This window comes from Amphiprion ocellaris, chromosome 12 (assembly GCF_022539595.1).
Source record: "Amphiprion ocellaris isolate individual 3 ecotype Okinawa chromosome 12, ASM2253959v1, whole genome shotgun sequence".
NCBI classification, from domain to species: domain Eukaryota; kingdom Metazoa; phylum Chordata; class Actinopteri; family Pomacentridae; genus Amphiprion; species Amphiprion ocellaris.
Window position 1 is genome coordinate 12,664,676 of NC_072777.1, and position 144,179 is coordinate 12,808,854.

The 144,179-nt window shown below is 38.2% G+C and overlaps 3 protein-coding genes across 3 annotated transcripts in view; 1 reads left to right on the forward strand and 2 right to left on the reverse strand.

Moving 5' to 3' along the window:
- The first annotated feature begins 13,130 nt into the window (after window positions 1-13,130).
- clvs2 (clavesin 2) lies at window positions 13,131-80,339 on the forward strand. The gene is made up of 5 exons (XM_023279991.3): window positions 13,131-13,519; window positions 16,974-17,148; window positions 65,777-65,887; window positions 66,317-66,549; window positions 69,162-80,339. The coding sequence occupies exons 1-5, from the start codon at window positions 13,131-13,133 to the stop codon at window positions 69,253-69,255; spliced, it is 1,002 nt and encodes a 333-aa protein (XP_023135759.2). The 3' UTR covers window positions 69,256-80,339.
- A 2,822-nt stretch (window positions 80,340-83,161) lies between these two features.
- Window positions 83,162-118,762, reverse strand: LOC111575071 (triadin). The gene is made up of 32 exons (XM_055016178.1): window positions 118,170-118,762; window positions 111,114-111,326; window positions 108,962-109,012; window positions 107,549-107,674; window positions 107,373-107,399; window positions 106,038-106,064; window positions 103,688-105,688; window positions 101,929-102,060; window positions 101,032-101,235; window positions 100,890-100,952; window positions 99,221-99,259; window positions 98,860-98,901; window positions 98,678-98,746; window positions 98,501-98,533; window positions 98,339-98,380; window positions 98,184-98,237; window positions 97,996-98,043; window positions 97,650-97,907; window positions 96,482-96,529; window positions 96,351-96,389; window positions 96,138-96,170; window positions 95,920-95,967; window positions 95,795-95,836; window positions 95,658-95,705; window positions 95,449-95,496; window positions 95,305-95,346; window positions 95,041-95,157; window positions 94,601-94,636; window positions 93,923-93,967; window positions 93,805-93,831; window positions 89,773-89,817; window positions 83,162-88,872 (listed from the first exon to the last, which is right to left on the reverse strand). The coding sequence occupies exons 1-32, from the start codon at window positions 118,186-118,188 to the stop codon at window positions 88,724-88,726; spliced, it is 4,215 nt and encodes a 1,404-aa protein (XP_054872153.1). The 5' UTR covers window positions 118,189-118,762; the 3' UTR covers window positions 83,162-88,723.
- A 12,028-nt stretch (window positions 118,763-130,790) lies between these two features.
- The window catches only part of LOC111575085 (uncharacterized), a 21,573-nt gene continuing 8,184 nt past the window's right edge, over window positions 130,791-144,179 (reverse strand). Inside the window, exons 5-13 of the mRNA XM_035952693.2 lie at window positions 141,804-141,831; window positions 139,118-139,205; window positions 138,641-138,666; window positions 136,443-136,530; window positions 133,977-134,002; window positions 133,246-133,437; window positions 132,558-132,754; window positions 132,411-132,438; window positions 130,791-131,681 (exon numbers count right to left, since the gene is read on the reverse strand). Of these exons, the coding sequence (XP_035808586.2) occupies window positions 131,548-131,681; window positions 132,411-132,438; window positions 132,558-132,754; window positions 133,246-133,437; window positions 133,977-134,002; window positions 136,443-136,530; window positions 138,641-138,666; window positions 139,118-139,205; window positions 141,804-141,831 (807 nt within the window). The 3' untranslated portion in view covers window positions 130,791-131,547. The remainder of the gene's footprint in view (window positions 131,682-132,410; window positions 132,439-132,557; window positions 132,755-133,245; window positions 133,438-133,976; window positions 134,003-136,442; window positions 136,531-138,640; window positions 138,667-139,117; window positions 139,206-141,803; window positions 141,832-144,179) is intronic.

Genomic DNA, 144,179 nt, shown 5'->3' on the forward strand with positions numbered 1-144,179 from the left:
TGAAGCTCCGTCCATTGTTTATACAGACTTTGGTGATTATTCAGTTTTGCTTGTAATACTTGGATGTTTGGCAGCAAAGTTGACAAGATGTTTTCAGGTTGCCAGTTAGCTCAGTCTGTGATGACCAGACAGTTTGACCAAAGACAAACTAAAAAATCTGGAAACTTTAAAATATTTCTGATTTAAAGACTCAAAGAGAAATGATGACTATACTGACCTGCACAGCATAATATTCGCACTGACACAGTTTATCTTTCTAGAGCTCGAGAGTTGTAGTCTTGGAAAGTAAAAGACTGTGTTTCTGTATCCATGTGTGTGTGCGTGTGTGTGTGTGTGTGCGTGCATTTTCAGTCTGAACAAGTTGGAAGGAGGCCAGATATTGACATCCTGACTACACAGTTGAGTCTCCACTTCCAATTAAAATTTCACCTAGTCGCGCGAGTCGTACATTTCCCACTGGAGTAAAGCTATTGTATAAGAACACAAAGCTCTGATTATTGTGGTGCTGATGAATTTATGAATGGGCACAAAAGATGGTGCTCATTGAAAAAAAGCATCTCATTATATGAGAGTGTTATGGAATTTGTCTCTGCGTGTGTGACAGGCTGTTATAAAACAGAGAAGCCAGAGAAGGAATTCATAAAAAGTATGTCAAAAGTGGAGCAGTAGAGAGATAGGCTTTCATCTTTAGTATTTATTTCCTTCTTCTTTGGGATAAATGAAACCTTTTGATTAAAGTTGGACTAAAGGTAATGTATTGGTGATGTGATGGTTGGCCCTGTTAACATCCGGCATTAAAATGTGCCTTGTGGCAGCATCTAAAACTACTGTTTAAAACATAGCTTTCTCTGTGTTTTGGCCTTTTGCCCTCACAAACTCATTTTTTGGTCATTGAAAACTGACCTTATGGAAAACTCCCTGCAGGGTGAAGCGATTAAAAAGCTCCATTCATCTCATTTGTCTACATGAGGCGATTTTGTGCAATGGTGGACGTGACTAGGAAAGCATTGGTGCTAACCTTGCTAATGGGATTTTTTTACATGTTTGCAAAAAATGGGGTCACTTTGAAATGTCCTTATGTTTGAAAGAAAAGCATTCTTTTCAATGAAGATAACACTGAATTAATCAGAAATACAGTCTTTGTCACATTTTTACATGTTGTGGGCTCATTTTCACTACAATATAAAATTCTGCAGCCTCTATGGAAACAGCCCAGCCATGGATTAAAGTAGACAGACTTCAGAAATAAATCAAATATTAAAATGCCACAATCATAAAAATAATTTATTTTCTTTTTCTTTCACAAAAATTTGGAGGAAAACAAAGTATTTAGTGTACATAGCATTTTGTATCCACATGTGTTATTGATGCTCTGGGGGGGGGGGGTATTTCACCATGCTGGATGTATCTTCCAACAATTTGTCAACAATATGCTCCTCTCTATACTGTTAAAAAACCATGCTACATTTATTGTATTGATATAGTATGTTTTATTTTCCTCTTAATCTCTCTTGTCATCTCCTTGCTGCTTTATATAAACACAGCCTGCAGTTCAGCCCAACAATCCCTGGTTTTCTGTAATGTGATCGTTGGCCACAGCTGAGTCACTCATGGCTCAGTTGCCCTGAGGAACACAGAATGTTTTGTCTTTTTACAGGAACTGCTGCAAACTGTTTTTTGTGAACTTCTGAATGACATGTAGCAATTTAGATGAAATATCACAATTTCAAGCTTAGTTTTGGTGAGGATTCTTGATGGAACTGCACACCACATTCATGGATATCTGAAAATGTTACGAGGAAGGAGTCAGAGAACCCAGGCGCAGACAGTGGCCAACAGGAGGTTCAAGGGAAAGAGGTTTTTATTTAACAAAACAGGAACTAAACCCGTACAGAAAATGGGGAACCGAGCAGGGGGGAAACTAAACCAAATCTATGCTAAATAAGTCACAGTATTAAAACCAACACTAAGATTACAGCTTAGGGAGACAAGCTTAGGGAATCCAGTGGGCAGACTGAGATATGACAGGAAACACAGGCTGGGGAAAATCCATGAACAGGTTGGAGCAAAATAGAGTCCAAGAAGGGGAAATCCAGGAGGGGGGAGAGCAACAGAGTCCATGGGGCTAAAGCAGTCCGGAGGTGGCAGGCTTGGTGGGGGGAAACATAATCAAAGTAAGGATGTGAATCTTTGAGGGTATGTGGGTCGATGATCCGGCAGGGAGTGAATGAATGAGCAGGGTTTAAATAGTGGAGGTGAGGTGGAGAACAGGTGAATGGTGTGAACTGATTGCTGCAGCTGAAACTCATTGTAGCAATCAGCAAACCAGAGTGCAGGCAGGTGAAGCAGGTGAAGCTGGAGGGAGAGAGACAGGGAGAGAGAGAGAGACAGGTCAACACAGAAACAAATCAGGAGGAAAAAGAGGAAGAAGGGAAAGAAGGGCAGGGGCTAGAGCAGGATCCTAACAGAAAAACTGAAAATCTATCGATTCTTCTTGGTTTTTACAGTTTCTGGCTCTGGTAAATGGTGACATTTGGGTGGTTCTTAAAGGAAAACATGCCTTTTAAACTCACCAGCAAGTTTTGGGGTTCAGAGGTTATTGCGTCGAGGGTGCATTCACACTAGTGCTTCCACTTGTGATCAGTTCACCCCAGAAGCATGTTAATGCCAAGTCTGAACAAGGCTTTTGACCAGATGAGCAAGACCCATTTTTTTAACATGATGTCACCATCCACAAGGCCTCTAGAAGCATGTGATTATCAAGCATCAGATTAAACTGAGCATCACAGTGACTAAACATATAGGAAAGTACATCTACTTACTGAAAAAATGAATATACAGGCAAATCAGAATGATTTAAATATAACACAGGAAAAAAAAATCTTGACTGTAAAACTGAGCACAAAAGACATATTATGTAATCTTATCTAACATCTCCACTGTTACTCTCCAGGGGCCTTTTATCAAAGTTATTCATACAGTTTCCTCCTGTGTGAAATCAGTTGCTTCGCACAACTGCTTTAATCTACCAAACTAAAACATGGATCTTATTTAAATCCAAACTCATCTCATTTTTAGAAGAAGAAGAATAGAACCTTATTATCATTATAAGTATAACAAAATTAAAAAACACAATCCAGTCAGTGCATCATTCACAAAGCACCCTAACTAATATAAAAACAGGGTAAAAAAATAGCTTAAATAAATAATAGATATAACACTAGAAAAAATTAATTAAAACATCAAAGCTCACACACACCAGTATAAATATTCACTTCCTGTTACAGTCTCATTATTGCATTTGTGATATATTGCACTTATTCCACAGTTTAACAGAGTTGAGAGCAGTTATTGCTGTTGGGTAAAAACAGGTTTTGAGTCTGACTTGAACCTTCTACCTGATGGCAGAGGTTCAAACAGGGTGTGGGCAGGATGACAAGTGCCTTTTATGATGTTCTGTGCTTGTTTAAGACAGCAGGCGCAGTGTAGTCCTTCCACTGTGAGGAGACGACAACCAGTGATCTTTTGTGCTGTGTTTATGACCCCCTGAAATGCTTTCCTCTGAGCCACTGTGCAGCTAGTGTACCGTATGCACATAGAGTATGTCAAAAAGACACCAGCGGTCTCTGACAGACCTACATATCCTCTCACTTCCACCTGCAAACTAATAGAGTCAAGAAGAAAGTTGTCATCCAGTATTGCTGGTATGGATGATGACAGGACTGTAAATCCCACAAAACTAATCTTTTACGGCAAACAGGTTCCTTAAATTTGTATTTAGACTGAAGCAGTAAGATACAGACTTTCAAAGAGGCACAGATCCTGCAGTTATGTTTGAGATTTCACCTTAAATGTATGTGTTCTTAGGTAAAGTATGTGGTGTTTTCTCCTTGCCTTTTCATTTACTGTCGTGATTTTAAAGTCATGATTTTGCGTAAGTTAAAACGAGAGAAGTAAAATTTAAGTTATCATACACTACCAGGCAAAAATTTGGACATGCCTTTCATTCAGTGGTTTTTATTTAATTATTTTATTACATTGTAGATTAATACTGAAGACATCAAAACTATAAAAGAATACATCTGGAATTATATTGTAAACAAAAAAGTGTTAATCTTCAGTATTAATGTACAATGTAGAAAATAATACAAATAAACAAAAAGCATTGAATGAGAAGGTGTCCCCAAACTTTTGCCTGGTAGAGTATTTACAAAACAATACAATATCCTGAAAACAGCCAACAAAGTTGATGAAAAGCATCTCTCTGACCAAACATGCTGACGTGCAACAAATCATCTCTTCCATCCCTGTTAACTCTCTCTGCCTTGAACAGACCTGCCATATTGCAGAGACCTGCAACAAGCAGTAATTCTCTGAAGAGAAGAGGTTAAGCTGGCTGTTAATGCTTAATCCCTCTGTTCCTTCCCCAGTCCATCCATCCATCCATCCATCCATCCATCCATCGATTCTTCCCTCTTTTCCAGGACTCGCCCAGGATCTCCCAGCCCCCCTCCATCGCTGTCTGCTCTGTTTGCAGGGTCAGTGGGTTTGCCCTCAGAGAGGCATGTACAGGAGCAGAGGGGCAGAGGGGTGTGGCATGTTCACTAGTCTTTGATCACTATGGGGGTCACAATCCATTTTATTCCACCTGATCAGCACTGTACTGACCTCGTGGTCCGACCCCCAGTGGAGAGGCAACTGGATCTGGGGATCAGTGGAGGTGCAGAGAGAAACCAGGTTACCAGAGATCCTCCCTGTTCCCATCTTTGTTCCTTCTGTGAAACCAATCGCTTTACAGCTGGAATTCTGTGTTAAAGCACAAATTGTTAGACAGTGTTCAAGGCCTTCTGTTTGTTTTTTTTGTTTGTTTTTAAATGTGGTACCACAGCTTCAACTCCAAATCTGAATGAAAAAAAAAGAAAATCTAAAAGGCAAAGAGAAAAGCTTGAAAATTAAAATAAAGGTAAATTTTCCTTCTTTTTAGTGATTGCATTTTATAGTTTATGTGTGGTTAAACGTTGGCGTGGCCTCTGTATGTCTCTGCATGCTGCCACAAACACAATACCACAGGTTTTTTTATTAAGTGTCTCTGTTATTTTGCCCATGACTTTCCCTCAAAATATTTCTGAATGAAATTATTGTACTCTGTGTACATAGCGGGAAACAGCTCTAGAGGAGATGTGATCTAAACAGTGTGATGAAAACAGATTAACCCAATCTGTAAGTTGTTATAATCACATCAACAGTTGCAGTCACAGATGTTATCAGACTTAATTCAATTCCTGTTGAGGTCACAGGCTAAGTTTTACAGTTAGGTTTAATAACTGCATCAACGATGCCATCTGCTGTTGGTCCAGCAGTAGTATTGCAGTTTAGGAGGCTTTCAGTCTCATACTGTATGTTGCTGCTGTGGAGATTCGAGAGCTGACTGCTTCTGGAAAAGCTCACATTAGTTTTTTTTTCCTTATACGGTCAAAAAGCTAAGCATAATTAAGGTTAGTTTGGCATGTGACATTTTGTTTGCTATAAAATGAATGATTACTGCATTTATTTTCACTTGCAAAATGTATGTAAAATACAAAGGCAGCAAGTAAACAGTTCTCAAAGTCAGTACAGAATTATCAGATGATTTCTCAGTTGGCTTGATTTCCTTATTAAAACTAAATAGGGAAATGGAAATAAATAGCAAAATTCGTTAAAAGCACACACAAAAAAAAAATAAAATCAGAAGTACCAAAAAAGTAGATATCAACAGAAAAATAACACCTTTACATCAGCCTAAGCTTTGAGAAGTGACATTTAAGGTGCTACTGACATCTGCAAGTGGGGAAACCCACTGGACGAAAAACAGTCTCCATCAATAACAGCTACTATATAGGAAGGAACTCAAATCGGAGTTTCTAGTGCTTCAGTGGAGTCAGTCTGTGGATCCAAAACGCCACTCATTTTTTTCTGTCACTTCCATTATCAGACTGTAAACTTACTCAGTTACTATAAACCCCAAGACTGCATCCACCCATCATCTATACACCGCTTAATCCTCATTAGGCCTGTGGAAGGGAGTCTATCCCAGCTGACTTTGGAAGAACCTGGGGACACCCTGGACAGGTCATCAGTCTATCACAGGGCGACTGCAGTATTGTTTTGCTTTTATTCTATCATAGAAATTATTCACTGCTCTGCCACAGCATTTAAACACTCACAGGTGGACTGAATAACACTGATTATCTTGTTCAAGTGACACCTGTCAAGAGCTGGGATACATCAGACAGCATGTGAACAGTCAGTTCTTGATGTTCATGTTTTTTCAAGCAGAAAAAATGGGTAATGTGAGGATGTGGGAGACAAGTACCAAACAGACAAAAGAAGAGCAGGTTAGTGGGGTGTTGGTGGTATGCAGTGGTTAGTCTCTACATAAAGTTATCCAGGCTAGCACAACCAGTGAACCTGTCACAAGGTCGCCCAACACTCATTCATGCACAATAGGATTGAATTCTGGCTTATGTGGTCCAATCCCACTGATGAGCTGCTGCTGTAGCACAAATTGCTGAAAACTTTAATGCTGCAATGATGGAAAAATGCATCACAGCTTGATGTGTATGAAGCTCAGAATGTCCATGTTGAAACCTGTCCATCACTGAAAACACCTATAACGGGCAGGTGTCAGAACGGGACCATGGCTCAGTGGAAGAAGGTGCCCTGGTCTGATGTATTATACTGTTTTGTAACATTAAGTGTACAGCTGGGTGTGTGTGTGCGTTGTTTACCTGGAGAAGAGATGGCAGGAAGCTGGTAGAGGCAGTGTGATGCTCTGAGCAACATTCTGCTGGGAAACCTTAAATCCTGCATTTTATTTAAATATTTCTATGGCACATACCACCTACCTAAAGTTCACACACAGTGTATAAGCTCCACCTTTCACTTGGCATGACCTCAGATAAGAGGCTGCAGTACATATAATGTGAACTCCTTTTGCTTCAGACAGCACACACCCTTTCATGGCAGCAGTGTCCCCTGATGGCAGGGTTGTCTTCCAGCTGGATAATACTCCCTGCCGCAATGCAAACATTGTTCAAAAACAGTTTGAAGAACACGAGAAAGAGCCAACGCCGCTGATTGAGCTTCTAATTTCCCCACATCTCAGTACAATACAGCATCTGTGGGATGTACTGGATAAACAAGTTCAGTATGGAGGCCTCACGTTGCAACTTTCATGTCTTAAAGGATCCAATAGTGGGTCAGTTTCTGGGTATTAATTCAGTCTTTAATACTGAATCATCAGTGATGCTATAGATTACAGTTCATGGATGATTTTGTAAATATTTTTTGACTTAATAAAATCTTTTTCTCTTCTTGTCAGTAGCTTTCTAGAAATCGGAGTTGTGCCACATTGACCAGCAGAGGGCGTCATGGTGCTTCTGTGTTTGGTTCTATATCCTGCTTCCCTGGAAACAAAAGGCTGCAGGTTAAGTTAGATTTCTTTTCACTGTCTCGTATTTTGTGTATGCATATATTTCTAATCATGTGTACTGTTTTTACTGTTTCATTCACACTCAGGTAAACAGGACTGTATCATTGATCAGCGGTGTTTTCCTGGCAAATGCAAAAGTGAAATCCTTCCACTTCATTCATCATATTCTATGTTTAATAGAAATGTTTAAGAATAAAAAATGAAAAGCTGTGACTAGTTTTATGCAACCCCTTTTTTGTGAAAAACATTGCTCATAGCCCTCTCATGTATTCACAAATTTCACCTACCTGTCTATATAAGCAGGATAAATTATATGATTTACATCCAAAATCCTTTGACATGATGGCAATCAATCATCTTTTGAGTATTAATTATGTATTTTGTTTTAACAGCTGTATTTGTGACTGGGATCAGTGAATATCTGTGTCACATTTGTAGGTGTAACCCTTTGATGCGCAGTGTGGGTCTGGAGATACCCATTTTCCATTGGATTTGTGTCATTTTTGAGCCATGTTGCGCATCAAAAGGTTAAAAACAGGACTGTATATTTCTACCTACGGAGTCAGCAGAACCTCGGCGTCCCTGAATCAACTGGAAATCCTGGCCTGAACTTTTTTAATCCTGCTGTCATTTCCTAATCAGCCATTTGGCCCTCAGAGACCAAAAGAGGAATCAAGTGAGTGCTTCAGAAAAAGACAGCTGCACCTTTGAAAACCAGAGGTAATTTTTACTGCATGTCCACAATTCATTTAATTCACTCCTACAGCAGCCCATCAGAGCTGAGGGCAATTACTGAGACACCCCCCGGGTCCTCTGGGAGCCTGTTACTGTCTCTCCAGCCCCCCTCCATTAAGGACCCACCCCTTCACCCACCCCCACTGACAGGGGGTTTTCCTAACATTAGTCTGCACCCACTGCCCAGTGCTTCAGACAGAAGATGGATGGACGGCAATGCAATACCTGTCATGTGGTAAGCAATACAGCAGCATCCAATTTAGTCCAGCGGCACCAAAGTATAGATTGATTCTGTTGGAAAAAATACCACTAAACATTTTAAATCCACGAAAAAAGAAACAAGAAAGCAGCCCCATATTTGAGAACTCTGCTGCTGCACTGGAGCATCATAACATTGGACCTGTTTTGTTGTGAGTGGGAGGTCATTTCATCTGTGTTTAATTCAGCAGGGAATAGGCTTTCTGTATAGAAAAAAAATGTCATTTAACAGCTGAAATCCCTAAATGAAAAGGGTATTCTGAAATGCTTTTCCTCCCTTCGTGGCAGCTTTTTGTGAGCCAAACTGAACTGAGATGAAAGGAGGAGGATGAGAAAGCAAACACACAACTTTAACAATCCAAGGTCAAAGACTTCACTTTGTGTGCACATAAATGCAAAATGATGCTTTATTTGATATTTTAATACAATAACTGTACAGTGGGAAGATGTAGATCTGTTGGCCTTGACCATTTCAAATATTCCGCATGTTCTAAACCAGTAAGATGAAACAGAAGGACAAAACAGGCTGCAGGCTCAATACACACATTCATATGAGGACTCCTGGGTTCTTTATTCTCTATTGACTTATTGATGCTTGGAGGAGTGTGACCATCTGACCAGGTTGTTTTAACTGTTGCCATAACCACACAGGCACAATGCTTCTGCAGCTGTGGTCACTGAATGAAAAATGAGTTTATATGGCAATATTATTTTGGTAATTTGGCAACTATTTTGTATTTTTCAACAACTACACTACCATTCAGAAGTTTGGGGTCACTTAGAAATGTCCTTATGTTTGAAAGAATAGCAGATTTTTTCAACGAAGATAACAATAAATGAATCAGAAATACAGTCTAGACATTGTTAATGTGGTAAATGACTATTCCTGCTGGAAATTTTTAATGGAATATCTCCATAGAGGTACAGAGGAACATTTCCAGCAACCATCACTCCTGTGTTCTAATGCTACATTGTGTTAGCTAATGGTGTTGAAAGGCTAATTGATGATTAGAAAACTCTTGTACAATTATGTTAGCACATGAATAAAAGTGTGAGTTTTCATGAAAAGCATTAAATTGCCTCGGCGAACTTTTGAAATGTAGTGTATATTTGTTTTTTGTTTTTGTTTCTTTCTTTTTTGTCTGCCTCTCTACTTCTTTTTAACAATCATAAACATCCTTGTAGGTAATAATAATAACACACATTTCGGAGCACAACTAATGTCCATGGTTGTCAGCTGCTGCAAAACACAATAACATTTTTTATTTTTATTTATTTTTTTTTTTACAATTGCCTCTGTGTTTGGGATATTTCATTCTATTTTGACATAGCCTAAAAACGCAACAGTCCATTCACACTCTGTATTCCCTCCACGTCTTCTATTTGTTACAACTTTGTCATGACTCTGCTGATCTGGCCGGCAGCGTTGGAGGCAGCTGAGCCGAGCACTCAGCCGTACACAGCGACACAGTAAAGCAGCAGAGAGATAAGTGGGCAGATACAATGGAAATTAATTCAGCATGTCAAAGTGCAGCTGTCTGGCCACCACTGAGCAGGTGTCACCTCCTACCCCCTAACTCCCCTCCTTCACATTCATCCATTCATTCATAAACCCTCCATGTCTTCTTGCTTGCTATTGTAGGTGCTCGTCTGCATCTCACTTGTGAAACCACGTAGGAATTATGATCTAAATCAGCATATTTAGGGGGATGGTGGACAGAAAATGCAATTTTCTGATTGTCCATATTAACATCTAACCAAGAGTCAGCCCTCCTCTGATCTTTTGTTTCTTTATTTCTTCAGTTCCATCCACAGGTCGGCTTTGCTATCACGTAAAAGCATCACCAAGTCAAAGATCCCCCAACATGGAAGCCAAAATATATGCTGAAAATGAACTAAAATAGGCTTAATTTGCTCCTGCAGCAGACAATTTAAATGATGTTAATGAGGCACCTGATAGTTAAGAAAAACAAACCAAAAAAAATCCCCATAGATTTTTTGTTGGCGGCAGAAAAAAAAGACAGAGATCAGGAAGTAATAACTAACTCATACAGTAGCATCTTTTTTTTTCTCACACCATAATTTTACTGTTTTAGAGCAACCAGCTGTTGGTGCTTATACAGCTACTTTATGCAATGATTTTCACGCTGATAACTCACTTTCTCCTCGTCATAGTGACAGAATGGTGTGACGCCTAATTCATTTTCAGTCTTTTCTCATGTTGATGACGGGGCAGAACCCAGAAACACAACTTTTAACAACAAGCAGGTTCAGTCAATATTTTGTTGTCAGTGAAACCACCATGTCAGGAATGATTTATTGATTTTTAGATCAACACTTTAATATGTGTCTCCAGACATCTAGGTTGTTTATACCAATGCATTATTTTTTACAGAATTTCAACTTGAAAAACACTGAGGTAAAGGTGGAGATTCCCTTTACAATATAGCTGTGTAAGGGTAAAAAAAACACAAAAAAGAAACTTAAAAATAATGAAGTATGCATTATTTAAATGCGCTCCACTGCACTCCACTATTCACTAATTATGAGAACATGGGGGTAATAACTTTTGCAGTTTTTTGAGAATTTGGGAGATTTTAATAATCCATGCATGGGTTTTAATATTTAATTTGATGTAGTAGACAAAATATCTTTGAAATTTCCCCTTTTACCATCAAACATATTAAATCTAATTGAAATTTGATGAAGAGATTCAGTATTTTTTAAACAGAAGTATCTGTGAACAAGACTTTGCAACAGCATTCGAGCAAATGAATCAATGTGCTAAAGCTTAGATATTTCATATAGAGTTTTTGGTGGTGGGTTTGTGATTACTGTTACAACCTGCAGCCAGTAGTCTTTTACTCTCCTAGTAGTAATACAACAGACTGTTAGCGTTAACATTGAATATAGGCAGTTAAAGTTGTATTTTATTGGAATCTTTAGAGTTTTAACCATAATAACTAAATTACTCAGGTAGATTCACATTATAAATAACATCTCAGTGTTAAATTTGTTAGATAAATTGGTGATGGCAATCTTTTTTTTCTTTTTTTACTGAAAAGGACTGAGTTGACCTGACCTTGTGTTTCTAATAAGTAGGTACTGTTAAAAGGAGTCTGCAAATCACCACAGCAATGGAGGGGAAAGTGAAAGATGCCTTATTAAGATGCTTAATTCATGTTTCTTTACTTGCAGGTGAAAAAAGAGAACGGTGAGAAAAAGTAAAAACTCCAAACATCAAATTTTTTCCATCTTAGTAGCTCAACAAAAAGGCAATTGAAAGATAGAGCATTAACATGATTTATTAGCTAAAATCTTGCAAATAGGGTTCTTTACGGCAAAGTAGTGAAAGAAAGCTGTCATTTAGGGGACACTAATTTTAAAAAACACAGAATCCCTCCTCATTTTCAGGTGTCAGGTGGCCCTCCACCCTTAGCTGCCATCATTCCTCTCTCCATCATCAGCATCCTTTCTCCCTGTGTCTGCTTTCCCAGCTCTCCTCCACCTCTCCATCTTCCTGCCTTGCCCTCCCCTCCCCTCTGCACCCCCCTTCTTTCTTTCTTTCTTTCTTTTTGCATGTGTCTCCTTCTCATCTTTTACTCCACCCCCTCCTCCCACCACCTCCCTTCCCCCAGCCGGTGGTGTCCACACACCGACCGGAGCACAGACTCTCTTGTTGTCACTTTCCCAGCGAACAGACGGCAGCAGCAGTAGCAGGAGGAGGAGGAGGAGGAGGAGGAGGAGGTAATCCCATCCCCAGCATCCACCCCACCCCTCTCCAAAAAACCCAGAAACCAGCGGCAGGAGGGGGGAACAAAACCTCGCGGGACACCTGTGCTTCTGGATACCCTCCTTTTGGCGCTTTGGTGGGAACACACTATTCCAGAACTGAATTCACACCCAGTTTGTGGATGATGATGATGATGAGGAGGAGGAGGAGGATGAGCAGTGGTAGTGATTAAAACTGGGATGTAGACGCGGAAACAAGCGGCCAAATCTGTCTCGATTGACGGTGACGGAGCCGTCGGCGGCACCACCAGCAGCAGCAGCAGCATCAGTCGCTCGGCGGATGGAGATGCGTTGTGAAGGCGGAGGGATGATGATGATGATGATGATGATGATATAGCAGGTGCTGCAGGGTCGTGCCGCATTGCCTGGCCGCCGTGAGCGACGCCGGGGAGACCGTGATGCTGTCGTCGTCATTGTGCCACGGAAAGACAGAGAAAGAGAGGAGAGGCTTTGACATGGAGGGAAGCGGCTGTCTGTCGGCTCTGAGCTCAGGCCGCCCAGATCAGCAGGTTGGATGTGCCGCCTGAAGCCCGGAATACCTGATTTATCACATACATGGTGGAAAAAATAGTCCTAAAGTTGAATGCATGCAGGTGGAATAGAAATGTTTCCGTGCGTAAAAGTGAGCGACCCATATGTTGACAATGCACAAGAGGAGCATCACAGCAGCAGCGTCTGTGCCAGTTCAGGGTGGATTACGTGTACAGATCAGCAGGCCTTCATCTGAAGTCAGCTACTGATCAGGAGAGCAGAGAGAAAACAATCAGTCCACTTGTCTACCCTGTTGCTGCTGGAGGTTGCATTTTCCCCCCAGTTTCTTTTTTTCTTTAGGACTGCTGTGTGGTCCCCTGTGGAGGGACAGCTGTTGCAAAAGATGACTCACTTACAGGCTGGCCTCTCTCCAGAGACCCTGGAGAAGGCCAAGGTGGAGCTGAAGGAAAACCCGGAGACTTTACACCAGGACATCCAGGAGGTCCGGGACATGATCATCACCCGGCCGGATATCGGCTTCCTCAGGACAGACGACGCGTTTATCCTCAGATTCCTCCGGGCGAGGAAATTCAACCACTTCGAGGCGTTCCGGCTGCTGGCACAGTACTTTGAGTACAGACAGCAAAATCTGGACATGTTCAAGAACTTGAAAGCCACCGACCCCGGCATTAAGCAGGCCCTGAAGGACGGTTTCCCCGGGGTGCTCTCCAACCTGGACAGATATGGCAGGAAAATACTGGTTCTGTTCGCTGCCAACTGGGACCAGAGCAGGTAATGAAGGTTGGAGCTGGTGGAGACAGAGCTGGTGTAATTGGAGGAACAGAGATCAGTGTTTGAGAATCCAGAATTAGAAGTGGCTGATGGAGCTGTCCGTTCAGCACCACACTGTCACTGTATCAGAAAACTACTGGAGCTCTCAGTGTACCAACTCATCTTCAACCTGTAACAAGTTATGGGAAAATTATAACCAATTCCAATAGGGAAACAATACATTAGGCAAATAGCCTCCTGAACACATCACTTATATGTGACTGTTGAACTGATCTCAGGGCTGCAGAAGAGAATCAATGAGATGGAACAATGATGTTATGCTCATTGGCTCACAGTCATAATTCCAGTTTGTCTTTGAGGTGCTGTTTGTGGTATGATGTAGTGTTAATCTTTTTCCTAACAGAGACTGAGTTGTGGTCTATAACCCAAACCACAAAACACATCTCCAGACTAGAAGGGTGTTGACAGTTGACTTTGGTTTCATACACTTCAGGCTATATATTTTACTTGTTCACAAATCCCACATTACACATAAATGGGACATGAGTATTAGCACTGGTGGCAGCATCTGTCCACTTGGTCAGTCGATCCACCGCTTTGATTGGCATGGAAATTTTCACAGATATTCAAGATACCAAGAGGGTGGAGTGGAAATACTTTACAGATCTACTGCACTGATAGTCATGAAAGTCACACACTTTTCCTCAGGAGAACTGTCATCAGATTCATGACCCATATAGACATTTTAGCCTTGAAATAATACCGATAACAGCAATAAACTATATTTATACCAGCCCATAAAGCCAGAGTTTCAAAAGACAAGAACAAGACGATAAAACATTACAAGGGACACCAATTGTACTGGTTCAAACTTCCACTACTTTAGTTTATGACTAAATACCTGCCTTAAAGCATCTCAGTTGCACTTGAATTTTCTGTTCGGTATCGGAAGTTAATTACATCTGTGTGACTTGTAATGTCCAGTTATATCCATGCAGGTGTAGCTCAGACATTTCAACCCAACACCTTCATTGTTTGTGGTCATTTTCATGATGTAAATGTGTGAAATAAGATTCCCATCAGTCTCATCTATAATGGAAGTTTAGTAACAATAGCTAGCGTGTTACTACGCCATGTTCCATTTGTCTCAGAAGTCAGACTTGGGAATGAGTCACAACCGAGTTTACAGTCAGTATAACTAGTTGGAAAACTAAGTTCCACACTTCCATTGTTTGGAATACTAGTTGACAACAACTGCAACAGAACTGTAGCAACATGTACACAGATAAACATTGGATACTACTGTGTGTACAAAAAAACGTAGGTGCTATTAAACAGTACTATACTCCAGCTTTCAATGGTAATAATGTGCTGAGCTAAAATCTTTGATTTTGAAGTCAGGGTTGGTGATGTTCTACTGACTGTCTGAGTCAGAAATGTAACTGTAAGGGATGTCAACCAGGAACTTGGAGACTGATAAGTGCTTAAGTATGGCCTGAAAGAGCTGCTGGCGTGGCTGCAGATTCTTACTGTTTTTAACTTATGATCGACTGAAATGTAGCATTTATAACTAACACACCCTCATCACATGTTGCCTACATGTTTTGTTTTCTTTCTCTCCTGTAATATTTCATCTCACGATCCCTCAGCTCCTGGCCTTTTGGTTGGGAACCACTGATTTAAACTAGAACCTGTTGCTGATTGATGGTAAAAAGCTACTTCTGCAGGTAATTACAAGTGTCAGGCTGTAAATGAAAAACAGGTTTGGATCTAAAATGGACTGGAATTAATGCAGGTTACTCTTGCAGCAATACAGGGGAGATTAGTTACCCTGAATAATGGCTTGTTCCTAATCTTCATTATCTTTTAGTTGTGATTTAATGGGTTTTTAACTTAGAATCACATTTTGAAATTCATTGAGAATTTCTTAGAAATATACCTGCAGACAACCTTTTTCCTTCTTGTTTGAATGAACAGTGAATTCTGTATCTACAGTCACTCTATCCAGTGCTTTATTTTCTCATAAATGTCTGCATAGACTGTGCATTGCCTGCAGGGTTAGTATCCAGACAAAGGTTAAAGGTGTAAGTGGGGCCTGGACATGATTGGTTTAATAAGTAATGAGGCCTGTTTAGAGTTTAGGTGACTCAGAGTTTATAGACATGTTGACCTTCTGTTCCTCGTGTTATTGGGTTTGATTATACATTGTATGAATCTGGTATATACCAGAAAAAAAAATGAGGCCAGTATAAACCATCAGGGAGCTGTTTAGCTCTGTCATGACTGCTGGTGATGCAGCCTAACACATGCAGCAACAGACTCCACTTCATACAACAAAATCATTATGTAATAGGAAACAGTGCTGCGAGCTGTAGAAAGTCTGCAAGTTTATTCCAATCAGCTGTAAGATGATGTAAATTTAGAGATCGATCTCTCCTCTCTTATCAGTGGAATCTGTTTGGTTGTTTCATGTAATTCTTGTTATTTTTCTACCCAACAGATTTCAGAAATAGACCTATTCTATCGTGTGTTAGATGAGCTGAGGTAGACTCTTGTGCAGAAGCTTGTCTGTTTAGCTGCCAGTTAAGCTAATTTAGAAAAAAAAATAGCTTATTATCTCTGGAGGGAGGCGAGCAGTTGCTTGATAAAGAATCAGATAGCAGAGGAAGATGAAAAGGGAGACAAGATAATGAGGGCAGCAGCAAACAGAAAAAAACCCTGACTGTTGAATAGGACAGCGAAGTATCTGAGGCATCATCTGGATGAAAACCCACAGGGACACACTGAAGCAGCAAACCACCTGACCAGTAGCAGAAGGAACCACACGGTCACCACTGAAAGCAATTAAACACACCAAAATACCATCCAGCAGATACAGTTTAGCTCCTACACATCATCTTGTTAAACAATGGATTCCAAAGGCATAATTAAATCAAGATGAAACTAAACTGAATGGGAAGGATACGGATAAATTCCAGTGACTAAGTCTTGTCTGCCTGGCTGAATGATACTATTTTTAGCTCTTTTCATGAGATTTATGATATGAGGACAAATTCTGACCCTGATCTAGTGCTGCAACTAGTGATTATTTTCTTAGCTGATTAAACTTAGGGTAGCTTTTTTTTTGAGTGATTCATTGTTTATTCCAAACCAATGTTTTCAAAAATTCTCCTTAGTCCAATCAAAAGTCAAACCGAAACCCACGACAGCAAATTCTCTTTTCTGAGAAGCTGTAGGTTGAGAATGTCCGAAGAATCGTTTCTTAAAAAGTGACGTAAACAATTAAATATATGTCAAACACCTCTAAAATGTCCTTCATTCACCTAGCCATTATTCACACATTGTCTTAGCTCAAATTCATTTCTGTCAACCGACTAATCATCACAACTCATCATTGTCCAAGTTCTGTATTAACTGTGCTGGTAAATAAAAAACCCTTCCACATTTTTCTCAGGTACACGTTTGTGGACATACTGAGGGCGATCCTGCTGTCGTTGGAATCTATGATAGAAGATCCTGAGCTGCAGGTCAACGGCTTCATCCTCATCATCGACTGGAGTAACTTCACCTTCAAACAGGCGTCCAAGCTGACCCCCAGCATGCTGCGGCTGGCCATCGAAGGGCTGCAGGTAAGAAGCAACCAGTCAGAAAGCTTTGTTGGTCTGGTTAGCAGCTGCTAACTAAGATGTCAACATTGCTTTAATTGTTTTTTTATCCATTACCAGGCTTATCCCCAAGTCCTGTCCAGATTTTTAGTTGCCTGAATTTTGATGGCTCTCTGTGTAACATTCAGAAAACACTTGACACGAGTGGCTGCTCCAGTCATCATCCTGTTGCACATGCTCGCACAACAGACTGTATATGAAAGATGAACATGACCACAGTAAACCATCATTTTGTAGCCTCGAGTTTGCAATTTGGATATTGTCATCTAGTTCAGATGTAAAAAGTGAGGAGTGAATATGACTAGGAACTGGAAGACACTGTGCTCATAGCGAACTGTCAGTGCCACAGTAGCCCTGCCCTTAAAGATACTCTGCCTTTTCAAAGACTATTTTCCTCTCAGTGGGACCTTAATTTACAAAATGAGCATCGTCCTGTATTGAAGGAGACCTAAACCTAGCAGTTGAGACCATAGACTCATTAGGAAAATGTTTGTTGAGGTAACAAACCAAGTGAAAAGTAGGGTCATTTTCTCATAGGTTTCTATACTGTCAAGTTTCTTTTTGCAATCAGATGAGTTGCCCCCTGCTGGCTGGTAGAAAGAAATGCAGGTGTATGGCACTTTTGTCCCTGCTCCACTTTTCCATCTTTTATATTTAGTCCAAATCTTACACTCCATAAGTAGGAGTGAGTGGGAACGTGACATACACATGACTGATTAGCATCATGCTGATAGATGTGGTAAGTAATAATACTCTGCTATAAACTCTGTTTTATAGCTTGACTGTAAACTATATATGAGGCTATAGAGTATGTTTGATTCTCCACTACTGGCAGGGTGCTACAGTGAAGTCAGAGGTAGGTCCGGCTATGTAACACTGTAGTTTGATCAATGTCATGTTTTTTACGCTGTGTTGTTCTGTCTATTTAGTCCATTTTTTTGTCCATTTGTTCTTCCTGTAGTCTCAGTTTGTGAGTCAGTTTTTCCATTTTATAGATCTCCTCAATAATTTTCATCTATTGGTCCTTTGTTGGTGGTTCTTTTCCCCCCCAGTTTCTTGTTATGGCCTTTTTACATGCCACTAGCAGTGTTTTGACTAAATATCTGTCATTTCCCATCACACTCTCTTCAGAGAAATTACAAAGATAAAGCAGACTGTAACTCAAAGGGATCTTATAACCCTTTAATTCTTGTAGTTGGCCAGACAGTCTTCATTATATAAAACTTTTTTGTTTGTTTTTTGTGCTCACTTGGAGTTTTTGTTGAAATCTGAACGGTGCTGGGAAGCCATCAATTGTTCATTGTTGAGGGCATAAATGGAAGAAAAAGAGCGCTATTGAGGCGAGACACTGAGTATTGATCATACACGTCACATCATATGGATTTTCCCAGAAAATTTTGTCTCGAGTCCTTCTTACAGAAATCAGTTGTTTCAGGGAACTGGGACAGTCAGGGAAATGTTGTGCGTATTTTCTTAGTTTTAGTCTTAAACCTACTTTACATCAAAGTGTCTTGAATACCTTTGGACTGCAGACCAACACTGAGGTCTTCTATCATTAAGAAGCAGGACATTTTTAAGTTCCTCTACAATCCTTGAAAGCAGTGAATATATAGAAATGATTCTGCTCAGACCTTGTAAAACTACTTGCTACACAACGCTGGAGAAATTCAGCCATACATGTTTAAGCCGGAAACCCATTCTGAAGAATATTGGTCTAGAAATCCCACATTGCAAGTAGACAGGATTGGTTCTTTAGATTTATTAAATATGGAACCCTGGAGGCCTGAATCCATGTTTTTAAGACTGTCATCAGCACGCTGCAGCTTCAAGGTTTAAATGCTCAGCCATGGTGTTGACTGTTTATTTTGTTCATGATGTGTCTTCCAGCAAATAAAAAAACACCATACGGATATGTTAACAAAGTAAAAAAACAAACAAACTTGATCTTCACCAGTGGGGCTCCTTAAAAATGATAAAGTAGGCAAATATCTACCCCACTGTCTTTCTCATTTAGTAAATTTATGTAACAATAGAGCTCAAATTATTGGTCATGTGACAGCATTCTGATAATCACATTGAAATATCAAATATAATTATAAAATATTTGCTGCCTCTAACCTCTGAAATAGGAGGGTTTACTTATTTCCTTCGGTTGATGTTATTTAAAATACTCAATTGTCAAACAAAAAAGACTTAGATGGTAATTTATTAATTTTTATAGCTTTCTGATATTTTATATTTATCTATACTGAAAAACTGACAAATTGATCAGAATACCAAAGTAATTGTTAGTTTTAGCTCTATGTCACACATTTTCTCAGTCTCTTCTTACCATTGATAAATTAACAGTCTTGCCCATCAGTTAAGCTATTTCAAACCAGAGAGCTTTTGGACTGTAGATCAACACTAAGGCCTTGCATCAATAAGAAGTGGGACAGTCATTATTTTTTCATCTTTACTGACCACTGCCTCGGTCCTTGTAGAGCACTTGATTTGGTCTTTTCTTACTTTATTTCTAGACCCTGTGCAGCACTTCCCGTCTTTTTCCCTTTAAAGCTACTTTATGCTTCCTGCCAGAGCTGAGGGAAAGTCTTAAGCTCTCCTCAGCTCTAAAGTGCTGTTTTCCCTTTTGCGACAGCGGCGGAACAAACCTCCAGCTCCCTTTCCATCATCCCCTCCACAGTCAAAATGTTCCACTTAGGAACAAATCAAGCATCGTGTTAAAGCCATGAGCTTGTTTAAAGAGCAATAGAAGGAAATAATGACATTTCCATTTCGATTACGCACTGCTGGATGCTATTTTTTTCAAGGCTCGCTTGGCAGGTAGATGATGCAATAATGTGATTTTTACTGGTTGTCATTTTGGTTTCCTTTCATTGGGCCTCCTCTAATAAGAGTTGGAATGTTCTTATGCAAACAGAAAAACACGACAGTGAGAAATGTGACACTGCTCTCTGCAGCTGTATTAGTGTCTTCAGGATTGTTCATTTCACATTAGTCTCCTCAGTCATCAGGACACCGCTAACGTCGTTATTGAAATGAGCTGGTGGAGAGGAGAGTACGGCCGTCCTCTGGTAATCAGCCAAACCTGAGAGGAAATGTCTCGGTTGCCGCTGTGTGTGTGTTTGGATGCAGGAGCTTGTTATTGCTTTCTCAACATCCCTGTGAATCATCTGCCAGCTTGTGTTGGGCTCCATTAGTCAAAGCCAAATCTAAGCGGAAGTGTTTCTGGGGAGGGGAAGTGTTGAGTAAGACGCAGTGTGGTCTGAGAGATTATCTGATGAGGTGCTGATGGATGCCAAACTGTCAGAGCTGCATCCTTTGAATTGTACACTAAAATTACATCCTACATCACATGTCTACAACATCTTACCCAAGATGCTGAGTAATGAGTTCTACATTTCAAACTTCTACTTTAGCTTGAATTTCCTTCGGGATTAATAAAATATTTATCTATCTATCGATCTATTGATCTATCTATAATAAAATATTTCATACTGATTTCATCCAAAAAATTCCAATAATAAATGGGATCTTAATCAAAACTGTCTTTGATTGCAAACAAGGTTTAACACTTAGGATGGGAATCAAATCATATTACTTAGTTGGTACTGAACAAAATGCTTCCATATTTGCTCCATTGAGGACATTGTAGTGCTGTTACCTTTGTTTGAGGGAACGCTGGGGATTCTGCATCTACTGAGATGAGTCATTTCAATCTGGTGTATCTGTGTAGACTCTCAGCAATCCAGGTCATTGTATGAGTTTATCTTCCCGCAATTAAATAAACATGCTCGACTGGAAGACTGAAAATTTGGGGCTTCGCTTCATAAACTAACAGTCAGTCACCAGCTACTGATTGAAATGTTTTGGCTTGGCTTTTGGGGAGCCGTCATGCCGCTGTGCTCAAACCCCTGCAGCGGCAGCTTGAGCAAAAGTCTCCCTAGAATTTTTTTATCCACAGTTCAGAGTAGAAGAGCAAAACACAACAGAGAGCAGATGGATGAAATCAGATGTCTGGAGCAGAACGTGACCGTCATCCGTTGTTTTGAAGTATTTTGGATTCAGGGAAAGGGATGTTTAGCAAGAACAAGTCATATGCAAGCGTGCCACTTTTGTCTTTGCCGCAAAGCAACACAACTAACTTGTTCAGGAATTTGAAAAACCACCATAGAGCTGCAGCATGAAGGTCAAGAAATGTAACATCACTAGCATTAGCTCACTGAATCCCTGTCTGTGTCATTAACAGTATTGTTAAGAATGTGCTTTTGATTTGGGTGAAAAGTTTTGATATTTTGCTTCTAGGAATGGACTGTGAATAAGGACCAGTTTTATAATGAGATTACAAAGAAGTGTACTTTATCTGGAATGTTGCGCAGCAGAGCTCTGTTTAAATGAAGAGGTGCAAATAAATATAATCACAGTTAAGTATAAATTAAACAGTCAGAGTTTTCACTGTGGCTCAGGTGGTGGAGCAGGTTATCCACTAATTGCAGGTTTGCTGGTTCGACCACCAGCCTCCTCTATGTGCCGAAGCGTCCCCCAGTTCTCTGAACCTCCAGTAGCTCCCAGTGGCAGATGGTTCCCTGCATGGCAGCTCTGTTACCAGTGGTGCGTGAATGACAACACACATTATAAAGCACTTTTGAAGCTGAAAAAAAAGTTTTAAAGAAGAACTACATGAGCGTGGACTATTTACATTTATATCTTTTACACCGTGAAAACAGTCCTTTTAATATCTCTGCTTGTTTGAGACCACTGCATCGTAAACTGATGAACAGGACAATATTCATGAACAATTTGGTTTTTAATGTGTTTGAATTGCTTTGATTATTCAGATTTTTCAGTTGGGTAATACACAGCAGAAGCTCCAAACTGTTATTTTCACTTGGTTCTTTTTGGTTTTCCTCTTTGTATACAATAAATGATGAAAATAGATAGCAAAACTGCATATACAATATACAAGAGGATATCCATTTTATTTTTTCCTTCTTTCAAATTGAATGTGTCTGAATTCTTACACTGAGAATAATATTTCAGTTTGTGTTCACATTGTTGTTTTGTTTTCTGTTATTTTTGTTAAATAATGACTGTTTTCAGATGTTTTTGCATCATTGTATAGGAGACTCTGTAACAAGCTCCTTCCGCTTAAACCCCAGTGAGATTCAAATGAATGTAGTATTTTCACATTAGCAGGATACTTTGATACTTCTTCTTTCCTTCACTTTCTGTGAACATCTGTTTCGTTCTGTCAGCACAGCGTTGATGTCGACGAGGGAGAAATCTCTCTCCTTCAGACTCGGGGAGTAACTGTAGACTCAAGCCAGTGCATCACTGAGACGAGCCCATATATAACACATTTCTGACGGCTCTCCAGACACAGATTAGAGCCTGAATTATTGATGGGAGCTATTAGCTGAGCCCTGAGTCATTCCCAACTGTGCGACTGCTCACCCGAATGGATGGTCGACATTTGGGGCAGGAAACAAAGGGAATAAGAGTGATGGGGTGATTTGATCGGATTTCCTTCGATTTAACAAATAAAATGCACAAAACCTGTTACTAAAATCAGACATGGCAATAAATTCAGTCCTATTTTTCACGGGATGTAAAAGGTAAGAAAACAAATTTAAGTATGACCGTGATGTTTATTTTCCCTTTTGTGAGCAAATTCCCCTGTAGACCAACCATGCATGGATTCAACTATAGATTATTTTGTGTGTTTCCTGTGTCTGATATGATTTATTTCTCAGTGCTATGGAGCTACTCTCTTATCTAAAATATTTTTAAAAGCACATCGACAAGGCTTTGACTCAGTCCCACATACACTGCCTTTTTACTGTCAATAGCCATTAGAGCCCCAAAAGTGTGTTAATTCACTGCTGAAAATAATCCCTTACAAATGCACTGTTGTCTCTTGTTTGAGTAACATCCAACTATGTTTGGACATTATTATCATTTAATAAAACTTGAATAAAATATACACTGCCGGTTAAAAGTTTTAGAATGCCCCAAGTTTTCCAGTTTGTTATTGAAATTCAAATAGTTCACATCCAATGAATAGCTTGAAATAAAAGTAAATGGTGAACTGACAGAGGTTTAAAAAAGGTAAGGTTACTCTAAACTGAAAAATAATGTACATTTCAGAATTACAAAAAAAGGCCTTTTTTTCAGGGAACAAGAAATGGGTTAACAACTTAAAGCTGTTCTGCAGCAATGAAGGTTGATCAAGCCTTGAAAGTCCTACAGGTGTCCTAACTTTTCTTGATTACTTACAACTCCCTCTGTCTGCATAAAAATAGTGTTGGAACACACTATGGCACCTTCAGAGCATTATTTGAACAGTATTGTACCGCAGAAAGTAGTGTGTTACTATTAAAAAGATGAGGAAAAGGCAATTAACAATATAGGAGAGACAAACCATCATAGCACTTAAAAATGTAGATCTTTCCTGCAGAGAAATTGTGAAGAAAGTCAAGGTGTCAGTGAGTACAGTTTGCTTCACCATCAAAAGGCTCAGAACCTGGAGGAAACTCTGACAGCAAGAGGTCTGGAAGACCCAAAACAGAATCAGCAGACAAGTTTTTGAGAGCCAGCAGCTTGGTGATAGGCAGTTCACAGAACAACAACTTCAAGCACAGCTCAATAGTGGTCGTAGTAAGAAGTCTCAGTTTGAACTGTGAAGAGAAGACTTGGAGTTGCAGGTTTGACAGGTGGAGTTGCAGCAAGAAAGCCATTACTAAGACGTCAGTATAAGAAAAAGAGGCTTGCCTGGGCCATGAAACACCACCAATGGATTACTGAAGACTGAAAGACAGCATTATGGACTGATGAGTCAAAATTTGAAACCTTTGGTTCATCATGCAGGATTTTTGTACACACTGCATGGTTCCTAAGTGTGTGACATCAACTGTCAGACATGGAGGAGGAAGCATGATGGTCTGGGGCTGTTTTGCTGGATCCAGGGTTGGTGACTTGTACAGAGTGAGAGGAACCCTGAACCAAAACGGCTACAACAGCATTCGGCAGCACCATGCAGTACCCTCTGGTATGTTCCTAGTTGGTCAGGAGTTCATCCTACAGCAAGATATTGACCCAAAACATAAGTCCAAGCTCTGCCTGAACTACCTTAGGAAAAAAGAACAAGATGGTAAACTTTGAGAACATGGAGTGTCCAGCACAGTCTCCAGACTTAAACCCCATGGATTTGGTTTGGGATGAACTGAACAGAAGAGCGAAAGCAAAGCAACCTACAAGTGCCACACATTTATGGGAACTTCTGCAACAGAGAAGAACTTTCTGAAGAATATTTGATTTCCATTGCGAAAAGAATGCCACAAGTGTGTTCAGCTGCTGTATCTGCCAAAGGTGGCTACTTTGATGAGTCAAAAGTTTAGAATACATTTTAGTTTCTAAATTGATTTTTTTTTTAAATTTCATTTGTTTGTTTGATCTATGCTTTTATTTCATTTTTATATTTTCCAATAAAAAACTGGAAAAATTCGGGTGTTCTAAAACTTTTGACTGGTAGTATATATACATTTTTTTTGTTTGTTTGTTTAGAAGGTTCATGTCTGCAGTAAAATTAAGTGACTTTCTTCATTTAGAGCCATTTCTTTAAGCCAGAATAAAAAAGTCTAACCAGGGATGCTTAAATTAAGTTAGATTTATGGCAATATTTCTCCCCATGTAACAATTTTTTCCCCGTAATATACCACACATCAATAAATAGCAAATGCATTCAGAATGTGCTTCACAGCCTCTTTACAGTATGTATGTGAGAATAGTAGAAGCAAGCCTGAGTCATATCCAGAGAGAGACACATCTGAATCCAGTTGAACAGCCACAGTGAGTCACTTCAGTCTGAGCAGGTCTAGTTATGAATGTGCAAACCAGTAAGTGTTTAAAAGCAGCTGGGTCACACTAATGCGCAGGGCAGCCGTGCAGAGTCCCTCTGCATGAGGGTTTGATGTAGTTTGACGGCTGATTTGCACTGAACGCATCGCTCAGTTAACTTCTGTGTGCATCAGCAACTTTATATCGGCTCCCGCTGTCCTCGTTTCTCTTTGTCTCCACTGATTTTTCAGCCCTTTCTGCTGGATTATCTGATGTCATTATGAGACAAACAACAATAGCAATTACAAGCGTGCAAAATTTTCAATTATCTGGAAAAACTTAATTATAATTTTAAAACCAAGAGGAGTCTGTGTTTATAATGCTGCAGAAGCCTGTGTTTACTTCAGCTACATTTTTAATTTAAGTCAGTTTATCACAGTTGTTTTTGTCTCGTGTGTGAATTAGTTTGCCAACGATGCACTTTTTCTTATCAGCTGTTAAAGAGACTGGATAGTGAACTGACAAATCAAGACAAGTTACCTTGAAATAAAGTTAATAATCTTCTTCAAATTGTGCTTGATGATATTATTTATCCTCTAAACAGGAAAATCTGTTTTTTAAAAAATAACATAATATGACATTGTTCAGTCGCTGCTCCATCTGCCTAAGTTGTGATTTAAAGTTTGTCATGGCAACACGACAATGTTAGTTTAGAGCAAATACAAATAGTATGTAGGCCACATGCCCTGGGATCCAAATTTGTGGCACAGTGTGATGTACAGATCACAGCAGAAGCGAGTCTGGTTCCCTGCTGGTGGCCCCTTGAGGCTTCAGTGTTTGTTACATCCACAGATATGCAACTGTTTTTTGTTTGGCTTATTCTTTGGATTATTTTTGAGGCATTTTTGCCTTTAAGTATGAAATCAAAAGGCAGACAAAATGTGGGGAGAAAGAGCTGAGGACGGGGCCACTCGTAGTTTGTGAGTCATGACCCATCATTATAGCTTTTAAAGAGAATAAATGACAAACTGACTGTTCAGTACTTGGAGCTACAACAGTAATGTTGATAAAATTATTATATTTGTTCTGAAGCTCTGGATATATTGCTTTTAAGGGCTTATCAGCATGACAGCATGATTTGAATCAGACAATCTAATGGCTCTTTGCTCATGTTGTGTCTCTGTAGTGAATGTGGCAGTACAATAAAGCTTTTAGAAATAGAAAGGGTTCACCCTCTGGGGATTGAGAATGTCCCTGGCAAATTTGATTGCCTTCAACTTGAGCTTGTTCTTGGGAAAACCTGGAACATTTTGGTTTGACTGCAGACGCAAACAAAAGCACAGTGCCTTAAAACAGTAGAGGCCTGTAAATAGAAAGAAACAGCAAGTGTAAAAACAAAATTTCAGTATTCTTTCCCTTTCATTTAAGTGTCAGTCCAGAAGAACATTTTGCCCTAACAGGAAGTTTTTTGGCAACAGCACCACCAAAGTGATTAAGGATTCTTCTTAGGAGAATATTTAACCTTCGAAGACCTGGCATCCACATATGTGGACATCTTTTATTTTTTTTTTCAAAAAAAGCGTATTGTTCATTAAAAAAAAAAAAAATAAAAAATAATAATAATAATAATAACAATAATAGCAAGGAAAGCACTCAGAGAGTGCAATACTCTGGCTGCTCAGTCGTATCATTTCCGATGGCTGAAATCTTGAAAAAATTTGTGGCAGAAACCACGACACTATGGAATGTGGCCATTTAATATAAATGTACCCACAAACAAAATGACCTTGTGCTGAACACAGGTGTGTGTTATGCATGTGTACGTTATGTACGGATACCAAATCGTGTGACCTAAATATGTAGCAGGAATTGATGAAACTCAGAAACACTCCCACAGTTAAATCAATGGTGGATTTGTAGTAGGATCACAATGTGATCATGAGCAGGCAGCTGACATAGTGTTCACTTGTAGTCATAGTTACGGTGACGCCATGCCGCTATCTCGCAATGATACAGAAATCTTTAACAAATCCATGGAGCCAAGCTATAAGCTGCATCACTGCCAAAATCAAATCAGTTGGTCCTTGTGTCATTTCTGACCTTCCCTGAAAATTTCATCCAAATCTGTTAGTCTGTTTTTGAGTAATGTTGCTAACAGACAGACAGACGGACAGACAAACCAATGCCGATCCTCACATAACTCGGCAGATGCTCCGCTTCCTTAGTGGAGTAATAATAGTATTAATAATAATAACAATAATAATAATAATAATAATAATAATAATAATAATAATAATAATAATAATAATAATGATAAGAACAAGAAGAAGAAGAAGAAGAACAATATAAAAAATAAAATATAAATATAATAATCAGATATTAGATATTATCTGATTATTATATTTATTGGTAACTCCTTTTCCTAAATAACTAGAAGAATCTGAAATGCAAGCCCCACCAAAGCTCGCGTCTTAGGAGGCTACACCAGTTATTACAGCACCATGACTGATAGTCACCTGATCAATACCATGATGATTGTCTAAAATTAAGAGTTCATCATCCCGGAAGCATAAATATCCACTAACATAATGGAAAATGTGCCATAACTTTTTGAGATTCCTGATTCATTTTAACAGCCTCCTACCTGACACCATCAAGTCCCTCTCTTGTCATTGATTAAACTCCATACTAGAAGTTTTTTCTGTAAAATTAATCCCTCCCTGGCTTCAAATGCGACTCTCCACCATTGCCTCCTCTACAATATGCATATCTTTATTGTCCCCGCCTCTCTCTCTACTCACCACTCCAGACTCGCTGCAGCATGAGCACACCAGCTCACCCTACAACTCTGCTCAAACACTGTAAAATTACTCTGTATAACACAATGGCAAATTGAAATATTGGAGTAATTCACCCAAATGCCTTCAAAGTGAAGATCAATCCTAAAAAAGAATGATAATACAGAAGATCTCTGTGCATCCTGACATGGCCAGTCCCAGAATCCATGGTTTTGAGAAAGTCTCGGCTACCCTGAGATTCAAGGTGGACATTCTCAGTCATGGCCGCTTATTTTTGCTCAGGTTGTCTCTTTTAGCAAATAAAAAGTACCATGTGGACATTTGAATAAATTTTCACTGGGCATGAGGTTAACTCGTTAACCTTTTCTTCAGCTTATCTTTTGAATTATTTATCACATAAATGCAAATTCAAACACAAATCTCTACCCTCAGGTATTGATTGCACATTTGCATCTGACGCAGGTTCGGAACAGGACCAAAACATGATAAGATATCCTCTGGGGAACATGAATATCTTCTTTGCACATATGTCCGATGGTTGTTGTGGATGCAGAATCCTGCTTTGGGATCTTTTTGCTCCACTGCTTGCAAGGGGGGAAACTCCTTTTTATTTTTTGTTCTTTCATCCGCTCTCTGATTTATGTCTGAACAGTAAAAGCATAACGGGCAACGAGGGAAGAATTGATACAATAGAGCTTTGTGTCCTTAAGTTGAACCTCTCCACAGTGTAGCTTTTAGCATGCTGCTGGACGGTTTGTGCTGCAGACAGACTGTTCTGTCTGTGATTTCTATTCATATTCCTCTTAGACACACTACATACAGCGCAGTTACATGCTTGATTTTCCCAGCGGTGTGAGAAGCACCCTTCCACATACACTTCTTTATGCTCTCTTAAAGGAGATTACACTGAAGAGTCCAGGGAAACACAGGAGGTGAGACAGTGTGTAACATGGGATTCAAACCCATCCAGTCGTAATCCTCCAGGATTACCATGTAACAGAGGGATTAAAATTTCAAGTATGCACAACTTTCTTTTGGCTTGTTCTTCTCCAAACAAGTTTGCAAAATGTTTTTAAATAGGATTTAAAGCAATGCGTTAAAATACTCTGTTATCTGGGGGAAAAAAATGCTGTGGAGTCATTTTTAATATTGAAGATTTTACATTAAATCCTCAAAATGTCACCAGTTCAGGAGTTCAGAAAATAACTTTACAGATTATCAAGGCAGATGTGAAACAAGTACATCCAAACATATAATTATAAAGAAATTCCCAATGAAATGAAAGGAAGAATATTTAATCTTAATCTTTAATCAAGCAACAGGCTTTTGTTATTCACTTTATAAAGGAGATTTCTTCTTTTTTGAGGAGCACAAAGATGATATAAAAGACATGGAGCGGTGAGGACAGTTAGCACATTTCATGCATAGAGGACATTCAAAGTGCTTTACATAACGCATTGAAAACATTAGAAAAGAAAAAGCGAATAAAAGGATTACAATTCACATTAGAAGAATAGAAAACCTTTCAGTGAAGAAAATGTATTGTCAAGTGAAATGGATGTGAGAGGTTTTTACCCACACGTACGGGGATTTTTTCATTTCTTTATTTCCTCTTTTTCATTTTTCATACTTTGATGTTTTTCGTGTTTTTGTTTTATTACTGCCTGCTGTTTGAAGACGCTGTCGATGAAGCAGCGTGGCGTGTTGTGGAGCTGTCGTGTTGCTCGGGTCAGAGATGTGAATCACCTCGTTAAGGTGATCTGTCACAGTGTCTGACCTCAGATCAACTACCTGCCACTCACAGTAATGAATGAGCTTCTCCTGAATCTCTGACAGGTAACTGAATGTTCAGCAGCTGGCAGCCAGTGGACTCAACGCTACAGCTTCATATGTTCATCTGTTTAAAGCTGCACAGTTTAGCTTTTGATGTTCTTATAATGATGTGAACTCCAGTAAAACGCTTACATCTGTCTGTCTGTCTGTCAGCAGGATTTTTTGTAAATTTGTTGGCAGATCACCCTTGATCCAGGGATCATTTGTTAAAATTTCTATGGTAATCTGGATTTTTGTCCATCCAACAGTTTTAGTTGTGCCCAAACCCCTTAAATGTTGAGTTCAAAGGCTAGTGTTGTTGTTGTTGTTGTTGCTTTTTTCTTTTTTGCTTTGAGCCACGAAGGATGAGCTTCAACCTTAATTAAATATTAAAGCCAAAGTAAGTAGCTGCTTTTTCTGCACTTTAGAGTCACAAACATGGCATCAGTATAATTTGAAACAAAGCTGTATGTTAACACTCTTGAACTCTTGATTTTCACATTTTATTCAGTTGAATGGAGTTGGGGAGTGTCTCGTTCCTTTTGTCCAACCCTGACTCACAAAAATTAAGTTCCTATCCAACTTAACTGTGTTCTCTCACCTCTGGCCAAGGAGGAAAGGCTTCAAGTCAGAAAGAGCCACAATGGCCACTTAAGTAGGATGAAGGTGAGGATGGAGGTATAAGTCAGTAAGTGGTCCTCATCACTATAGAACAGGGTTTGCATCCCTTGTGGAACCATTGTTCTTAGGCCTCGTTTACACAACAATGGTTTTAGGATGAAATAAGGTTTTGTTGCATTGCAGCCTCCCGTTTCCACAGAAATGGCGTCTTAAGGCCTCTACACACTGTACAATTTCAACAATCTTATAAGTTCACAATTTGCTACACTGAATGACATGAATTTAATAATCTTTGGGCAAGACGTGAAGTTTGCTCTGGGCAGATTGCACGATAAAAACGCAAGCTGAATCACAGCCTACGATGTACGTGAGTCGACGTGAACGCGCAAGACTAAAACATCATAAGCATGCGCCGTCCATCCATGAAAAATAAACAACCACCGAAGTATAAATGGAGTACCTACAATCACAGGGAAACTAATGAAACTTGAACGGAGCCCTCGCCCTTGTTACTTTTATGTGTTGTGTGTGTTTGCTAGCCACTAATCTTAGGTTACCTGGGAGTTGCAATTCCGCCGCAAATCATCTATTTGGGTTTAGCGCCAGTGTCGCACTGATCAGTACGTCATTTCATACTGCATTTCTGTTGGTTAGTTAGTTGAAGTAGGTCGCAGCAGAAGTCACACTGTGAGACGATCACCCTAAATTTCTGACACTGTCAGAATTTTATCGCAGCTTGTCTTTGGTCGCAAGACCATGATAACAGCCATCCTTGAACCTGCCTCACAGTGTGACGTAGGACCACCAATTTAGAGCCAAGACCAAAGATATCGCCAGGATTCTCTCACAATTGTTATCTTTCGTCTGGGACGGACGAAAATCTCAGTGTGTCGTGGCCTTTAGATGACCTAAAACGGAAACTTTTGAATACAGCCTTCAGGGTGGAATTTTTCTCAAACGCAACAGTCGCCATCGTCAAGTGAACGAGTAGCCGGAGTTTTCAGTGAGAACACTGATGTCACGCTCCACTTTGTGCATGCGCGTTACACTGAATTCTAGTTTCCATGCGCGAACCAGATGACAACAGGAAAAATGGCGGACCACCGTGTTGGGCTTGTGCTGCTGAGTCTACTAAATTTATTGAATGTTTTGGTGACTTCTGCGAGGGCTGCTGGACCTGATGTCGATGTGAAACCAGTGCAGCTTTCCCCTCCAGTGATTCCTGCTTCTGGAGAGTCGCTCTGAACCTTAACCTCAGTATGGTCCTCTGTGTGCCTTCAGGTTTTACTTGCTTTGTCTAATTAATCCGTATCATTATCCATATTATTTTTTGTTTGTGTGTAAATGTGTCCATTTGTGTATTTTCCATTGCTGCATTAACATTAAAAATAAATGTTTTTTTTTCAAAGTAAGCTATTTAAATTCAAACACACATTTTTCTTCTAAGCCTTTATTAAAAACAATCCATTTGGAATTAATCAAAAATACAATAATAAAGTCTAAGCATAATGAACTGACCTATTCCCAACACTTAATTAAATGCATAGGTACAAGATATAAAAAGTCATTTACTGATGTAGAGAAACCATTGTTTGATGAGTTGTGTTTACACAATAATGTTGGTAATTGCATCAGCTTAATATTGTGTGTGATTTAAAGTCAAATTCCTGCATTAGTTGATTCAAAACTAAATCCAAGCCAAGAGACCATGGTGAAAATGGCTTAATTTTTGAATTTCAGACAGTTCAGACTGCTTAAATATGTCTGATTGTAGAGGAAAACTAATTCCTCTACCTCAATGTAGTTTGTTGGCTGAACATAATTTTATTAGAGGTTGTCAGAACTCAAAAAGATTCATACAAACTGTTGCATTCATATTTTTTGTTAAGCCCAGACATTAGAGTATGAATATTGCTCAGCTCTAGTTGTCAGGTTGGAAAGTTAATAATCAGTCTGACAACAACAAAGTGCAGTGCAACATCATTCTATTCTGTGTTCTTATAATTTTGTACTGTCATTTCAAATGGCATCTTTTCTTAAACCTACAATTTTACTTTGTCATCCAAGTGTTGAATAAGAAAGTGGACTGGATATCGACGGAGTATAAAAGAGAACACAACTGTAATGGGATAAATGACCTCACACTGAGGATAAAGAGCATCTGCATTGTGTAGACAGTAGTGGAGTAGCCTTCCTCTGTTTCACTCTCTCCCTCTGTCCCCTCTCGCCTCCCCACCTCTTTTACTTTTGTTGTTTTTACCCTCCCCCCTCTCTAACAACATCATCATCCTCCCCTTCCCCCTTATCTTTCTCCCCTCTGTCTCAATCCAGCCACTCCATCATTGTTCACTGCAGACAATAGTGGCAGTTTATATGACGTGACAGCAGCCGGAGCGTTTAAAGCCACACTGAGATAATTATTCGTTTTGTTTAAAAATAAATGCAATAGACAAAATCAACAATTATTCATCACCAGTAATCAGTATTTTCTAAAGAGGCCTAATCAGGTTAAGACAATTCATTACAGATCTCATCCTTTAAAATGCCTCTTCTTGCTGTTTACTTTTCAGCCTCTTCTCTCTTTGAATCTTAAAGAAGCTTCGTGTTTTCCGTCAGCAGCCAGTTGCATTCTACACTGTGCTTCGTCTTATCCCCCACCACCACCACCACCGCCTTTCTTCTTCCGCCCTCTCCGGCTCCCTCCTGCTTCATCCCACCCTCGCCACGTTGCCAAGGCAACATGTCGGACTGCCGCGCTATCTGCTCTGCCCTCTCCTCCAGATGGGCTCCCTTTTGTTGTGTGTCTGAGTGTCGGTGTGTGTCGAGACAGAAACACACTTCTCCATCTCTTCCCCTCAGACGCCTCCCCTCTTCCTTCCAAGACGCTCGCAGGCAGCTGAATGAGTGTCAGCGAGTGCGCCACAAAATGCTGTAGATGTATTACGTGTTGTGTGAATGCGTGATGTATTATTAATAATGTAATGTTGCACACAATACTGAAAATTCACTTGATGCAGGCCGGTGCAGAAAAATAAGAAAGAGTAAGAAACAATTCCTTCACATTTAACATTTTTCATACGTTTCATGTTGATCTTGTGGGTGTTTGTTGCTTGTAGTTTTCTAGAATCCATGCTGAGGCTCCGATTTTTGTTTTTTAATGAAATGCTTTGACACCTATTGAATGGACTGAGTAGCATGTATCTGCAGCAGAGGAGGCTACACTTTCACAGCTGCATTTTGGGGACTCTTGTTTTTTGTGACAGCTGCTATCACTGGATTGGATTTTACTATAGTAACCCCAACCCACCAAACCTCTTTAACCTCTTAATCATCCTAGAAATAAAGTCCTGAAGTTGCTGCCTCCTCTATTGCAGACACATGATATGGAATGGATTGTTAAATTTATGCAGAGTCACATTCTGTTCAGGCATCAGACGTTGTTGGCCCATTAAACAGAAACTAACCCCAATAGTGCCGGTGACCTCTTGCAGCTGTGTAAATAAATGCACAGTGAAATGCTTGGTGGAGTTGTCACCTTGGAAACTTACAAAATTGAGATTTGTAACATGTGGTCAATGTCGGAACAGGGGATTATAATTCAAACCATGATCAGTTTCTAAACTAACCAAGCAGTTTTGGTGCCTAAACTTAGCTAAGCAGTTTTAGTGGCTACACTTGTGTTTTCATCTATTAACTGAAAACGCAAGTGAACACTGAGAGTAAGATATGAGTGATAGTGAAAATCAAAATGAGCTTTAAGTGAAATATAAAGGTACACTGCCTTTCCAAAACAAAAAAGTTGCCACTTGGATTTAACTAAGCAAATAGGTCAGAGCTTTCAGTGATGAATATGTTTCAGCTGCCAACAACTTATTTAACCCTAGCTGATGCAGGGAGTGGAAAAGATGTTAATCTGTCTCAGAAGGGTCAAATTATTGGCCTGCATCAAGCAAAGAAAACAACTAGAAGATTGCTGAAACTGCTAAAATCGGGTTAAGAACTGCGTGACGCATTATTAAAACCTGAGGGATAGTGGTGTACCATCATCTTTGAGGAGCAAATGTGGTCAGAATAAACTCTTAGATGATTGTAGGAAATCAACAGTAGAACTCATGGCTACGTTTGATAGAGAAATTAAGAGCATTTCCACACGTACAATGTGAAGGGAACTCAAAGAACTGGGATTAAACAGCTGTGTAGCTCTAAGAAAAGTACTGATCAGTCAGGCTAATCAGGAAAAATAGGCTTCAGTTTGCTGGGTAGCATAAAGATTGAACTCTGGAGCAATGAAAGAAGGTCATGTGGTCTGATGAGTCCAGATTTACCCTGTTCCAAAGTGATGGGGGTATCAGGGTAAGAAGAGAGGCAGATGAAGTGATGCACTTATCATACCTACTGCCTAGGTCAGGCATATGGGTTCTGTAAAGCTTCTCGAGACAATTTGACTGTAATTGGCGCTATATAAATAAAACTGAACTTTAACTTGTAAAATCTATTATGAGTTATCTTAGGCAAATAACTTTTCTCCGGTAAGTCGCTGCCCTATTTTCCAAGACGACCCTCCTCTGACTCTGTGACCTGGTGCCAGGATGCTTGACGTGACGTCACTTTCAAGGCCGCACTCTCACGAGTAATTAACGTTGTATTAACCCGACGTATAAAAGAGTAGATACTGATCGAGATAGTTATCTGTAGTTTACCTTGGTACTCCTGAGTACCTGACACAGTGCAGGACTCTGCTGTGAAGGTGGAGACATGTGGCGGTGGTGGATTTGCGACAATAAAAAAAAAAGGAAAGAAAGAAATTTGAAGGAGCGGCGGTTCAGATTTAGGGATGGCGGCCCACTGCTGCTGAATGAATGTAGAGGAAACACTGCAAGATGACGATGCCAGGATTCATAGGGCTCACATTGTGAATAAGTAGATCAGGGAGCATGAGACATCATTTTCACACATGGATTGGCTCCACAGAGTCCAGACCTCAGCCCCACTGAGAATCTTTGGGATGTGCTGAGGAAGACTTTGCGTAGCGGTCCGACTCTCCCATCATCAATATAACATCTTGGTAGAAAATTAATGCAACTCTGGACAGAAATAAATGCTGTGACCTTGCAGAAGCTTATCGAAACAATGCCACAGTGAATGTGTGCCATACTCAAAGCTAAAGGTGGTCCAACAAGATATTAGAGTCTGCAATTTTTTTTGGACAGCCAGTCTATAAAGCTATAAGGCTAGACTCAAACTCAGGTTTCCTGGGGGAAAGTCTGCTGACTGTAGACCAACTCTGCTTTCTGCATCCACAAGAGTACACAGCATACATCCACCCAAGTCCATGAGAGTTCATGTAGATCCCTGTGCAGAAATCTGTGTGCGGTCCAAACTTTGTGACCACATGGACTGTCCACGTGGCAAGTGCACTCACGGCATATGTGAAAGGAAAACAAGTGAAGGCAGACTGTGTGAGGAGGTTCTGTGTCCTCCACTTCTTTTAAATTCATCATTAGACGACTTGTAATTGAAATAGTTGCTGCAGAACGTTTGAGGTTCTTTTCATCGATGAAGCCCAAACACAATAATAAGTCTTAAATTCTCCAGTAATCCCGTGCTCTGTTCATCAACTGTGCAAAGTCACATTATGCCCTCAGTGAACATCCATAGCAGCCCTTTGTTTCTGTGTTCGATATGAGGAGCAATGTGACCGACATGTACCTATTGTAGTATTATTAGAAGCATGTGTGCATCAGCAGTCTGCTTTGAAAATCTGCATAGGTCATGTAGAAACCATGAATTGCCCTGTATGACTCCTTCAACCCTTCCAGTGTCCAAATGCAGACTGTTGCTCCACCTTGTGCTTGCAAAATTGCAACTCCACTGTGTTTGACTGAGGTGATGATGGAGCTCCATTAAACAGGATGATAACTGCTCACTGAGCTTAGAGTGGAGGAGGTTCCTACTGGACCACGTGTATGGGAATGATCTGAGATGATTGAATGATTTAACGTCCGAAACGAGGCTTCAGCTGTAATATCACTTTCTAACTTCTCACACATCAGTAAACTCTCCAGTTATCCGATGAAATATCTCAACATCAACTTGACAGATTGACACAAAACTTGGTCCAGATATTCATGGTTCCCAAATGATGAGTTGATGATCCGCTGACTTTTCATCTTGCGCTGTCATCAGGTCAAACCCTTAATTTGTCTAATACTTGTATAATGATAACCATGATAAATCCTGTGCTTGCTACACATCAGCATGTTTCCATAGTGAGCATGTTAACACTCAGCCATAGACAGCTGCTGGTGTTGCGCTTTAGTCTTGTTCTGCGTTTGACCTCTTTTTTGTAGCTTTACTTTACATATCTATTTATATCCTTTCAGCTGTTTATATGTCAGCGCTCTATTTGGAAGTTGTTTTGTTGCCCAATTAGTGGCAACAAGATTGTTTATGCAGCTGTTATAAATTTTGATTAATTTATAGGTAATTAATGAGTTGTTTATATGATCAGCACATATGTAATCTACTGGAAAGACAGCTTATTCCAGCTTCTCTAATAAGTGTGTTGCTACTTTTGTCTGTTTTGTATCATTTTACATATAACATTTTAGGTTTTGGAGTGTCGATATAGGTTTGTAAATACTGTATATTTATTTTTTGGCTAAATCTAAATGTGTGACAATTTCCAGATGACTTCAGTTCATTTATTATTAACTTGCCTTCACTGGCATGCATTTAGCCTACTATAGAGGCTGGATACGTGCAGATATTGAGACCGCATTAGCATATATAGTAGAGTACAGCTCCAGTTAGCAAAGTCTCAGCGGATTGACTCTGCATTAGCATTATTATGTAACATACAGATCCCTGCAGAATAACCGGGACTCCTGAGAAAACTGTGCCAACAATGGCTGCAGCAAATACACGAGATGAGTATTGACCCACTGTATCTTTTCAGGAAGCAACTCAGGATGTATTGTTAATTCTTTAGAGGTAATTGATTCTAAAATACCGCCTCAATAAAAAAAGGAAAAATTCTGACATCACGAAACATTAATTTCACTGAATTATAATCCTTTTCATCATCATCATGTATAATAAATGATAAAAGGTTTCCAAGTACCCTGTAATTTAGTTTTTCTGAAGCTGTATAATTAGTACATATAAATGGATTTGCCAGTTATGTGCTGGAAATTTGGTTAACTGGAAATGGTTTTAAGTGATGTGTTTATTACTTTTTATTCCATGAACAGAAAGACAGACAGTGATACATTACCAGTAGATAAAATCTGTCGCTTTGCTCAGACATGCTCGTAAATGTCAAAAATCTATTGTTACAGTCTATAAATGGGGACTTGAGCCGGTTTGTTGTGAACAGAGAAGCTGTTGACCAGGTTTGTCTTTACAGAGAGCGACGTATTGATTCCAACTGTCCTTTCTGCCTGTTATCTCCTACTGCAGATGGAAGAAGACAGCCGCTATCTGACCAAACACTCTAGCACTTCCATAAAATCAACCACACACAGTTTGGCTGATATGAGACTTTGTAGATGATTTGAGGAGAAGCTGCCAGTAGCTGATATCGTCTGCCAAGATTCAAGTTTGAAATTGAATCAGCAATAGAAAACAACAGCACTGGCCTTTTGTTTTTAATTCTAATGAGTAGGGTGTGTTTAAGATGTTCTGACCTCTTGTGGTGCAGAGGAAGGACCTAGTTTGAACAATGAATGTTTAAGACTATGAAGACCATGAATGTGAAGCTGTTAAAGGAATGGTTTGATAAACTTCGACTGGCCAAGAACAGACATTTTTTTTAGTTTTTTAGATTATAGTTTCTGAAGGGGGCTGCACCCGGTTCACGTCCCGGCTTTCCCGGGATCTTTCTGCATGGAGTTTGCATGTTCTCCCTGTGCATGCATTGGTTTTCTCCGGGTTCTCCGGCTTCCTCCCACAGTCCAAAAATATGCTGAGGTTAATTGATTACTCTAAATTGCCCGTAGGTGTGACTGCGAGTGTGATTGCTCGTCTGTATATGTAACCCTGTGATAGACTGGTGACCTGTCCAGAGTGTCCCCTGCCTTCGTCCCAATCCAGATAGACTCCAGCACCCCTCGCAACCCTAATGAGGATTGAGCGGTGTAGCTAATGGATGGATGGATAGTTTCTGAAAGCATTAAACATACAACGTAAGATGTGTAAATTACTACATTTACAGAGATTGGTAGCCAAGCATATACTTCAGAATGCAATATCTTTTCACTGGGCCTTTCCTACACTATATTCATCACCTCTGTCTCCCAAAAACAACATGCCTTCATAGCTAAGCTGCATTTTCATTCACATTTTGAAAGAAGTGATCACGTGTAGTCTCTCTAAAGACTAAAATTACCAAAAAAAGCTAAGAATGTACATGAACCACAGTCTCATGGGTTGAAGTCATGCGATTTACACCACCTCCACTCCTCCAACCTCCTTTTGAAGCTCTTAAAGTGGAATGGAATTGAATATTGACACCTAAGGATGCCTTGTGCTTATCTGTCAGGCAGCAGCGGCTTTGGCAAATTAGCATATTTGACATGTTGGTAATGAAAACTAGTTTATTGGCGACATTGGAGATTTTTAATTTCCTGAAGGGTGCAGCATGATAGTGAGGTGGATAGAGCTGTAGCATCACAGCTAGACGATCCTGTGGTCTTTCATATGTTCTTGTTTACATGTTCTCCCTCCTTCTGCGTTGGTTCTCATCAGGTTCTCCGGCTTCTTCCCACAGTCCAAAAATATGCAGAGGTTAATTGGTAACTATAAATTGTCCGAAGGTGTGAATGTAAGTGTGATTATTTGTCTCTATATGAAGCCCTGTGATAGACTGGTGACCTGTCCAGGGTGTCCCCTACCTTCACCCTAAGTCAGCTGGGATAGACTCCAGCCCCTCCACGACCCTCTAGAGGGTTAAGCAGTTTATAGATTATGGATGGATGTACCATATGACAGTCTAAGTCTAATTTCAATATGCAGTTTGAGTTAAAAATAAGTTATTCAGATATAAAGCGATCATTCATTCTGATCAGAATAACTGATAAAGAGTAACTCACAGTTGTAGCTCTGATGATGGAGTTAGGAATCGTGTCTCCATGTTAACTTTTCATGTCCAATGGAAAGATTTTGAGGAGTAAAATGGATACATTCATCAACATTAATAAAGCTGAATGATTCAGAGAAAATGTCAGATTGAGACTACTTTGATTTTAATATCATTTTTAAAGGGAAGCTTTCAGTAGCAGCTCAGTATTCACTGTCATAGATTTAAAACAGAGCATCACCATGTGACATAAAATCAAAAGTGACTGTCAAACAAGGAGAAAGACACAAATTTGTAAAACCTCTGACAACAGTTTTAACCTTGGGCCAGAGACATGCTGCATAACACACATCCTGAATTGCAGATTTTGGGATTTGAAATTACAGTTTTAATTTGATATTGCTTATTTGTTCAGCCCCAAATCATAGAGCAGAACTTTCTTGTACTCATGGGGGAATATGACTTGAACCCGTCAACACATACTTTCCAAAAAAGCTTTGTTCACTTTACTTTGAAGTAATCTTATAGATTTTTTGACAGCAGTTAAATTTTTAAGGAAAAAATTCAACATTCAGTAAAACTACAGGCTACCAGTTTTAACAGTTCATCCTCTGGTAAAATACAAATACATTTGTGAATTATTTTCATGATGTATTATAAACAGATGGACACAGAGATAGCTCAGGGTTTCATCTTTAATCTCCAGGGACTCGGTCAGGATCAGGAGTGTATATTTTTGCAGCTCAGAAGCTCCAGGAGTCTTGACGCAGTGGTGAACTGGGCAAGTCAGTCCTCTGTCGTTGCATCTCTCGACCTCCCTCCGGCTTTTTGGCACCAAGACAAGATCTGTTGAGCTTCAGCCCACAATCTGGACACACAGGTCAACGGCATCAAAAGCACACAGACTCAAACTATGAACACACACAGAGAAGTGAGGGGTGAAGACCTGGCAATGCTAAGAAACAGTGTTATACAATTCTTAAAAAGCCTATCACTCTGTTCTTTATACAGAACTGTGAAGTAGTTTTTGAGATGTACTTCATTTGAATGAACCAGCTATACACATACATATATACATATGTATATGTTAGGGCTGGGACTTTAAAGCGTTAATTACGATTAATTGATTACAGAAAAAATAACATGTTCAATGAAATAACGCTTTTAATCGCACCATTTCTCAGTCCTCTGATTTCTGGCACGCCGTGACACTGATGCACACTCACACTCCAGCCCGCTAGGTGGCGGTAATGAACCTAAAGTCTGTTTGCAGGCGCGAAGAAGATGCACAGGACACACTGATTGAATCAGCGTAGAAACATTGGAACAACAGGGCGGCTCGGTCACAAACTTTTTCTTTTATTCCGAAAGCTGTTCAGCAAAAAATATTTCTGAAAGCATTTGAGGCGAGAAATAAGCTGTTGAATCTGTCCTTGTTTTAGTTCAAGGACGGCTAGTTTAGACGTTTAACAAAAGTTTTGCGATGCTTCAGACCTCCGCTTCCTGCACCACATTTGCATAAATGAACTACTTTATACAAATGAGCTCCGGGGCAACACACCATATGTTAGCTACGATAGTCCTGGTATCGCCGAACAGTTTTGCCAACCCACAATAGATCAATTTTCAAGACATTGAAAGTGCTTGAGTTTACAAAAAGTCTTAAAATGTTGAATATAATAGCTATAATTGCACGCTGAGTTTGCAGTAATCTGTGAATGTAGTAGACCTATGAAAAATGCAGATAAATATAAATGAAACATAAACATTTTTGCTGTTTAAGTTCATGTATATGTCTATTAATTGATTCAGTTGTTAACCAAAATTTATTTGAATTGAAAAACTTTGCTTATTGTGTCAAATATTGCTATTTGACAAAAATGTGAGTAATCACGATTAATTTATCACAAAGCCTCTAAATAATTAAATTTTTTATACTAATAGATATAGATATAGATATAGATGTATATGTAGAAGATCCCTGGTTTGCATCCTGGCCTTCCTGGGATCTTTCTGCATGGAGTTTGCATGTTCTCCCTGTGCATGTGTGGGTTTTCTCCCGGTTCTCCAACTTCCTCCCACAGTCCATAAATATGCTGAGGTTAATTGGTAACTATAAATTGTCTGTAGGTGTGAATGTGAGTGTGATTGTTTGTCTCTATATGTAGCCCTGTGATAGACTGGTGATCTGTCCATGGTGTCCCCTGTCTTCACCCTAAGTCAGCTGGGATAGACTCCAGCCCCCCAACAACCCTAATGAGGATTAAACGGTGTATAGATGATGGATGGATGGATGGATGGATGGATGGGTAAATCTATATGGACAATGTCTCAGTTGGGGAAAGACTTCGTTTCTCTCCTTCCTTTCCCTCTCAGAGTTCCTGAGTGAGGTTTTCAGTACTTTGGTATCCTGTGGAGAGTGCAGTTTAATTGGTGTGACCTTCGCTCACAGCAGGAGGGAAACTGCTGTGTTACTTTTCATACCTGAGGCCTGTAATAAGTGTTTTCTGTCTCTTTATGTGTCACACCTGCTGTCTTGTGAGGTTAGCAAGCACAGAGCTACAGTTAGGTGGGACCTGCAACGTAACACTGGTGTACTGATAAAACTGCTGCCCTCTGTTGCCTGTAATCTGCTCTATGTGCTTTGATTTGCTTGCTTGTAATTAAACACAAATCGGGGTTAGACTGAGCCTTCACCCCAAGGAAGGCATCAAATGAAAGATTTCTGCTCGCTGCACCTTTGCAGTTCAAAAGAAAAAGGAAAGAGCCACTGTGAACTTCAAAAGGTTATTTCTTTCTCCAGGTGTAAACCAGTTGAGCCGCAGTTGGATACTTTGCTATGAATCTCATTACACTCACTCAGGTGTTTTGCATTTATGATGCTGTAAGTGAATTTAAAAGAGGACATCTAGGCTGTAATACCAGCTCAGAAAAATCATTTCTGAATTGGAACAAGAGCTACACGTACTGATTATTTTCACTGTCAATTAATCAGTTATTATATTTATCTTTATTATTAACAATCATTTTATCAGCCAATTTATTGTTTAACTGAGAAAATGTTTTGTTTTTTTTTTAATCGTGAAAAATTTGGATCAGTGTTTCCTAAATTTCTAGATGATTTTTAATTAAATCTCTAGTTTTGTCCACAAGCCAAAGATATTTAGTTTACTGTCAGAGAGAAGAAAAGAAACCAGAAAATATTCTAATTAAAGAAAATGGAATCAGACAATTTTTGCATCTTTTTCAAAAAGAGCTAATTGATAATAAAAAAAAATAGCTGATAGTTAATTTAACATTTGACAACTAAATGATCAATTGTTGCAGCTCCAGTTGCACTGAGTACATTAACAGGGATTTTGGATTAAAGGATTATTATGATTCTTCTCAAATTTTCTGAAACTAAGGTCTGGTCCTGCTACGCTTACTGTTTACATGCGTCTACATGTGGAGCAGTCAGGAGTTTAGTTGAGCTTCACAAGACAAAAGCTACTCAGCAAATTGTAACTTTAATGTAGAACAGGCAAACTATTCACAGTACTAATTCCACCTGTGTGTTTCCTATCATGAAATAAATTCTGTTTAGTCGTGGCTTTGTTCCATCTGAAGTGTTGCAGTCAAGCAGCATGTGCAACATCTGGACCCTGGAGCTGAAACGTCAAACTGGAATGAATCCATCAGTAAATGTTATTGCATGATAACAGACATTCTGACATGTCAGACATGTAAGCTCTCTTAAAACTAGTGCAAAAACACTCAACATTTTACCTGTGGCAACCAAAATGTGTGACAAATAAAAGCAGCTCTTGCTTGTGACACATTTTTATCACTCGGAGGGATTCAGGAAGAAGCAGGAAGGAGCATGTTTTCACTGACAAATACAATTAGACTGAATTACTGCACTGAATCCAGCCTGTGTTGTTTTTATCATCAATGTTTTCTCTATTTTCCTGGCTGTATTTATGTCTTTTCAAATTTATATTTTTATGCCTCCACGACGGTGATAGTGGAGGCTGGAGGCGCTGTATTTTTATTCTCAAGAACGTGATATATCAGGAACGCCTTGAGGGAATTTCTTTGGATTTGGCACAAACGTTCAGTTAGACTAAAGGATTAACTGAACAGCTTTAGGTGGTCAAAGGTCACTGTGAAATAAAACATGCTTTTGGCCATAACTGAAGAATTCATGCACTAAATATGACCAAATTTCACACAAATCCCTAAAAGCTTAAAACGAAGTGATGACATTTTATATCGAAGAGGTCAAGTCTGAACAGACGTGGTTATAACCTGCAGCTTCACTGGTTGGTGGAGGCGTACAACTGCATTTGCCATGCCAAATATAATTCCTAATTAATTTAGATGGACATCAGATCTGCTGTTTTAATAGTGTTTTACTGCTATTAGAGAAATATCTTTTTTTCTTACAATTTGAGAACATCATGCATTCCACGTTTTCAGGCTCTTTTACTGCCAGATTTTTTGGTGTTTTGACTTTTTTCCACAGTGTGGGCCAGTACAGACATCCTCCACCTTCTAGTCAGCTCAGTTGATGTATCTGAATCAGGTGGATTTGTAAAAGGCACAGTATAAACAATCTGTAACCCCAGAAAGGAACGAATGGGATAAATGATTGAAGCATCACTACATAGTACGAGTAGGTCTGATTGGTTAAAAGGTTTGGGACAGAGATGAAAGTGTATCGACTGCATCTGGAGGAACAGCAGGACGAAGAAGACTGTTGAGCAAACAGATTGAATAAATGGCTACAAAGAAACAGAAAGAAGTGGAGTCCAAGGTTGAATCATGCTGCATTTGTCCTTTGGAAAAGTGGAATAAAGGGATTATTTTATCAGAGAAGCTGATTTGTTTTAGCTGGTTGGAAATTTCAGACATGACAGAAGCAGCACTGCTGCACAGATCTGCCTCGGAATTGACAGAAAACTCTCATCCACGCAGATTCACCCTTGATTTACCCTCTTTTAACGTTCAGCATTAACTCCACTCAGGCATCTTCCCATAAAGGTAGCTTTTGTAAAGAACAGGCCAACAGCAAAACAGTGTCATCCCTCCGGGCTACACTTTAAACCCTGAGAAAAGAAAAGAAAACCTCTCAAATGGATGTCATCTTTTTTTCTCCACCAACTCATTTTGCCTCCTTTTTACTGGAGGACATGTTTGCTCATCTTTGTGTGGATGGGAAGTGACAGAGGCAGAGCAGAATAGAGAGAGCTCATCAACCTGATGTGCTGCAGAAAGACTGAAAAAGCATGACGGAGAGAGAAGATGTATGACCACAGCTCAGGCACGTATAGAGCGGTAGACGACACATGTCAGGTTCTGTAACGTCAGCTGCTCACCACTAAGTGCTGATAGACTCAAATGCTTCAACAGAAATGTTGGATGCTTCTGCTTTTTTTTTCTCAAATGCTGGAATTCCAGTTTGCGGCACTTAAAGGCTTTTTTCTTTTCTTTTCTTTTTGCAACAATCCCAGATAAGGACAGAAAATGTTCCACAACAGGGACACAAAAATGTTTCAGTAAGCTTAGGCTCACTAAGTAATGTGCTCTTTTTATTATTTTTAGCGGTTTAAAACACATTATGAATAATCTGCTGCCACAAGAGACAATTATTTTCATTATTCTCTCCCTGTCCTGCAGCAGATGTTTGGGGAGTACAATATTTCTGCCTGCTTTTACAAGCCTCTACTTAATAGTTAATAACTTCTCCTGTAAACATCACAAATTGAAGATGGCACTTGTACCATTAAATGTATAAATCAGTTCATCTGTTCTGCTAGAAATACAAAGCACTGAAGGGGGAAAATGAGCTGAAAACATTTTACTGGCTCATATTTACAGTGAAAAGTTTTTTTGTTTTTTTTTGTGAAAGAAGATGTGTTTGGATGCCTGAAAAAACTTCTCATTTCACACATTTGCAGCTTAGGACCAGAGCTTTTCATTTTGAGAGCTACATTTGTAGGATCTCAACCTTATTTTAAGCAAAGAAGCAACTTGTTTCACATTTAAACAAACAGACGGGGGATCAATCTATTGATCATTTTTTGATACTCAGTTATTTTTTTTTTGTTGTGTTTTTTTGTGCATAATAAAAACTGATAAAAACTGTTACACTTTTACTAGACCTTAAAATATATTCATTTAAAGCAACAGACAGAAAAGTCAAATGGATTTATTTATTATGAACTAGAAAAGTTTCAAGAAGACACTAACTCTAATGAAGCTTTCACCCACAACATGACAGCACTAAGCTCAGAAAAATACTTCCGTTTGCTTGTGCTGTATTATAATGGTGAAAGTGCATCAGGCTGCTTGGAGAACTCGTGCACAGAGCTGTCAAAATTCAAATGAGTTGAACTCTGACCGCTGTGTGCTGTAATCAATACCCACGTGGCCAATAAAAACAAGGCATCCAGCCCGGCACGGAAGGTGAAGTGGAGGAAAAGCTGAAATTGCATATGTCTGGATTCACTGCAAAACAAATCTGTGTTTGTGTCAAGCTCTCCAGAAGAAAAAGCCATGTCTTGGAAACAGATTTCCAACCAAGCAGACGTGTCAGGTGTGTTTTCATAGTCAAGCAACTTGTTTGTGGCTCTACAGACCCATTAAAGTTTCTAAACTGAGGTAAAGTAGAGTAGTTCTTCAGAGTTTTAGTGACACAGTCCTACGAGACGTTTGAAAAACTTGCCAACTTGCTTTGTTCTATACAACTTCGTCGATTAGTGCACTGAATGCAGAAGCGTATGTTGCGTTGCATCTGAAGCCACCATTTGGTAGGCAGCTGAGTGTGAGAATACTGTTCTGTGGGAATGTTGATAACTCCACCACACTTAAAACTAAAATATGAAAATCTAAAAACTCATCTCTGTATAATAAAGTTACATATGTATAATTAGTCCTCCCAGGAACACGGTGGAGTTATGTGACGATTGACGTACGTTTGTCCGTCTGTCTGTCTGTCTGTTAGCAACATTACTCAAAAACGGAATAATGGATTTGGATGAAATTTTCAGGGAGGGTCAGAATTTGACACAAGGACCACCTGATTAGATTTTGGCAGTGATGCAGCTTATAGTCTGGATCCACGGATTTGTTAAAGATTTCTGTATCATTGCGAGATCGCGGCACGGTGTCACTGTAACTATGACAAGTGAACATGACATCAGCTGCCTGCTGATGATCACATGATTGTGATCCTACTACAAATCAAGTGCTGTGGACTTATCGGGACTTATCCATCAGAAATCATACAATGACTGAGCAGCCTTGGAGGAGTACTCCAAGTACTCTCTGATAATTTTTCTTGTTTTCTTCTGTCAAAATGATGCTTTTTGACCTTAAAATGGCTTAGATGTAACTGCATTATTGCTTCCCACAGACTGTGCAGATATACCCTCCCTGTTCACATCACCTCGAGCACACCAGCTCACCTGCAACTCTGCTCAAACACTGTGAAGTTACTGTGTGATTCACAATGCTGTACATGTTCAATCCAGGAACTGATTCTGAAATAGAATAATGGCACAGAAAGCACCTCATTGCAAGTAGACGGTATTGGTTCTTTACGATTCTTATGTACAAAACCCTGGAAGTCTGAAACCATGTTTTTGAGACTGTCACCACTACACTGCAGCTTCAAGGTACAAATACTCAGCTATGACTCTGACTGCTTATTTTATTCATGATGTATCTTCTAGCATATAAAAAACACAATTCTTATTAACAAATTTGCCAGTGTAACTTTATAAATCTTTCTAAGCCCAAGTGATCAAAGGGGAGATTAGTGATGCCTTAACAAATATGGGACTTGCAAAAGAGAAAATTAGAACCCAGTCTGCCTCAACTCAACGTGACAATATAAAATCATTTCATGTATATTCTAAGTGGGGGGGTTGCACAGTGGCTCAGTGGTTAGCACTTTTACCTTGCAGGTGGAAGATCCCCGGTTCCATTCCTGGCCTTTCTGGGATCTTTCTGCATGGAGTTTACATGTTCTGCCTGTGCATGCGTGGGTTTTCTCCGGGTGCTTCGGCTTCCTCCCACAATCCAAAAATGTGCTGAGGTTAATTGGTGATTCTCAATTGTCCAAAGGTGTGAATGCAAGTGTGATTGTTTGTCTGTATATGTAGCCCTGTGATAGACTGGTGACCTCTCCAGGATGTCCCCTGCCTTCACCTTATGTCAGCTGGGATAGACTCCAGTTCCCCTACGACCCTAATGAAGCAGTGTATGGATTCTAATTGGGTTTCATCTCCTGTATGTATGAGGTGGGCTTAGTGCTCTGACATGCAGAATGATTAATGGAAACTAAAATTACATTTATGGAGCAAGTTCGGGTGAACCTTTGGAGTCACATTGTCCAGGACCAGCTGTTTATGTGCTGTTATCACCAGTAAAGGAGTCAAACACAGACTCTCCTCTGATTCTTCCAGCACCGTGCATTTCTGACTGAGTGGGCGATGAAAGCCAACTCAGGGCTGCTGTGGATCTGGCTCCCATCCCCTGGTTCCATCTCGTCTCACGCTGCTGTCACAGCTCCCATTTGATAAACTAAATAATAAATGAGCGCCTGTGACTTGCAGGTTGTAGCTCCGTTCGACCCGATGTTACAGCTTCAGCAGATTCCACCATAAAATACGTGTTTTACACAGCACAGAGCAGCTTTGATCCTCCTTCTCTTCCTCCTGTTGTCGTGTTAAAGCTGCCTCTTTGTGCTTGTCTCTGCCGTTGTCCTGACAAAGATCTGCTTTTCCTCTTTCTTTCCAGCGTCTGATCGATTTGTTCTTTATGTTCCAAGAAAATATGTTTACAGCCTAATTGGGTTTATTCGATTATATGAATAATAGCTGTGGTTGTTCTGGTTTCTCTGCCAGCGTCAGGTTGTTTGTGTAAATCAGTAGGGTTTATTTTAATGCTGTTTTTGGCATCAGTTGCTGAATCACCTTCGTCTAATGAGCTGCTGTGAAACCAGAGCTCGGCTACATTCAGTCTATATTCAGGGTTCGTATGTGATCATTGCTGGATTTTGAAAATGTATTTATACAAAACCCCACAATGATGTATGTGGATATAAACATATCATGAAGAAACTATTTTTTAAATAAAATGAAAGTTTTCAGAAGTTGTCATAAAGGTATGTTCACCGTTTCATTCAACCATATCTTTGACCTTTCTGTACTGACATTTCTTGAAAGTTGTTGCTGACATATGAGCTGATGTCTGTACATCCGTGATAAGATGCTGTCAGCTGATAGCTGCCATATTTATTAGTTATGCTTTAATGGTTTGTGACAGAGTTTGGTTGGTTTATGTGGCTACAGCATGTATTGGAAAATATACTCAGATCCTTTATAATACTACACTATAAAAATAGACCTTTCAAACTAAAAATTCTATTTGAAGAAAAAGAATTAAACATTCTAATACAGAAATCTCTTTGCAGTTTTCTCCGGTCTTAGTTTTTCAGTGAGACATGGGGTCATTTGAAGATTTATAGTAATTAAATTATATAAAAGTTTAGAGGGAAAAATCATAATTTGGTGGAGCTGCTAACAACTCCTTGACGTCTAAAATGTGAGCAGAATACACACTGATTTTTGTAAGAGACCGAAAAGGTTGGGAACCTCTGAATTCAGCTTTAACAGTGTGTTGTATTAAATCGCTTGTTATATTATCCATTGCACAAAATCTTCACCTTGAAATCAGTTAAAGCTGTCAGATAAAAGTATTGGAGTACAAAGTAGAGTGTTTCCCTCTGATATGTAGTTTAGTGGAAGAGTAAAGTAGCATAAAGTTAAAGCTTTACTTGTGTAAATGTACTTACTTAGTTGTGCCAGTGGTTACAAACTGCAGTGCTTCAATGAGCAAAACAGTAACAGCTACAGCGATTAATCCATTAAATTGTAACCAATTAGAAAAGCACTCAGAGAGAAATCTTTAATTAAAAACTACCTTGCGCTGAGCACAGGTGTGTGATATAAATGTGTATGTTACGTACGGATACTGAATCGCGTGGCCTACATATGTAGCGGTGGAAATTGATGGGACTCGGAAACACCCCCATAATTTAATCAATTGTTCCTTGTATCGTTTCCGACGAATATGTCCCGATAAGTCTGCAGTGGTCGATTTGTAGTGAGATTGCAATCGTGATCGTCAGCAGGCAGCTGTTCACTTGTTGTCATAGTTACAGTGACGCCGTGCTGCGATCTCACAATGATACAGAAATCTTTAACAAATCCATGGATCCAGACTATAAGCCGCATCACTGCCAAAATCTAATCAGGTGGTCCTTGTGTCATTCATGACCTTCCCTGAAAATTTCATCCAAATCTGTTAGTCTGTTTTTGACTAATATTGCTAACAGACAGACAGACAGACAGACGGACAAACGTATGGCAATGGTCACATAAGTCCACCGTGTTCCTTGGCGGAGTGATTTGCTGGCAACATTTTTATAGATGGTTAATCAGTTTGAGAATTTTTGAAGAAATAAAAGTTTGATTATTTGATTGCAGCTTCTTTAATGTGAATATTTTTCTTGTTTCTTTCCTCCTTAATAACAATAAACCAAGCATCTTTTGGTTGTGGACAAAACCCAACATTTGTGAATGTCATCTTCGGTTTGATCATCAGCGTAAATTCCAAATAACTAATTGATTATTTGAGAAAATAATCAGCAGATTATTCAACACTGAAAATAGTCATTAGTTTGAACCGTCCTAATAGCCTGTAAAGTAAAATGCTGGCCTTATTTTCTTTATATCCAACAAGTGTTCTGTGAATAAAGCTGTGATGACAGATTGTTTTTAGTTCTACTGGCCGGCAGCAGACAGCAGCTGTGAACACAACACTGACAGATCGTCTCCTTTTGGGTTGATGAGGTGAACTTTTTAACAGTTTCTTATTTACACGTCCAGCTGATACAAAGCAGCAACATCAGTGTTCATTTTAAGATGGCAGCTGTGTCTGAATTCTGCTGTTTGGTGCTGAGTAGAGAGTATGAACCAAAGCAGTAGAGTTGTGGGACTTAAAATTAAAACTAAGAACTTACAGACACTGAATCCATCTTGGACTTTGTAGCTTTTGGAAAACACAGCAATGTTTCTTATTCCTTTTTGAATCATGAGAACTTGAGATTTTTCTCACTTGAAAGATGTTCACTTTCTATATCTAGAAGATGAAATGTCATTTGTTCACCATTTAGCTTTTGTGCAATAGTTTTTCAACCTGCTGAGCCACAATTCAAACATAATTACATCTAATCAGAGCTGCCTGTCAACTGTGAAGCTCAGCAGTTCTGCAACAAATACGGTGCTTTGTGACAACGAAACAGTGGTATATATTTCAAAAGACTCCCTTCAGTGCTCATATACAGCAGTGACTTTTCGCATGACTGCGTTAAGGTCAATTTACTCATTTACAGCTATATCTCATGAAGGAAACGGTGATTCATTAAAGGTGCAGGAAACACAAAACTGCATGACAAAGAAAAGGCATAAAGGCATTTGTCATGCATACTTTGGATGACCTGATATGTAAAATGTGAATAAATGGCAAAGCGCTGTACCTGCTGCTTGTCACACTCTGGTTCTTCTGCTCAACTGGACAGTTTTTGAAAGCTACAGCTGTTAAATATTCACCTAACCTGACAGTTACATAATACCTGTACAGGCGGAATCCTTGCAGTCATCCTGTAGCTCTCTGAAGTGTTTCTCTGTAAACGCTGCAGGGTCAGAACTGCAGGTAACATTTTGCTTCTGCTTTGAGAAAAAGGCCTAAAGTCAAACACCAAATAACAGTGATTTAATGCAGCAAGGCTAGAAAATATGTGGAAACTCTAAATACACCCTCTTCACACCTTCTCTAACTCTTATTTCGTCTTTCCTCAGGATCTCATGCCAGTTGCAGTAATTAGAGTCTTTTCCAACTGTTAAACTCAGTCTTTATTTCTCCTGCAGCTTTCGTGTGGTTCGGTAAATTCAGCATCCTTAAAGATGACTCACTGTTTGAGTCACAGAGCAGCTTGTAATCCCGCTGGACAGATGTTTCAGTAAAGAGGCAGATGTGGCTGCTGACAATTGGCTGACTTCATCTGTTCTTTGCTTCAGCCATCACAGGCGAGTCAGCGCATCGCATGAACGCCTTTAAATACACAGTGTTTCAACACACACACAGTGTTGGTGGCAATCTGTCCGTTTGTGTTTTATAACAGCAGCAGGAGAAACGACATTGATGCTGCATTCAAGTTACGTGGGACAGAAGGGAGTGATGGATGGAGGGGCGGTCGAGGTTACGACTGGAAAGCTTTCACACCATCAGACATCAGTGGCACCTGTCAGTGTTACAAGATGAGTTTATAAAGTGAAAGAAATTATTAATAAGGATTTTTATAAACCTCAGTGTGTATTAAATATGGATCGACACATGTTTTTTTGGGCCAATAATGAAATTGATTATTAGTAATGAAGGAGTTAAATGGCCGATACTTTGGAACTGATATGCATCTGCAGGAAAAATAAAAATCTTAGTGTCAAACTTAATTGAAATTACTTTATTTGGTTATGTATCAAGACAATAAGGGGAAACAATTAAAAGATTGCATTCAACATTTTGAAAGAAACTTCGTGCAAAAAATTCTAAGTTAAATGCATCTTAGAAGAGCATTTCCTATTTCAGTGACAGAAGTATTACACAAATATTGACCAAACTGCCAAAGATGAACACTGTTTAAGGAGGTCATCCCTCACATTGTGATTTCATTGGTACCCCAGACTCTTCCTCATCTGACCCACAGAAAATCTACCCAGGAAATAGTCTGATTCTTAGACCCTGTGAGCATTTACAACCCCATCTTCATTACAAGTGTGGACCTAACCTGTGTTCTAAACCTGCACCGTTTAAAGCCTATGGATTAACAAAAATACAGAAAGGCACATTCAGTAACATGTAATTTAAAACAAATTCTTGTTTTTTTCTTCGTTTTAAGCCAATGCAGCTGGTGTGAGGTGTAAAAGAGAACTTTTCAGCACTTCTGTTAAGGCAGGTTCAAAAGGCTCAGGAGCAGGGAATGAAACACCAGTGTAAACGTTTTAAAAATGTTTTTATTCACAAGAAAATTAATACAGGAACCGGAACTAGAATCTTAGACAAAGAAGAACTAAACTACTACTAAAACTAAGAAACAAACCCATCTAGAGGTACAGAGGAATAACTACATGAACATGGAAACTGAAACTAAGGTTAACCCACGTATGGTAACACCAAGGTAGGGAAACAACTGAAAATACGAAACTAACCCAGCCTAGACTACCAGTAATTATGAGCTGAAACCCCAGACTAAAACTATCCTATGCAAAGCATAAAATACATCAAGTTAAATACGTAACGCTGATTATTTAATTCAACGTATTAAAAACACAAAGAGTCTGGTGATACTAGGGCTTGGAGACTTAGCTGATGAGCTGAGAACAGTCCTTTTGGTTTGACGTCATCTAGAACTCTCCCTCCTGGTGTTCGCCATGTGATTGGTAAGTTGGTGTCAGTAGAACCCGGTCGTGGCAGATGTTTCCAGAGAAAGTCTTCTTTCCAGGTGTATGTTGATGGTCCCAGGTTAAGGTGGCGATAGGTGGAGATCCTCTGGAGAAGAAGGCAAAATCTGTGGTAGGGCAGAAAACCAGCAGATGAAGGAACCCAGGCAACTCAGCAGGCAGGACTCAGCTTACTAAACACAGAAAACAGAATTACTAGCAATTCTAGGCTGGTGGCAAAGACAGTTCTACTCCCAGCACTAACTGGAGATTAGACGACAGTCCAGCTTCGAATGACTGGTGCCATCTGCTTTTATGGAGATGCTCAGAGACCAGTCACTCAGGCTCCACCTGCAGCTCATCTGCTGATTACAATGAACCACACCTGCTGCCAGCTTCACCATGAACACACCTAGGAGAGAGAGAGAGAGCAGGAAGCACTACCACAGTCCACAGCCTTAAGCTGTGGGCTGTGACATCTTCAGTGTTGATTGGCTATTACTCATGATTTGCAACAAATCAGATTGGTGCTGTAGGGGCGACATGGCTTTGGACCACAAAGTGCTATAAAACAGCATTTAAAAAATTAGTTATTAATTCTCTGAACCCCCAAATCTGCTGGTGGCTTTTAAAGGCATGTTATCTTGAAAAAATGTCAAAATTGACCATTTTAACAAAAATAATTGGATTTTCAGCTTTCTGACGGTCCTTGAAGTACTCCTGTGTGACATGCACTGCTGTCATGAAAATGATCCAGATCTAAATTGAATTAAAATCCCTTTATTTTAGATGTCTCATTTAAAGATTCATCAACTGCACAAAACAGATTCTGTGAGAAACTAAAAATTCTGCACTCCTCACAGCTGAGAAGTCACAAGTTTCTGAGCTACAACTGTGACAACAGTCACCTGACAAAAATTCAGGGAGTTTTCAGCTGAACTGCAGGGTGTGTTAATACAGAGCAGAAAGGACAGACAAGGATGGAAACAAAAAATGAATACTCAAAGATTTGTCCTTTTTTATGACTTATGGCGCTTTCCGTGCTAAATTGATTTTTGAGTTCTCTCTGCTTCTACCAGTAGTTTCCTTAGAAGGGCAGGACTTTATATTACAGTGAAAAATGAGACCACAGTCAGTAAAGATGTGACAGGAGGGAAAAAATGTCCCTCCACATAACTGTTTTTCATCTGTGTTCTGAAATTAAAGAAAAGTACTCATCACCACAGTTTACACTCAATAAATCTTTTATCCTAACATCAGTGGTTGCAAAATTGCCTGTAGTAGCAGAAAGTAAATATAAAAATGAGAAGAAAACATGTCAGATCTGCTGATTACCCAAAACATTTCTTTAAAATGATTTGAGTAAAGCCATCCATTAACGATTGAACTACAAATTATATTCTTTCAGACAAATTTGAACCAATTATTGACTTTCCACTAAATATATTATTAATATTCTTGTTTGTTTTTCAATCTTTTAAACAGTGTAAATAGTCAATCTAGGTACACCACCGTTCAACAGTTTGGGTCACTTAGAAATGTTCTTATTTTTGAAGGAAAAGCATTTTTTTTCAATGAACATAACATTAAATTAATCAGAAATACAGTCCAGACATTATTAATGTGGTTAATGACTATTCTAGCTGGAAACAGCTGATTTTTAATGGAATATCTCCATAGGGGTACAGAGGAACATTTCCAGCAACCATCACTCCTGTGTTCTAATGCTACATTGTGTTAGCTAATGGTGTAGAAAGACTAATTGATGATTAGAAAACCCTTGTGCAATTATGTTAGCACATGAATAAAAATGTGAGTTTTCATGAAAAACATGAAGTTGTCTGGATGACCCCAAACTTTTGAATGGTAGTGTATAGTGATTAATAACTTAAGAAGCTTAAGAATTATGTTTGTCTAACTCTTAGATACTGCTATGTTTTTTAGCACCAAATCATAGTTTTCAGAAAAAAAATCTCAGATTCACAGTTGGAATTACCACTTTGATGTCGATGTACAAGTATACCTACAAGGCAGAAACTGAATCTGTATAAAAACTAAAAAATATCACTCAATATGAACTTGAATCTTTGGTGTTCATTTTGAGACTGACATGATCATGTGCGATATTTCAATTGGAATTAAGTTCAGTTTAAAGTGTGTTTTGTATAATAATTAAAAAATGAAAGAAACATTTGTAGACCACTAATGCGATGGTTTACCACATCTGTCATCTCTACAGTATTTGGAGGCAGATATTAGGGTAACGTTGGTGAAGCGGGTCGGCTTCACTACGGCTGGATGTGATTGGTTGAGTCATCCATTTTCAATCCATCCAGCCACTATCTTTGGCACCACTTAATCCTCATTAGGGTCGCGGGGGGCTGGAGTTTATCCCAGATGACTTAGGGTGAAGGCAGGGGACACCTGGACAGGTCACCAGTCTATCACAGTGCTACATACAGAGACAAACATTGACACTCATGGACAATTTAGAGTCATCAGTTAACCTCAGCATGTTTTTGGACTGTGGGAGGAAGCCAGAGAACCTGGAGAAAACCTACACAAGCACAGGGATGAACATGCAAACTCCATGCAGAAAGATCCCAGGCCCAGGCTGGGAGGCGAACCAGGGATCTTCTAGCCGCAAGGCGACAATACTAACCACTGAACCACTGTGCAGCCCCTGCATACATCAGTTTCAGTTATTATTATCAGGTGATTAAAAAACATATTAGGAGTGAAACTAATTAAATAAAATGTAAAGTAGGAAAAACAAAAACATACATTTCAAGACAAAAATGAACGGTAGAATCTCCTTTAAAAAAAAAAACAATGAGGAGATTAGTTGTGAGTCATTACTATAATTACTGTCGAACAAAAAAGACCATCACAAATAAGATTGGCAGCTGCTCCGCTGCATTCTGCAGGTTGTGGCCTCAGGTTAGATTTAGAGGGAAATCTGCAGGGTTGCTTAATGTCACAAAGCAGGAGGTGGGAGCTGCTTTCTACAGCAAACCAAGCTTTAAAAAGAAAATCTTTTCTAATGGGTTTATCCTTTTCCAGTGAAGCCACTAGCTCCCGGGAGGGAGAGCAGAGAGACGAAGCAGCATCTAAATGTACAATTGTGTAAATAAATCTGATTGTTTTCTCCTCAGTTCCACATTTTGTCCAGTTGGTGTTAACAGATTTATCTTCATCTTCTGTCACCTTTAATTCTCTTCAACCTTTCGCTGGAACTGAACACGCTCAGCAGTGACCTCGAGCAGGAAGCCAAAAATAAATCCTCATTTGTTTAGAATCGACGTTTGCTTCCCAGTGGCCGAACATCAAAGGAAATGCTAAAGTGGTTTTGACTGACTGGTTTCTGCAATTGGCAGTTTGCATCCATTGAATATTTAAGCTGCTTATTTGAGAACTAGCTCGGTTAAAATTTTAGTATTTTTCAACTCTGTCAGATGTGGATGAGAATCAAAGCCATCTTCTGGCAAAAACGTGGCCAAAAAAGGTTCCTTTAAGGTTTAATGCCATTGATTTGTGAAATTGTCATCACATTTTGCTTAGTGTTTTTAGTGTGGCAGTTTTTCTGTATTGGCTTTATGCTTTATTGACTCTCAAAACCTGTTTTCATGTATATATAATGTTTTTGAGTGATGCTCATGCAGTTTCAGTCTCTTAGCTGAGACGGGAACCAAGAACAGTGACTTACAGACAAATACATAGAAATGTAACAAAAACATTCAGATTTAAATGTATTTAAAACAAAATAAAGCTCTTGGGAGTTCTTGTAGCTGTTAGATCCATGAAGAGTTTGCATCCTTTCACACCAGCAGCTGTGAAAGTTGAGATGATGAGAATCTGATGCCGTAGAAAATACAGACATTACGTACATTATCTCCACACATCTGAAAGATATTGAATCCAGCTGATTTTGGTGATTTTCACTATGATCCTCTGAGTATTTTTCACCTCTACTCTGATTGGTCCACTCAGAAGAGATTGTCGTTCAATCATGCGGATCACAGCCACCTGATAGATGTTTGTGTCTATATATTGATGTTCCCTTGACAAATCTGTTGGATTGAAATGATGCCAAATTACATTTTCTCAGAACTGTGGATGGAGATTGTTAGTCTGACTGTTGCTTACAGATGTTGGGTGGATTTCCATCAGTTTTCTAAATCCCTTCTTTTTCACATAAATACTTCTACTTCTACTCATGTGGTTCAGAGGTGTGTACTGTGAAGCAGAATTTGGGTTTAGTGACCTGACTTCAGTTTTAATTCTGGAGTTTCAGGTTTCCAGCTGTGATTCACTTTTCACCAGAGTACATCATCATGGTAACTTATGCTGCACACCTAACCAGCAGGTTACCTTCAAAATAACAGATCAACAAGCATCACTACTCTCTCAGGATCCTGGAGCTCAGTGTGCTGCTTACAGGAGGAGTTTCTGGGTATACATATGACAGATCTAGATTCTCAGCTTTATTTTATTTTCCTGTTGACTGCAAGATAATTCAAATAACTTCCTTGTTCTTTAGGCCTTCCTATAGAATCCTAAAAAAGAGACTGATAAAGCATTAAAGCCTTGTACTCGTTGACCTTTTAAGTTTGGCAGGAAGCCTGCTAACCAGTTTAAATTAGTTTGTTCTTTATTTGCTGCCAAGACTGTTTGACACTGTTACATTTACACCTGAAAGAATGAAGCTAAAACTGTTTCACACACCACAAGAATACATCTAAGCAACACATTTGATAGAAAAGATTATAGTAGCCTAATTATAGTCAAATATTATTAAACAGAGATGCCTCCGAGGAGGGAATAGGGGAGTCCAAGGCCACCCTTCAAGTCTTATTGCCCCCCTGTGGCCATTGCTGATCTGATTGGTCAAGTTCATTTACTGAAGCTCTGATGTCCAAGTTTCAGTAAATGCAACTATGGTACCGAATGAAAGTAAAAGCAAATTATTTGACTTTCATGACTGTTAAGGTAAGCAGCCAGTCAGCTGTGCAGCCACTTATGGGCCTCACAAAGGACATAAAAAACACAGTTTGTGCCTTTAATTGATGGAGGAGACACACAGACCTCAATGTGTCCCCAGGAACTGAAGTTCAGTTTGTTGCTTCCAGCTGTTTGTACGAGTCTTTCCTCTAAGTTGATTAAGACAGCAACAGGATCCATATGAGGATTTCCAAAGAGAAAGAATTGTGCACTTTTACACATAACTCGACACAACAAAGCAGTACCTTCATTATTTACTTCCAATACTAAATTATCTCCAACGATAAGACAGGATAGACAGATTTTTTCATTTCACACCATATTTGCAGCAGTGATGTTATTGTGTTACAGACCAGGACCTCTCTAGTCAATAAAGCAACCACTGAATATGGCAACAGGTAGTCAAATAACAATTAAAACACATTTTATTGTGCTTTAGTCACTGAGGTTTCTAAATTATGGTCATAAATGTAGACAAACTTTTTCCACTTTGGAATCATTAATAAACTCTTGATGTATCTTTTGTGTATGAATATTTCTAACAGTGTTGTTAGGATCCAACCACTAGGGCCAGGTGGATGTAACAAAAATAACCAGATGTCATTGGTTAGGTAAAGCAATTCATTGCTCAGTGACAGAAGTAACGCAAAAGCGGTCAAACAAAGGAAAACAGGGCTGGTAGATGTTGCTAAATCAAAGAATCAAATAAAACCAAGCAAAGGCTAACAGAGTTCTTAAACTAGCTACCTAAACACAGTAGCAACAAGCACCACAAACAACAGAAATTTAACGAGACACTATCTAACACAGTGGTTCTTAACCTGGGTTTGATCGAACCCTAGGGGTTCGGTGAGTCAGTGTCAGGGGCTCGACGGAGGTCAAGACACACAGCCGACTCATATGATTCGTGATGACGCCCTGTTTGGCCATCACTGGTTGCAGGTGATCACGCTACATTGCTTGGCCAATCTGTGCTACAGAGAATTTGGTGCACTCAGTAGTCGACTTGTGACTGTCGTGATGGTACGTTGTGTGATTTCTTTCTTAATATTTTAATTCATACTAACTATGTTGAGCAAAAAAAGAAAGTGGTCGGACGAATATGTACAACATGGATTCACATGTATAACGGAACGTGATGGGAGTCAGCGTCCTATCTGCATGATTTGCAATGCCAAGTTAAGCAATTCTAGTCTAGCACCGGCAAAACTAAAGGAACACTTCCTTAAGCTGCATGGAGATGGGGAATACAAGAACACAAGTGATGTTAATGCATGGTTCATATTGTGCACCAGTAAAACATATAACTATGTCTTGAATTTGAAAAAAATCTTATTTTTCAATAAAGAAGGGTTCGGTGAATGCGCATATGAAAGTGGTGGGATTCAGTACCCCCAACAAGGTTAAGAACCACTGATCTAACATTATCTAACAAGACACAACATACAAAGACATAAGTCACAAGTAGCTTCTCACCAAATTAGCAGGCTTCTAACAGGAGCTACAGCCTTCACCAAGACTGGTAGCTCCTCACCAAATCAGCAACCTCTATCAGAAGCTATATTCCAAGTAGCCACCCCTAAGTGGCTAAGGAATCTGCGGACCACACAGAATGCACACGAAACACACAGACACAAGAGACACCAGGGTGAACTGGTCACACTAAATCCCAGCTGCCCTGGCTGAAAGTTTGGTTGCAGATTTATATCACAGGTGTGGTGATGGTTGGGATCTGGTAGGAGAAGTTGTGGTGGTGTGGAGAACCAGGGCTGAGAGCAGGTCTGGAGCTCCAGGCCAATCACTCCTGATGACTGCCAGGTGGGATCTGGAGCTCGATCTTCAGCCAACTGTAAACAATAGTCTACACAAGCCATCTAGACACACAGAGGCTGTACAAAGTCCATGACAAACCACATGACTAGCAGAGGACGTAACAGTGTCCTATATGCTGCTGTTGACCTGTACATGTTTGTGATTGGTCATCTCTTGGTAACTACCTTTATGTGGTTGCATTCATAGCCACAGTCAGAAACCTTAAGTTGACTTACTGAGCTGATAACCAACTTCATGTGACCACTTCGCCTGGCAATGGTTGTTAGGTTAGTGAGTATATTGAAGCTGCTTCGTAGTACAGGCTTCAGACAGATTGTTTTACATGAGGTGTTTTTATCCTTTAACCACCACGTCTGACCAGAATAAATGCTTGATTCACTGGTCAGTAACAGAGATAAATAACTGCTTTTATCTGATGCATTTTTTCTTTCTTTCTTTCTTTCTTTCTTTTTTAGCAAAAGCATATTTAGTTTAACTTTCACAACTGAAAGAGGCTTCTCTTTGTTCTCCTGCCAGATGATTTATCTGCTCAGTTGATTGGAGGAGGATGTTAAAAGCCACTTCAGCTTCTAAACTGAAGTGAAAATAACACTAAAATTACTGACCTCCACATTTTGTTGCTCTCTTTGTTCATTGCACAAGAATCAAGCCTTTAGAGTTACTCTTTGCAGGAGGAAAAAAAAATTGTGTCTTAAATGTTAATCATCTTTTGTGGAAATGGAGAGCAGGAAAATCATTTTAAAGTATACTCTCCCCTTTTCTCCATCCTCCCTGCTTCAGATCCCCTTACATCTTTCATCGCCTCTTGACTCTCCTCTACCTTCTGTTACTCTCACCAGTATTTGAACACCTCATACCTGTTTCTCATCCTTCAGACATCACTTTGGTGAAGGCAGATCAATCCTTTAGCTGCCGTTCCTCCTCCTCCTCCGGTTCCTACAGTGCAGCAGAGGCCCTGCAGCTCACTTTCCATTTTCAGTGTTTCATGTATAATGCAGCAGGTCCCTTCATCAAAGTGAAAATGTCTCTCAGAGCAGAGGGCAGGCCAGAGGTTCAGAGCTAGAGCAGCCCAGAGGGATCAGACAGCTGAGAGGAGGAAGGCCTGTCAGTCCACCAAAACAGATTTCTTTATTACCACTGCTGAATTTTTTGGACGCCCGATGATAGCCAGCATTTCACAGCCAACATATCTGCAACATCTCATGTGCTATTTCAGTTTTATTAAGGTGAGAATAGCATATGTATATGTGTAGAGCTTATACAGACAAAAACTTTAAATTATTTTAAAAGCTTTTAAAATATCTTTCATCGAAAATTAAAAAAAAACAAAAAAAAAAAACAAATCTCATCTAAATGTGGACTGACTGGAGCAACAGAGGAAAGATTTGATTTAATCTCATTTTATCGCCATCTGCTACATCATGGTCCAATTCCTCAGGGAGCAATGACGTTAAAATGAAATTTTAAAATGTGAATGAAAGACGGTTTAAGGATATAATTTGAAGCAAAATGAATGGATTAACAATTTAATCTGGTGTATAATCTGCAGCTCATTAGTATTTTTCTTTATCTGTCTCTCTTTCATGCGTTGCTTTTGTTTTGTTTTTTTTTTGCTCCTGTCACATTTTTCTATAGTTGTGGATCTCTACAGAAACAGAATAACCATGGCGAGAAGTAGAGAAAACTCAGAAATGTCTTCTGTGCAGTATGACAACGTTAGAATGCCAAATCATTAAAAAAAAATCCACAAAAAAGACAAGATCAACAGCTTAATTTTCTGAAATAAATATGTACAACATTGTTCCAAATATCCGTGTGTAGCTAATAATGGGGGAAAATGGTGACTCTGCACAGATATTTTACTAATTCTATTTTTTTTACAACCCCTACAAGCTCTGCACATCAATTCTATAAAGATATTTCACCATGCTGAATGTATCATGCAAAAACTTGTCAATGACTTTCTCCTCTACAAACAGCTTTTCAGCCATGCTGCATCTATTTAAGACAATTATGTTCGTGATAAATAGTGTAATATTGACAATTTCTAAAAACAAAGCAAGCCTTTCAAATCTGCTGGCAGATTTTTGGGTTCAGGAGGTTAATATAAACTACTGGTGAAATCATGACTAAACCTAATTGCCAAAATGCTGAAACAAAGGCATTTTATTGCATCTTTTTATTAAACCTGTTATAAATAAAAATAACAAGGCTTGTTGTTTAGATGTTATTTACTGCCAATAATACAAAATCTAGTCATATATGCTGGCAATGGAGGATTTCATGCGGACTTGTGGAATTTTTGGTGCCACTGGAGAAAAGATCAGAATGATTTTTTTCTTGCAAATGATTAATATTTGCAGTAAATATCACAATATGCTTATTGCTTTAAAAGAAACCTCGTCATACTGGTCAAAGGTACGTTCTGGTGTGATTGTTGTGTGAGATGAAAGGTCACCACATTAACAGGAATCATCCTCCTGAGGCCATCCGTTAACACATCAGTTTCCATTTAAATATGTAGACAGAGACTGCGTGCTGCTCAGAACAGAAGGAGACAAAAGCTTTTTTTCTTGTTTTTTTGCACTTTATTTTCTAAATCTTAACGTGGTATGAGCATGTAAGTGGGTGGTTGTGTTCTGACACTAGTAATTGCAGGTACATTAGTGCTGTGGTCATTGAATACTAGTATTCATCTCATAGAAATGCCCATATTCATAATCACACATTGTTTTTGTCACTTAACTGCTCAGTTAAGCCAACATTCAGTGTAAAGTGTAACACGAAGTCTTATTTGAGAACAGATATTCTTAATTAAGGCTTAGTTATTTCAAATTTATTATCCTTTTTGGAATTAATTCCTCTTTTTTCCTTTTGCAAACTTCTCTTTCTAAGTTTCTGTCCCATCACCCAGAGGCCTTGAGTCGACAGGGGTGAGCTGGTGTTTTCATTTGCACAACTGACTTCCCCTCTTGACGTCCCTTTAGTTTGCCCCTAGTTATGCTGCTATAGGCCTATAGGCTGCTGGGGGACCTCTCTTGATGCACTGAGCCCTTCTCTAACTACCTATGTATTTACTATATATAACATTATTGCATTACATTCACTCTGTTTCTTTCTGTGTCCTTTCTCCGAGTGTCCCTGGTCCCAGAGCTGGATGCTGGATGCTTCAGATGTGTGGCTGTGTTTTATGGTCCTTGTGTCCCACCCCCCACCTCTCTATCTCTACCCCTCTATCTGTATCCCTCTATCTCTACCTCTCTACCTCTACCCCTCTACTTCTATCCCTCTATCTCTACCTTTCTACCTCTTCTGTCCCTCTCAACCCGCCCGGCCAGCAGGCAGATGGGTCCCCCCACATTAGAGCCGGGTTCTGCTCGAGGTTTTTTTCCCTGTTAAAAGGGTGTTTTCCTTGCCACTGTCGCCTTTTGGCTTGCTCTGGGGGTCAGGCATATGGGTTCTGTAAAGCGTCTCGAGACAATTTGACTGTAATTGGCGCTATATAAATAAAATTGAATTGAATTGAATTGTCCAGTCTGGTAGCCAACATCCCATCTATCAGAGCCAAGCCACTGGCGGCGACTTCGACCACGATGATTCATATCGGTCAAATCCTAATTTACAAACCTGGCCTGACCCCAGAGGCTGCCACTGTCTCCGTCTCTCCCACACTGCCAATGCTTTTTATATAAATGTCTGCCCTGAGCCATTTTCATCAGCCAGCTCTGTTATGTCAGAATATAATCTCAGCGTACAGCTGGACCAAAGCCAAATTATGACTCACACGCAGTGGACTGTAATTATAATAATTGTGTCCAGCCTTCTAGGAAACACTGTGCTGGGCCTCGACTCCACACACACCAACCTGTATGAACAAGGACTCATTTCCCTCAGGCGTTCTGGTGCGGCGACTTCAAAATAGACCGGCCATTTCCTATTGACTATGAGATTAGAGCCCATTTACAGAACTAATCTAATGAAAAGGGACAGGAAACTCACAGAGGTAATTTTTCATTTGCTGGACTCAAACACCATTGAAAAAAACTCCTTTTGATTGACACTAGCTCTTTGTTATTTGCAATAAAACATGAAGAATAGTGTGTTTATCTTTTTTATAAAGACATACTGACTAATTCATGTGTTAGGGAATAATAAATTTACAACAGTTTTTTTGAAGGTTGAGCTTTCTATCTCCTGATTATCTCCTGATGTCGTCTGTTAAATACACGGTGTTGAATTATGCAGTGGTTTCTATATGTTTTTAATCACTATATGCAGTTTTTCAGGTTGAAGATCTGTGAAATACGCATTAAACATTTCTAGAAAACTTCTGCAGCATAATTATCTGTTGGTTTGCATAAATATATATGATCCCCTTATTTTGCCTGATTGTCTATCCTAAAAAGCAGCTTCAGAAGGAAATAATATCACATTAACAAATGAAGAACATCATAAGAAACTTTATCTCAGTTCTGACAACAGTGACAGAAACATTATTTGCAGCATAAATAGAAAAACACAGCTGGGATGACACACTCATTTCTTGCTTACATTTCGTATTTTTTTTTAAATATAATATAATATGTTTATTTTGAGATGTTATTTTTGTATGAAATCCTCTGAGACTGGCCATGTATAGTCCTCCCACAAAAATAAAGAACCCAATTATATATTGAGTGTTTTGAAGTTGGCTTATACATTTTGCTGATGATATACTAATTTTTATAACAGAAACAATGTCAGTAAAATATAACCTGCAGCATGATCATCATAAAGTAAACAACCATTAGAGAAAATAAAAGCCCAGTGAGCACCAACAAGTACTTCAGAGGCAGTTACTAGTTAGAATGTGGGTGATGTTAGGTCTAAATGATCTGAGTATCGATTCAGAAACATTTTCCCATTGTACTTCTGCTGCCTGTCTGCTCATCATTCTGCTGTTGTGCTGGTCGAAATGAGATATAAAAAAGGAATTAGCAAAGACCAAAATTTGGGCTTTGCTTTCATGATTTTTTTTTCAGTTAGCAACAAAATAACCAATAGACCATGTAATTTAATTTGTTGTTTAAATTTTTAAAAAACTAATAAACCTAAATTTCCAAATAAAAGATAATGGAAAGAATTGCAAGAAAGTGCCGTGTTTGATTTGTTTTCCTTTTTTTTTATTATTTTGACACCTGAAATATTTTTATTCCATCTTTTGGGGTTTTATATAAAAAACAGAAATATTGTCATTACAAAAGAACAATAGATTATCCAATAATACCAGACCCTCTTTCCAATCAGCTAAAATGTGTTTACAACGTCAGCGTGTCATAAAACACACATTTCAGTTGTAGGTTGAAGAGAGACGATACTGATGAGTGTGAAAGTATTTCTCCAAAGGCATATTGCTCTGGTAGGCAAAATGTGGTCTATTTAAAAACATAACTTTGACACATTTAATGTTTCATGTAAAATGTCATAAATATGGAATTATATAGGCTGTGTGCAGCTAAAAAGAAGCTTCCGGGACATTGAAATGGAAGCATTTGTACACATTAATATAAAATAAGAAAAGTATGCTTGCTAAGACATGCATGTACCAGCATCAGGGGTTACAGCTTCTCCTTCTCCAAAGGTTGAACATGCTTGCTGTCCTTCCCATCTAAGAAGTATAATGATGTGCTGTGTGCTGCTTTATTAAAACAGCCACTTACCTTCGAAGCTTAGCAATAACAAGGTCATGGGTGTGAACCTGCTTGAGGCTGCTTTTACCGTTCCCCTTGGTAAATCTTTTTGGTTTTGTTGTCGGTTGGTTTCAAAATGGCGAGGGATTGTTATATGCACATTAGAGAATGAAAATTTTCACTATTACATGTACGGTCTAAATGTAAATATCAAGTCAACATCATCAAATAGTCAGTGAGAAAGCATTCACTTTTGAAGCTGTTGTGAACGTCTTTTTACCGGAAAAATGCTCACTGATGACCAGATTTAAAAACACTGATCAACTTTGAATTATCCCCTGGTAGCCTTCTGGACGTTCACCTGTTCTGTTCCTTTGTTTGTGTTTCCAACAGGACAGTTTTCCTGCCAGATTTGGAGGGATTCACTTTGTGAACCAGCCCTGGTACATCCATGCTCTCTACACCGTTATTCGGCCTTTCCTCAAAGACAAAACCAGGAAGAGGGTGAGTTAAGGCATTGGTCATTAGTCAGCTTTCAACTGTTGCAAAACGGGAAACATGTCTATATTGTGTTGAATAGCTGTGGAGGTGAACTGAGCTGCACTGCATAAGAACACATTGTTGCATCTATTAGAATTAGTTTCCTATAGTTATATAGTTTCAAAAAGTAATTGTGGCTAGTTTTCTTGCATGTAATGTCACAAACCATATAGCAACACATAAACAGAGCTACATGTACCAAAATTATGCTCAAGGTATGAACGAGGACGTTAAAGAAGCAGTCACTGGCCACTGAAGTTACCATCTTGTCTGCATGAAAGCTGTTTAAATTTACAGTGGATCCACAGAAGTTTTAACCTTTGTGATGTTTATTGTGCATAGGTGCAATATGCAGCCGATCTGTCTTACTGTTGTTATTCTATCCTTATGCAGATCTTTATGCATGGCAACAACCTGAACAGCCTCCACCAGCTCATCCACCCAGAGATCCTACCATCAGAGCTCGGTGGGATGATGCCACCGTATGACATGGGGACGTGGGCTCGAACCCTGCTGGACCACGCCTACGACGAGGAGAATGACTACTGTCCGGAGTCCTACACTCTGTCAGTACAAGACCTGGAAAGAGACCTGGAGAAGAACCTGTCTCCAAAAACCATGAAGAGGTCAGTTGTAACTCCTCCACAGCCATTGTATTTATTGTTTTCATGTACAATGTCAGATTTAGAGCTCGTTAGTAGTCACCAAGACAGCAGATGTCTGATAAAGAAAAGGTGTCACCGATTCCTCTCCCCACCCAAAATATTTACAACTGCTGCACAGATTCTGGTAAACTGTTCTTCCAAACTCTTTACGGCCTAATGAAGCCAGACAGATTTTAAAATTAAATAGCATTTAAAGCTAATCAAGGATGTGTTTTGCATCAAATTATAGTATGTCTAGGGTTCCACAGGCCAAAACACTTAAAGTAATCCATTTATATTCACCAATGTTAAACAGAGCAGCACTATATTGTGAAACTGATGAGGTTATCTTTGCACAATTAGACTAAACAAATGAGATGATGATAATAATAGATGCGTAATGTGAAGATCTGATCTCACTGTGGCCTTCTTGTCATCTTGGGCTCAGCTGATGAGGATAAGCGTGCTCTAAGTGGTTTCAGCTGACTGAATATGACTTCTTTCTTTTGCAGGAAACAGCAGTAAGTAATGGTAGACAACATGACCTGTGTGTAATTCAAGTGGGTCTGACAGAAAAAAAGAAGCAGTAAAGAAACATACTGATATTAACAGATGAATAAATAAGAGATGTAAAAGATGAAACAACCCTCCCTCTCAAAGAATACAGTAAGGAATTTTGTGAGATCATATTGGCTGAATTCTAGGATTTCCTTCTGTATTTACAAAGGGATGTTCAAATTTCTTTGCTCCATCCTGACAGAGTGAATATGTTTGTTCCTGCAAAGGGTTCTTTGTCATGATGCAACTGTGAGCACGTTTGACATTTCATGCGGTGTCATTCCCCCCTATAGGGCACCAGTATGATTCTCTGTGACAGTAAATCCTCTCACCACCTAAGAACATCAACTGACTCACTCACTCAAAGACATTCATATCCTAAAAGATGAACAGCAGTGAGTTAAGACAGCAGACTGTCACTGAAGGGCAACACAACCCTGTGAAACCCTGCCAATCACCAATGAATGATTAGTCATTTATAAGCTGACAGTGTGTATTTAAAAAGCAAATTCACTTGAGCTTTTCATTTCATGAAGCTGAAATCTTCTAAGACCTTACAGCCATAATTTATAGAAAGAAGCTTTAGACATCCAAATGACTTGTGGCAACAATGCAAAAAGAAAACAACAAAAAATCTACAATAGAACCAGGCTCAGGGACTACTTACATCTGCCTCGACTGGCTGGAGTGAGGTTAAAATGAAAAGCGTAGCAGAAACAAACTTTGCATACAAGGATAATAAACACTTTAGACTTTAGAGCAGTATCACAAACCTGTAGCTCTAGAGTCTGAGAGATTTATTGAAAGAACAAAATGCAAACTGTGGGAGAGAGGAGACACAAAATTAGTAGCACGCAACGGTGTAATAATGTCATATAGTGTCATGTAAATGTGTGGAAAGTCAACGAGGGGAGGTTAGTGGTGCATTATGGGGGAGTTCTCCAGTAGTCTATTCCTATAGCAGCTTAACAAATGGGTAACTCAGGATAAAAGAGGAATGTTTAAGGCTCATCTTGAAAGTAGAGAGGGTGTCTGCCTCTTAAATGTAAACTGGCAGCTGGTTCTACAATAGAAGAGTCTGATAACTGAAGGCTCTGCCTCCCATTCTGCTTCTGGATAGTCTGGGTACCACAAATAAATCTGCAGTTTGAGAGCAAAGGGCTCTGGTTAGACATTAAAGTGCAATAAGGTCTTTAAGATACAATGGGACTTCGTCATAAAGAGTTTCATATGTGAGAAGAAGGATTTTAAATTATATCCTGGATTTTACAGGGAGACAATTAAGTGAAGCTAATATGGGAGAAACGTGACTTATGTTGTGAGTTCCTCTAAGTACTGGGTTAATGGACCTTTCTGATAATAATGACTTACAATAGTTCTGCCTAGAAGAAACAAACGCATGAACTCGTTTTTCAATATCAATCCTATTGTTGAAAGAAGACTTTCCTACAGATGTGTTTTATGCATTAAATGTCAGGATACCTGTTCAAGAATAACTTCAAGATTCCTCACAGTAAAACTGGAGGCCAGTGCAATGCCATCCAGAGTAACTATCTAGTCAGAGTGTTTCTGAGGTGTTCAAGGCCAAATACCATAACTTCGGTTTTGTGTAGATCTAGAAGTAGTACATTAAAGTTCAACCAGGCATTTAAGTCCTTAGGATATGCTTGAAGTTTAGAATAAATGATTTATTTGGCTTCACAGATAAATATAGATGGGTGTCATCTGCATAGATATGAAATTTATATAGCATTTCCAAATAGGTTTCCTTAAGGGAAGCATGTGTAAGTTGGAAAGTATCCGTCCAAGCAGAGAACCCTTTGGAACTCTACAGCTTTGTCTTGTGTATGAGGAAAGATCTTCATGGACATGACAAACTGGAATCTTTCTGACAAAGAATTTAAACCAGCCAGTGCAGTTTGTTTAATCTTGTTTAAAAATTTCACATCCAGGTCTCAGTTACTAAGTATCAAGGAAAGCTTTAGCACCAGTAATACAGTAATGCTGATCATTTTGTTTTCTGTGTGTTCTTGCAGGTCTCAGTCGGTGGTGGAACCTGGAGTCCTGAAGCGACCAGACAAAGTCAAGAGCGAAGAAGACAACATGCAGCCACTGCTCTCGCTAGACTAAACCACACTTTAGCAGCTGACAAGCAAATGCAAATCAGTATTTACACACACAAATACACTGACTTACCCGTGCACATACTGGAAGCAACGCGCGCCCTGAAAAACACCTTCCTCCAGAAAAACGCTGCCGCACCTACTGTTGGATTCAAGTTTCAAGACAACCAGAGACGAGAAAGACGTTTCCTCAGATCAAAGGCCATCCTAAGAGCTACTGATGGTGTTCTATATATTTATTTATTTATTTAGTTATTTGTCAAGTGCCAATTCAAGAAACTGTAAATTTACGTCTTTGAACAATCCAGTATAGGGAATGGAAGATACGGCTCAATAGCAAGCAAAACTGAAAACAAATGACAAACAAATGGTGAAGGTCCCACATATGTGTGAAAACAGTGTTTCTTACAGTTGTGTAATATATAGATGAGGAGGGATGTGAAAAACTGGAAATAATTCAAAGAGGGCTTGGAGCCACTGCCGGAGCTTCGGAGCAGCAGTTTTTTTTTCTTTTTTGTACAGTAATTCGAGGAAACTATGGGCAAGAAGCACGGCTCAGGATTAGCAGCAGCGACGTTATCGAGCTTGTTCAACCTCCTGGACCCAAACTGGCAAACAGGCAGTGGGTTTACTGGGAGTTTACTGGGTGTTTATTAGGGGGTTTGGCGTCTTTCCTGTGAAAACAATGTCTGAACTATCGGTCTCGCTCCAGTTATCTCTTGGAAAAGCAAACCCCCCTTTACGGTAAGAGCTGGCTCTATGAATCATCTGCTGTTTCCTTTCAGCCATTTTCTCTGCTTCTCTGACCCACATGTCACAGAATACAGTACTTTCCTCTGCCATTAGTTGAAAGCTGCAGGCTCTTTGTGAACATTGACTCACATCATTATTTATTTGTTTGGCAGAAGATGACCAAAAGATATATTTTCAGAATATAATGGGCTGCCAGACAAATGAAAAGGGTTAAATGTAATTTTATAAAAGCAGAGAAAAGGCAAGTGTGTCATCCTCTCCTTTGACTTTGTGGCACATGTGTTGTATTTTTGGCAATAATAATCTTCTGACAAGTCAGGCATTACCACAGCAAACCATCTGTTTCCATGTCATCGGGGTAAACAATTATAAGATTTGGGAATTAGGGACTACAGTACCGTACTGGTGTGTTTGCATGTTTAATAGAAAATATACATATGTTACACAGTATTAGTGACTGATTATTTTCTGCCTAATACCCTGAGATAGAATTCATTTATTTTCCTTAATCCCAGCTGTGACTGAATTTCTTTGCGTTTATTTAAGCACATAATTAGCATTTGCAGTTTGACACTTGCTAGCTTTCTCTTGAGCTTTGAATTGTATTCAACGCTAAAATAATAATTAACAGATTGAAGACTTTAAGCATTCATGTGCCATCAAGTGACAAGAAAATGACTTCAGTAGCACCATTAGGTTAATTGTTTTTATTCTTTTGAGTACAGGAAGTAAACTCACATTTTGGCTTTCTTGTGTTCAATGTGTGGCTCAGGAACTAGACATCTTTTAGCAGCAGACTCTTAGAGTCTTTTCACACCAAACTCATTTGAATCAGCTGTAAAACTTCCCACAAACTACAACTCAGACCCAATCTGAGTTTCACTCTGGATGAAACTGAACCATTATGTTTTGTCTCTAGCTTGAGGAATTTTTTTTGGAAGGTATTACGGCAGGTATTAGTCAGAAATTAGTCACTGAAAGGGGAAAGACGAGATGCCTCAAGATCAAAAAGCAGTGTGTGAGAAGAAAATTAGCATTTTTATGATGATCTACGTAGCATTGGGGTGTTTTCCAGTGTGGAACTTGTGGCTGTCTTAGGTAACCTTACTTTGTGTTCCCGCTGCAAGAACCACTGCCTGTAGAACCTCTTTTAGGGCCATTTATTTAAAGAAAAGAGTACCTACTCCACATGGATCAACATAACAAACCCTCTATTTTGTTATTGTCTGTCTGCCTATACAACTAGAGCCACTTGACCCACTTGAACTATAAACTATTATTTGTCGTCATTTTGATGCACTCTGAGTTGACGTTGCAGTCAAACCTGTCAGATCCAACTCAACAATGGAAAGAGAAAGCCTGAAGTGGCCACTTAGGTGGTCATTCATGTCAAGGTTTCCACCTCCTTGCATTTGCCTGAAGTTCCTGAAGCTGCCTGTTTTGGGTATTTGCAAATCAGTCAATGTCAAGTATAGGAAGATGCAACTCATGTGGGCAATGATGACAGGATGAAAGTATGCAATATAAAGTACTCCAGTGCACTCATGTAAAAGCCATGTGAAACCAAAAATAACCAAATCAGTGTATATAATGAAATAAAAACATGAAGCTTCATTTGGATTTTCGGGTGTGGAAAGGCCCTAAAAGGTGTCCTGTGGAGTTTAGGACCACTAAACATGGAACAGAAATGCTGCACAAATTAGTCAATAAAATCTAAAACAATGCTTTGTTTACAAGACAAAATTCACAAGGCCGCTTTAAAATGTTTCCTGAGCACACAACATCTGCAGACATCTGGTTAACTGCAATAATTTAGCTCAAATAAGTTCACTGAATAAAGACACACACAGGACTGAAGTTGGAAACATGACTGGGAGTAAATGTGGTCAAAGTATGATCCTTCATATTTTCTGCAGTTATTATTTTCTGTACAGATGTTTTAAAGACTAAACAATTGTTATACTTTATTTCAGATTATCCATATTTAAAGTACAGTATTTTATTATAATTAGTCAGATTACACTTTAAATTCAGCAGGTTGACAAACTACTGCTGCAGTGTAGATACAGTAGGATATATTTAAAGTGACACACACTATTTTTTTTTGATTGCTCCACTAATGTTGTCCATAAATACTTTTTAGCATGAAACTGTCACCAGCTGAAGGTGTTTGACATGTTGTAGTTTAGGTTCTTCCACATCACCCATTCCCCACCGGCGCATGCAGTGCAGAGGTATGACAACCGAATGTTAAGAAGGCAAAGAGGACAGGAGGCAGGAAAACTGTGACTGTGATGAGCAGAGCAGCAGAGGCGGGCTGGAAAACAGACAGCAGAGCAGATCACAGAAAAGCCGGCAGGCAAGAAGCGTGAGGTGGCCGGCTGCAACGAGAGCAGACAGCTGGAATGTTAAGCTATCACACCAGCGTACATGACATGTCAACCCCACTTAGAAGCGCTCAGAGGCTCAACCCTGCGCAAAGTGGAGTTAGACTCCGTTATCAGTGGTTCCCCCTTCGGCCCAGTGTGGTCCGTATGGTTCCACTGAAGTCTAAATCAGGGTTAGATGGAGATAATAATCTGCCAGTGTGATGATGATGATGATCACTGTACTGAATATGTGATCAGTCAGAGCAGTGAGGGAAGCCTGGAAGGATTCTTCTGTTTAAAGCTCAGAGTAATGTCTTGTCTTGTTGAATTTTTATTATTAATTCACCCTTCGCTTAACCCCGTGTTGCTAAACGTGTTGGGCTTTTGGTTATACACGGCACGTATTCAGTTTACAATGTCACCAGTGACAGACTGAGCAGGTCCCATAGTGTGGCCCTTTTTAGCAAGTTAATTAAAGTCTCGTACGTCCCCAGTGTGTCCTTCACATTTCAGCTCAAAATAGTGCAAATGCTGATTTCATCCCTGTTCTAAATGGGGCATTTTACGTTCTATAGCTTTAAATGCAGCTGACTTGCTGCTGCTCAAGCCCCTTTCAGGAAGAAGACTCTCCATGTGTCTGTGATTGACAGTGACCTAAACAGTTGACAGCACTGCAACAAAAACAGCTGGGAATTCCTTTTTATTGCTTCTAGGTTTCTCTCTAAGTGATCATTTTACATGGAGATTTTGCCAAATTCAATGATTTAAACCTTGTTTGTCAAAAGCAAATTTTAGTGGTGCAGAGATAAGTAGCTTACAAATGGCTATGAATACTGGTTAACATGAAGTCTTAATGGACTGAATTTCAGTCACTATTTAATATTCGTTCAGGTGTCTGACAGCAGAAACAGAAACATATGTAAATGACAACATCTTTATTGTGAATTCAGTCGTATTAAAATACAGTACATATGAGCATAGAGAGCAGGAGAGAAGCAAATACATGTAAACGCTCGCTGAGTTCAGGTTGAGGCACAAATTATTAGGGAGAAACAATATAAAAATGAACTTTCACCAACTTTCAATTCAATTGTGACTCCTTAATTTCATATAGTGGCAAAGCTACAAGAGGCTATAGCTACATGTCTGTATCTTCTTCCAGTGTTGTCAGGTGGACAGTAATCAGTGTGTTTGTACAATAATGTGTACAATTATGACTAATAATATCTTAAAAAAAAAAATCAATCTGTGTGATACATCTGACATGTCAGAGTTTCATTTTTTTTTAACTAAGAATAAAATGCTAATGAGCTGAATTGGAACCAGCCTGGCTAGTCATCATACATTAAACACTTCAAGAATGTCTTTCAGAAAACTGACCTTGAATCTGTCATTAGTGATCCAGTCACTGGCGTCTCATGAGAGAGTCGCTTGTTAATCTCCAGACCTGTTGTGAGCAGACTTTCAAGTGCTCACTGTGATTTATATATGTTAAGATTCGCTCTACAGCCTGAATTTTCAAGTTTTCATTGTAGTCACACCAAATGAACCAACTTAAATTAGCAACTTTACATATTCGTGCAGCTTGTTGCCAAGTAAAACCAAATATAGTGTTTTCCTTCTAGACAATTGATTGCTTAGAGTTAATATAGGTTTTTATTTTTGCTGTAACTGACACTGGTGATGCCACGATGACAGCTCTTTGTCAACGTGTCTATGGTTCTTTTCATTGAGGCTCATGTAAAAGTTTTTCCTCACTCAACTGTTTGTAATTAAATGACATGGCATGAATGCAGCATTAAAACAAAGACACCACACTCCTTTTGAGTTGCTTCTCTCCCTACAGCCCCATATACACTATAGGCTTGACAGAACGAGTTCAGTTTGTTGAGCTATAACTGGACAATCACTGCTGAAGGAGTGGGTTTAGTAAATCCCACTCTATCAGTTGACTTCACTCACAGTCAGCTGCAACTTCAACAGTCACAGCCTCCTGTTTCTGTGTCCATTATGTAATAAAGTAAAAACATTTTTACTGAGTAAATGCAAGTTCAGTGCAGGCGTCCATGATAATGGCACTAACGCAGGTTGTAAAGAGAGAGGGGAAAACATTGAGCACAATCATCTCCTCACAATCAGCTCTATTAGAAGGAAACAGCTCCTGATACTCTGATGATTGCATCATTAAAGTCATTTTAGGAGAAAAAAAACACAATAGGTGCTTTTTGAACTCCATTTATCAAGGCAGAGCTCTTTCTTTTCAAGCCATTTCTTAAAGAGATTTCTCAGTGCAGTGAGACCCAGTGACCTCTCAATGCCTGTGACGGTGGCAAAAAGCTACCGGGGATGAAAATGATGGAAAATTACACCGGCATTGTTCTCTAAACCTACACACAGTCGCCTTTTCTTCAGAAAAATCCAGGCATGTCATCAGCCTAAATCGCAAAATGGGATTGAAACAGTAAAGAGGCGGCGTTTTAGAAACAACCCCAAGCTCAGCTTTTATTATGAGATGTTATTTTGGTGAACCGTGTGGAGTTCAGCATCATGAACTGAAGTTAACTCTTGGAAGAAGATTGGATGGATGCTGGGGACAACAAGCTCTGACAGACAGCTCTGTTTTTTGTGATTACTTAGACTGTAAACCTGCAAAAAAAATAACTAACTTTTAGTTATTGTTTCACTTGCTGCAGTAGATTGAACTAATTTAAGGTCTTTCCAGAGTCTACAGGACATTAAATGTTTTGCTGTTATTTAATAAACCTCCAAAGCTTTAAAGATTTTAATTCAGTGAGAAAGTCTAGTCAGTGTAAAAGCTGTTTTGCCATGCAGAGTCACAGGGGAGGGTTACCAACTTCCAGAGGAACTGTCTTGCCTAATCTTGCAATTAATTCCTATTTTAAGATAGTTAATGTTTACTGTTAACCACATAAGATGCATCCACATACTGTTTTATGCAAATAGTAACTCTGACAGTGTAAATCCTTACTGTGCAGCATAGTTTGCTGTTGCATGTTTCAGATTTGTTTACACAGCTCAATACAAACACACACATTCGCACAATTACAAATTACAATGACAACATATGGATTATACATTACTTTTGATTCTAAATCTGCTTCAGTAATCCTTGACTCCCAATTTAAAAAGGCCTACAATCCCTGCTGATTCTTCTTCGTGAAGACTGAAGACTTTAAAGTAAAAATGAATATTTGTAATTATCCAATCCACTCTCTTCAGGAATTACATTAAATGTGACAATAATAGCGTTTACATGCACACTAATATTCCACTGTTGTTTTGAATTTGATATAGGCCATGTAAACAGCATGTCCCGAATACAGCATTTTTCGATTACGACATGAAGGATACGCCTTTAATTTTCATTCTTTGAACACATATATCTCAATTGGTGTTATACTACAGACACATGAATTCTTGCCTGTTCTCTGTTTGTTGCACGCAAACCAACAAGACAACAGTTTGCAAGAATGGGGTAGAGATGTATGCCAAAAGAAAAGGCCATATTTCAATTCAGAAGGAGAAAGACGCCTGAATTTAATCATTAAGAAAGGAAAACTTGGATGTCAATGAGTTTTTTGTATAAATATCAGAACAACAACCTTTTACCTGTCTATGGAAAACCAGACAATGCAAGTGGGAATATTATTATGATATTTGTATATTCATTACTCATATAAACAGCTTAGGAGGATGATTGTCCTCTTTGGACGAGGGACAAAAACTGGAACATTTTGTGCATGTAAATGTAGTCAGTTATTTATATCCAGGGCTAATGTTCAGTGCCAGTATTGGAACCGCAGTCTGCTCGGAATGAGATAAAAATAAAGACATAAAAACCCAACCAAGTCATTGTAGTTGCCAAATCTTAGCAAGATAAAGTAAGAGAATAATCATCTTCATCCAAGATATCACTCACTGAACATAATCTGAGGTTTCTCTAAATCATCTGATAGCAGTTTCTTCATGGTGATGGGGATAAACTATCTAAGAAAACTCTTCTTCAACTGAAAGATAATCATCAGGCTGTTTTTTTCACTGCAGGACCTTGCAGGCTGTTTGGTGAAGGATTAAAACCTTTGAGCTTGTTCCAAAGAATCGACCTGGTAGAACCTCTTCCAGTTTAGAACCAGGTACCGCTGGGCAGGTGTTTCTGAGATGCCCTGGAAAAGTTGAAGACAATGAACACTATTTCTTCTTCCCCCTTGATGTTCTCATTCAACAGCAGTCATCTCCTTTGAAACATCACCGCCAGCAACGTAAAAATGACAATATTTCTAACTTAACAAGCGTCCATTGTTCCTTTGTGCTCATAGAACTGGCAGTGACAACTAACAATTTCATTTGGAAGACACTTTTATCCAAAGCGACATACATCTCAGAGTAGATACAAGACAAGGTAGGTAGGTAGGACAACACTAAGGACCTTGCCTAAGGGTCATCATTAGACATCTGCACCCTGACCTGGATTTGAACCACTAATCTCCCATATCAAGGTCAGGGATGCCAGTCATTGAGCTGTCCAGCTGCAATATGCTCCATTATTGCTATTTATCATTGTTTTGGTGCGGTCAGTGGTCAAAGCTGTTGGATCTTGCACCACAATAGAAACAGAGAGCCTGAAAACTCCAATTACAAGGCCGTTCCTTTAAATGTTGGTTCCACCTCATTTCCTGCCCCGAGTTCCTGCAGTGGAAAGACGCCTATTAATAGCAAAGCATATTTCATCAACAATCTTCAATCCAAAGTTTTATCAGCACCAGTACAGCTGCCAGTTTTCAAAAACACAAAGGTGTAAATTTAAAGCCTTTAATATTAACAATAAGATTATTTTTGTCAAACCTTTTTTTTTTTTTAAAACTAACCAAATACTGGCATTTGTCAGCCTTTTTTCTGACAAATGCATTAGAGAAGTAATTGTACTAGTTTGAATTAATCAGTCACACACTTGGGGGGAAGTATACAACCAGACTGTGTGGACATCAGAGAGACTTAAACAAACTGTGGGTCAGAGGTGATGCAGACAGACACACTCATGAAGTGTTTTAGATGCAGATTCATGTGCGTTAGTTGATCTATTTTTCACAGTTGCAGCAGAACAGTAAGAGCCGATTCAATCTGAATATCAGACGTTCAGGAGGAAATGTAAAGATCAGCTTCATAAACAGGGACACACACACACACACACACACACACACACACACACACACACACACACACACACACACACACACACACACACACACACACACACACACACACACACACACACACACACACACACACACACACACACACACACACACACACACACACAGCCACTGTAGATGCTTCCAGTTGTTAGGATACAAAGTTTACATGAAATAAACATCTGTATACTGCTTGAAGCTGAGTGTCACTCAGAGCATCCTGCAGGTTCGCTGATTATTTTAAAGTGTTAGTTGTTGGTATCAGAGGTTTCTGTTGTAAAACTATGTAGGGGACTTTAAACACAGTAACTCACAGGTGAAGATTTTTAATTTTATTACAGATATACTTTATTGGGTGATGCTTTGTGCTTTACCACACATGCAAGATTTTTAAATGGTTTTTTTTTGTCAGTATTTTATTAAAATTGCTATCTACCTTGTTTATTACACAGGTGTCAGATGTTGTATGAAGTGTAAAGTATGAGTTTAGAATCTGTTTTTTATTTAAGAAATTCAGCATTTCGAATGTTATCTCTGTGTTGTTGTTATGTCTGTCCTACTGATTCTTGGATGAAAATATTGCTGGAGACATTTCAGAGACCAGCTGTAACAGACGTAACAGTATCGACGGCTTTCAGGTTTTTAAGCCACTCAGAGAGCCACTGTGGAGGTCCTCAGCGATTTACCTACACCTTTGATTCGACCATCTCAACAAATGGGAACACAAATAACTCATTTCTGGGGTTTTTTTCCCTGGAATTGTGTATACTTTAAAATGGACATGTAAAACCCACATGCTGTTTTTGTCGCATGCAAAGTAAGATTTCAAGAACACACATAGAGAGACATAAATGAATCATCTGTGAATTTACATTTAAGTTTATAATGTCTATTTTTACCACATTTGCAACCTACAAGCTTAGATTTGCTACCTGACATTATTTCATCTTCCATTAATTTTGCAATGCTTCACTAATCTAAACAAATGTCATAGTTGTGAACCAATAATGGGCGTCCAAGAGAGCCGCAGGACTTGTAAATATAGCATCAAGTTACTATATGTGTTTCAGCACAAGCCGAACTCGCAAACTGCTTGATGAAATGATTCATTATTGTCTTTTTGGCATCAGAAGACTCATATTTTCTGTGAAGAGCAAGCTGCCTCACGTCCTGAAGCATCTCCAAACACTGCATGCTGTCAGCTTTAGCAGCTTCATTATGAAATATTATTTTTTCAAAAAAAAAGCATCAACAAAGTAAATGGAAGAAGTGAAATTAACTTTTGAGACTTCACCATTTTATGGAGAAATTATAGGATTTTCACATTAATTGAACTTCAGTGAGAGCATTATTGGAATCCAAGAACCATCAGAGGATTTTAAAAAGCTTATATGTTAAAAACAAAATCCAACTTTAAGGTTCTTCTTGGTGTGAGGTTTGCAGTATTATATACTGCATTATATAATTTAGCTTCATCAAATTGCATGTTTTTCAAAGAAACAACTGTGATAATCATGTATTTCTACTACTGCAGTGCATAAAATGGAGCTTTTGACTGCTTTTTGACTCATACTTTCTCCATTTTTACAGCTTGTACTGTAGCACAAAACCTTACATCCTGTTGATGAGACCAAATCACTTTGTATGGGGAAAAAACAGCAAACAGATGTACATTTCATGATGAAACACACTGATTAAGAATAAAAAATCAGCTGTAGTTATTCTCTAGCGGACCTCCATGGTAGTTCCCAGTGTGGCTAGCAGCACATTTGTGATAAAAATAAAAACCCTCCATGCTTGGGGCAGCATTTCTCCAAGTCAGGACAGAGCTTAATCCCATTATGAAACATATACATTGATAATGTCCATCATGTGTTTGGGAGTTTGTACAAGAGATGACTTTGCCATACCTCCATATAGAAATTGGATGTATTGTTTGCCTTCATCTGGTTCAAACACGGCTCCGAAAGAGGACAAGTGTGTTTTTACTGATGTACAATAAATGTCCTGCTGTTAGACAGGCAATCCAAACTACACTGATTAACAGGACTTTGTTTTCCCAGTTAATAGATCAGTGAAAGTGGCAGAAATGACAGCACAGCCACTTTATAGATTGATACAATGTTCACAAGAGTTTTGTTCCAAAGTGAAGATATTAAAAAAACATTATCTCTGCAAATAATGTCTGTCATGAAAATGTTAAATGAATCAATCATATTTGTCTGATTTTATTAATCAATTTTCACGCGCTGTTATTCACATTAATGCTTCATTTTGGAATGAAACTGTGCATTCATAAGCTTTGTCAGTGTACTATAGACTCTGTAATGATTTATTTTCTTGTAGGTAATTGGACCAGCAATGTTCATTTATCACTGACGTTGACTAATGTTCGATTTCTCTCAGCCAAAGCCACTTCTTCCATTAAGAACCTAATGTATTGTTTCTTCTCATTAAGTATTTGTGCTTTGAACAGTTGGACGCTGAATGACATTTTTTTAATGACTGATAATTTTTTGAAAATGAATGCATTGCTTTCAGTTGATTTATTTAATTTTCATATCACTGATTGTATAGTTACAGTAGGAGCTGTAGGGAGACCAAACTAAACCTGAATTGTGAAGTTATTATGGAAAGCCAGTATATTATAGGAGCAAAAGCTGTTCAGTTAGCAGGTGTTAAATGTATAAATGTCCTCAAAGGCAATTTGCTGAAATGCATTATGTAAAATGATCAAAATAAATATGGACACACGCAGATTTTCTCACTGGTCACAGTTGTCTTGTTTTTGTGTCTTATGACTTTTTTCACCACATTTGTCTTTTCAAACCAACACAGTATCTGAGCAGGGCTTGACATGTACAGTGGCATGATAAAGTTTGGTCCAGATTTCCATTTCAGTGAATAGTTGAATGAGTAGAGCTGATCTCTAAAAGTCATAAAGTTATAAATGAACTTTCTTTACAGCTTTTTAGGCAAGAATAGTATATGGCTCGTTTCACCTCTATTCACCAGATTTTAAAAAGCGTTGACCCATGACTATCTCCAACTCAATATTGACTCAGTTGACCATGTGTAAAATCTAGGGTAACAGGCAACATTAGTTTTCGAGTTAACAATTCTCGAAGAAGGTGGGGTCATGCCAATTCTTTCTTTTTGAAGAGTGACAGCCTGATAAATAATGTAGCTAGAGTCCTGAATTTTTGCAGACTCATTGATGTATACATGTGGTTCAATGGTTATATGATGGTGCCAATTTGGTTAAATGTCTATGTTTCTGTCTACTCCAATATTCCACTATAAAACTTTATTTTTTTACCCTAAGATGCTGGGTGTGATTGCTTAAGTTACCACTTTTCCTAAAATTATGTGAAGCATTATGAGTTGGAAGACCTGGATTTTCCTTGTAATCCAGTAACAATATTATGTAACTCTTCCAGTTGGGACACTATTGGAATAGTTGTCAGAATAATTTCATTTTTTCTCATAAAGTTATGCCTCTGACTAGTACCATACTCTACTATACTCTAGGTTTTATGCTTAGTGGAATATCGGTGTAGACAGAAACAGTGAATTTTTTTGACCAAGTTGGCACCATCATATATCTGGTTTGTATTATCTTACAAAACAGAGTCGTACCATTGAACCATATGTACATATCAATGAATGAACAAAATTTCAGGACTCTAGCAACATTATTTTACAAGTTATGTCCACAGAAAGAATCGACATGACCCTACTCCTCTTTAGTAATTTTTAACGCGCAGCTAATGTCATCCATAACCCCTGGTTTTACACATGGTAAACTCAATTAATATTCACCATTTTAGAAAAAATACTGTCAAACTGAAGATGGTCAGGTGTGGAGCATTCAGTAAATTGAGCCAGAATGACCCATATTGTTTTTGTTTTGTGGAATTTCACAGTGAAAAATGCAAGATTTTTGAGATGTGAATTCCAATAGAGCTTTTGTCAAGGCCTTAATTAGCTTGTTAGGGATATCATTTGTTCACAGACATCATTAGCAAAGTCCCGGTGAAGCGTGTTTCAAAGCTTTACAATCTTGTTCCAACAATCAGCAGCCGTGAGCTTCAACAAGCAGCAGCATTGTACTCTGAACATTAAAATAACAGATTCCTACAAAGCAGGAGAAGGCTGTGAGAAGTGGTGTCAGGTACAATCAGTTTGCAATTTAATTGAGAAAAGGCAGCTAATGGGATCAGTGGAGGTCACACTGAGTTCTGCAAGACAAAGAAAACTGTCCCAGACAACTGCTTGAAAGGCAAATCAAAACCCTCAAAAGACCTTCAAGAAGATTGACGAAGTCCCTGAAGTGGTGGTTCAGCGACACCTGCACAAATATGACCTTCAGTGAAGAGTCTTCAGAAGAAAAACATCCTGCATTCTCGAAATTCCACATCAAAGGTTTGAACAGCTACACAAGCCTGCTGAAGTTAAAAAAGCACTTTTTAGCTGCAATGGTTAAAGGTTTCTGACTGTTAAATGCTGGGATAGCTCCATCTTGCTTTGGCCTTGTGATATAGCCTGTGGCAGAGGAAACATGTCATTGATTAAAGGGAAGAATGCATTCAATTAAATAGCTGCAAACTCTGAGGGTAAACATCATAACTTCTGTAAAAAGCTGAGGATGAAAAGAGGAGATGCAGCAACAAGATAATGATCCTGAACACACCTGAAAATCCACCTCAAGAGGCACGAGTTGAAGGTTTTGCCCTCAAGGTCCACGACCATAACAGCATCAAACATTTGTACATTGACCTTCAAAGAGCAGCAGACGCAAGACGACCAAAGAATCTCACAGAACTAGATGTGTTTTGCAGTCAGAATGAAAGATAAGCCTGACAGGTCTACAATCTGTGACAACCTTCTAATGTGGTGTTACAAATATTGACTCAACTTTTACTCCACAAGCCCTTTTCTTTTTATTGGTCTTTACAAACTGTAAAAGATTAAATAAAACATAAATCTTGCTTAAAATATTAAAGAAATGTTTCATCTTGAAATTTATTTGAAAATCAGGTCATCTTTTTCCAAACCTTTGCATGTGTCTGTAACAATCCTCACTGCAGCAGGGCAATGATAATCAAGATGGACACAAATACAACATAAATTATCTATATTGTGTTGTTGCTGTTGCTATGGGGGACACAGGAGGACATTCGTCACAGAAATATCTACAAATGACACATTTACTGACATCTTAAAACCTATGACTAATTTATAGTAATTTCAGATAAATGTACTGACATTTCTTTCTTGCTTTGCTTCATAACTCAATACAACTGTACTAGCTTTACTGATGATCTACCTGAACAAATCAAACTAAGAGAGTATATCAACATATTATTTGAAATACAAACTTCATTCAAATTGCACACTAAACTAGTAAAACAGTGACCTGTGAATCCAAACATTACGAGAAAATCTGAGAACTCGTAGGTGCACTGTATGTACAAGACCTATATATGACTAGACTAAACCTCCTTTTGCACCCCCACAACAAATTTCTTTCCATATGAATTATTCCAGATATATAAAGACACAGTAACACTCTCACAAATATCTGCAAATATTTATTCAAATTATGACACTAAAACTGCATTGTGGTGAACATATTCTACATCTTACACAGCAGACATTTTCAGTATTGTCCCTCGAGTGATGTTTCAGCAGCCTGAAGTGTCACTTATGACCTTTAACTGGCTCCTGAAATGTGACCGACTTGGGCTTCCTGATTTATCATGTGACTGCATCACACACCTCTGCTTTATAATACATGAACAGGTAGTTCATACTGTCTCTTAATGGAACATAGTTAAAATTACTGCCCACATTACAGCCTGATGAACTACAACAACACAAAAATATCCTTTCTAATTAAAATAAATTCCATTTTCTGCACAAACCACTGTATGAATTTGTCTTTCAGCGTGAGACCTAACGAAGTGTTAAGTCTCCAGAGTGCAACAAATGAAATTATCTACAGTCTTTGTACAGCATCTGAGTGACTGTTGTTGGTTGTATTTTACACTGGAGGGTGATCTTTATGTGGAAGAGAATTAAAACTGTGTGAAATATAACTCAAAAATGTGTTGCAGTCTTTGTTCAAATGACATTATCATGCAGAAAACAGAAGAAACTGTTAACAAAATAAATACATCATCGTCTAACAGAACCACACAACCTCAAACCTTACGTATTGTGGATAAGATTACGTTACACCTTCCAATTCCAGCAATTAATTCACTCTTATTGCTGTAATTACAACCTAATCACCGTATCATCCACTGACTGAAGGTTTTCAGACTGATTCTATAGGTTTTAGTGACAAAAATCCCAGGATAGCTATCTATGGCACTGCTGAGAGTCACCATCAGAAACTATGAAATGAAAACTGGGTTTAAGAGGACAGTAAGTTACTGCTCTGCAAGTTTTGAACCCAAATCATTTTGTAAAACCTTTTCTGTGAAACTGTAGCTCCTGCAGCAGGTAGGAAACCTCAAAACAGAATGGAGCATAAACCTAGTTTTATATCATTTGAATATTCCTTAGAGGGTTAAAAAAAAAAACTAAGGTCTTGACAAAAGCCAAAACATGATACAAAGCAGCATGTGCAGCTGTAATATCAGCTGGCATTATTTTACGACATGTTTTCCCTCTTTGGATGCTCAGCAGCATACTGTGTTAAAGTGGCAAACACATGAAGCAGAGCTGATTTTACATTGACAGTCTATTAATCACTGCAAACCATCATGCTCACGTCCATCTCATTCATTAGAAAAGATCACTGGACTGTTTATGCTGCATTCAGCAGTCTGGACAATCCACATTTAACAGAGCAATAAGATAATATGTCTGGCACTTTGTATGCGCAAGTAAGTGTAGATGACTTTGTGTAGTTTGTCATTTGGGAAAACATACTTATTCCCCTCCTTATAGAGAGATTTGACAGCGCTGATATTAACTCTAAAATGTGTCTGGTCAATATGAAGCTACAGTCAGCAGGTTGCTAGTTTAGCTTAGCATAGATACTGGAAACATAATTTAAAAAAAAAAAAAAAAACTAGCCTGGCTCTATGTTAAACGCCTCAACATGCTGTTTTTCAGTGCTGGGCGGCAACATTGCTACAAGTAGATACATTAGCTTACTAGTTTAACTGAATTTCTTTAAGCACCTGCTATTTTCTAAATCAAATAGCTTTTCAGAAGTGCAGCTCTTTGATCAAGTAGTGTTAGCGTCCACAAAACCTACATTTCCACCATGATTTCTGAAGCATTTCTGTCTAACTGCCAGCTAGCGACATGTTTTACAAAGTCTGTAAATGGGAAATTGATAAAATTGAACAAAAAAAGTCGAATAAAAAAGTTGATTCTGTTTTAGTAACTAATTTTGCCATATTGGTGTAGCTTAGCTTGCTACATTTCTCCTACTGTAGGTTCATTTAATGTACACTGTGCACTACACTTGCTAAAATGTATTTGTCCTTCATTGCTACTTATATTTGTATCATTGTTCTCTGCAGTAATCAGTATATAAATGTCTTTAACTCCATGCTTATGGCTTGAATTTGCAGTTTTCTGTGTACACTGATGGACACAGTTAAGAAACAGATTCCTGAAATGTAGCCCTTGCAACCCATCAGTGCTCAATTACTAAGCAGGAAACCTTTAAGTAGTTTAGTTGGTCAAATGGTTAGTAGGAAGCAGGCAATAAGAAGATTTATGCTGTTAATTCAGCTGGAATATGTAGCGATTACACAACTGAACAGACTTTTAAGAGCATCATACAGCATTCTAATCCTGGATAAGGTTTAGAAAATGTCTACTGGAAAACCAATTCAACATTTTTCTGCTCGGAAGACGCAGATCAATACCTATGACAGGGTCTTTGTGCAATTGTGGTTTCAGATAACTACTGACCAAAGAAGAATCAAAGAATGAAAGAAAAGTAGACAAGACATCAAAGTAAAACACAGTGATAACAGTGTCACACGGTAGTTTTCAGCAAAGCATGCATAAGTAAAAGCAGATCACTTGCTCTTAACAGCATCATCCAAACACGTATTTAAAACATGTAATCAGAGACATACAGTAGTTAAGGCTAAACCCAGTTTCCCATCTTTCAGTCCACATGAATATGTATAAAATTTGTACTTACATCATATTAGATTGATCTCTGATTGCACCATGTTCCTTTTAGTTTGCATTGTTTACATGTGATAATAGATAGCCCTCTTCAAGTCACATTAAATCACTGCTAATAATACTTAAAAACATAATTACAGCATACAGCTACAGCTGTATCCTGCAATTACTGACTGTTAATTTCATACATCTTCATGGCCTCCAGACAGCACAACCACACTACTGCTGTATCTCCCTGCTGGAATAGGATTCTTTTAAAAAACAACCACCTACAGTATCTCTTTCACACCTGAACACCACATTTTAAAGTGTGTTTTAAAGGTCACTCCTGTATCCATATACACTCAGCAGGCTGCTACTGCTAATGGTTGTCAGATCTCATTTGGACATAAAACAACTCTTCATATTTGTATTTCTCAGGCCAGCTGACCTAAACCCTGCACGGCAACAGAAAACCCAGAACTGCCTTAACCTCATTTCAGTTGGGACTTTTCAACCCAAAGTTCACACTCAAAAATCTGAACCGTGGTTGACATTTTCAGTACATCTAGCTGAGATTTGATCAGACAACAAACACAAAGGCAGCTCTGTAAACATCATTTCAGTCAGGACTCTATAGTAACTTCAGTTATCTGCTATTTCTCTCGTAACAGGGACATACAGCTGAAGGATAAGATTCTTCTTCACCTCAGGTTGCACAGATGGAATTTGCATGTTTTTGTTTGCACTCACATCTTTATAGATTTGCATCACCTCTATAATGTACTTCACTTTCTGTTTGACTTTTTGAGGGTAACCCTGTAAAGTTGTGTATAGATCTGCAACACAACAAAGACTAACAACTGACATACCTCAAACTTCAGTATACAGTTCAATAGCTGGTGTAAGTCAGTTCACCAGGTTTTACTAGGTTAAAATTACAACGTATGAGTGACTTGCACTGCTTCATCATGTTACTTAAAGAGTGAAACTGACAAAACTGGTGTTACAAACATGAATGAAATAATATCACTTAGTAGATTACCGCTACTGCTGAGAATGAATGAACTCTTAATATCAAGTGAACATTACAGCAGACTCTGGGCACATGTGTGTTTGAATCCCAGGATTATGCCTGTTGTAAAAAAAAAAAAAAAAAAAAACCTTTTGGTTCTCTTAGCATCAGGTTTCCATTTGGTAAGACGACAACAGCAAACTGCTGGTAATCCTCAGCAAAGGTTTTGTAGCACCAACAAGGCAGCCTTGTTGCTGAGGCCCAAAACCAGAGCTATGAATGAGTGAGGTAAATGAAAATATGACAATGTATCAGACTTAATACGCTGATGAGTAACACAAATGACATTCATTCACTGTAGCAAACATCACAGCGTCTCATGAGTTGGTCACATCAAACTTATCCTGCACCGACTCCCTGTCTCTGAACATGTTGACTTAAAACATCTGATATTTGTGACTTAGACAGAGTCAACGTAAGTAGTTTGACATTTTTTGGGATGAATAAAACAAAAATAGAAGACACTGACTGTCCATGAATTGCATTTCTTTTTTTAACAATCTTGCAATCTCTGGCTTTTGAGAAAAAAATCCAGACAATCCTGCTCGTTAAATGGTATTGTCAGGCAATAATGTATTATTAAATATAAAAACATACTGAGGAGGCTGATTCCCTACAGGTCACACACAAGAATCTTGACTGAATTTACACCTGGCATTAACATAATGGTTTTGCATACATATTAAAAATGTATGTGTATTGCAGCTACGCTACACTGAGTTTATGTTTATAAGCCTATAAAAGTCTTTTCAGTGCCTCCTGGATCTAAGTAAACCTTTATAGTTCCTATAATCCATATTTTGATTGGTGTCACACAGTGCAGTGCGGTATATAAAGTATCTACATGTATCTTGTCTTTTACCTCTTTATCTTTTTAATCAAAAATAACAGAAGTAGCTTTAATTGGCAATAAACATCACCTGTGAAGGTGAACTGGCCAAGATGCAGTCTGACACGTCTAAGAGAATGTTTCATCGCTCATCAGCATGCACCTATGTATTGATGAGACACATCAGAGACAGGGATGCAGCTGGGATCAATGTGGGAGCCCCTGGGATTTGACCCTCCAACATTTGCATGCTAATCTGTTGCAGACGTGGCAAAGCAGAAAAAACAAGCAGTGGCAAGGGAATTCAAGGCTACAAGATAGTAAAATCTGACGTTTTAAAATCAAAAGGTGGGACAAATAAAAGATCACAGTGGAAACTTGTCAACCCAGAGTTCTTTTATGTTATGAAATTTGATATTAGGGTTTGAATACAAAATTTTTCATTGATTTAATGGTTTGTGTAGTAAAACAATAGAACATGCCATTTGAAGTGATGTTTAATGCCATTAAAATTCAATCGGAGTTCTTTGTTTTCAGAATTTAATAAAGTAAACTTCCCCATTAACATTTCAATGCAAGATATTTTCCATATTCCAAATAGTACTGAATTTGAAAATAAGTTCCTTTAAAAGTTAAGCTAAATTTAAACTGCTTTAAATTAGCAATACATTTTAAAGAAGGTGTTGTGGAGAGAAAAACAAAAAACTGACATGCAAAGTTGTGACCCTTTATCCCATCCTAAATTATAAACATGTTCATTCTGTACATTATAGCTGTTATAACTATAAAATTATTCACAAAATGGTGCCAGAATTTTCTGTCCAAGACACAAGCGAGGCATGGCAGTGGCAAGTAGTGGAGGCAAAACACAGAAAGCATAAACAAGTAAGGAAAATGTGAAATATCAACCCCAGGAGCTCAACCACTTAAAAAAAAAATACATCAATAAATTAAAGACGAAATAGTTCTGTCCACTTTTCTCTGTGAGTCTGTGGTTGTCTTCTCTATTCGAAGATGCCACAGATTCAAACATCTCCCCCTGCTGGACTGGGAGATGCAGTGCTGTTGATTAAATGAGGTGAGAAGTTGTCGTCCTATTGTCCCGACGCTCTGGCTGCTCTCTGCTCCAGCATTGACCGGAGTGCAGGGGACAACATGGTGGGGGACATGGCTGGGGTGAAAGGTCGTAGAGGGTATTGTGCATTTTTGCCCGGGACATAAATGCACTGGAAGTATCTCTGGCCTGTGAAGACATAAAAGACGGACAGATTATTTATAAAGAGATGGTTTAGGTTAAAGTTAGTGATTAAATCTTAGCAGGCAATAACAGTCAGTCATACTGGTGGCAAAGGAAGGAATCAAGTCCAAACTAAGTGTCAGTTTGAAGAGTTAGAAAAAACTTTCAATCCTAAAGCTGTGGCTGAAATGCACATGTAATGTATGTTGACTGTTATTGGAATGTCACTGATCCCTGGATGCAGCCAGTAGTGATTGTGGCTAAACCAAACAGTGAGTCAGGAAAAAATTGTCAGCTTTTACTAGAAAAATAAAAGTCTGAAAGGGTGATCGAGACCCCAAAATGGAAACCTTATTTTTTTTCTTGAATTATTTTTTTTTAAAACACTTTTTGATCCATGTGTGCTGGGCTGCACATGTCAGATAAAACAAAATTTCACTAGCAATAACCACACCATCGATTTGAAGCTTGATTGTTGGATGCAAAGGATCATTATGTTGGTGATGCTGTGTGGGGTTAAAGCTTACCCCCTAGGAATAAGAAAAGACAGGAAAAGGAGGCTGGGTGGGGCACAAAAAGTAAGAACGAACAAGGTGCAAGGGCAAAGTGGTATGTATAGACGCACAACAGGAAGTGGAGTGACTGGGGTGTAGTCCTGCTCCTGAATCTCAGCTAAAGATTTTATCTCCATAAAAAGATTGATCTATTTTTATGTTTGCAATGTGGATCTCCACTTAAGCCTTGATTATTTCAGTTTTTTTCTTGAATTTGTCACATGTCTGCAGGTCTCACAGGTGTTGGTAGGAAACACCCACCCTTATACCTGTCATTTTATAAGGTTAGCGAGTATAACTGTCTATCCCTGACCATCATCATGTAATGTGATTCAACTACTGCAACTCTTACCAGGTTTCTTCTTTTCTGTGACATTTTCTTCAGTCTGGGCCTCTTCTGCAAGAAATCAGAATAAAACTAAATGAGCTACCGGCATCATGTGATTGTATGTCTGTGTGAGAGAGGAAGATACAGAGGATGTGAGTCTACATGCATGTCAAGAGGATAGGGAGGTAGGACAGACTGGGTTTCATTCAGCAAACACAGTGATGTTCTATTGATGTATTTTGTTGTGCAACTAAAACTGAAATTCTATTTTGCTGGAAATAAGCAGGCTGCATAGTGGCTCGATGGTTAGCACTGTTGCCTCACAGCTAGAAGGTCCCCGGTTTGCGTCCCGGCCTGGGTTTGGAATCTCTCTGCATGGAGTTTACATGTTCTCCCTGTGCATAAGAGGGCTTTATCCAGATACTCCGGCTTCCTCCCACAGTCTAAAAACATGCTAAGGTTAATTGGTGATTCTAAATTATCCGTAGGTGTGAATGGGAGTGTGATTGTTTGTCTCTATATGTAGCCCTGTGATAGACTGGTGACCTGCCCAGATCGTCCCCTGCCTTCACCTTAAGTCAGCTGGGAAAGACTCCAACCCCACCATGACCTTAGTGAGTATTAAGTGGTGTATAGATAATGGAAATAAACATTTATCTCCTTGATATTCTAGATATTTGCTTTGACTTGTTTTGTACCATATTCATTAAAAGAGAAACATTTAAATGTCAATTTTCTGCAATGACGGCTTCACTAATTTTAATGTTCTTTCATGGGAACAATTGTTCAATCTTACCACAGGCACTCAGCAGATGTTTGAATAACTTGCATGAAGAGCTACAACTTTAAACACTTAGCACTCTTGTCTAGCTTCCACTTTCCACCATGAAACTGACAGTAGATAAACATCATGTGTCAACATATCAGTCGTTTCTCCAATTCATAGCACACCACAACTCTGTGGTGTGCTAGAGAAAAGAGCCTCGAGTGCGTCTCTTTAAAAAAACTTATTATGACTCACTTCAGTGAGTCAGTTCAATTCGATCCAAGTTTCAGTATTGTTACGTTTCCCAAGCGGGACCCCAGGAAAATACCCAGAACCCCAAACTTTATTAAAGTATCAAAAGGAAAACCGTAACAAAACAAAGAACCCCAACACAAATAAACCAAACAAAAGGTCACAAAATGGGTTCGGAAAGGTGATAGAGGTAGATTGCCTCTATCACCCACTAAGCCAGCCAAAATGGCTGGAAGAATTATAATAAACAAAACCAAACAAAAGGAGAGAAGGGTGAAATAAATGTGCTTAGGGTGTAAACACAATTCAGAGGGGCTTTATTTCTCACAAGAGAGCTATTTGACACACGCTCTCAAACGAACAGAGAAATATGATGTGCAGTTCTCTGAAGTCGGAGCCCATCTGAACAGCTCAAGAGTCTGTCTTTTAAAGGAGTGTCACCAATCACTCCAGCAGGTGTGTCGGATGCAGCAGCTGTAGCCACTCAGCCTAATCAACCAGTGTCCCAACACTGATCACATAGACACATATGGAAAAACAGCAAAACAACACAAATTTGCAGTCACAAAGCCACAAAACAAGTTTGAAATGGCCAAAAATACAAGACACAAAACTCAAGTGAACTGATCAATGTGTTTTAAGCATTATTTCCTTCACTGTGGTCACTCATGAATTAAAAAGTCCCCTCACAAACACATGGCCACCAAAATTGGGCAAGACACCACACAAACTCATAACAGTATGATTTATTAGTCTTTTTGTGATTTCAAAAAATATGCTTGATACTGTTTCTCTTCCAAACTAGTCAAGGTCAGTGTCTCTGACTGTTATTTTTCCAGAGAACTGTGACTGGCTTCACTGGTAATTTCACCATTCAAAAATTCATGTACTGGTTAGTAGTGTCTATAAAGAAGTGACATCTCAAAAAAATATTAAACCCATCATTATAGACACTGTTCTGTTCTGATTCTAGTTTGCCTACTTTAAAGTTCCTTGCCAGACATTAATTAAATCTAATTAAATCTCTATAAACTCATTTCTGTGTGTCAAATTTACATATTGGGAAGTTTTTTCATTAAAATAATAAAAATAATCCCTTCTTGCCTTGAAATGGCTCAGAAGCAATTCTACATCGAGGTTTCCTTTGAAATGTCAGATCTATGAGACTCCTGCCTGTTTTTCCATCCACAGTTCACTGCAATTTGAGCACAGCGGCACACTTAGAATTCTGCTCAAACCGTAGATGATACATAGAAGGTGAACGCAACATACGATTCTGAAAACTCAGTGCCTTAAACCTGCATTCTTTCTAACAGCCAGCAGGGGCTGACTCATCTGGTAGCAAAAGTTAGTCTGATCGTATAGAAGTCGATGAGAAAATGATTCAACTTCTCACTTAATCTGCTAACTCAGTAAACATTTTCCTAATGATTTTGTGGTCTCAGTCACTCGTTTTAAGGCTTTTGAATACAGCAAGGTGGAAATTCTGTCATAGCGTTGACTGCTGATGTCATTGATGATATGTCTTTCAGAATATAAAAATACCGTATAAACATGTTAAAAAGAAAATAAAAGCATAATTTTTCTAAATCAAAATCATAAAAGGCTTCATGTTAGCCTTTAAACTTTGCTTTGAACCAAAGAAATCAAAAATCTTTTGATCTCAACCATAAGAAACAGGAGCAGCTGTGTCAGATATTAGGAAATTGTGGAGTTACTCGGGGCAGTGAGGGAGTGTTGATAATCCACTGGATGACTCAACAAGAACAGACCACTAATACCCCAATTTAATGTGTTTTGGTTCATGGATTTAATCAATCCAGCTAAGTATTATTGTTGCTATATTCATCAAAGGCCATAATCTCCTCCAATAATTCAAAGCGGCTCAAAGGGCCAGTAATCTGGTCCCAATCAGCTCATCTCATTAAATTCTAATCACTTATGTTCCTAATGTCATTAAAGCGAATGTCTCTTCATATTGAATTAACCAGTGGAAAGATGGTGAAAATTAACTGAATACCTCAGGCTTTACAGGAAGCTCTTTTCCCATCCTCTATTAACAACAAGCATACGGTATAAAGCATTATTGTCAGAAAATAAAGCAATTAATAGCACCACTGTGTGTCTTTGTCGTTTCAGTCATCAGAGAATTGAAAATCTAGAGGTAATAAGTTGGATTTATGTAGTCGTGTTTTTCCATTCATCCAAGAGACTTTATCAGTTCATTAAAATGATGGAAATGTTAAAATAAAGGTGATTTATATGATAACACTGTCATAAATTCCTAGGCATTGCCCTGCAGCACCAATACACTGATAATCAACACACATATGTTGACTACTTTGGCCTCTGTTCATCAGTTAGGATGGGAGAATTAAGTGAGAAGCTACACTATCTTATTGGTTTATAACTCGTGACCCCTCAGATTTATCTTGACACCCCTATAGGCTGGGAACTAGTAGCTTAAAGAACTATAAAAACTATAAATGAAAGAGACAAAACTAGTTCTACCTTGATGAGCTACAACAATAAAAGACTGCCTACAGATTGTTGCATCAGAATTAACAATCGAGATAAAGTAAAATAGCTGACATTTTGCTGTAGAGCTTATTCTTTGATACATAATGTACATTTTGCTGAGCACTTTTTGCACCTCTGCATTTCAGTGGAATATGTAGGAAATGCCTCGAGTCTGTTCAAGATTGTGTAGGAAATGCCCCAGCTTGACAAAAAGAGGCTGTTGTCAAGCTGAAACAACAACTGAGGAGGACATCAGCTACATAAAGTCTGGCATCTCCCATCTTAAACCATGTGACTTCCCACATGATGACCTTAATTATCCACAGGTGACATTAAAGACCAGAAGAGGTTTGAATGTCTGAAGGTCTTGAATAGAACTGATGAAGCCTCTTGAATGAAAGGTCTGCCGCAATAAATACCAACAATCTCACCTTTGACCTCTTCAGATACATGTTAATAGTCACTGAAGTGACTGGGTATAATGTGAAGATAAAAAACTTTGATTAGGTCATACTTACGAGCTGGTGGTGGTTGTTTCTCTTTATCTGAAAATTGAGAGAGAAGAAAAATGAAGGCAATCAGTGTGAAATGTACTCAGCACACATCAGGTTCACTTTCTCTACTTTAAATCCATACCTTGAGCCTTTTTGACAGACTTCTTTTCAGCCGTCTCTGCTTTGCCTGTGAGAAAAGAGACAGCCCTATTACAGCCTGCCAAATAACTCTCCGTAATTGTGGTGTACATTCAATATTCTTGCGATATTATACCCCTCTCAGCATAATATGGCTTGACGTGTCCCTAATTAGAACTATATCATGCATAAAACAGCCCATTTAATCACGTAATCTGCGTCTCTTTCCAAGAGGTGTCATTTGCCATGAAAGATGTCAACATGTTTCAAGAGCTTTTCTATGAAAAGAATCCACCCTCTTTCCTTCTTTTCCTGTGTTTGACTTCTACTTATTTCTTTGTTCAGATTCTTAAAATTTAACCCAAAGCCAAATAATTTATAAACATTTATGAAACTTGTTTTACATGCTAGCATGCCCTAGCTCGCAACAAATTAGGGCTGCTTTAAAGAAAGAGTATCTGCCCTGGAGTATTCTCAGTGACCATGAAGAAATGTTGTGCTGCCCACAGTGCTGACTGGTTAAACTCAGAGAAGACAACAACAAAATGGAACTTTTTTCTACCTTCTTCATATCCCTATTGAGCCTTCTCCCCAAACATCAACAATGTCATCAATGTAACAATGTCAACATGTAGGATTTAATCTACAAGCACCCAAACCAGACATAAAAATGCAAACTTACCTTCCTTCTCTACCAATAATTTTGATCTTGTCTTGGCTATAAATAAAAAGACATCATTGTTACCAACTTCAGGCTTCAGAACACTGAAACACAAAATGCTCACAGTAGATAATTTGGGTCCCTCTTTAGCAAAAGGAACATGTAGTACAATTCAGTATTATTTATATGAAGACGACTCACAGCACAAGATATCTCAGGACACCTGCCATAGTCTGGACCTTACAATATTGCATTATAGAGAAAAACACAGCAATTCCAAACAATACTCTAGGAGCAGCTCAGTGGCCACAGTGGGCAGAATAAAAGTCCATTCCAGTAGAAAGAAATCTCTGTGAGAACCAGGAGGGCAGCTGTCTGCCTTGACCAGCTGGGGTGAGGTAAAAGGGAGAAAGAAAAGGATACTAGAGAGAAAAACATGAGAGCAAATGCTGACAAATGACCTGTTTCAGATGAAGATCTGGCAGGTTTCTCCTCTTTGGCCGCAGAGGTTACATTCGCCCTCTTGACGGCTTCTAGTCTTGGTCTTAGTCTGATTGGCTGCGGATGCGGTTCTGTATCTGTGGAATACAAATTAGTACCGAGATTTAAACTGGTAGTTAACCAAGCTGTGAGTTAATGCCATGTGCATAATAGAAAAGTGAGGAAAATCTTCAACCAGGTGAGAAATTTAATTTTAGTGAACTCATTCATGATCAGAGTTTTACCTGCTGCAGATGCCTTGACTTTGCTCTTGACAGATGATGCTTCTGAGAGGAGAAAAACAATTAGTTTGCAATCATCTTTCATGTCACTGACATGACTGATGATTGGCTTGATGCAAATGAATGAATGTCAGTGTGTGGCATCACCTGTCTTTTCAGAGGCTGATTTCCTCCTCTGTCGAACAGCTGCAGGCTCTAACATAATGAGGAAAGAGTTGTGATTAGCAGCTTGAATAATTTGTTTTCTTATTAAAATATTAGCTTCACCTTCACATGAAAGAGGGTTATGTCAGATTGCATTTCATTTTGGAAATATTATAAATTTTACAACATTATATGGCTTTTTAATGTTTTACCTTTCTTAGGAGCTGCAACAGATTTGGTTTTCTCTTTCACAGATGGCTCTATACAAAACACATATTGGAACCAAATAAGGAAAAACTGAATGTCTGCAATGTACATATTTTATAGAATCTACCAAAATGTTCTTTACCTTTCTTAGCCACTTTGACTTTCTCTTTTTTTGCAGCAGGCTCTGTAGCAACAAACACACAGGTTTGTGTAAACATTTAAATGTGATTTATAATCATAAAGAAGATATGCATAGTTAATATTCACCCTTTTTTGCAGTGGCTGCTTTGCTTTTGTCTTTCAAAACAGCAGCATCTAGAATTGGAAAAAAAAGTAGAATTATGTTCTTCATATCCTCATGTGTGTAACTGTGCTTGTATATTTACAGCAGAGTACAGCTCATATTGCGGTCTGTATCATTTGTAACAGCACTCAAGTGCATGATAGTGAAAATACCAAATTAACCAGCTGTAAAAATGAATTACCTTTCTTTGCTTTCTCTTTGGCTGCTGCTGGCTCTGAGAGGGTAATTGCAGTGAAATGGGTATGCAAAGTTAATTTTCCTTAATGGATGCATTCATATAGCACATTGCGTCATTGTACATCATTGCTACGTTCTGCAGCTGTAGTTTGTTACAGGGGAATATTCCAGTTAGGGGGCAAATTAGGTGTTTTTAGTGGGTGTGGAGAAGCAGTACCTTTCTCTGAATCAGCAGCCTTGGTTTTCTTTGTTGTAGCTGAAAATGACAAGATCCTAATTATTGTTCACTGCTGTAATTAAGTGAAAAGTAATTATATATGCAAGTTTAGCACATTAAGTAGTTAGTACCTTTCTTAGTGGAAGCAGCCTTCACTTCTTCCTCAACCGTCTCTGGTTCTTGAAGAAAAAAGAGTTTGTTTTTCATGAATTATACTTGTTTTCTTAAATTTCCCTCGGGATTAATAAAGTATCTATCTATCTATCTATCTATCTATCTATCTATCTATCTATCTATCTATCTATCTATCTATCTATCTATCTATCTATCTATCTATCTATCTATCTATCTATCTATCTATCTATCTATCTATCTATCTATCTATCTATCTATCTATCTATCTATCTATCTATCTATCTACCTTCAAAAGAAACATTTAGTTTTATTGTAAAAATTTGAATCTAAACTATTCATTCATATTTAGATTTAGATTTATATACATGACTGTTCAAACGTTTAAGGGCAATTAGAAGTGTTCTTATTTTTGAAAGAAAAGCCGTTTTTTCAATGAAGATAACATTAAATGAACCAGAAATACAGTGTAGACATTGTTAATGTGGTAAATGACTATTCTAGCTGGAAGTGGCTGATTTTTAATGTAATATCTCCATAGGGGTACAGAGGAACATTTCCAGCAACCATCACTCCTGTGTTCTAATGCTAATATATATATATATATATATATATATATATATATATATATATATATATATATATATATATATATATATATATATATATATATATATATATATATATATATATATATATATATATATATATATATATATACATGCTCTGGCCAATGTTCTGCTGGCATTTGTGTAGATGTTACTTTGACAATTGTCAAAGCATGGCCCTTTATAGCAGTGGTATTCTCACTGATAGCAGGGTCTTGTCTCACCAGCATAACATTCACTGCCACACAGCAGAAATTGTTCAGTGATGTTTTGGGGAACATGACAAAGAGTTTAAGATATATAAGTAACATTTTCAAGATACTGAATATTTTGATTTGAAATTAAAGTATTCTTTTTGGATTTTTTTTCACACCTCATTCAAATATTTAATATTTTAAAAATGTGAACTGGATTTGCATAAAACACATTCTGAGAAACAAAAATACATTGACAGGCAGGTTTGAGTCTGTAGGAACAATTAATCAAATAAATAGAACAAAATATAAGGCTAAGACATTATCAACGGCTGTTTGAACTCTGAACTCCTCCTCACCCTGACCTGGGCCTGCAGCAGCTGGAGTCGGGACCTCGGGCTGAACAGGGGTGGCTTGTTCTGAGGCTTCTGGCTGCGCAGCCTGGGCTGGTTGGACTGGCTGAGCTGATTCGGGTGGAGGCGGCATCATTGGCTGCATCATTGGTGGATATGGAAGATATTGTGCATACAGCGGGTGCATCGGTGGTGGAGGAGGTTGCTGTTGATAAAGAGACTGCGTGGATGGAGCTCCAGGAGGGACGGGGTGGGCGGTCAGAACAGGAGCTGAAAAAAATAAAAGTATGTTTTAATCTTCCAGCAGAAAAGGCAGAAAAAGCAGTACTCACACTGATCAAAACAACAGGGTAAATACCTGGCATGGTCGGAGGAGGGTATGGATTGTCTGTGACTACGTGATGAACTGAAAGAAAAAGAGCTAACTTGACATTTCTTCTGATGAATAGGAGAAATCAGCATAACTGAAGCAGACAATCATCTGCAGGTTATAATTTTCCCTGCAGAATATTATTTAAATGGATTGCTGAATTCGTTGTCACTTACCGTACCATCCAGGTGGGGATGGACAATAGACGGGTGCAGGTTTGCAAGGGCCAACTGTAATGACAGCAAAATACCAGGTTAGTGTTTATTTATAATCCAAGGCGACAATCTGAATTTAGTGTGATTGTGAATAATGAAAATGGTAGGGTTTTTACCTTCTTGTCCAGATTCTGTGTCCTGTTCTTGTTTTTTGGTCTCTGGAAATTAGGATAAACACCAACAGCAATTGGTTTATATTTGAAGTACTATATGCTTTCTGTCCCTCATCACAAAATGATGGTGAATGTCACATATTAGTAGCAGAATGGTTCACTCACCTGTTTTGGGAGTCTTGGTCTTCTCTCTCTTCACTTTATAGAAGATAAGATAAAACTTTATTAATCCCAACAGAAATTCATGTCAAAACTGTGAAAAAGTGTTAAAATATATCTATGTTTTGCTAATGACAGATAAATCTCTTTTCACTGTTATATGTCTGGAATAAATGTCTGTACCTCTGAGAAGAGGAGAAGTTCTCATGATCCTCCTGATTCTCGGCTGCAGACCTGCAATTCTGGGAAGAGCTGAATACAACACATTGACATGACTGTATTTATCACACCATGGTAAGGACAGCATTGATAAATACATATAGGTTTGAAGACAAAGGTGATATAAAGAGGGTAATTAGTTTTACCTTTTCTTTTGGGCTTTTCTTCTGTCTTTACAGGTGCCCGCTCTTAAATTGAAAAATGATCATAATGAATAAAAATGGCTACTTAACCATGTGAAGGACCTTCACTTGGTTATGCATCACAATGTTTCACTGCAGCTACCGCATTATAGCCATAAAAAAGTATTAAGGAATTTCTTCCCCTAAATTCTGGCATTTACCTACAAGCCAGCCTTCACAAAACATTTTTAGTTTCAGCTTAGAAATGGGAGTTACATTAAAATATCAGCTTTATTTTTGCAGGTGAACTTGAACACAATTTTTTTTCAATGCTTTGTATTGTGACATTAGTAGCGATAGCTTCAAAATCCTTTGTCATCCTTACCCTTTTTTCTCCTCACAGCTGAAACCCTCCTGGGAGCATCTGCAAACACAAATACCAGACCTTCAAATACAAAATCGAGGATGTAAAACAAATTTTTTTCAACAGTAATGCACTTCTGACACTGCACACCTGACCTGCAATACGATATGATATGTACGATGCAATGCGATGCGATATGATACGATGTGACATGATATAATACGATACGACACAATACGACATGATACAATATGATACGACATGACACGATTAGATACGATACAATACAATCGGATAGGATAGGACAGGACAGGACAGGACAGGACAGGACAGGACAGGATAGGATAGGATAGGATAGGATACAAAAGATGGGATACAATACGACACGACACGATATGATCAGATACGATAGGATAGGACATGACCAGATAGGAAAAGATACTATATGATACGATACGAGGCGATTAGATATGATCCAATATGATAGGACAGGACATGACAGGACATGACAGGATAGGATATATTAGGATGCGATACAAAAGATGCGATATGATACAACATGACACGACATGACGCGATACAATGCGATCAGATATGATACGATATGACAGGACAGGACATGATAGGATAGGATGGGATACAAAAGACACTATACGACGATATAAAAATGCGATACTTTAAGATACAATATGATATGATATGATACAACACGAAACAAAACGATACAATACGATATGATATGATGCAATACGATACAATACGATATGATGCAATACAATACGATACGATATGATACGATACGATGCAATACGATACGATACGATATGATACGATATGATGCAATACGATACGATATGATACGATACGATGCAATACGATACGATACAATATGATGCAATACGATACGATACGATATGATACGATATGATGCAATACGATACGATATGATACGATACGATGCAATACGATTTGATACGATACGATATGATACGATACAACAGTACATGATAGGATAAGATACAAAAGATGCGATACAAAAGATGTGATACGATACTTTAAGATACAACATGATATAATATGATATTTATAATATAGAATGATATAATACAATACAAAACGATACAATACGATACGATATGATACGATACGATACGATATGATACGATATGATGCAATACGATATGATACGATAGGACAGTACATGATAGGATAAGATACAAAAGATGTGATACGATACTTTAAGATACAACATGATATAATATGATATTTATAATATAGAATGATATAATACGATACAAAATGATACAATACGATTTGAGACGATACAATAAGAAATGATACAATATGAAAAAATATGATGCAATATGATACAATAGGACAGGACATGATAGGATCGATAGGAAAGGATATAAAAAATGCAATACTTTAAAACACAACATGATAAGACACAATACAAAATGATATGATATGATACAACACAAAACAGAACGATACAACATGATAAGATATGATAAGAAATGATGCGATGCGATACAGATAACTAACAATACTTATCTAATAAGTGTGGTAAATAAAAATGTATATCTGACATATATATATATATATATATATATATATATATATATATACATATATATATATATATATACATATATACATATATATATACATATATAAGACTAGTACAAACCTTTTGTGTCAGCAGACTTTGTGGAAGACTCTTTGGTCTTTGCAGCAAGCATACAGGGACACACTGAAATCACAAAGCATAAAGTTTCAGTACACAAAAAACAAATATGACAGAACTTCTGTAATTATCTGCAGGTTCTGACCTGTGGGTTCAGTCTTTGGTGCTTCCTCCTCCGGTTCAGGCACAGGTTTGATCACATCCACTGTTGCCTTCTCATCATCATCATCTTCGTCATACTCCTCTTTCTTATCTTCAGGTTCATCTACAGATTTCCGAGGCTCTTTGGTCGCTGGCTCTTCGCCCTCTCCATCATCATCCTCCTCAGGAGCAGCAGGCTGGCTGGTAACTGATGGTGAAAACAGAAAGTGACCCTAGCAGAAATTTTAATTATTTTATAGTGTCTTGTTGTACAGTTGTGGATGGATGAATTGACAGAGTCTGAGTTTTCCTACCTTTGTAAGAGCAACATGCAGTAAAATAACAGATTCTAAGACTTATTTGTTGCCAGCAAAAAAATAAGATATTTGGTTAAAAAGCTGCAACATCGCAGGAGATCAAGAAGAGAAAATAGCAATAAGATTAACTACATTTTTAAACTAACCATATGAGCTCAATTTAACAGTGCTGTAGTGTTGGCTTTGGCTTTACCACTGAGAGTTTTTCTGCAGCCAGGTTTGAGGATTCTAAGCTCCACTGAACTGTAGATGTCTGACTGAACCTAGAGATAATAAAGCACTGTGACTGAAATATTACTTCTTTTAGTTGCCCACTCTTTCATAGCAATAATTTTCTCGGTAACAGGCATTTTGCTGCTTTTAAAAAAAGCATTCTGTATATTGTGTTATTACAGGTGTGTCTAAATTTGTCATGAAACCAGTACAAATTAATGCGCTGCTGATATTTCAGCTAAGAGGACAATGCTGGTCATGGATTTTTACAAAAGATTTTAGGAAAGTCTGGAAAATCATTCACGTTAACAGATTGACTGACTATATATTTTAACAAACCACAGCAGCCACATTGACAATGTGCTTCTCACCAGTTTGCTCTATTTCAGCTTCTTCAGTCTTGTCTTCATCTTCACCCTGTTCAAGCTCGTCCTCTTCATCATCATCGTCTGCCTCAGTCTTTGCTGCCTCCTCCTGGACAGTGAATACTGATGCTGTGGCGGCTTCAAACACACAGTATAGTATAAATACACATTCATATGTATTGTGGCATGCTAAACATTAGGGAGCTGGAATGATGTGGCAAGAAAATAAATAAAAATTAAACAGCTAAAAATTATCAGCAACTTGATGCTATAATGATATTTATTACAGTTACCTTTTGGTTTTTGACAAAAAATGTGTGGATTCTTTTCCCCCTGATTTTCACCAAAAAGAACAACCTATAAACACCATGCAGCAACTTTTGAGCTGCCTGATACTCCATGAAAGGAACTTTCCTGATTTTTTTCTACAACTTTTATCTATTTCAATTTAAGGGTTCCTGGATACACTGAGCTCTTTTAAAAGCCTACATTAACAACGCACAATTTGTTGACATGCAAGCTTCACATGTGCACAGTAAAATGACCTAGGATCAGGAGAGAAACACTGACAATGAAGATTTGGTTGCAAAAACCAACACAACATCGGTTTTATGGAAATACATTTAGGTAACAGAAGTGTTGACCAAAAATAGACACCCGTTGAGGAGTGTCTTGTTGCCATCACACAAGCAACACAAATGACCATTTATATCAGCACCCCAAAGCTCTGTATGATGGGTGCAAAGTCAGACCAAGCTGCCTACCCAGTAGTGTGTGAACATGAAACACAGCTATCATGAGTGGAATATTATGTAGCTACAGTGGACTTGAGCAGCACAGCAGACATGAATCTGACTGTCCACTTCATTCATGAGGACTAACATCTGAAAAGTTTTTGTTAGAAAATGTCATTTGAGTGAGAACACTGTAGTGATTAAAAAAAAAAAAATAATAATTGATGGCCGCTCGGGGCTTCCATGTGAGATGTCAGTTCTATATAAGAACAGATAAACATGGTGGCTCTAAACATGCTGACCAGACTGCAGAGCTTTGGCCACAGTTAAACCCACATTGTCTTTAACAGTTAGTTTTATTATTGTGCAATAATAACAGGAAAAAAAAAATTCAATAGACCAATTCCCACCACTTAATTAAAAGCATGGCTGTAGGATAAAAAATTCTCAGACAAACCTCGTAGACTGCAAACATAATTTGCACGCGTTGGGTTGACTTAATAATGTTAATGGTCATTGCATCAACTTTTTATATTGTGTGTAATTCAGACTCAGATTTCTGTATTCGTTGATTTAAAACCCAATTCCAATGAAACTGGCATAATAGCTACATTTTTCTTCACCTTGAGGTTAGGCTTTAAAGCCCCCTTCTCTACCTATTTAATATTAGAAGAATTTCATTGTTTAAATTTGCCAACCTAATATTCATTGTTCATAATTATAGTAATTAAGTATATCATAAAGAACGACTTCATTTTTATGAGCAGTCAGCTTAGAGACTTGTGTTCATGCTACCGGTCCTTTTATCAATTGTAGTTTGTGGGTCAAACATCATTTCATTGGAAGCTGTCATCACTCAGATTGATGCAAATGTTATGTTCATTTTTTTTTCCTTTTGTTTTTTTTAGAATGTGGTGTCTATGAAGATTTTTTTCAATGGAAAGCTTTTAGCCAGAAACTAGCCTGTTTTGCGCTGATGGTAAACTTTAATACGTCTTAAACTAAGATGAATCGATCATGTCGAAATTTACCTGCCAGCAAGATGTCATCAGCATCATCATCGTCATCCTCGTCTTCATCATCATCTTCATCCTCATCAGCTAATGACTCTGCTGTGATTTTTTCTTTAAGGTCATCTTCATCTTTATCAGCATCAACAATTGTTTCTATGGTTTCTTTTTCGTCTTCAAGATCAAAGGTCAACTCAAATGAGCTCGTATCGAAATCTTTTTCATCGTCATCGTCATCATCATCATCATCATCATCATCGGTTGTGTCATAGGAGATGTCATCACTGAAGACAATCTCTCCAACAGATTCTTCATCTGTTTTAAAAGCAATGTCATCATCCTCATCTTCATCACCTAAGACTCCACTGTCTGTGCTCGCAAAGGGAGGAACATCCTCCTCTTCCTCCTTGTCATCATCATCATCATCATGGATGTCTTCTTCAGTGACATCATCAAGTTTGTCATGATCGTCTTCAGTGTCCTCAAGTTTGGCAACGATATCTTTGTCAAGGTCACTGTCAAATTCATCGTCATCATCATCATCTTCATCATCTGCAAAGTGTTCAGAGGATGCAACAGAGATGTCCTCGTCTGATTGGTCCAAATCATCATCATTATCATCCTCTTCGTCATCCTCATCAGTGTCTTCAGCAGCTTTAATGTCTTCGTCGTCATCTTCAGCAGCAGGCAGAGGGGACAGATCTTCCTCTTCTGGGAGTTTCTCATCATGGTCTTCCTCGTCATCACTCGGCACTGCGATAGGAGGAAGATCCAGGTCATCATCAGAGTCTTCTGCAATGACATCATCGCTGTCAGATGTGGTGACACCCTCAGCTAATTTGTCGTCGTCATCATCATCATCATCCTTCTCCTCCTCGTCCTCACTGGAAAGAAGTGCTGATTCACTGACGTCTGAGGTGTCAGTGAACTCATCGTCACTGGTTTTATCGTCATCATCTTCATCATCATCATCATCTTTGTCTTCATCAGGTAGAATTATGTCTTCGTCACTGTCTTCAACGACAACAGGTACGTCAGACTCAGAATCAGGAGACACAGCCGACTCTTCATCCTCAGAAGTGGAAATAGGTTCAGGAGACTCTTCCTCATCATCATCCTCAGCATCAGCAGCTGCAGGTTCCTCAGCAGACTCTTCTTCATCGTCATCTTCATCGGCAGCATCTACCTTCTCTTCTTCTTCATCCTCATCATCTTTGTCTACCTCCTCTTCTGCTGCCTCCCCTTTCAATTCATCTTCATCATCATCTTCATCCATCTCTGGTGCAGCTGATTCAGGTTCTTTCTCATCTTCCTCATCTTCATCTTCCTTTGCCTCAGCAGCTACCTCCACCTCATCTTCCTCCCCTGCCTCGACCTCATCCTCCTCTTCATCAGCAGCTGCTTCAGCTTCTGTCTCTTCCTCTTCCTCCCCTTCTTCTTCTTCCTCTCCCTCCTCAACCTCTTCCTTCTCTTCCGCTCCTTCAGCCTCTTCTTCCTCTTTCTCCTCTTCTTCCTCCTCTTCAGCTTCTGCCGCCGCCTCCTCCTCTCCTCCCTCCTCCTCTTCCTCCTCCTCCTCCTCCTCCTCGTCAACTCCTGCCACCGCTTCCTCCTCCTCTTCTTCCTCCTCCTCTTCCTCCTCCTCCTCCTCAGCTTCTGTCTCCACCTCGTCCTCCTCTTCTTCTTCCTCCCCCTCCTCCTCTTCAGCTTCTCCTGCTTCTTCTTCCTCTTCATCTCCTCCTTCCTCCTCTTCCTCCTCCTCCACCACTCCTTCCTCCTCCTCCTCTTCCTCCTCCTCCTCATATTCTTCCTCCTCCTCATATTCCTCTTCATACTCCTCTTCATACTCCTCCTCCTCGTACTCCTCCTCATAGTCCTCCTCATACTCCTCTTCTTCCTCGTACTCCTCTAGTGTTTCTTCATCTTCCTCCTCCTCCCCAGCAGCTTCCACTTCCTCTCCCTCCTCCTCTCCCTCCTCCTCAACTTCAGCCACTGGTGGTTTCTTCTTTGCTTGCATCTCTACAACTGTAAGAAATACAGGATGCTATTCAAATTATTGCAGCAATTCATGGGTAACTTTTTCTCTTGGAATAACTTTTAATCAGCACCAAAATGGGAAAAGTCAAAACTGTCACACTCATAAATGTCAGCCATTACAAAAATGACAATAAGTCTAAACCCCCCTGAGCAAGGTGTGATGAGTTACCCTTTAAATGTTACTCATCCTTAACAATAATACTAATGGTGATGATAAAATAATAGCTGGTAGTAATGATAGAGGACAATCATTTTAGGAAGAGCCTAAGAATATGTTGATGCTGGATAGATAAAGAATCTAGTGAAGCATCCACAGCAGATGACAAGCCATACAGACCTTTAGTTCGTGATGGTAGAAATTCTCCTAGAACATAGAAAAAAAATGAAAATCAGCAAGAAAACAGCACAACTAAACAGACTCAACTGGATCGAGCAGTTTTACTAAATATTTTAAAGCGTAATGGCAGCACTTAGCATTGAAAATTAGTTGAAAACCACCAAGCCTTCTTAGAAGAAAAGTTAGCTATATCAGCATCAACGCTCACTCCCAAAACGTACATTCCTATAAAACCAAACAGCATTCTGAATTTAAGGAAGTGTAGTTTCTCCTGGATAACATTGTATGTGATCTATCACAATTACATTTCGAATCAACGTATCTTCATAGCAAGCCATTTTAAATTCAAATGCTGACTTTGAAATTAACATGACAGATATCATCACTTCTGAAATATGTCAAATAAAACATTTTTTAAAAAGATTTTTAAAAAAGACTGTGACACATGGGAGAAAACACACTTCTTTCTAAATGTAATTAAGAATGCAGTTTAGTTGAAAAGACTGAATTTTTGTGAGATGGAGGTGATTAGCACAGCTGCTAGTGATAGATAACACACTGGTTTTACTGTAGTTGAGTACTGTGACTTCCTGTTACTGCCTCCATTAGTCTACTGTTACAGGGTGGGGGACAGGACTCATCTGTTATTATCCATGTAGAATTCATTTACACAATCCCAAAAGTATAGTAATTGAATACCTTTTGCTTTCTTACTCTTCACCTCCACTTTTTCCTCCTCCTCCTCCTCCTCCTCCAACCATCTTGAATCTTTGAGATGGTTCATAGATAAATCAGCGTGAATCTATTACCACAATAATAATCAAGTCCATGGCCATGTTGTCAGATAGATCCATGTTTGTCTCTCAACAGTCCCTCAGTCACACAGTTTCTGTGAGCTTTTAACGAATCAAAGAAACTCATTAAATGATGTCTCTAAAAGCAGTAGCTTCTTGCTGCGGCATCATTATCCTCCTTATGAATTTTCATCTATTCTGTCTAGTTTGCTATCCTCACAAATCAAAGCTTTGGAAAAAAAAAGCATTGGCCTCATAAATTCATCACAAGAGAAACAGCATTACATGTGTTGTTCCTTTTAATGAAGCACATCCATCAAAGCTCCAGTGTATAACTTCAAACCGTGGCAAATCCAGCTCTAAACTTAGATTTTTTATGTGTACTGACAGTTGCAATGACTTCTTGTGGCGTTCATGTTGGTGGAATGTAAAGAACTCCACATGTAATGCAGCACAGCATGGCTTAGGCATTTAAAAAGCAGAAGGCAGGGTTTTTTTTCAATGAAAGAGGAAAACCAATCAAAGCTGCATTAGTACAAACCTTTTTTCCTCACTGCATATATATTTCCTAAAGAAAGAGGGAAGGAAATGAGTAAATAGTGATTGCAGGTTTTTCATCAGAAAAAATGCATTTTCCAACATACAGTATAACCCTTAGCATGCAGTTTCATGAAATGCACTGTGTCTTTTTCTGATGTGTAGTGTTCCTGAGTGTACCTTCATCTTCTTCAGGTGCAATCAGGTTGGCAGCAAATTTAAATATTACACTGATTACATTTGCTGATTCCTCCACGGCATCATTTACAGCCTTCATGGGGTCTGAGCTGATCTTACTGATGCCTCCTGGTGGACCATAGACATAAGCACAGGCACAAACACACCATTAGGTTTAGTCACTTGTTTAGGCTGAACTGAAGCTGCTTTCCTGGCTGTTCCTGATCAAACCAAACAAATCTGATTTCAGCAAGTTTCTGAGCTCTCATTCTTACATTTCCTCAGTGCAGATAAAGCTTCCATTCTTCTGGACTAAGGAAATGTCAGAAAGCATAAATTATAGCTCGGGGTTAAACTGGGATGGGGCTACAGGATCTGAATGTGAAATATGGAAATGTGTAGTTCACTAATCAATTGGTGTGCTATAGTAGAAAAGTTAACCCCTCTTCCAGTTTAACCACCACGATGGACAAAAAGCATTTCAATGATCATATTGACCCTCATTCATCAAGGTAATATCCCTGTGTTCTAACCACACTAAAATTTTTCATTTTAAAATTCTGCAAGGACAAAATATTTTGCTTTACAGAAAGTGTAAAATGTACATGTAACTAGCTGATGCATGTGCTTTGCTTGTTTAAACAGCTGAAACTGAGCTAACATCAAATCTTTGCTCATAAAGATGTTGTGCAGTAATTTCACTGAACAAACAGAGGTTTACAACAGACTCCTTGAAGACAGTTTGATGAAAGAGGGCCAGTGTTCCCAGTGCAAACGCCACAACATTGCTCATTTTAAATGTGGCTGCCCACAACAAGTTTTGCATATCGATATAATATGATTATTCTGAAATGCAGCCTGATTTATACAAAATACAGGTAGAACAAACAACTGGAAATACTATGACAGAGATTTCAGTAGAGCTTGATTTGTCTTGTTTTGAAGACATAATATCTGCTCCTTACAGCACCTTTTTTTTTACAGTTAATTAAATCAAGCTCTCCTGAAGTTCAAATATCCAAAACCTTTTTTTTTTTTTTTTGGTTTAAAACAAAATACTGTTTTTGGTGTTTCAAATATTTGAACCTGTTTTTTTTTTTTTTTTTACCACAGAAATACGCAGAGAGCAGAAACAAATGTGAAGAAAATTATACAAATTATAGATGAACCAAGTTACAAATTGCTCACAAACGCACATCTGAACACCTAGAATACTGACAGTATCAAGCACGAAGGCAGAACCTGACAGAAAGCAGCTCATACTTTATCATCCTTCTACAGAGCTACGGACTTGGCTGTGAAGGACTTTCTAACATTGATAGCTAATATTAGCAGTCAATGTTAGGTAATCAGTAGTTTAGCATCTTTAGGAAAGGCTTGTGTTCTGTGGTGTTAGTAGCAGATAGGGTGCCTTGCCTCTACGCCCTGAATCCTTTAAAACCTTCCTGATGCCAGGAGGTGGGCGACCTGGTTGGATGAGAAATACAGTGGCAATGAGCAAATACTTAAAGCACAGTGGTGAAGCAAAGAGGGGAAGATATGGAGAGAAAGGTGGAATAAGAAGTAAGGTGGAATAGATGAATGATGATGAAGTATTTGTGCGTTTACACTGTAAACATCGGCTCTAACGTGACATGAATCTTAATAAAAACTGTGAAAAATGAATACAAGAGAAGTTCTATTTTCTCTTCAAATCAATGAACACATTGATTTGTGTTTGTGCTTCTCTTGTCCTTATTTCAATGTGAAATTGTGATTATGGAAGACATTTATTTAAATGGTTGTACTGCATACACTGTTATATAATATGCACTAGTTTTGCTATGCTATTCCAGTTTCTTGTGTAGTTTTCCATTAATATCAGGTGATAATTATACATAATAATTTATCAAAAGAAAGAGGAATGAATGAGATGTTTACGATAGGGTTAGAAAATTGAGTAGAGATGTAGACAATTTAAATATATGGGGGTTTTCAGGCAATGATTTTTCATCGCTTAGTGATGTTACTGTTACAAGAACTAGTAAAATTAGTAGGTTTTATATCACAGTATGAAATTCTGCAAGCATGTAATAAAAACATATAAACTAAAAGAAAAGAAAGAAGATGCAAAAAACATTCATGATGAGACAGAAATACATAAAACCGTGTCAAAAGGGAAGAGAAGGAAAGAAGAGAACAGACATTTCAGAGCACAGTGGAAGTGTTTATACCTAAGACAACACCATTTAAATGCTGCAGTGTTAAACTGTTTGCTTAGAGTAATGAAGTTAGATTTCACTTCTGCATGGTCAAATAGCAAACTAATTTGTACAAAGCAAATTGTATTAAGCCAATTTTTGGTTTTCATTAATGGTTCATTACAAATTACACTCACAGTGAGTGTTTTTTCAAGTTTCACACAGTCTGCCTGTATGCAATAAACATAAGAGTTTGCTGGTAGTTAACAATAAAGACAAGTCCAGTAGGTAGGTAGGTAGACATGTTTACCCTGTTTACACACCTTTAACATTATTATTGCTCCAGTAGTGCTAGCAACAAATTGCACTGGCCTCCTGTAAAACCCATAGCATTTATTGTTTCTGTAAAAGTATAGTTTCTGTATTATATTTATCAAATATAAAAAAGAATGTTTCAATGTAGTAATACAGGAACATATTAGACCACTGATAAACAAATTCCAGATTTTCAGTCAAGAGATTTTACCACAATCTACGGAAGGTGAAAAGTATGGGATGAATGATTGGTCATGTTATTCCTGAAACACTGGAAGCTATATGTATGTTTTTTAATCCGCTTTATACACATTTTCCTCTTGTCTTGCTTTCTTGCTTTGTTCTCTTGTTTTCTAACATAACTTAAGATTTTCAGTTACCTCACCCAATGATGTGTATACATTTGTCGAAGATATATGATCATATATTCTTGTTGTTTTTAAAAGAAAAATGGGGAAAAAGATTTCTTTCACATACCAATGTGGCTTGTAGCCAGTAATGATATCCAATAAAAATATTCTTCAAAATGTTTTTTAAGCAGATTCATAGCCTCAACTTTCTTGAGCTAAGAAAAGTAGCCTTATTGTATTGCTTTGTGATGAAGCATTTTTCAAAATATTCAGCAGGTTTTCTCTCAACCCCTGAAGGAAGGTGTAATTTCATCCATAAATTGCATAAACTGCAATAACTTATAATATGCATATGGCACCCATGTATCCTGGTTGCCAGACTTGTGCTACACCTTTGTGAAATAACGTGCCAGAGATACTGTAGTTTGACCTATGTAATGCACTATCATTGCCCCAATTATACCCATATTCCACGAACAAATAACCCACATTGTCATCCCAAATTGAATTCACATCATGCAGCCACATATGGGTCAGAGCTGACCCACATGTGGTTGTCTATCAGTGGAGCAGCCCCAGTTGAACCAACAAATCTGTGTGGCTCCAAAGACTTCCTGATAACAGCTGGCTGTGCTTGTTATATAAATGTAATTTCCACGTTAAACTTTAAATCTTTTAAACCTTGTGTCTTAATTAAATTCAATTTAAAGCCCGTTAGTGTACCTGAAATGGTCTTGTAGTCCATCAGATCAAACATAATGACGAAAACACAAGACCATGTAATGATGAGGGCCAGAACCAAGATCCAGGCCAGTGGGGAGCTAAACGTAGAGTAGACATCATCTTTAAAAGTTTTCTTGGACACCCGGGAAGGTGGTGACCCTGCGTCTCCGTTCTTATTTTCGATGACCATGGTGGTGGTGGTGGACGACCGTGCTGAGGAATAAAATATGAGAAGCCATGGTCAGATACACTGCAATAAATACGAATAACTCCTTATACTTTTTATCCCTAATATCTTAAGACAACAGAAACTTGAAATACAAGGCAGGGTGTTCATATAAATTGACATTTCCCAAAGTTTTAATTTGGAGCTGCTGTTGGCACAATTGCCGTAGTCAAAAAAGTAATTGGGGTTGAAATCGATGCAACAAGAGCCCTACAGTAAATGCTTCTTCAGAAAGGTAATAATGCTCTGGGTTTTTTTTTTTTTATTAAACTGTTTCAGAGAAGAGTTGATGGAACTTTATAGGTATTTTCAAGGTTGCAAGATACTAAAGGACACTGTATTTTGCCTATCCAATTTATATCTTTAATGGCAGACTACAGTAGATATTAGAAACATGTCTCTAACACAATAAAAAACAAAACAGGCCAACAAGCCTCCAAAATAATCAAAAACTTAAATGAAACTGGGGAGTGGAAACATTTAGTTTCCCTGCAATCAGAATTCACTGATTATGACGACGTCTCTGTGTAGTTGAATTGACAAGGTCATTGTTTTGTGACAGCAATAACAATAGAATATAGAATATAGAATAACAAAGGTTCAATTAGGACATGATCACACAAAAGCCAAAGTAAGAAAATCATCTTTACCAGCCTCTTTCCACAACATTCTACACACATCCATTTAAAGCTATCAAGTTGCCCTTAATGGTGGGATCTCAACAAGTCAGTGATTTACTATTATGAAAAGATGCTTCAAAGGAATGCAAAAGATCCTTTAATGAGTCTTTGCCAGAATGTGTGGCAGCTGGTACTGAGGGCCAAAGGAAATCCAAGCATGTACTGGGGAAATATGGGTTTATATGTTCCTACTGACTGCAAACCTGACGTGCAAAGTGTTTCAGTATCTTTCAATACATTGTTAGATAAGTATTTAAAGCATCGCTGGCTCCTCATCTGTTGTTTTTAAGATTTCTTGCAGGAACTATCCACCAAAAAGAACATTTGTTTTTGACATTTGTCACAAATAAGAGCAAAAAGTATTTCAAAAGACTGCACAAGCCTGTAACTGTGGGTAAAATGCACTCACATCACTTATGACTGAGGAAAGAAATAGCAGTTTTCATTAATATTTTAATTTTATCCACAATTTCAAAAAAGAATTTTGGTCCCTAGTTCCAAGAGGCAGAACACAAAACAAGCTATATGTGGCCTTGACCCCACAAAATGTAATATTATCTTGTTAGCAAATATTGTACATGCCTCACATCTAACACACGTGGAGCAACATTAGCATTCGTTTGTAGTCATATTGCTGTGTACTTAACAGGTGTAAGTCAAAATTTCACTGTCATTGTAGTTCAGTTTTGGTCACTACCCGCTCATTTTGAAAACTATCTATCTTTTCACCTTACGCAGGAATTGTCACAGCTTTTTATTTTATTTAAATTTTTTTTAACTATAACTGGCTACAGAAGTTGATAAACAGTGATGCAAAACCATGTACGTATACCCACAGTTGTACATGTAGCTAATTTCCATGAATAGTGACTAGAAGAGAGGGCTTTTACTCAAAATTAATATCACAAGTATCAATCAGTGCAAGCCAAGGTTTCTTCTATAATTTGTGTTCTCATTTATAACAAGTGAACTAACTAGGCCTTAGCTTCTAATTATTCAAACAAATGTAGCTTTTTAAATGCATTCTGTGTTGAGTGTACAGAGCAACCGTCTTTTCACTATGCACACATTTCATGAGTTACACTGCATGTCACAGGATATAGCTTTATAAGGACATGTGTCTGCTCTCAGTCATGGTCCAAAGATTAGAAACCATCAGACTCTTTACACTGACCCAGTTTTGTTTTTATGGCTTATTTTTAATCTGGATTAATCATTAAGATGAAAATCAGAATACGGCAGGAAAATACAAGCGTACATAATTTCTTTTATTTGATTCTGTTTGTTTTGCTTCATAAAACCAGTCACAGTTTAGTAGTTATTGTCAGTGTGTGTTAGAAAAGTTCTGACCACCTGTTGGATCTCTTCAGCTCACTGTTGGCAGCTACTGTAGGTTACTCTGTTACTGCTGACTCAGATAGCTTAGCAGCACGCTTACCACACATCACACACAAACACACACACACATTTCCATCTAACCTCGTGACTCTAATTCCAACAGGTCAGTTCAAAACACGAACGACTGCATATGAACCCTCTCAGAAGCTATTGTAGCATTGGATGCCTGCTATAAATGTGAGTAAATGTGCCTAAATGTTCTGAAAATGTAGCTAAGCATTTTTGTTTTTCAAAGAATTAATTAGAAATAGCATCAGGCAACCTATTGTATCACAAATGTTGCTCCTCAGCAAAAAACAAAGTTAAAGTAAAATGATTTTAGAAAGCATCGTATAGAAAATTAATTGCTTGCCTTTCTGCCCTATAAATTTACTTTTTTAAACACTTAATTTGACATCTACCACTGAAATTTGGCACAGATACACCTGGTCCCCAGAAGGTGATTCCTGATGATTTTGGCAAGTCCTAAACATTTATTTAGTGTCACCACTGAGCTTGAAACTGAAAAACATAAAAAGGTAATGGCTGATTTTTCATGTATAGGTGCAAATTGAGACAAGTGTGTAACATGTATCCTGTATAAAGAAGGATCATAATAAAAACTGCTGTTTTAAAAAAGAAGATACACTATTAAATTTACTACAGCAAATGTAAAACATTATTAGGATTAACTAAACCTAGATATCAAGATATGATTTAATGTGCAAGGGAAGAATGCTAGAAAATGTTATCTATATTGTGACTATGTATAAAGTAGAAGAAAAATTGAAATTAAAGTCATAATTAGCATAACATATAACATAATTGTCACTTATCTATACATCAGGGTTCAGAGCAGTCAGGTTCAGTCAACTTTAAAACAGCTTTTCATTTTAATGAGCAGTGTATAATTTGAACATAAGCTAGTTTCTAAGTTTATGCATAGCTTTTAAATTTCCTCAAACTCATGAGCTACAAATTATAGAATCTAATTTGTTGCATTTATTGCACTTTCAATCTCAGTAACAAATAGGCTAAAACAGAGGTGTGGCAGAAGTTTACATTAAGACACTAGTACATAGTTCAAACTTGCTGGTCTCTCAGGTCATGTTGAAGTTATGATTTTTATTTGAGTAACATGCTATGCTATAGAGCCATATTTCTGCAATGATAGCTGCCCAGTGCAACCACAGTGTTTACCAAGAGACAGGATTTAATGAAGCTGATTACTGCTGCATTTACAAGAGAAAATGTAGAAGAATGTCTTAGACAGGTCATTTAGTCGTAGTTACAGTATTAGGTAGAGTTGTGCTTCCTCTTTTTAGCTGTTGTGTATTGAGTTTACTACATCTTACAGTCATCTGACGGTATCTGTTGATACCTAACATGTCCACTGAACACTTTGGCCCTGTTATATTTTAATATATTTATATATTTTAAATTGCTATGGACTTTTAAAAGATGTCAGGGGCCCAACTGGTTCTTTCATAGTTTTGCTCAATGGTCATCTTTTGAGCTGTGCTGCCTGTAGGTTCCTGGTTTTGTCATGTGGTGCAACATTAAGCAAATTTGCTCTTTAGATCCTATTTAAATGGTACAGGAACAAACTACTTAAACACTAATGCCATGATTTGGGTTTTCTACTGACCCTTCACCTTTTCCAAGTCACACCAACAGGCTAAATGTTTACCTTATCCACAAAAAATACCCAAATTCTAATGTCAAGATCATATTCTCTCAGAGAGGATGAGCCTTTATGATTTTGGTCACTCTGAGCTCCTCTTCCCGCACTACCCTCCATTCAGATGTCTGGATTACCCACAAGACGTCTAGTGAGGTCTTCTTGGGCACCATTACTGGAAATTTATACGTCAATAACTAATCTTTCCATCTCTCTTCACTTTAATCCCTCTGTTGACCTCTGCTTTCTAAGCTCAACTTTAAATGGTTTAATCATCCATCCATGCATTGTTCCTCCTTTTATGGCTGACCTGCCTCCACACTGTCGATGACATTTCTGCTGTTGCTCTCAGTGGGTATCCATGACAGCTCAGCTCAGAGCAGTCATTAGGAGCTAGTGGTTAGCTATTGAGTCAGAATACAGGAAAGTGTAGTCATAACATTTCCTGAGTGCACAGAGCTGAACTAGGCACAGCAGAGAACTTTTAGATTCGGTTGAGCATGGTGGCTGTTAATCAGGTTAGAAACTTGATTCAAGCTGCTGTTTCTGTGTCTCAAAATAGTGCTGTATCTGCTGTAATGTTCATGTTGACATTGCAGACTGCACAATGACACGGTTTAGGTTGCAATAACAAGAGGGAATGGAGTACAGGTCACTATGAATGGAAAGTGCAGGCATCACATCCTAAATACTACAGTAGAAACAACACACAGTAATGTAGATCATTTGTCTATGTGACAGATGCAGATTTTCGCTTTACACATATTCACTGTTGTGAATGTATTCCATTTTTACAATCACATTTATGGTTAGTCTGCTCTCTGCCTCACAGCAATCCATTCTTGTCCCTGTTTATCCCATTCATAACCTTTGCCATGGACCATTTCCATAGCATACCACTTAAACGTAAACTTTTGACCAGACTTATATTCTGTCATAGCTCCCATAATTACACTTAAACACACTTCCTGCCAAAAAGTAGATCAGAAAATACATATTTTGCAACGTCAGTAAATGGAAAATAAATGGAAATGGAAGAAGCTTTGTGGAATCGGTGCATCTAATATTCCAGGGAAAAATTAATTCAGGATGTATAGTGTACTTTCCAAATGTTTCCCTCTTCCAATCTTTTCTGGACAAAAGCCAAGTGCAAAATGTGATCTCAGAACATCTAATTTCATTATTGGGACTTACCTAGCAGGACCTTGTTATTTGAATGGTACTCGTATCTATAAGTTTTAAGTGCATTGTGCTGGCTTAAATATTCAGTATTATAAATATTCTATCTTTTGGAGGATTGTGAGTTGTCACACTGGCATTTATGCAGGTCAAACTTCATTTCCATGTGAGAAGACATCCACAATTTGTTTTTTTGTAATGAAAAGATATTTCAGATATAATCATGCCATAACAGCTTGATGTCCTGAAATATTTATATAGTTATTGGGAATACCATTATTTAATAAAATAATTGCAACAACAACGGTTCAAGATTGAGCATTATTTTTGAACATGGATTTGCATTGAAGACCCTGGAAATAGTAGTTGGATGAAGAAATCTTGGCACAAGGTTCTCTTGATATTTTTGGAAAGCTTTTGATCAAGGCAGATGCAGTTGTTCTTAGTTGTCATAAGCAACTACATCCACTAATTAAGACCATAATATGTTACTGATGACTCCAGTAAAGATAGTTTAAGTGGACCTTAAGATTAAGTTATGTTTTCATACACAGTTTTTAATGTGGAGATAAGGCACTATTTATGTTGGGATAATTATCATCTCGTTATCTTAATTAAAGGGACTTCAGAGTCAAAGCTTTCACTTAGTCTGGCTGATTAGTTGTTTCATCAGGCTATAGGCAGGTGCTTCAACTTCATTTAATTTTACTGTGTTGTATTTGCTTCTCCAATTGTGGCACACTAAAATGTCCTCTATGAAAAAGGCCTATCACGGACCTTCAAAGTTTGTGTCAATCCTATTAATTTTACCCATAGAAAATGCTACATTTTCACTGTAGTAACATTTCTGTGGCTGAGATCAACAAGAAATCTTCAGTTCTCTCATGGTAAATTCTGTTTCTTTCATTAAAAGTTAAATGTTAAAGCATGTGTGCAAGTTTTGTAGAAGTAAACTGCAACTCCCAAAATGCATTACCATTACTATAGTGAACAGGAACTAGTGACTACTTTAAATTTCGGTGTCAGCTCTGACTTCAGTAGCTGTGGCGCCACATTTTTGAGTGGTGCACTTTGAGTTCCCCACCATTCCAGCTGGTGCCAGTGAATTTTGAATTCTTTGCTATGTGAATGTTGTGTGAGGCTCATGGGTATTGTAGTATTTAGAGCCATCTGCCATGCCAACATCACCAGAGATCACACTGAAATAATTAAAACTAGAGGCTAACATATAAACCTGTGAATTTGTTACATCATCCAGAAAAGTTTCATATTTTTGTGTTTAGTAATAAAGATGCCACTTAAAGGAAAATCTGAAATAGGAAAACAGAGTGGAGAGGGGGAAAAAAACAGCAAATCCTCCCACCTAACAACTCTGTAAAGGTGCAGGTTGATTCATAGGGCGGTCAATCAAGTACAGTCTGCAAACAGCCACACAGTCCTGAGAAGACATTTAGTCAGCCAAAATAAGTGTAACCACCGGTAGAAGTGCATCACTGGTGTGTAATTGTGATTTTCATGAGATCTGAAAGCAAAAAGTCTGCAAATGTTAATGGCAGGAGCAACTGATAGATGCTTACAGACCCTTTAGTTTTCATTATCTGCAGACAAAAATATGTCGCAGCAATATCAGCTGGTCGTATGCAACTGGAGGCACACTGATGATGCTGACTGATCCTATACGGTATTGCAGATGTCACAGGGGTCTTAAAGCTGCATTACAAATAGCAGATACATGATAGCAGCATATTTTTAGATACTTCCAATCATGCAATGCCCTACACACCACACAGCACAACATCAGAAGGACTGCATGCAAAACAAGGCATGCATTGCCCGAGAAGAACTTCATAACATTTTGAAAATGATCCTTATTATTCTTGTTAAAATGAACCACTGAATGTGTCATACTTTACCTTCAACTGCTTCAGTCATAGTTTCAAAATAAATGTTCTATTCCAACAATTAATCCTTTGCGCTGGTTATGTTGCCATGAAACCAAATATTTGTGGTAGATCCTCAACTCCTCCACGCTTTTTAATCCCAGTGTTTAATTCCCATCCAGCAACGTCATATGAATGGCTGGTGCTGAGGATATGCGGAAAACCTGAACTCTTTGGCCACCCCTAGTTTCAGTACGCCTCTTTTCCCATTGTGAGAACTTAAATCTGCACTTTTCTTTCTTGTTCCAAAGGTGAAAAACTCTTGATGGGTCCAAATGACTTGCAAGGTGGTCCAGAGAGCTGACTTCCGTCCCAGTGGATGAGGCTGGGGAGACAGACACAGACCAAGTTGAGGTGGTCAGTGTCTTTTCCCTTTGCCTGTTAGGGCTGGGATTGTAGATAGAGCAGCTTGTCCACCCCACCTCCACTGCCTCAGACAGAATTAGATCGACCACGGGGACTGACGGACGATGGAAGGGAAAGAGGGAAGAGAAGTTGAGAGTGAGAGCTTCAAGGTAACGTTACCCCTCCAGCCAATGTTGCTGCTGGAATCACGTGATCACAGCAGGGACGATGATTTCACACTTAAAAAATGTGTCTAAAACATTTGGAATTTCATCTTAAGCGTTAATATCTTTCTATGTATTTGTTGGTTTTAAACATAGTCTACAGCTAACCATAAAAGTCTGAATCTAATTAGGTACTGTTACATTCATGCCATGTTTCTGAGCCTCAGGCCCTGAGTTATTCTTAGAGCGGCCCACTGCTGCTGGTATTCTGCTTTGCCTTTTTAGGCCAGAGGCGTGACCTTAACAACTCACCCACCCCGTCCCCCCCATGTTAACTAATCCCTCTTCTCCAGACCTCTAGTGCTCAGTGCAGAGCTGTCATCAAGCAGAGAGGGAGAGAGAGAGTGCAAAAAACAGAAAAACCGAATATGCTGTGTTGTCATGGTCATACAGGTCTGTTGGCTTAATGATGTGAATGCCATATTCTTGCAGGAGAAGCTGGTCAAAGTTGAATTCTAAGTGTGCTTCAAACAAGTCAGGTCGTATGACGTCATTCAACTGTCAAAAGGCCAAAATGTTCCCACCTGTTCCTGAAAGGTTACACTCAAAGTTGTGTCAAAAACGCTGCTGTCATTGCTGCCTCATGCATGGCATCATCACGTTCAATCTCTCTCTCAATTAACTCTGTGACTTTTTTGTGTTTGCTATCTTGGCATGATGAATTACACACACTTGCTCCCACAGTCTGACCTCAAAGGCAATTAGCGTGTTGTACTTTAGCATACCTGGCCAACTTCTGCTTCAGTAATTAAGATCTGTGGATTGAGTTCACAAAATCAAAGAAATATTTTGTTCATGGAAACCTTCAATTTCTAGCTTTTTTTCAGACATGGAATATGCAACACTGCTGCTTCATCAGTCTATTAAAGTGATAGCATTCTGTATTTTTAAGAAAGGTTACACAGTATATATTACCGTTAGGTAAATCCACATGCAAAAATATGCACTACTCCCTTGCTTGTTTAATTCTGCGAATATTAAATAAACTCAGAGGAAATGCTTCTACAAATAACTGGAAGCAACAAACTAAACTTCAGGTTTAGAAAGGGGCTTAAAACTGGTACAAATGTTGAGTTGTTTGACAACTTTTTTATTGGCATCCATTTGAAACCATTCTACTCTTGAATGGACAGATGTGCTGCTTGCTTGTTGGACTGTCAATGGTCGTTGCATTTACTTTTCCACCTGGCAGTACATTGTCATGGTTTCTCTTAGACATCGAGGATGTGCAGATGTTGAAGAAAATGTCCGTTGACACTGACTTGCTTAACAATGAGTTTATTATAAAGAAGAACAGCATCGATCAGACAGAGAGACTGCCTGGGAGGATTCAGAGCCAATATGAACCTCCCCGAATGATAACCGAAGGTCTCTTTTATATGCTTTGGACAAGTATGAGGTCACAACATATGTTTCCTAATTTGAAGACATCTGGTCATAGAACAAGACCCTACTGATCAACCCCCTGTCATTAAGACACCCAAAGAGCCATTAGGGCCCCTGAGATCAATTATCATGACCTGGACATAACGACTCCCAATCTATTCACAGCAATGACTTCCTTCAGCAGAAGAACACATTCTATTCTGACAAAGCAACATATATTTCAGATCAAAGCAACATATATTTCAGATCAGATACTACAACATGGTAGCTCTTCCTTCCAATTTCAGGTAGCTGTGAATGTCTTTGTGTCTTTTTCCTGGTTTGACAGCTCCATCAGAATCAATGCAGTTTTCATTTCAGTTCAACTCTGAGCCTCAGCTTGTCTTGTCCTGGCATTACTCTTGAATATTTACCAGGCTGTATGCTTCACCGTTGTCTTCCACAAATCTGAAACTTTATTCAGGTCACTTCAGAAAAGGCTTTATAAGGATCTCTCTTCATTTGACCCTATTGATCCCTTCAGTCTGACCAGACTCCTATTGTCAGTCATCAAAACATTCATACACCATGATGGTGGTATTCTTCACTGTTGGGTTGTTGCTGACCAGAGATTAACTGTATCCTGAACTTAATTTTTTATTTTTTTTTTTAATTTAAAAAAGCTGTGAGCTAAAATGGAAACCGAGGTCTTATTACCTTTACCTCATTATTATTATGAAATCACCGAGGCTTTTTTTTTTTTTATCAGTGATGAGACAAAGTTACAGAGACGGGCAACACAAATATAACCACTTTGATTCATTTCTCTTTATTTTTTACTCAAAATGTAATCTTAACATTATAATCTGCACAAAACTGCATACTTATTTGACCTAGCTGTTTTGTTTTTACTTAAAGTGCTATATAAATACAGACCATTTACCATTTAATCTGCATATCTAATCTTAGAAAGTAATCACACATTTTAACGCGTATAATGTCACAAATCTTGTATCTGAAAACCACAGTTACTGTCAGATGATGGGTAACTTTGCATTTACATTCTCATCAAACAACATTAACATTTTTTTCAATTGCATCTTAAAACAATACAGACACATGTATTACAGTGAAAGGGCAGTTTCAGGAACTACTTGCCACAAAGAAAGACATTTCATAGTGAGTGATAAAGGACAACATATTCAGCCTTGATTCTGTGTAAATATTAATAGATAATATAGGGCTTCAGCTGTCTGAATTATAACATTATAAAATCATATTTTCAGCTCAGCAGCAAAGAAGAAAACGGTTTTAACTTTTATTGAAGCTTTACATCAATGAGGAAGATTTGTTCATACACATCCTGTCTCAATACTTCTTTAAATATAAGCTATCCCCACCACACTATTCTCTCTGTCACTTCTGTTATCCCACACTGTCAAAATGACTTCCCTATTACTATATCATTACTCTCGTCCAGTGATTGTGTATCAGCACTCTCTAGGCCCATCAGCCTGTAGCCATCATTCCTTCAGTTCATTGCACTTCTGTTCTTTCTCCCAGTCTGTTGAACGTGGACCCTCCTCCTCCACATCTCCACCTCCTCCAGATGTTCAGAGCACCACAACCTGTCACCTGCCATCTTGCCATCACCACCAACCTCTAGACTCTTTGGGGTCCTGTATTCATCCCATATCCTAATCCTCAAAACCATGCATTCTTGCATGCTAAAAACAAAGGATGAAGGGATGAAGTGGAACTCGATGGAACCACAGTAAGAACATTTTCTTTTAACTGTACAAAATGAAACTATCTTGATGTTCTTTAAAACAGATGAGATCTCTTTTGACAGCTGAAACCTCATTTTAACAAACGTTTGGATGCATTTTAGTATAAAACAAGACTAACATTGATATTAAATCAGAAGGAGTTTCTTTGCAGTCATTTTCTTCTCTGTTGTGTTCCAGATATATCACCGATTTAAAGCCTCACAACCATAATACAGTCACACTAACAACAACACAGGACAGTAGCTACATTTTTGCAGTTGATTGCACAACATGATGTAACGTGCTTATTTTATCACTTTAAGGAAAAGATATTGTGATGACAGCTTACCATGATTCCTTTTGGTTTTGTCATGCTTGTTATAGATGGAGAAGGTGCCATATAACAATAGAGATTATCACAATGAAAATCAGCCCTAATAAAGCTACTGTAATAAATGAACAAATCTGCATTGGAGTATTCATCATACCTAGAATAAAGAAAAACAAAGCAATGAGTCATTCGGTGTCATTTACAACTCAAACAACACAAAACCAACATAGCAATAATAAAGATACCATAATAATAATACATATAATACAAATAGTTTTGGCCATCAGTCCTGTCATGTTTTTTTTGTTTGTTCGTTTTTTATCTTATGGACAGAGCAACACCAATTAATTTTACAGTGAACTAACACAAGAAATCAATTATCAGAAAGACGTAAACCAATGTCCAGTTTAAGTCATCAAAACGATCTAGAGTGATAAATGTGAACATACTCAAAATGTCCACGAAAATCCCGTTATATGGATTCCTCAAAATGTAGGGCTCGCAACAGACACTTTGGATTGCAATTTGGAATAGTTTCAATATCCTGTGTATATTTGTTTTTACTTCCAAATAAGTGGTTTATGTAATTTTAGGTATAGAAATACTGTTAGGTTCAAGTTGCTAAGAAAACAAAGGTGATTCTTCTACACACGAGTGAGGGAGATTTTAATTTTATTTCACAGCAGCTATGAACAGGAGCATTAAACAAACCTATTACTAATAACTGTGAGACAAGTGTTACAGGAGACTTGAGAAAAATCTGATCTGTAACTTGAAGTTCATAATTACTGTCACACTTACATCTCAAGGAGATTCTCCAGAGAGAGTACTGAAAGAAATAAAAAAAGTTTTAATGATTTGTAACAGACTGCAACATGTGCATCATTTCAGATGTGGAACACAGTGACCTGTTTTCAGTAAATCTAGTCTTTACCTGGGAAACACCAAGAAAGTTGTAGACTTCATGCCACATCTTAACATTGAGATCACAGTTGAGAAGTTTGTTGTCATGAAACAGACAGTCCACAGTGAGGAGAATGTTTGGATTCTGCACCAGTCTGCTGCTTGCAGCTATAACATGGTGGTGATTGAAGGTGTGATGCATCACCACCAGAACTGCTTGTTTACCAGCTGTAAGCACAGACACAACATGAACAAATGAGTCAAGAACAAGATGAAACAGACAGGTTTGGTTATTCCACCTGTAGCTCATGATGCAGGGCTTAAAATCCATGTGTGGCTCTTTCCTGTATGCTGTATGTGTCTCTGTTCAGCTCCTGTTAAGTTTTCTGAAATATTTCTTTTCTGCATTTTTATTTCTCACATTACATCTCTAAATCATTGCCTTTATAGAACAGCATCTTATCTAAATGAGACAGAAGTGAACACCAAATGCAAGATCAGTCACTTACAGATACATTTTAAATACTGTGGTATTTTTCAACATACTTTCTCTTGAACATTTGGAGGCATGGATCAGTTCACTATAATGGCAGAGGCACTAGAGAAGCTCATCTAAATAACTTCATTTCAAGCTTATTTTCATCAGGAGGTGGGCTCTGAGCCTGGAGGTGACTAATCAATGTGAAATTTGCCAAACACTGACCAAAGGAACTCCTTACCAGGAATGTGGTCCAGGGCCTCGCTGATGTCTGTTCCAACTCGAGAAGCAACAGGACAGAAAACCAGAAGGTAATCACACTGTTCAGGAGACGTCACCTCAGTCTGGCCTTCCCTTTTAAACCCTCCAACAATGGGTCGATGAGCGCCGTTCGTAGTTCCAGCTACGATGACGTGGAACTTTTTCCCCGACACTTAAAATGAATCAGAAAGATTATTTAAGTTGTTGTTGAGCTCTAACATCATTTAGTGTAGCCACACTACATGAAACAGGTGAAGCAAAATCAATCTTGTCAAATAATTAGATTTTAGTAAGGTGTAGCATAAATAAAAAACATTTTGTGAATTTCATCACAGTGTTTCTTTATTTTTGTGTCACTGGAGGCATTCAGTATATGAACAAATCTTCAAGCCATCACCAAGCAAAATTCAAATTGAACTGAATCAACTGGTGGCTTTTTGCATCCAACCTTCTTTTAATATTTACTGTGAGTCAAAGTGTCATCGTCAGTCAAGTAGAGATACAAAAGTTTGCTAGTTCCTGGTTGAAAGTTAATACACGTCTGCAGAGAAGCACTAACTCTGCTGCAGACAGATAAATACCAAACATTTAAGCTGAAGAGTTTCCATTTCTAACCTATCGGTCCACTTCAAATTCTTATGCATGTTGTCTCATTCAGAAAGTGATCCTGAGAAAAAGGTGTGTTGTTTTTGCGTCTCACTCTACAGATCCCTACTACAGTATTCAAATACCTAAAACTATAGTCATTTTCCAGAATTTTTGCCAAATTAATAAATAGTCACTTATTATTAGCTAATATTTATTGTGAAGCAACCATGTAAACCATGCTAATAGAGGCCTGCTTTGGCATTATTATGTGTCAAACACTTTGAACAAGTAACAGATTGGATTAGATGTCATGTTGTTCTTTGTTTGTTTGCTTGTTTGTTTTGTTTTGTTTTGTTTTGATACTGTCACTTGGGGGCATATTGTATTCAGCAGGTCATTCTTGAAGAGTCAATTAAGTTTAGTTTTGATCTGAAATAATTTTTTTAGTGGTGGGACATGATTTAAAAAATTAAACAAATTAATTACAGGCTTTGAAATTAATCGTAATAATTGCATTTTTGTCAAATAGCAATATTTGACACAATAAGCAATTATTTTCAATTTTTACATTAATTTTGGTTGACAGTTGAATCAACGAATAGACATATACGTGTTTATAATTTAGAATTTATAAAATTAATACAAATCAATACAAAATGGGACATATAGAAAAAAAGTGATTTTGATGATTTAAAGCCTGGATTTAGTTTGTTTTTCCCACTGTATGGCACATAACAAAAGCATAAGTAGTTCAAGGGCCTTCAAAAAGTTAAAAATCCATAGATTCATTCTGTTTTCAAAGTTTCTGGGTCTGATAAATGGTGCCATTTTGATGTTTCTTTTTTTAGGAATATAAATTTTTATTTAGAAACAAAAATATTCTTCATAAACTAAAAGTTTATAATTAAGTTATTAAAAGACAGACATTTTTGTGGTTTAACTTATTACTCTGCCGAGGCTCCGCCTCTTTGGTAGTGTGATAACTTAAACCACAAAAATCTTTGTTTCATTTCGATTTATCTGCATTTTTCATCTGTCTGCTACATTCACAGATTACTGCAAACTCTAAATGCAATTATAGCAATTATATTCAACATTTTATGACTTTTTGTAAACTAAAGCACTTTCAGTGTCTTTTAAAGTGGTCTGTTATGGGATGGCTACACCATTAGCTGTTAGCAGGACTGTCGTAGCTAACGTTAGCTCTAGTGCTAACAGCAACATGTTTTACATTGAGATGATACTGTCGGCTTGAAGTGATGCAGTGATCAGAAAACTCTTTGTAGCACAATTTGCACACAACCACACTCTTATCCAAGCTGCCATCAGGAAGATTTGTAAAAGAAAACTTTCCTCCCAACAAGCACAATGTATTCTCATCTTCCTTCGCTGTTCACCAAACCTCCTTGTGCGCTGACATTACTCCTGTGCATCTTCTTCACGGCTGCAGACCATAGACTGTATGCTGCAAACATACTTTAGGTTCATTACCACCATTTTTTTGTTTCACGTATCTAAACGTGAAAACACAAGGTTTAAAGTTGATGTGATAAACTTTTGGTACCAAAGAGTTGCTTTCTTACACATCCAGTAGACTCAGGATAGCATTAGCATTTGTGTGTGTTTCTGACCTGCAAATGTAGCCTACTATGAGTTGAAATTTCACCCTCATTGTATCTCTGTTTTGGTCTCCACCATCTCTCAGTTCAGTTGCTTAAATGCTCCATTCACCAGCTAATTGTTAACTTTGTCCGTCTGCTGTCTGATACTGTCAGGTTGTGCAAAGTAAAGCTTTGTTGGTCCCAGCAGCTGCTTGCTGTGGCTGAAAACTCAAACTGCAGAATCACAATTATCTTTCGGCTCATCACTCTATGAGCAACTTGTTTCACAAAGAAGTAGTCAGACACTGATAAGATGAAAAGACTGGTACAGCTGCTTTACATGATATTTGTTGTAAAAACTAAGTGAGGTTTAAAACTGTAAATTCATTTTCTCACCATTTTCTATTCCCGGGGTCGGGTTCCTAAAGAAGGATGAAGAAAAACAGAGGGTCCTTTAGTCAATAAAACATAACTCTAAATAAAGCACGTAGGTGTATGTGCATCACAAACTCTCGTCGCAGCTGCACTATACAAGTGTTTCCCAGCCCAGTAGTCAATAGTATGTGTCTGCAGCACCCTAGGATGCTTTGTCAGGACCACACCCATCTAGAGTCCATTGTTTCAACGGCACCTACTGGAATAGATGACAACTAAAGTGTGTGACTTCCAGCTTTATGGACTGATAACGAGCAATATGCTACTTATAGTTTCAAAGGTTTATTCAAGAAGCATTCCACGCAAAGTGCTACTTGATGTTGAAGCATTTAAAAATTACCATGTTATGGCTTTAAATGTTTAATCCAAAATTCTACTTTCATTCAATAATTTCAATAAATAGATATGCAAACAAGCTACAAGTTGGATTTGCAACAGTCATTAGTTTAAACATGACAGTTACAGTGCCTAGTGACAAGTTAAAAATAGTTTGCTGTTCACACCTTGGCAGGTTAACTGTGCTGCGCAACTGAAGACATTGGATCTGTATTTAATGTGAAACAAATAGAACTTGATTTAAATTCACAACTTGTGCTGTGCTGCAGACACACTCTTCCTGTCCAAATGACACAGCTGTAAATACTTAAAGTTGGATCACCTAAAATACTCCAAAACACAGTAGAAACTCAGCAGTTCACAGCCTCATGGAGGTTATTGAAAACATTTTTAAAGTGGTTACTTACGGAAAAGATTGATAATTTCCTGGGGTCTCTGGCATTTTCCTTCCACGCAGTGCAGACTTACAGCTCCTCTCTGACAGTGAAACACTTTCACTTTTGTTTTGAGACACCAGACTTCCTCAAGGAAACCACCAGTACAATGGTACTGTGTTATTTATGAATACAGCCTCCTCCCTGTTTTTTTAATACTTCATTTACACAATGCTGTATACAAAAAGGTTCAATGGCAGTCAACAACAGCAACAAACAACACCAGGTGAAACATCCCCCTTGAGGCAAGGCAGGAAGAAAGTAAATAAATGAATGAAAAGTTTAAAGAATAAACAAAAAAGAAGAGGTAAACTAAGTTAAATTAAAGGAGAAAAAAATATATTGTTTAAATTCATTACATAAGGCTTTAGTTTTCACAGCTTTAACATTTGTGCAGAATTCAAGAGTGTCCAAGTAGGATTTTAAGCAGGTTTTAAAGACCGCAAAGTTGGATTTCTGATTGGCAAATTTACTAGCATGAATATGAAATTTTTGCCAATAATGACACGAGATTAACAATAAACAATTTCTTAACAGGCAAATCATTAATAAAAAAAACTAATAAAATATATTCAATTTTAAAGTTCAGAGTAATATCCAATGTTCTATTTAAAAAAAGACTGATATCACACCAAAAAAAAATTGACTGAATGCACATTCCCAAAACAGATGAGCTAATGTTTCATCAGCTTTGTGACAAAATGAACAAAGAGGGTCAGTATTGATCTTATACTTAACCAGAGCTGAATTAACTGGATAACACCTGTGTAACAATTTCAGGGATACCTTATTCAAGATGAAAAACTTTGATGAGAATTTGCATAGGAAGTAGAAACAAGTAAGGGGAGACGGGACATCCCTGACGGATTCCCCGTCCCATTCTAAATCTTTTGCCATGAGGTAACTTAATTGAACTATTCCCAGAAGCATATAAGGTGCACATTGATTTTTTAAAATGTTCACCAAAGCCAAATAAATCAAGAGTTTTAAAGATAAATTGATGTTCTATACAGAATCAAAGGTCTTATGAAAGTCTAGAAAAAGAATGAAACTTTCATCTTGTATTAAATCTGAGTAGTTCAAGATATCAAGAATAAGTCTTATATTATCAGTAATATATCTACCAGACATAAAGCCATTTTGAGACTCATCAATTATATCATTTAAAACTTTTTTAAGTTTGTTGGCTAAACATAATGCAATAATTTTATAATCATTGCTCAGCAATGAGATAGGACGTCAATTACCTAACAGTAAGACATCCATTTGTGGCTTAGGGATTAATGTAATTCAACTTTGGCAGAGAGAGGGTGGAAGGACTAAAGTTAAAACTTTCAATACAGACATTAAGTAGAAAAGGGGCAAGTTCTGCTGAGAACAGTTTATAAAATTCTGAAGTAAATCCATCTATTCCAGGGGATTTATTTAATTTCAGTTTTTTAATAGCATCCCTGATTTCTGAAACAGTAATTGGAGAATCACATATTGCTTTGCCTTGATTTCACCTAAAGAATCAAAACAGTCTTCCATTTCAGATGGTGAAAAATGAGATCCATAAAGAGCTTTGTAATAATTTTCACAAATTTCAGCAATGTCTTTTGGATTATCAACAATTGTGTTGTTTAAAGAAAGCCTTGTAATGCCATTTCTGTTTTGTCTTTGTTTTTCTAGCTTGAAGAAATAGCTGCAACAGACTTAGGAGGTTTATCTAAAAAAAGAGCATGTGCACAGGCCCTCTAACTTGCATCCTGGATGTACTGTACTCACTGTGCTGCTGACTGCCGATGCCTTCAGGGTCTGCTTATGAACCTCAGACCTCTGAGTGGTGAAAAGTGAAATACATCTGGCTGATGCATTCACTACTTTTTCTTTTCTTTCTTTTGTTCAAATAAAGAACAGATAGACTCTGTAAAAGTAGGTTTTCTGCTGGAAATCTTGCAGCAAAAACTTGCAGCAGCAGCATAAAAAGAGCAAGTGCCTGTTTGAGATGTAACTCGTGTTTCAGTACTACACTCATCTGTGATTGCATAATAAATTAAAATTACGAGCTGAAAATATTTTTTATGTTAACTTCAAAAACAATTCTAGTCTCTTGGGTGACAGATATGATCAGAGATTGTTTTAAAAAGTTATGTCCAATGTGTAAATTTATTTGCTGACCAGCTGCATCTCCATCTGGTTTGGCAGCTCCAGGACCTCAGACAGGAAGTCACTGCAGAGGGTGGTGAGGACGGCAGAGAAGGTCATCGGGACCTGTCTTCCATCCATCCAGGATGTTGCACACGAGCGCTGTCTGAGCAGAGCCCACAACATCATCAGAGACTCCACACACCCCCATCATGGACTGTTCTCCCTGCTCCCCTCTGGGAGGAGGTTCTGCAGCATCAGAACGAGAACAGCCAGGTTCTGTAACAGTTTCATCCCCCAAGCCATCAGACTCTTGAACTCAAAATAATCCTTGTGGGCAGGGGCGCCCGTAGTCACTGTGAAAACGTAACTGCTGCTACTTTTTTCAGTGTCCGTGCAATACTGATGCTACGACTTCACTGTAAAATAAGTACGTGCGGATGTGTGTGTTTACAGATGTGTGTGTGTATATATATATATATATATATATATATATATTTATGTGTGTATATATTCATATATACGTATCTATATATATTTATATAGTTGTTTCCATGTATATATTGGAATTGTTTTTTAGAAAATTTTTTTGTTTGTTTTTGTATTTATCAGTCCGATGGCGAGCTAGTTGCATCGGAATTTCAGTCATAATGTGCACCAACTAGTATATGTTCTGGCTGACAATAAAGTGGCTATTCTATGCTATTCTATTCTAAAAGTAAAGCTTGGTAATGAAGGGAAAGTCAGGATAACAGGACATTTGTCCCGGGGCAAGTTTAGTGTGTGCCAGATGGTTCTGTGGATATTTGATCAACAGTGATCTGAATGTGCATTATAGAAAATTATACCTGACCTTCAGCTGACAAGGTTCTGTTTTATTAACTGGTCTTGAGGTTTGATGTTGAAAACTGTCACAGTGTAGTTTTATGATGAAACTACATTGTCAGTGACTCTGGAGTCTCACTTTGGTCCAGTGTTTATATGATATACATATGTTCTTTCTTCAGAATGGTAGAATGACTATGTAAAATGGCTAATATACTTATTTTTAAATTTTGATTTGTTAGGTGGGTAAGTACAAACTGTACAATGGTACCACCCTGACATGGGCGTTGGCATCATCCTCTCCCAGTGAGGTTTGACAGCTCCATCAGAATCAATCCAGTTTTCATTTCAGTTCAACTCTGAGCCTCAGCTTGTCTTGTCCCGACATTACTCTTGTAATATTTAACAGGCTATATGCTTCATTGTCGTCTTGCACAAATCTGAACCTTTATTCAGTTCACTTCAGAGAAGGCTTTTTAAGGATCCCTCTTAATTTAACTCTGTTCATCCTTTCAGTTCAATCAGACTCACATTCTCAGTCATCAAAAAAAAAAACACACAAAACAGCATAATTATATCTCTGAGCTGTTTTTATTCAATCTGCATATTTAATCTGCTAATGTAATCACACATTTAAACACGTATAATGTCACAAATCCTGTCTCTCAAAAGTACAGTTACTTTCAGATGCTGGGTAATTTTGCCCTTCCATTCTCATCAGACAACATAACATTTTTTCAATTGCATCTTAAAACAATACTGACACATTACAGCGAAAGGGCTATCAGTTTCTGTAACTACTTGCCACAAAGAAAGATATTTTACTCTAAGTGATGAAGGAGAACATAGTCAGCCTTGACTGTGTGTAAATATTAATAGATGGATAATATGAGGCTTCAGCTGTCTGAATTCTAGCATTCTAAAATGATTATTTCAGCTCAGCATCAAAGAAGAAAATGATTGTAAATTTTATTGAAGCTTTACATTAATGAGGAAGATTTGTTCACACACATCCTGTCTCAAAACCTCTTTAAATATGAGCTATCCCCACCATACTATTCTCTCTGTCACATCTGTTTTCCCACATTGTCAAAACCACTTCAATCACAATTACTATGTCATTACTCTTGTCCAATGATGTGTCTGTCAGCACTTTCCAGGCCAATCAACCTGTAGCCATCGTTCTTTCAATTCACTGCACTTCTCTTCTTTTTCCAAGACCGTTGAATGTGGACCTCCTCCTCCATATCTCCACCTCATCCAGATGTTCAGAACACCACAACCTGTCACCTGCCATCGAGCCTTCACCACCAACCTCTAGACTCTTTCCTAATCCTCAAAACTTGAACCTGGATGAGTTTGTTGTGCAAAGGAATAATGCCTTGCTTTCCAAATTACACATGTGACAGACACCACGAAACATGCATAAACAGTACGAACCGGTGTCAACTTTATCTTCAGCCCTATAATAAAGAAAAACAAAGCAATGAGCCACCTGGCATCATTTACAACTCAAACAACACAGAACAAACATAGAAATAATTTTTAAAAATACCATATTAATAATACATATAATACAAATAATGCTGGCCATCAGGCCTGTTGTGTTTGTTTTTTTTAAATGTGATGGACAGAGCAAAAAATATCAGTCATCTTCAGCTTGCAGGTTGTTTTTTAAAGTGGTGATTCTGATTGAGCTGACCATGTGTAAAGTCAGAGTTCATACGTACCATTAGTTTTTGTGTAAAAACTTCTTAATGACAGGTGGGGTCATTTTGATTTTTGTATTGTTTTGCACCATCGCAAAACTGGCTTGTATTATTCTACAATGTAGAATTGCAGGATTGAAATTTCCGAATTCTAGCTACATTATTTCTCAAGTTATGGATCTTCAAACATTCGTCCACAGATTGGTGTGAAGAAAACAATGCAAAAATTAACATGATCCCACCTTCTTTAAGAATTATTAACTCACTGTTGATGTGTTACAATTACAGTTTAGTTTCAAGATGACAAGAAAACAAAGGTGATTCTTCTGCACACAAGGTTTAAAGGTTTAAATTTAACTTCACAGCAGCTATGAACAGAAGCACTAAACAAACCTAAAACTAATAACTGTGAGATAAGTGTTCAATGAGACTTGAGAAAAATCTGATCTGTAACTTGAAGTTCATAATTACTGTCACACTTACATCTCAAGGAGATTCTCATGAGAAAGCACTGAAAGAAAGAAAAATATTTTAAAATTATGAGTGTTAATGATTTGTAACAGACTGCAACATGTGCATCATTTCAGATGTGGAACACAGTGACCTGTTTTCAGTAAATCTAGTCTTTACCTGGGAAACTCCAAGAAAGTTGTAGACTTCATGCCACATCCTACTATTGAGGTCACAATTGAGAAGTTTGTTGTCATGAAACAGACAGTCCACAGTGAGGAGAATGTTTGGATTCTGCACCAGTCTGCTGCTTGCAGCTATAACACAGTGGTGATTGAAGGTGTGATGCATCACCACCAGAACTGCTTGTTTACCAGCTGTAAGCACAGACACAACATGTACAAATGAGTCAGGAACAAGATGAAACAGACAGGTTTGGTTACTCCACCTGTAGCTCATGATGCAGGGCTTAAAATCCATGTGTGGCTCTTTCCTGTATGCTGTATGTGTCTCTGTTCAGCTCCTGTTAAGTTTTCTGAAATATTTCTTTTCTGTGTTTTTATTTCTCACATTACATCTATAAATCATTGCCTTTATAGAACAGCATCTTATCTAAATAAGACAGAAGTGAACACCAAATGCAAGATCAGTCACTTACAGATACATTTTAAATACTGTGGTATTTTTCAACATACTTTCTCTTGAACATTTGGAGGCATGGATCAGTTCACTATAATGGCAGAGGCACTAGAGAAGCTCATCTAAATAACTTCATTTCAAGCTTATTTTCATCAGGAGGTGGGCTCTGAGCCTGGAGGTGACTAATCAATGTGAAATTTGCCAAACACTGACCAAAGGAACTCCTTACCAGGAATGTGGTCCAGGGCCTCGCTGATGTCTGTTCCAACTCGAGAAGCAACAGGACAGAAAACCAGAAGGTAATCACACTGTTCAGGAGACGTCACCTCAGTCTGGCCTTTGCTTTTAAACCCTCCAACAATGGGTCGATGAGCGCCGTTCGTAGTTCCAGCTACGATGACGTGGAACTTTTTCCCCGACACTTAAAATGAATCAGAAAGATTATTTAAGTTGTTGTTGAGCTCTAACATCATTTAGTGTAGCCACACTACATGAAACAGGTGAAGCAAAATCAATCTTGTCAAATAATTAGATTTTAGTAAGGTGTAGCATAAATAACAAACATTTTGTGAATTTCATCACAGTGTTTATTTTTGTGTCACTGGAGGTGTTCAGTACATGAATGAACAAATCCTTTAATCATCACCAACCAAATTCAAACTGAACTGAATCAACTAGTGGCTTTTTGTATCCAGCCTTCTTTTCCTGATGAGACAAAGTGTCATCGTCAGTCAAGTAGAGATACAAAAGTTTGTTAGTTCCTGGTTAAAAGTTAATACACATCTGCAGAGAAGCACTAACTCTGTTGCAGACAAATAAATGCCAAACATTTAAGCTTTCCATTTAAGAGTTTCCATTTCTAACCTGTCAGTCCACTTCAAATTCTTATGCATGTTGTCTCATTCAAAACGCAGCAAAAAGCAGCATATTATGTCAAAAAATGTACATTTATTTTCTCACCACTTTGCACGTCCTGGGGCACGTATCTGAAGAAACATGAAGAAAGACAGAGGAACCTTTAGTCAACATAATTTAAAGCTAAATAATATGGGATCATATTGGAAACTAAAAAATGATTGTAAAGATGTATGCTTAATAAAACTCCCAGTGAAAGGTGATCTACATGAGTGCAGAAACTACAGAGGAAACACACTGTTTTCTATTCTGGGAAAATGTCTAAGTAGAGTCATTCTTGAAAGGTGAAAAGCAGCCGTAAATGAAAAACTGAGAGACAACCAAGCTGGCTTCAAAAATAGCCATTCATGCATTGAACAAATCACCACTCTTAGGATCATAGTCGACCAGTCGTCAGAGTGGAATTCTTCTTTGTGTATAAATTTCAAGCATGATAATGTGAGGCTTCAGCAGTCTGAATTATAGCATTATGAAATTATGTTTTGAGCTCAGCAGCAAAGAAGATAAAGATTGTAACTTTGGAATCAAGCTTATGCTTTCAAGCTTTTGTTCAATGAGGAAGATTTGCTCACAGATTTGTCTCAGTACCTTTTTAAATATGAGCTATCCCCACCGCACTATTCTCTCTGTCAATTGTTTTCCCACACTGTCAAAATTACTTCAACCACTATTACTTTGTCATTACCCTGCCAGCACTCTCCAGACCAATCAACTTGTAGGCATCGTTCCTTCAGTTCATTGCAGTTCTGTTCTTTCTCGCAGGCTGTTCAGTGTGGGCCCTCTTCCTCCACATCTCCACCTCATCTAGATGTTCAGAGGACCACATCCAGTCACCTGCCATTTTGCCATCACCACCAACATCTACACTCTGTGGGGTCCTGTATTTGTCTCATATCCTAATCCTCAAAACTTGGACCAGGATAAGTTTCTCTGCAGTCAGTGTGGACAGGAGGAGCAATTACACAAACAGATGCCCTTGAAAGATACACTATATTGCCAAAAGTATTCGCTCACCTGCCTTGACTCGCATATGAACATAAGTGACATCCCATTCCTAATCCATAGGGTTAAATATGATGTCGGTCCACCCTTTGCAGCTATAACAGCTTCAACTCTTCTGGGAAGGCTGTCCACAAGGTTTAGGAGTGTGTTTATGGGAATTTTTGACCATTCTTCCAGAAGTGCATTTGTGAGGTCACACACTGATGTTGGACCAGAAGGTCTGGTTCTCAGTCTCTGCTCTAATTCATCCCAAAGCTGTTCTATCGGGTTGAGGTCAGGACTCTGTGCAGGCCAGTCAAGTTCATCCACACCAGACTCTGTCATCCATGTCTTTATGGACCTTGCTTTGTGCACTGGTGCACAGTCATGTTGGAAGAGGAAGGGCCAGCTCCAAACTGTTCCCACAAAGTTGGGATCATGGAATTGTCCAAAATGTCTTGGTATGCTGAAGCATTCAGAGTTCCTTTCACTGGAACTAAGGGGCCAAGCCCAGCTCCTGAAAAACAACCCCACACCATAATCCCCCCTCCACCAAACTTTACACTTGGCACAATGCAGTCCGACAAGTATGGTTCTCCTGGCAACCGCCAAACCCAGACTCGTCCATCAGATTACCAGATGGAGAAGCACGATTCGTCACTCCAGAGAAAGCGTCTCCACTGCTCTAGAGTCCAGTGGTGGCTGCTTTACACCACTGCATCCCACGCTTTGCATTGCACTTGGTGATGTATGGCTTGGATGCAGCTGCTCGGCCATGGAAACCCATTCCATGAAGCTCTCTGCTGAAGCACTGTTCTTGAGCTAATCTGAAGGCCACATTAAGTTTGAAGGTCTGTAGCGACTGACTCTGCAGAAAGTTGGCAACCTCTTGGCACTATGCCCCTCAGCATCCGCTGACCCCGCTCCATCAGTTTACGTGGTCTACCACTTGGTGGCTGAGTTGCTGTTGTTCCGACACACTTCCACTTTCTTATAATACAGCTGACAGTTGACTGTGGAATATTTAGGAACGAGGAAATGTCACGACTGGATTTGTTGCACAGGTGGCATCCTATCACAGTTCTACGCTGGAATTCACTGAGCTCCTGAGAGCGACCCATTCTTTCACAAATGTTTGTAAAAGCAGTCTGCATGCCTAGGTGCTTGATTTTATACACCTGCGGCCATAGAAGTGATTGGAACACCTGATTCTGATTATTTGGATGGGTGAGCGAATACTTTTGGCAATATAGTGTATGTTCTTCTTCAGAACATGTAAGCAGGTCTGCAGTTTTGTAAAGAGTGACACTAGAAAAGGTGGGTCTCCTTTAAAGCAACTCACTTCTCAACTTACCAATTCTCCTCTATTGTGTTCCAGATATATCACTGATTAAAAGCCTCACAACCATAATACAGTCACACTAATAATAACACAGGACAGTAGCTACATGTTTGCAGGTGACTACACATACATGATATAACATGTTTATTTTGTCACTTCAAGAAAAACTTATTGCGATGATTGCTTACCTTAATTTCATTTGGTTGAGGAAAGGATATCCTGCTTTCCGAATTGCAGCCACCACCATCAATGCGATAAAAAGAAGAACCACTATCACTAGAAAACAGGAAAACAAAACAATGAGCCATCTGGTGTCATTTACAACTCAAGCAACACAAAACCAACATAACAACAATAATAGTACCATATCAATAATACAAATACTACCATTCAAAAGTTTGGGGTCACTTAGAAATTACTTTATTTTTGAAAGAAATACATTTTTTTTCAATGAAGACAACATTAAATGAATCAGAAATACAGTCTAGACATTGTTAATGTGGTAAATGACTATTCTAGCTGGAAACAGCTGATTTTTAATGGAATATCTCCATAGGGGTACAGAGGAACATTTCCAGCAACCATCACTCCTGTGTTCTAATGCTACATTGTGTTAGCTAATGGTGTTGAAAGGCCAATTAATTATTAGAAAACTCTTATGCAATTATGTTAGCACATGAACTACAGTGTGAGTTTTCATGGAAAACATGAACTTGCCTGGGTGACCCCAACCTTTGAACAGTAATGTACAATAAAAGAGTTTGGGTCATCAGTCCTGTTGTGTTTGTTTTTGTAATCTGATGAACACAGAAACCCCAATTATATTGATTTTACACTGAAATAACACAGAAAGTCAATTGTCAGAAGGACTTAAACCATTGTCCAGTGTAAGTCATACTTAGCTTATCTTATAAAACTTATCTGAAGGAGTCATTCGATCTAAATTCACCGAATACCCCAAACCTGACCATCTTCTGTTTGACTGACGTTTTTCGAAAGTGGTGCATCTTGACTGAGTTGACCATGTGTCGAATCTGGGGTTATAGCTAACATCAGCTTTGCAGTTGAAGATTCTTAAAGAAGGTCCATGTTTAATTAGATTTATTTCATGCATGTTATATCAAGTGAAACATTCCTTGTTCAAGCCATGGTTGTTGTACAATTAGCATTACAAATCAATGTTTATAATATTACTTCCTCTGCTTAAACCATTTTGCCCAATGACAGTTATTTCCAAATTATACACCCATATCGTATAACATCGGTATGTTTTGGAATATCCAGGAAAATCCATCCACATGGTCACCAACATGAACTTAATGTTGCATCAAAGGGGAATGAACTGGGGAAACTATTTTCCACAAATAATTGGGAAAAACTACTTTAAACAGGGATTTGATGCTGACATCAGCACACCTTGTAAGAGTGCAACTAATTTTCTCTACACCATTTTTCTGTGTGACTAACTCTTTGCTAACAAGGTTATAATGAAATAAAACAGTCATTGATAATTACAGAAAAATGAGAGAAACTGAAAACAAGTGAAAATATACAGTATATGTTCGACACATACATATTTTGCTCATGTTCCCACTTTTCCTAAAATTACTTGAAGCATGATGAGTTGGAAGACCATGATTTTTCTTGTAGTCCAGTAATAATATTATATAACTCTTGCAGTTGGGGCACTATTGGAGTGGTTTCACCAATCAGACCTGCTCAATACAAGCTCAAATATTGGCCACAAATGCAAAACATGTAATTTAATTTTTTTTTCTCAGAAAGTTGTGCCTCTAACCGAACCATAGTGAAGTTCCTATTGGTGCCAGTCACAGAAAAAAAGTATCTCTTTGGCTGATAAAAAAGTTTTATGGTTAGTGGAATATCAGAGTAGACAGAAACATTAACATTTTTTGACCAAATTTGCAGCATCATATAACTGGTTTGTATTGTTCTACAAAGCAGAACTGTACCATTGAACCATTTGTACATATCTACGAGTATCCAAAATTTCAAGACTCTAGCTACTTTATTTCTCAAGTTATGGCTCTTCAAACATTTCTCCACAGATTGACGAGAAGAAAACAATGCAAAAATTGACATCATCCCAATGTCTTTGACGATTTTTATCTCAAAAACTACTGTTACCTATGACCCCAGATTTTGCACAGTTTTACTTAATAACATACGTATGCACAGAAAAAAATCGGGCAAATATGAGATGGTCGGTCGTGAATATTTTTATCATACATAAAAACTGGTACAGCTGCTTTATAGGGTATCTATTCTAATAACTAAGTGTAACTTAATCTCTTTAATATTGGCATGTTGCGTTGTCTTGAAATAGCAGCATATTTTGTCAAAAAATGTACATTTATTTCCTCACCACTTTGCATGTCCTGAGGCACGTATCTGAAGAAACATGAAGAAAGACAGAGGAAGCTTTAGTCAACATAATTTAAAGCTAAACAATATGGGATCACATTTGAAACTAAAGAAATATCTAACGATTGGAAAAATTGATGCATAATAAAACTCCCAGTGAAAGGTGATCTACGTGAGCGCAGAAACTATAGAGGAATCACACTGCTTTCTATTCTGGGAAAAGTTCTAAGCAAAAGGAAAAAAAATGAGAGTGACACTAGAAAAGGTGAGTCTCCTTTAAAGCAACTCACTTCTCAACTTACCATTTCTCCTCTATTGTGTTCCAGATATATCACTGATTAAAAGCCTCACAACCATAATACAGTCACACTAATAATAACACAGGACAGTAGCTACATGTTTGCAAGTCATTGCACATGCATGATGCAACATGTTTATTTTGTCACTTCAAGAAAAACTTATTGTGATGATAGCTTACCCTGATATCGTTTGGCTGTAGAAATCATATCCTGCTTTCTGAAACACAACCACCACTGCCACTACGAAAACAAGAAGAACCACCATCGCTAGAATAAAGAAAAACAAAGCAATGAGCCATTTGATGTCATTTACAACTCAAACAACACAGAACCAATGTAACAATAATAATAGTAGCATTAATATTAATAATACATATAATAGTTTATGCCATCAGTTTTTTTGTTTGCTTTTTGTAATGTGATGGACAGAGCAACATCAATTGTATTGACTTTACAGTGAAATAATACAAGAAGTCAATTATCAGAAAGACCTTAACCAATGTCCAGTTTAAGTCTTACTTATAAATTTATCTGGAGTAGTCATTCTACCTAAATTCACCAAATTCCCCAAACCTGACCATCTTCAATTTGAATGATGTTTCTTTTAAATGTTGAATATTGATTGAGTAGACCATGTGTCAAATCTGGGATCATTAAAAAAATCGTTTAAAAAGGTAGGGTCGTGTTGATTTTTTATTTTTTTTTGCACCATTTGCTTCACACCAATCTGTGGAGAAATGTTTGAAGAGGAATAATTTGATAAATGATGTAGCTAGAGTTTGGAAATTGCAGGAAATCTGCCTTTGGTTTTGTTATCAATTTGAAGCTAAACTGTAATCATAGCACATCAACAGCACAGCATGTTGAAATGATAGACTATACTGTTGATGTTGTTTTGTATTTGAAAGTTTTAGAAGTAGTCAGACTGTTCTGACTTTCAATTGACTTTGTTCGGAAAAGTTGTGACAATCACTCATATATTTAAGGTTAAAAACTGACCCATAGAGATACAGTGATGAAAGACAAGTAAATGCTGGATAAGAATCCTACACATGACAGACAGTATTTATATACCACAAAGTATATAAATCGATTATTTGGAAAAATAAAAAAACAGCAAAGATGCTCAGTGTATTATAACTATACAAAGTGTCTGCTGTGAGGCCCTGCTGCAGTTTCAGAAGTTATTTTCATGTAACAGGGATTTTTGTGGACGTTTTGAGTATCGTCACATTTATCCCTCTGGGTCATTCCACCTAAAAATCCCAAAATTTAAAAAAAAAAAAAAAAAGTTCACATCTGACCAACTCATATTTGCCAATTTTTTTCTGTGCATATGCATGTTATTAAGCAAACCTGGCAACATCTAGGGTCACAGATAACGTCTGAAGCACTATGAGTTGGAAAAACAATGATTTTTCTTGTGGTCCAGAGACAATATTACGTAACTCTTCCAGTTGGAGTGGTTTCACTGATCAGATCTGCTCAATCATTGTTCAAATATTGGCAATAAATGAAAAAAAAATGTAATTTAAATATTTTCTCTCATAAAGTATGCCTCTGACTGGCACTATACTCTACATTTTTAAAGCTCCTATTGGTGATTCTAACAGGAAACAAATTCAGCCTCTTAGGGTGAAAAATGAAGGTTTTATGGTTGGTAGAATACTGGAGGAAGCAAAAACATTGACATTTTCTGGTTTGTATGGTTCTACAAAGTATTATTGTACCATTGAACCATATGTGCACATCAATGAGTCTGCAGAATTTTAGGACTCTGTTGAGCTACTTTATTTCTCGAGTTATGGCTCTTCAAATATTCCTACACAGATTGGTGTGAATAAAACAATGCAAAAATCAACATGACCCCACCGTCTTGAAGAATTATTAAATCACAAACTAATGTTACTTATGACCCCAAATTTTGCACGTGTTTTACATAATAACAAACATATACATAGAAAAAAAATTCAAGCAAATATGAGATGGTCAGATGTGACCTTTTTTTCAAATATGATGAACTGAGGTTGAATGATCCAGAGGGAAAACTGTGATCATACTTCAAATGTCCACTAAAATTCCTGTTAAATGCAAATAATCACTAAAGCTGCAGCAGGAGCTCAGAGCAGACAGTTTGAGTAGTTATAATACACTGTGCATCTTTGTTATAATTTCCAAATAACTGGCGTATGTTGAAGAAATTTCACTCTTAGTCCTTCGAAGTTTGCTGTAGTGGGGTGTTTATTGGTATTCCAGCATACGGTGAGCTTACCAACACAGAGCATGAGTCTGTGAAGGTAAGCTGACTCAGAACATTTGGAAAGTACACATTTTACAGGGATCGTCACAGAGTGGGAGCGGAACGCATGTAAATGCAAGGGTGAATAGTGGTTAATTTGTGTATGGTTGCCAATTAGCAACAGAAGGTAATACAACACACATTTAGGATTGTCATTCATCATATTATACTTGTCCTTCATCACTGTATCTCTATGGGTCATACTTGAAAGATATGAGTAATGGCCACAACATTTCCTTCAAAAAGTCTACTAAAAGTCAGAATTCTTTGATGTTTTTCACCACTTATAAAACTTTCAACTACAAAACAACATCAACAGTATAGTCTATCATTTTAACATGCTGCATTGTTGATGTGTTACGATTACAGTTTAGTTTCAAGTTGATAAGAAAACAAAGGTGATTCTTCTACACACAACAGTGAAGGAGATTTTAATTTAATTTCACAGCAGCTATGAACAAGAGCATTACATAAACCTAAAACAAATAACTGTGAGACAAGTGTTACAGGATACTTGAGAAAAATCTGATCTGTAACCTGAAGTTCATAATTACTGTCATACTTACATCTCGAGGAGATTCTCCAGAGAGAGTACTGAAAGAAAGAAAGAAAAGTTTTAATGATTTGTAACAGACTGCAACATGTGCATCATTTCAGATGTGGAACACAGTGACCTGTTTTCAGTAAATCTAGTCTTTACCTGGGAAACACCAAGAAAGTTGTAGACTTCATGCCACATCTTAACATTGAGGTCACAATTGAGAAGTTTGTTGTCATGAAACAGACAGTCCACAGTGAGGAGAATGTTTGGATTCTGCACCAGTCTGCTGCTTGCAGCTATAACATGGTGGTGATTGAAGGTGTGATGCATCACCACCAGAACTGCTTGTTTACCAGCTGTAAGCACAGACACAACATGAACAAATGAGTCAGGAACAAGATGAAACAGACAGGTTTGGTTACTCCACCTGTAGCTCATGATGCAGGGCTTAAAATCCATGTGTGGCTCTTTCCTGTATGCTGTATGTGTCTCTGTTCAGCTCCTGTTAAGTTTTCTGAAATATTTCTTTTCTGTGTTTTTATTTCTCACATTACATCTCTAAATCATTGCCTTTATAGAACAGCATCTTATCTAAATAAGACAGAAGTGAACACCAAATGCAAGATCAGTCACTTACAGATACATTTTAAATACTGTGGTATTTTTCAACATACTTTCTCTTGAACATTTGGAGGCATGGATCAGTTCACTATAATGGCAGAGACACTAGAGAAGCTCATCTAAATAACTTCATTTCAAACTCATTTTCATCAGGAGGTGGGCTCTGAGCCTGGAGGTGACTAATCAATGTGAAATTTGCCAAACACTGACCAAAGGAACTCCTTACCAGGAATGTGGTCCAGGGCCTCGCTGATGTCTGTTCCAACTCGAGAAGCAACAGGACAGAAAACCAGAAGGTAATCACACTGTTCAGGAGACGTCACCTCAGTCTGGCCTTTGCTTTTAAACCCTCCAACAATGGGTCGATGAGCGCCGTTCGTAGTTCCCACTACTCTGACAAAGAAGTTTTTCCCCCACGCTTAAAATGAATCAGAGAGATTATTTAAGTCATTATTGAGCTGTAACATCATTTAGTGTAGCCACACTACATGAAACAGGTGAAGAAAAATCTTGTCAAATAATTAGATTTTAGCTAGATTTAGCATCAATAACAAACATTTTGTGAATTTCATCACAGTTTCTTTATTTTTGTGTCACTGGAGGTGTTCAGTACATGAATGAACAAATCTTCAAACCATCACCATCCAAATTCAAACTGAACTGAATCAACTAGTGGCTTTTTGTATCCAGCCTTCTTTTCCTGATGAGACAAAGTGTCGTCAGTCAAGTAGAGATACAAAAGTTTGTTAGTTCCTGCTAGAAGATAATACATATCTGCAGAGAAGCACTAACTCTGCTGCAGACAGATAAATGACAGACATTTAAGCTGAAGAGTTTCCATTTCTAACCTGTCAGTCCACTTCAGATTCTTATGCATGTTGTCTGATTCATAACAGAAAGTGAGACTGAGTTAAAACGAAGGTGTGTTGTTTTTGTGTCTCACTATAGATCCTCACTACAGTGTTCAAATACCTAAAACTGTTATCATTTACCTAAATCTTTGCCAGATTTAATGACATTTGAGTTGTTTGTTTGTTCGTTAGTTTTGGGACTGTCACTAGGGGGCACAAAGGTCAGAAAATGTTCCATAATTTTCTGCTAGGTGCACATTTCTAACCAGATCTGTTATTTTAAATTACTACAGCTACAAAGTTGACCCATAACGTCACAGATATCATTTATTTCTATTTATATTTTTAAATTTTATATTTAGGCATTTAAATCAATGAAAAAAATATCCAAATCTGTCTTATTGTATTCAGCAGGTCAACACTGAAGAGGTAATTAAGATTTGTTTTGATAACACAAAAGAAGGTTTAAAGCTAATATGGTAAAATTGTTACCAAACAGCTGCTTTCTTCCATATCCAGCAGACAGGGTGGCGTTAGCATTTGTGTGTGTTTCTGACCTAAAAATACAGACCACTATATGTTGAAAATTCACTCTCATTTTAGCTCTGTTTGGGTCTCCACCATCTCTCAGTTCAGTTGCTAAATGCTCCATTCACCAGCTAGTTGTTAACTTTGTCCGTTTGCTGTCTGATACTGTCAGGTTGTGCAAAGTAAAGCTTTGTTGGTCCCAGCAGCTGCTTGCTGTGGCTGAAAACTCAAACTGCAGAATCACAATTATCTTTCGGCTCATCACTCTATGAGCAACTTGTTTCACAAAGAAGTAGTCAGACACTGATAAGATGAAAAGACTGGTACAGCTGCTTTACAGGACATTTGTTGTAAAAACTAAGTGGAGCTTAATCTGTTTCATCCTGAAATATTACTTCGTC

Excerpts from the sequence above, each read along its gene's own strand:
- clvs2 (XM_023279991.3), top strand. The coding sequence starts at position 13,131 with ATGACTCACTTACAGGCTGGCCTCTCTCCAGAGACCCTGGAGAAGGCC. Across the intron at positions 17,149-65,776 it reads TGGCCATCGAAGGGCTGCAG|GACAGTTTTCCTGCCAGATT; the intron begins GTAAGAAGCAAC and ends TGTTTCCAACAG. Across the intron at positions 66,550-69,161 it reads TCTCCAAAAACCATGAAGAG|GTCTCAGTCGGTGGTGGAAC; the intron begins GTCAGTTGTAAC and ends GTGTTCTTGCAG.
- LOC111575071 (XM_055016178.1), bottom strand. Across the intron at positions 101,236-101,928 it reads AGCTGAAATAGAGCAAACTG|TTACCAGCCAGCCTGCTGCT; the intron begins GTGAGAAGCACA and ends TTTCACCATCAG. Across the intron at positions 96,530-97,649 it reads TCCAGCTGCTGCAGGCCCAG|AACCAGAGACGGTTGAGGAA; the intron begins GTCAGGGTGAGG and ends TTTTTCTTCAAG.